This window comes from Rutidosis leptorrhynchoides, chromosome 10 (genome assembly GCF_046630445.1).
Source record: "Rutidosis leptorrhynchoides isolate AG116_Rl617_1_P2 chromosome 10, CSIRO_AGI_Rlap_v1, whole genome shotgun sequence".
NCBI classification, from domain to species: Eukaryota; Viridiplantae; Streptophyta; class Magnoliopsida; order Asterales; family Asteraceae; genus Rutidosis; species Rutidosis leptorrhynchoides.
Window position 1 is genome coordinate 227,719,990 of NC_092342.1, and position 144,179 is coordinate 227,864,168.

Genomic DNA, 144,179 nt, shown 5'->3' on the forward strand with positions numbered 1-144,179 from the left:
GGTCCTATATCCCTTGGATTTAATTTCCCTCGTTTACCAAATCGAACAACGCCTTTCCAAGGTGCAACCTTAAACATGACCATCTCTCCAATTTCAAATTCTATATCTTTTCTTTTAATGTCGGCGTAGCTCTTTTATCGACTTTGGGCGGTTGTCAACCGTTGTTGAATTTGGATATTCTTCTCGGTAGTTTCTTGTATTATTTTCGGACCCGTAATCTGTCTATCCCCCACTTCACTCCAACAAATCGGAGACCTGCACTTTCTACTATAAAGTGCTTCAAACGGCACCATCTCAATGCTTGAATGGTAGCTGTTGTTGTAGGAAAATTCTTCTAATGGAAGGTGTCGATCCCAACTGTTTCCGAAATCAATAACACATGCTCTTAGCATGTCTTTAAGCATTTGTATCGTCCTTTCACTCTGTCCATCAATTTGTGGATGATAAGCAGTACTCATGTCTAGACGAGTTCCTAATGCCTGCTGTAATGTCTGCCAGAATCTTGAAATGAATCTGCCATCCCTATCAGAGATAATAGAGATTGGTATTCCATGTCTGGAGACGACTTCCTTCAAATACAGTCATCCTAACTTCTCCATCTTGTCATATTCTCTTATTGGCAGGAAGTGTGCTGATTTGGTGAGACGATCAACTATTACCTAAATAGTATCAAAACCACTTGCAGTCCTTGGCAATTTAGTGATGAAATCCTTGGTAATATTTTCCCATTTCCATTCCGGGATTTCGGGTTGTTGAAGTAGACCTAATGGTTTCTGATGCTCTGCTTTGACCTTAGAACACGTCAAATATTCTCCTACGTATTTAGCAACATCGGCTTTCATACCTAGCCACGAAAAATGTTTCTTGAGATCCTTATACATCTTCCCCGTTCCAGGATGTATTGAGTATATGGTTTTATGAGCTTCTCTAAGTACCATTTCTCTCATATCTCCAAATTTTGGTACCCAAATTCTTTCAGCCCTATACCGGGTTTCGTCTTCCTGAATATTAAGATGTTTCTCCGATCCTTTGGGTATTTCATCCTTTAAGTTTCCCTCTTTTAAAACTCCTTGTTGCGCCTCCTTTATTTGAGTAGTAAGGTTAGTGTGAATCATTATATTCATAGATTTTACACGAATGGGTTCTCTGTCCTTTCTGCTCAAGGCATCGGCTACCACATTTGCCTTCCCTGGGTGGTAACGAATCTCAAAGTCGTAATCATTTAACAATTAAATCCAACTGTGCTGCCTCATGTTCAGTTGTTTCTGATTAAATATGTGTTGAAGACTTTTGTAGTCGGTATATATAATACTTTTTACCCCATATAAGTAGTGCCTCCAAGTCTTTAATGCAAAAACAACCGCGCCTAATTCCAAATCATGCGTCGTATAATTCTGTTCGTGAATCTTCAATTGTCTAGACGCATAAGCAATTACTTTTATTTGTTGCATTAATACACAACCGAGACCTTGCTTTGAGGCATCACAATATATCACAAAATCATCATCCCCTTCAGGTAATGACAATATAGGTGCTGTAGTTTACTTTTTCTTTAACAATTGAAACGCTTTCTCTTGTTCATCTTTCCATTCAAATTTCTTCCCTTTATGCATTAATGCAGTCAAGGGTTTTGCTATTCTGGAAAAGTCTTGGATGAACCTTCTGTAGTAACCAGCTAGTCCTAAAAATTGGCGTATGTGTTTCGGAGTTTTTGGGGTTTCCCACTTTTCAAATGTTTCAATCTTTGCTGGATCCATCTGAATACCTTCTTTGTTCACTATATGACCGAGAAATCTAACTTCTTCCAACCAAAATGCACACTTTGAAAACTTAGCGTACAGTTTTTCTTTTCTAAGCAACTCTAGCACTTTTCTCAAATGTTCTTCATGCTCTTGATCATTCTTCAAGTAAATAAGTATGTCATCAATGAAAACAATGACAAACTTGTCAAGATATGGCCCACACACTCGGTTCATGAGGTCCATGAACACAGCTGGTGCGTTAGTCAATCCAAACGGCATAACCATAAACTAGTAATGACCGTAACACGTCTTAAAAGTAGTCTTCGGAATGTCATCCTCTTTCACCCGCATTTGGTGATATCCAGAACGTAAATCGATCTTTGAATAAACTGACGAGCCTTGTAGTTGATCAAATAAGTCATCGATTCTCGGTAATGGGTAACGGTTCTTGATGGTAAGTTTGTTCAACTCTCGGTAGTCGATACACAACCTGAATGTACCATCTTTCTTCTTGACAAACAGAATAGGAGCTCCCCATGGTGATGTACTTGGTCGAATGAAACCACGCTCTAAAAGTTCCTGTAACTGACTTTGTAATTCTTTCATTTCGCTGGGTGCGAGTCTGTATGGATCACGAGCTATTGGTGCAGCTCCTGGTAAAAGGTCTATTTGAAATTCAACGAATCGATGTAGGGGTAATCCCGGTAATTCTTTCGAAAATACATCGAAAAATTCTTTTGCGACGGGAACATCACTAATTTTCTTTTCTTCAGGTTTAACTTCCTCGATGTGTGCTAGAATGACGTAACAACATTTTCTTATTAGTTTTTACGCCTTCAAACTACTAATAAGATTTAACTTCGCGTTGTTCTTTTCTCCGTACACCATTAAAGGTTTTCCTTTTTCACGCATAATACGAATCGCATTTTTTTAATAAACGACATCTGCTCTTACCTTCTTCAACCAGTCCATTCTAATTATTACATCAAAACTCCCTAACTCGACTGGTATTAAATCAATCTTAAACGTTTCATCACCCAGTTTAATTTCTCTATCCCGACATATATTATCTGCTGAAATTAATTTACCATTTGCTAATTCGAGTAAAAATTTATTATCCAAAGGCGTCAATGGGCAACTTAATTTAGCACAAAAATCTCTACTCATATAGCTTCTATTCACACCCGAATCAAATAAAACATAAGCAGATTTATCGTCAATAAGAAACGTACCCGTAACAAGCTCCGGGTCTTCATGTGCTTCTTCCGCATTAATATTGAAAATTCTTCCACGGCCTTGCCCATTAGTATTCCCCTGATTCGGGCAATTTCTAATAATGTGGCCTGGTTTTCCACATTTATAACAAACAGCGTTGGTATTACTTGCTCCGACACTATTCGTTTCGGCATTACTTGTTCCGACATTATTTGTTCCTTTAGTTCTGTTAAACTTTGGTCCGTAGACCTCACACTTTGTCGTGCTATGACCATTTCTTTTACACCTGTTGTAAAATGTCGTGCAAAACCCCTGATGATTTTCTTCACACCTATGACATTGCTGTTTTTGGTTTTTGTTACGTTGTTGTTATTGAGGTTGTTGTTGGGGTTGTTATTATTGTTGAAACGGTTGTTGTAGTAGTTGTTGTTGGAATGTTTGTTGTAGTTATTGTTAGGTTTGCGGTTATTGTTGCGATTGTTGTTGCGGTTGTTGGGATAGTTGTTGCGATTGTGGTTGTAATTGTTGTTGTAGTTGTTGTACTGGTGACTCTTGTCACTGTTTTCCTCCCACTTCCTCTTGAGTTGTTTCGTGTTGGCTTCTTCAGCCGCCTGCTATTTAATTCTTCCCTCAATCTGATTTATGAGTTTATGAACCATTCAACTTGCCTTCTGTATAGAAGCGGGCTCGTGTAAACTCACATCTTCTTGAATCCTTACTGGTAACCCTTTTACAAACGCGTCGATCTTCTCTTCTTCATCTTCGAACGCTCCCGGACACAATAGGCCCAACTCTGTGAATCGTCGTTCATATGTGGTAACGTCGAACCCTTGTGTTCGTAACTCTCTAAGTTCTGCCTTGAGTTTATTGACTTCGTTTCTAGGATGGTACTGCTCGTTCATCAATTGCTTGAATGCTGACCACGGTAGTCCGTAAGCAACATTTTGTCCTACCTGTTCAAGATAGGTGTTCCACCACGTTAACGCAGTACCTGTGAAGGTATGCGTAGCGTACTTAACTTTGTCCTCTTCAGTACACTTACTTATGGCAAACACTGATTCAACTTTCTCGGTCCACCGTTTCAATCCAATTGGTCCTTTAGTTCCATCAAATTCCAAAGGTTTGCAGGTTCTTTGTAGGAGCATCCTACACGATTTCTTACGCCATTAGCTGCATTGCTAGATTCAGAGTTATTGTTGGTATGTAGCGCAACCTATACTGCGGCTATGTTTGCAGCAAGAAAGGTACGAAATTCCTCTTCGCTCATATTCATGGTGTGTCGAGTAGTCGTTGCCATTTCCTTCAAAATAGCCAACTGAATCGAGTTAATCATACAGAATATTAAGAGTAGTCAATAGTATTTCGTAGCATAATATGAACTCATTTATAAAAGCTTTTTCTTCATATTAGCGTTTTATAAGTTTAAATTCGGGTACTACCAACCCGTTAAGTTCATACTTAGTAGCTAATATACAATTCAACTACTACAATTCCATATGAAAAACTGATTATAATAATATATCACATACAAATATTCTTCAAACTTACTACTTCGCTATATTACATATAACATGAAATATAGTACACTTTGATACAGGACAGTTTTTGAAGATAAACCTAGTTAATACGCAAGTTGTTCAGCAAAGGAAATAAAGACACGTAATTCATAAGTCCAGAAACAAGTCATGCATTCTGGTTTTACTAAGACGACTTCCTATCATTGGTCTTGTGGAAAATAACCGTTATGACCATTGGCTAGGCAGCATGTTGTAATGTCATCAAAAGGACGAGGGTTTCGTAATGTCCAACAACCTCGTAATAATCTAAAAACCTTGTTTCTTACCCCAACTACTGAATCTCTCACTTGTGGGAAGGTTTTATTTAAAAGCTGCAATCCGATGTTCTTTTTCCACTTTGGTAAGAAGCGAACATCACTAACCCGTAAGCATAACATGCTTCTTTATGTTGCATGTTAGAAGCTCTTTCTAATTCACGAAATCCTATGTTGGGATATGTTGAGTCAAAATAGGTTCTTAACCCGTAGCGTAAAATTGCATTTGGGGTTCCCCGCATTTAACGATTTAAAGAAAACACGGCGTAACTTACGGTCTCCCCAATGTGATATACCTCACCTATCAAAGGAAAGCCTTTTATAAACTAAGACATTTCTAAAAAGACTTTCAAATGTTTGACAAGTTAATTTTTCCATAATTAATTGTGCTGATGAATTCTGACGGACTCTAGACAAGATTTTGTCAATCATATCCTCTGGTAGATCTTCTAAAATATTTGGTTGTCTACCCTTAACGTCCATTTTGTTTTTATACTGTAAAATAGACAAGGATTAGATTCGTAAAAGATAATTAGCAAACAATACAAGTAATTTTTACATAGAACATAAAAGTACAAGCACACTACAATACATATAATACACAACATGATTACAACCCTCTAATCTGAATCGCTGGTTTCTTCTTCTTCGGACTTGGTTCGTTTTCCTAATTTTCTTGGAATATATGGTGTTCCTCTAATACGAGCCATCGTTTTCCATAATGGTTTAGAAAAACCTGGTGGTTTAGAGGTTCCCGGGTCATTGTTACATTTTAGGAAATACGGATGTTACCGATACATATAAAGATCATCGGGGTTGGAATCGGGTTTCTCTATTTTTATACCTTTTCCCTTATTATTTTCTTTCGCTTTATTAAATTGGGTCGAGGTAATTTCTATAACATCATCAGAATCCTCATCGGGATCTGATTCATCGGAAAATTGATAATCTTCCCAATATTTTGCTTCCTCGGCGGAAACACCATTGACCGTTATTAACTTTGGTCCGTTGGTTGAGGATTTTCTTTTATTTAATTGATTTACTATAGGTATCAATATTTCTTCCTCCAGAACCTCTTCTTCTTCCGGTTCCTCCTCTTCCGATTTCTCCTCTTCCGGTTCCTCCTCTTCCGATTCCTCCTCTTCTGGTTCCTCTTCTTCCGGTTCCTCTTCGGGAATTTGTGAATCTTCCCAAAATATATTCGACTCTTCATTATTATTAGGTGAATCGATGGGATTTGTACTAGTGGTAGACATATATCACACAATATCAAACACATTAAGAGGTTAATATATCACATAATATTTACATGTTAATAATATATAGTTTACAACAAAAGTGTTAAGCAATCGTTTTTAAAGAAAACACGGTCGAAGTCCAGACTCACTAATGTATTCTAACAAACTCGATAAGACACACTAATGCAAATTTCTGGTTCTCTAACACCAACGCTCGGATACCAACTGAAATGTCTCGTTCATATAGATTATAAACGTTACATATTAATTGATTTCGTTGCGAGGTTTTGACCTCTATATGAGACGTTTTTCAAAGACTGCATTCATTTTTAAAACAACCATAACCTTTATTTTATCTATAAAGGTTTAAAAAGCATTACGTAGATTATCAAATAATGATAATCTAAAATATACCGTTTACACACGACCATTACATAATGGTTTACAATAAGAATATATTACATCAAAAATAAGTTTCTTGAATGCAGTTTTTACATAATATCATACAAGCATGGACTCCAAATCTTGTCCTTATTTTAGTATGCAACAGCGAAAGCTCTTAATAATCACATGAGAATAAACATGCTTAAAACGTCAACAAAAATGTTGGTGAGTTATAGGTTTAACCTATATATTGTCAAATCATAATAATAGACCACAAGATTTCATATTTCAATATACATCCCATACATAGAGATAAAAATCATTCATATGGTGAACACCTGGTAACCGACATTAACAACATGCATATAATAATATCCCCTATCATTTCGGGAAATCCTTCGGACATGATAAAAATGAATTCGAAGTACTAAAGCATGCGGTACTTAGGATGGGGTTCGTTAGGCCCAATAGATCTATATTTAGGATTCGCGTCAATTAGTAGATCGGTTTACTAATTCTTAGGTTACCAAGCAAAAGGGGCATATTCGGCTTCGATCATTCACCCATATAATGTAGTTTAAATTACTTGTGTCTATTTCGTAACACATTTATAAAACTGCATGTATTCTCATCCCAAAATATTAGATTTTAAAATTGGGACTATAACTCACTTTCACGGATTTTTACTTCGTTGGGAAGTAAGACTTGGCCACTAGTCGATTCACGAACCTATAACAAATATGTACATATATATCAAAGTATATTCAAAATATATTTACAACACTTTTAATACATTTTGATGTTTTAAGTTTATTAAGTCAGCTGTCCTCGTTAGTAACCTACAACTAGTTCTCCATAGTTATATGTACAGAAATAAATTGATATAAATTATCTTGAATCAATCCACAACCCAGTGTATACACGTCTCAGGCTAGATCACAACTAAAAGTATATATATTTTTTGGAATCAACCTCAACCCTGTATAGCTAACTCCAATATTACTGCATATAGAGTGTCTATGGTTGTTCCAAATAATATATATAGATGGGTCGATATGATATGTCAAAACATTTGCATACGTGTCTATGGTATCCCAAGATAACATAATATATTAGAATACATGTATAATACAATATAAGTTAGCTAGGATATAATTCATATAGATTTGTTACAATATTTCCCGTAGCTACAACAATCAAAAAATATCCAATCTTGTTTTACCCATAACTTCTTCGTTTTAAATCCGTTTTGAGTGAATCAAATTGCTATGGTTTCATATTGAACTCTATTTTATGAATCTAAACAGAAAAAGTATAGGTTTATTGTCGTAAATATAAGTTACAAGTCATTTTTGTAAGAGGTAGTCATTTCAGTCGAAAGAACGACGTCTTGATGACCATTTTGAAAAAACATACTTCCACTTTGAGTTTAACCATGATTTTTGGATATAGTTTCATGTTCATAAGAAAAATCATTTTCCCAGAAGAACAACTTTTAAATCAAAGCTTATCATAGTTTTTAATTAACTAACCCAAAACAGCCCGCGATGTTACTACGACGGCGTATGTCCGGTTTTACGGTGTTTTTCGTGTTTCCAGGTTTTAAATCATTAAGTTAGTATATCATATAGATATAAAACATGTGTTTAGTTTATTTTAAAAGTCAAGTTTGAAGGATTAACTTTTGTTTGCGAACAAGTTTAGAATTAACTAAACTATGTTCTAGTGATTTCAAGTTTAAACCTTCGAATAAGGTAGTTTTATATATATGAATCGAATGATGTTATGAACATCATTACTACCTCAGGTTTTGTGGATAAACCTACTTGAAATGAGAAAAATAAATCTAGCTTCAAAGGATCCTTGGATGGCTTGAAAGTTCTTGAAGCAGAATCATGACACGAAAACAAGTTCAAGTAAGATTTTCACTCGAAATAAGATTGTTATAGTTATAGAAATTGAATCAAAGTTTGAATATGAGTATTACCTTGTATTAGAAAGATATCTTACTATAAATAAGAAAGATTTCTTGAGGTTGGATGATCACTTTACAAGATTGGAAGTAAGCTAGCAAACTTGGAAGTATTCTTGATTTTATGAAACTAGAACTTATAGAATTTATGAAGAATACTTAGAACTTGAAGATAGAACTTGAGAGAGATCAATTAGATGAAGAAAATTGAAGAATGAAAGTATTTGTAGGTGTTTTTGGTCGTTGTTATATGGATTAGATATAAAGGATGTGTAAATTTGTTTACAAGTAAATAAGTCATGAATGATTACTAATATTTTTGTAATTTTATGAGATATTTCAAGCTAGTTGCCAAATGATGGTTCCCACATGTGTTAGGTGACTCACATGGGCTGCTAAGAGCTGATCATTGGAGTGTATATACCAATAGTACATACATCTAAAAGCTGTGTATTGTACGAGTACGAATACGGGTGCATACGAGTAGAATTGTTGATGAAACTGAACAAGGATGTAATTGTAAGCATTTTTGTTAAGAAGAACTACTTTGATAAGTGTCTTAAAGTCTTTCAAAAGTGTATGAATACATATTAAAACACTACATGTAAATACATTTTAACTGAGTCGTTAAGTCATCGTTAGTCGTTACATGTATATGTTGTTTTGTAACCTTTAGGTTAACGGTCTTGTTAAATGTTGTTAACCCATTGTTTATTATATCTAAATAGATGTTAAATTGTTACACTATCATGATATTATGATATATAATATATCTTAGTATGATATATATACAGTTAAATGTCGTTACAATGATAATCGTTGCATATATGTCTCGTTTCGAAATCATTAAGTTAGTAGTCTTATTTTTACATATGTAGTTCATTGTTAATACACTTAATGATATATTTACTTATCATTTAACATAAATAACCAAATGTATCAATATCTTAATATATTTCATATGTACTTAGTAAGACGTTGTTATAACGATAATCGTTATATATATCGTTTTCGAGTTTCTTAATTCAATAGACTCATTTTATTTGTATATAACACATTGTTAAAATACCTAATGAGATATTTACTTGTCATAATATCATGTTAACTATATATATAACCATATATATGTCATCATATAGTTTTTACAAGTTTTAACGTTTGTGAATCACCGGTCAACTTAGGTGGTCAATTGTCCATATGAAACCTATTTCAATTAATCAAGTCTTAACAAGTTTGATTGCTTAACATGTTGAAAACAATTAATCATGTAAATAACAAATTTATTTAATATATATAAACATTGAAAAGTTCGGGTCACTACAACATTATGGGTTATGGACGTAGAAATAAATCTTGGATCATTGGCTAATCTAGAAACTTTAAAAGAAAATAATACTTGTTCTGATTAAGATAAACTAACATCAATTGCTTTTATTCGCACACATATTGATATCACCTTAAAACATATGTATCTCACTATCAAAGATCCACATGTTTTATGGAAAAGTATCAAGAGTAGATTCGATAATCAAAACGAAATGTTACTTCCAGCTGCGAGAGAAGAATGGAGAAATCTAAGGTTCCAAGACTTTAAAAAGGTAAATGAATACATCTCGGCCATGTTCAAGATCCGTTTAAAGCTTCAATTCTGTGGTCAAGAAATAAGTGATGCTGATATGATGGAGAAAACTTTCTCCATAATGCATTCTGCAAACATAAATGTATAAAAAAATTTAAGATTGCAGAATTACAAAACTTTTTCCAAACTTCAAACGTATCTCTTATTTGCAGAAGTGAATAAAGAATTACTGATGAAAAATCAATATTCTCATCGTACGGGTGCACTAGCATTCCCTGAAGCTAATGCAATTAACAATAATAATAATAATAAAAGAAGAAATGCAGATGGACAAGGACGTGGACGAGGTCGTGGTCATATTGGCTAAAACCATCATCATGGAAATTACCATAACAATAATAAAAATCATAACTATGTTCGAAATCATCCTTATGGTAATGGTCGTGGTGGTCGTGGTCGTAATGGTTATGGTGGTCGTGGACAAAGAAATAATAATCCACAAATTTATAAATTCCAACCACCATACAATTCCACAAATCACAATGTTGAAGGAGGGTCTTTAAAGAATATTGAAGATTCTTGTTATCGATGTGGTAAAGTTGACCACTATTCTAAAAACTTTCGAACAAATCAATATTTTGTTAATCAATATCAAGAATCCCTAAAGGGAAAAGGAAAAGAGGCAAACCTTGTGGATAACTTTGATACAAAAATCACTGAGCCAACAAGTGACTACTTTAATGAATAAATATCTAGAATATATATATATATATATATATATATATATATATATATATATATATATATATATATATATATATATATATATATATAGGGGAGGTTCAAACGAGAACCACAAAAAAGGCGAGAACTACGAGAACTTTCTAATTTTATAGTTTTTATGCATTTAAATGCAACAAATAACAAGCAAATGTTAACTAATGTTCATATCATTTATAAACATATGTTCATTACCATAAGGGAGATGATATTTCCACCATCATATTTACTTCTTCCACATGAATTTTCTAAACTACCCTTAATGATTACCTTGCACAATGTTTTTGTTATAAGTTATGTAGGGATATTTTTGGAACAAAAGCTTATAAAGATGGTGGAACAAGTAAATTTGATGGTGGAAGTATCAGCTCCCTTACCACAAATTACATGTTAAATTGTTAATTATATGAAATTTTCACATGTATCACAAACAAATATGCACATGTGAACGAGAAATTATATATTTGGTTATATAGGTAAAATATAAGTTTTTACAAACTATTTTATGTTCATTCTTACTCTCCATCAACATTTATGGGTGATTCAATCTACTCACATGTGAAAATCTTTGTAGTTTAAAGGTTCTCGCAGTTCTTGCCTTTTTTGTGATTTTCTTTTGAACTTGACTATATATATATATATCCTTTTGTATGTCCCTTATAAATAAATAGATGTAGATTTTTGATCTATACCATATCTACTTTACTATATGTTTCCTTATTATGTACCTTCGTTTATAACATATTTTGAATGTAATATATTGATGAATTATGTACTCATTATTTGTTTCTCATACTTTTGAAGTTCATGATGTATACTATGGGAGTGCCAAATCAGTCAAATGGTGGAGATCTTTGTATTGCAAACAGTGATACCACATGCACCATACTCAAATCTTAAAAATATTTCACTGATTTTAAAGCAACCAAAAGGAACTGTACATACTATATCAGGTCCTGCATATTTAATAAACGGAATGGGAAAGGCAAAACTCATGTTACCAAATGGTACAAATTTTTTAATAAATAATGCCTTATTTTCTCCCATTTCAAAGAGAAATTTGTTAAGCTTCTCTGGCATATACCAAAATGGATATGATTATCAGTCAGTGACAACAGAAAATAATAAATATTTAAGTATCACTGACAAGAATCATGTGATTGAAAAACTACCAAGACTTAGTTCTAGTTTATGTAGGGGGAGAATGTGGGTTAATGTGAAATTATGCTAAATGACTATACTAATCTTAACCCATAACAATAAGTGTTTGATGATGACATATGTATATGTAACGACCCGGAAATTTCCGACCAAATTTAAACCTTAATCTTTATATGTTTCCGACACGATAAGCAGAATCTGTAATGTTGAGTCTGGAAAGTTTGAAAACTATATTCGAATATCCGTTACCCTTTGACCATGCCCGACGATTCACGAACCTTTAATTGTAAACAGAAATATATGTATAGATAATTATATGTGTAAATAATTATAAATAATAAATTAATTATATTAATAAACTATTATGGGATCAATAAAAGTATCTTTACCCCTTTTAGCTTAAGTTTTAGTACTCCGTACACATTAAGTGAGACAGAAAATAAATAATTAATGAACCTTTTTGATCAGGTTTCAATCAGGTAATGAGTGAAATAATTTAATTTGATTAATCTAAAAATTCGGGATTTTTAGGAACACTTTTATGCATTAACTGTTTAGCAATAGACACAATACAGCTATCAAGGATAAACTGTCAGCACAAAATACAATTATCCGACTGCTTTACTGTGTTGATTGATTATCCTATTTTACTTTATGCTAATTGATTTACTGTACTAAATTTGTGACTTAGTTGTCAAATATGTTATATTAGGTATACAGTTACACATGTGTTAATTATAAAAAGAAGCATCATTTTTTTCATTGCAAGATCATCTGCCTTTTTTTTTTTTTTTTTTTAACAATCCAAACCAAGAAACACCATGATCACTAACTTGATCGCCACCGTCTTCGGTCTCTAAACACCACCACAACCTCCATGATCACCGATCACACCACCTATCTCTCTTGTTTTTTTTTCTCTCTTAATGGAAACCGAGACTACCATCATCATCGGGAATCATAACCATAGAACAACCATCACCTTGTGTTTCGTTATGATTATTCGGTCGTCATCTTCACCTAGACGTGAACAACTACACCACCGATATCAACGGTCAACACCCATGACCACTATGGCCATCACTTTTCTCGACAACCATCACCACACGTCAACGACCACCACCTTCCTTCTTCCGTCACCACCTTTGAAACCCCAAAACCACCACCGCCACCATGATATCACCATAACCACAAACCGTCATCTCATCTCATCGTGCACCCACCAACGAACCACCATTTTCCACCCAATTCAAACTTATATATATATATTTTTTTTTGTTTTGTGCTCGGTTAATTCATGCTACTGTTATGTTTCGATTTCTATCGTGATTAATCAACCACAACCACCTGCTAATATCCGCTGTAAACGCCACCATAGTCGACTGTTTACTGTTACTATTCATCGTCTTTTTCGAAACCACACCTTCAACACCAATAAATAACCGCCACCACAAACCCACTATTATTGCTATTTTCTTTTTGGAACGAAATTATGATGATGAACCAGTGGAAAAGAAGATTATCGTGAGGATTGTGGTGAAACAACATGGCTATTTTTATGTTCTCCTTTTTGCTTTAAAAAAAAAAGATAACTACACTTGATAAAAAAAAATGGATAGAGTTAATGGGAGACAAAATATGTACGCATGATTATTTAATTTTTGCTAAGGGATCCATTTCTTATAGAATGATTATGGTTAATCATGAATACGAAAGGGGAGTAGGGCCGTGTTTTTTTAAAAAAAAAATATTGATGAAGTGGTTATGAGTCAAGAAAGATGATGGGGATAGACTAATGAAAAGAATGGATTACCAATCACACGTTCAAGTTGAAATTTTTTTACATATCACATGTCCGATTCCAATTACTAAAATTTTATGATTGGGCCATTAATGTTCATAATGGATTTATGTATTTCTTCTTGGGCTGAATTGATGAAGAAAAGAGTAATGATATTGTTGCAGTGAGAATTAAAATGTGATGATGATCATGATGACTAGATAACGAGGAAAAATAATATCGTTTTATTACATATTAAATAAATAGTCACGCGAGAAAATACAAGAAAGTAACAAGTGGTTTGGAATGAAATGGTTAGACGAGAGGTCACGAGTTCGAGTCTAGGTTCCAAGTTGGGTGTTATTTCAGAACTGAAACACATAGTGTAATGGTTAAGAATGTTATTAGGGATAGCGAGACGTCGCGGGTTCAAACCCGGACTTGGGCATTCTTTTTAAGGACTACTCCCATGAGGTAGTTATTTATTTATTTATTATTATTATAATTTTAAGACTATTATTATTAATATTATTATTAACATTAATGATGGTATTATGATTAAGAATATTATTAGTGGTATCATTTTTATCAAAACTGTCATTCTAACAAGTGTATATTTTGTATATTAAAAATACATATTAAATAATTATATTAATACTACATATAACAAATTATTAATTTTTGATATATATAGATTAATATCACTATGTGGTTAAATATTAATAAGTTTATAAGATATATATATATATATATATATATATATATATATATATATATATAAAACATATAATTGAGAAAATAATATATTAATTTGTTCGATTACGACTATGTGTATTAACAAATATATAAATAATATAGGTTCGTGAATCCGAGGCCAACCCTACACTTGTTCAATGATGTTATATGTATTTTTACTACAAAATACATTAGGTGAGTATATAGTCCCACTTTTAAACTCTAAATATTTCTGGATGAGAATACATGTATTTTATATTTTACTATATGGACACAAGTAACTGAAAAATATATTCTACGTTGAGTTGTACCACTGGCATACTTCCCTGTAGCTTGGTAACTAATATTTACAGCGGTATTGTAAACGCGAATCCTGTTGATAGATCTATCGGGCCTGACAACCCCAACTGGACTGGACGACCAGTATTCAACGGTTGCACAGTACTTCGTTTCGTGACTACACTTGGTACAGTGTAGTAAGATTTCATATTAAAGGGAATATGCGACGTGATTAATTGTTAAGTATGGTTACCAAGTGCTCAACCACTTAGAATATTTTTATTAAAATGTTTACATATGAAATCTTGTGGTCCATAGTTAATACGCTGCTAGCATCAAACCTATATAACTCACCAACTTTATGTTGACCTTTTAAAGCATGTTATTCTCAGGTACGAATTGAGTCTTCCGCTGTGCATTTGCTCATTTTAAGGACATTACTTGGAGTCGGCCATCGCACTGGAACCAGATATTGATGATTTCGTCCAGGGGGACTTGGACGGGGTTTGACAGAATGGTATCAGAGCGTTGGTCTTAGCGAACCAGGTCTTGCATTAGTGTGTCTGACTAGTAGTTGTTAGAATACATTAATGAGTCTGGACTTTGACCGTGTCTATATGTCAAAAGTTTTTCTTATCATATCTAGTCGGAAACCATCTGCTTATAATCCTTAGGAAATTGCCTGCCTATCATTCTCAGGTCTAGACACGTTCTACTGCATTTAGTGCATTGATAGTGTATAGACGAAATTCAAATCTTAGCGTATCTGATAATTCCTATCTTGGAGTATCTGTAGATTTGCCTGTCATATGCCGTAGGTTCCTCTGTAGGCTACGAAATCTTTAGTATTATATGTAGATATTCTATGAAGTTAGAATATCATCCTATATTCGATAATCATTTCACATCGAAGATCCATTTCATTCATCGATTTTCTCTTGGCAATGAACCTGAAAGCACTTACCGGCGAACCTGTTCGAGAAACCATTTACCCTCTCATTTTTAGAGTATCCCGTTACGAATATATATTATCCTATATTTCGAATCCTACTCACCCGCTCGTTCCAATCGTCAATCATCCCGACATAATAAAAGAAGTTAACGAACTAAGTGCTCGAGTAATGGTTTTGGAGAATCTGGTGCGGAGGTTACAAACATCAGCAGCAGCACCAGCAGTATAATCTGTACCACCATCATCAACACCGACAATACACTTATCATTCCAACCACAATCACGTCGTAAATCTCAACATCACGATCTGTACCTCGAATATCAATATCACACGCCTCAATATCATCATCTGTACTTCAAGTATAATCCTCGTTCTACATATTGTTTTACATCGATTACCTTCACTTTACGTAACATTCTACCTCATATATCTTCATTCGACATGGTGATTATGAAATCTCTAATGTTTTAGAGATCATGTAATCTAGTATTAACGATAAATCAAATGAGTTTAATATCTTATTGACTCATTAAATCCATAATTTCATCTGAAGAAAATATATATGCAAGTATATTTTCATAAAGATCGTAATTAAAAATTCTTTCGTACAAACTGTTAATGATGAAAATATTTTAACGGGTGGTTAGTACCCGAGGAATATTTAGAATTCACATTAATAAGTTACATTGTACATTCTTCGAATCTGATTCAACGGTCATTTACTATCCTACCTACGACTACCGATATACGTATCCGTTCACCACAGAATAACCATTTCTATTCAAATTTCATATTTGAATTTTGACCTATCAGAATTCAACAAGTGGCATAACGAAGAAAATATTGAACAAAATAAAATTTGTTAGAAACAGACGAATTAACTAATTGAAATATTATTAGGAATCCACGCTAACTGTTCCTAGCTAACTGTTCCCGGCTAACATTTATTTTATCGCAATTTACATTGTCGCAATTTTATTTATTGTTATTTTATTTCTGCACTTTACATTTTACGCACTTTAAATAACGGGACACGTATACAAGGTTTCGACTTATCATATTGACCCATCTATATATATGTTTCGGAACAACCATGGACACTCTATATGTGAAGGTGGGAGTTGGCTATACAGGGTCGGAGTTGATTCCAAAATATATATATACTTTGAGTTGTGATCGACACTGAGACCGGTACACGGGTCACGATATGTATTATTTAATTCGAATATTACATATATATATATATACATATATTATTGAACTATCGGACTATTGGACAATTGGACTATTGGATTGCTAACTTTGGACAATTAAAATGAGTTAAAATGCTGATTAAAACATATGAAACTAAACAATTCTTCAAGTTTGCCACTGGATTCTATTTTAAACCTTATTCGTATCTTGACGATACAATTCGCATTCACAACTTTTCATGATTCTTGAAAACACCTCGATCGGAAAGATGAACCAACCGCACTCCATCTACGGAAGAAAAGATTTATGCACCTGAAAAACTCTCAAATCCAAAAATTCATAGTTTAACACATACCGTGTTGAATTCTTTGTCATTTATTAGCAAAAACAACTTTACGATTTCTTTTCAAGAAGCTAATTTTTGTCACAGCTTCACTTCGACTTCCCAGAAAGACTACTTTTATTAAAACCTCGATATTTATACCTTGTCCTTTCGCCATCGTTACCGGAGAATCTTTTATATTCCACGATATCATCATCAGATGTACCAGCAGTTCATCATCTCTCCGGCGAAATTCGCAATCAGTATTTTGAAAATCTCGTAGAAATTCTTCAAGTTATACCGAAAACGTCTATCCCTAAGAATTACATATTTCGAATGTGAAGTTTCTGAAAAACACCCTGGACTATGAAGTAGTTCTTGAAATGATGATGAAGCAGCAAAAACCGTAAACAACCTTAACAGTCAAAAGTTTACGATGAAGTAAAGTATGTTGGAAAAGCTCAGAAAAAGAGAAGGATTGAAATTGGAAAACGGATTGAGCAAAGTATGAAGGAAACCGTGAACAAATCATGAAAACTAAACTCGACTTCAAAGGATTCAAATGATTCATTGCCCGCTAAAATCGTTAGTAAGAACCCTACTCCTTATTTTAAATCTTTTCGGATGATATTCTTCATCAACATTTTATCGTAGATATTATAAGATATTTTCATATCTTCCGTTATATATATTCTCCATATTTCAGGAGATATTTTCACAACTACTCCTATCTGCGATCATGTATCTTTCCGTAATATCTGCGTTATAAAATAAAAGAAACTATGTTAGTTTCTAAATTCTGAAACCTTCGAAATTGAAATATGAATGTTTTGAAGTAATGTTGGGAACTGATGCATGAATTAGTATAATATAATGAAACTTGATCAACTTCATTATATTACAGTAAGTCATGTTAAGTTTCTAATGGAATGTGATGATTTACAGTATCATCATCATGTGCCATGTTACACGGCTCTTATATTCTGTCCAATTCCCAAATGTATTAGGAACATATCGTCTTGATAGTTCTATCTTTCCAAGATATTCTGGTAATTTGACAACTCAAAATCGTGACATTATCATTTCTTTCTAAGAGCATTAGATATGTTCATTCCAAATTTCATACCTATGAATTTCCGGACCCTTGCTCGCTTGACTCGATGTCGGGAGGAGAAAACGAAAGCATGAAGCTCCGAAAGATAATGAAGGATATAAAACTCAAAAATCATCCAGGATTTACAAACCGTGTATATCAATACGTATTGCAACGTAAAGACATGGGAGAATTAAAAACATTATAATTCCGGGGAAATGATAGAAGTGAATAGATTCTTCCGGTGGTAGATGAAAGAGAAAGGATAGAAGATGTGAAGTATGGAAGTAAGGAAGGGAAGGAGGTGGATTTATAGTGAAATATCTGACAGAGAAATTGAAACAGATTATCGCATTAAATTAAAGAAGATTCTGATCGCTGAAGAACCAAATCTTATTACGTAAGATTTTCTTTGAATCCCATAAATTTCGGAAATCAATCATAACTACGTCAACGGGTAAAACAATTCCACATTTACTCATTTCACTCTCTCGCGATAGCTTCACTCATACTCTTCACATAATCGAATTGTTTTACCACTATTACTAAATGGTGATAAAACTCTAGTTATCAATTAATATTCGTCATAAAAAAAACATTTTATTGTTAGTCATGACGATCTTGATCAAATTTCGGGGACGAAATTTCTTTAACAGGTGGGTACTGTAACGACCCGGAAATTTCCGACCAAATTTAAACCTTAATCTTTATATGTTTCCGACACGATAAGCAGAATCTGTAATGTTGAGTCTGGAAAGTTTGAAAACTATATTCGGATATCCGTTACCCTTTGACCATGCCCGACGATTCACGAACCTTTAATTGTAAACAGAAATATATGTATAGATAATTATATGTGTAAATAATTATAAATAATAAATTAATTATATTAATAAACTATTATGGGATCAATAAAAGTATCTTTACCCCTTTTAGCTTAAGTTTTAGTACTCCGTACACATTAAGTGAGACAGAAAATAAATAATTAATGAACCTTTTTGATCAGGTTTCAATCAGGTAATGAGTGAAATAATTTAATTTGATTAATCTAAAAATTCGGGATTTTTAGGAACACTTTTATGCATTAACTGTTTAGCAATAGACACAATACAGCTATCAAGGATAAACTGTCGGCACAAAATACAATTATCCGACTGCTTTACTGTGTTGATTGATTATCCTATTTTACTTTATGCTAATTGATTTACTGTACTAAATTTGTGACTTAGTTGTCAAATATGTTATATTAGGTATACAGTTACACATGTGTTAATTATAAAAAGAAGCATCATTTTTTTCATTGCAAGATCATCTGCCTTTTTTTTTTTTTTTTTTTTTTTTTTTTTTTTTAACAATCCAAACCAAGAAACACCATGATCACTAACTTGATCGCCACCGTCTTCGGTCTCTAAACACCACCACAACCTCCATGATCACCGATCACACCACCTATCTCTCTTGTTTTTTTTCTCTCTTAATGGAAACCGAGACTACCATCATCATCGGGAATCATAACCATAGAACAACCATCACCTTGTGTTTCGTTATGATTATTCGGTCGTCATCTTCACCTAGACGTGAACAACTACACCACCGGTATCACCGGTCAACACCCATGACCACTATGGCCATCACTTTTCTCGACAACCATCACCACACGTCAACGACCACCACCTTCCTTCTTCCGTCACCACCTTTGAAACCCCAAAACCACCACCGCCACCATGATATCACCATAACCACAAACCGTCATCTCATCTCATCGTGCACCCACCAACGAACCACCATTTTCCACCCAATTCAAACTTATATATATATTTTTTTTGTTTTGTGCTCGGTTAATTCATGCTACTGTTATGTTTCGATTTCTATCGTGATTAATCAACCACAACCACCTGCTAATATCCGCTGTAAACGCCACCATAGTCGACTGTTTACTGTTACTATTCATCGTCTTTTTCGAAACCACACCTTCAACACCAATAAATAACCGCCACCACAAACCCACTATTATTGCTATTTTCTTTTTGGAACGAAATTATGATGATGAACCAGTGGAAAAGAAGATTATCGTGAGGATTGTGGTGAAACAACATGGCTATTTTTATGTTCTCCTTTTTGCTTTAAAAAAAAAAAGATAACTACACTTGATAAAAAAAAATGGATAGAGATAATGGGAGACAAAAGATGTACGCATGATTATTTAATTTTTGCTAAGGGATCCATTTCTTATAGAATGATTATGGTTAATCATGAATACGAAAGGGGAGTAGGGTCGTGTTTTTTTTTTTAAAAAAATATATTGATGAAGTGGTTATGAGTCAAGAAAGATGATGGGGATAGACTAATGAAAAGAATGGATTACCAATCACACGTTCAAGTTGAAATTTTTTTTACATATCACATGTCCGATTCCAATTACTAAAATTTTATGATTGGGCCATTAATGTTCATAATGGATTTATGTATTTCTTCTTGGGCTGAATTGATGAAGAAAAGAGTAATGATATTGTTGCAGTGAGAATTAAAATGTGATGATGATCATGATGACTAGATAACGAGGAAAAATAATATCGTTTTATTACATATTAAATAAATAGTCACGCGAGAAAATACAAGAAAGTAACAAGTGGTTTGGAATGAAATGGTTAGACGAGAGGTCACGAGTTCGAGTCTGGGTTCCAAGTTGGGTGTTATTTCAGAACTGAAACACATAGTGTAATGGTTAAGAATGTTATTAGGGATAGCGAGACGTCGCGGGTTCAAACCCGGACTTGGGCATTCTTTTTAAGGACTACTCCCATGAGGTAGTTATTTATTTATTTATTATTATTATAATTTTAAGACTATTATTATTAATATTATAATTAACATTAATGATGGTATTATGATTAAGAATATTATTAGTGGTATCATTTTTATCAAAACTGTCATTCTAACAAGTGTATATTTTGTATATTAAAAATACATATTAAATAATTATATTAATACTACATATAACAAATTATTAATTTTTGATATATATAGATTAATATCACTATGTGGTTAAATATTAATAAGTTTATAAGATATATATATATATATATATATATATATATATATATATATATATATATATATATATATATATATATATATATATATATATATATATATATATATATATATAAAACATATAATTGAGAAAATAATATATTAATTTGTTCGATTACGACTATGTGTATTAACAAATATATAAATAATATAGGTTCGTGAATCCGAGGCCAACCCTACACTTGTTCAATGATGTTATATGTATTTTTACTACAAAATAAATTAGGTGAGTATATAGTCCCACTTTTAAACTCTAAATATTTCGGGATGAGAATACATGTATTTTATGTTTTACTATATGGACACAAGTAACTGAAAAATATATTCTACGTTGAGTTGTACCACTGGCATACTTCCCTGTAGCTTGGTAACTAATATTTACAGCGGTATTGTAAACGCGAATCCTGTTGATAGATCTATCGGGCCTGACAACCCCAACCGGACTGGACGACCAGTATTCAACGGTTGCACAGTACTTCGTTTCGTGACTACACTTGGTACAGTGTAGTAAGATTTCATATTAAAGGGAATATGCGACGTGATTAATTGTTAAGTATGGTTACCAAGTGCTCAACCACTTAGAATATTTTTATTAAAATGTTTACATATGAAATCTTGTGGTCCATAGTTAATACGCTGCTAGCATCAAACCTATATAACTCACCAACTTTATGTTGACCTTTTAAAGCATGTTATTCTCAGGTACGAATTGAGTCTTCCGCTGTGCATTTGCTCATTTTAAGGACATTACTTGGAGTCGGCCATCGCACTGGAACCAGATATTGATGATTTCGTCCAGGGGGACTTGGACGGGGTTTGACAGTATATAACTAGAAGGTGATGGTAGACATCTTGACATAAATATACAAGTTCACTAATCCACACTTACACTAACAAAAGACCAAAACCAAACAAAGCTTAAAAGCTTCACGATTAGGTCCACGGTCAACCGCATGTCAGACCATGGAACCTAGCACCCTAGTTTATGAAACCAGGGGTGCACAGTCGACTCCACAGTCAACCGTGGGTCGACCATAAAAGGTTTTGTCCTAATTTCCACCGATTTTACTTCAACCACTTCGGAGCATCTATAATTTATGAAATCTGTTTAAACATGCTTAGAATAGTTTCCTCCTTCATATCTAAAGGAGTTTTGGTCACTAGAACACTAATCTTGGTTAATCACACCTAATGATACCTTAATGATGATTAAGCCTTGATTAAGGATAACACGTAAGTGTTATAGGAAAACATGTACATCTAAAATATTTTTAGACATACTTAGGATGGTCATCAAGTCCCAACCAAGAGTCGCTCTTTCCTTGTACATGCGTTGGATATTAATGTATACTTGTACATTAATCTTGCAAAAGCCACTTTGCAAGTAAAACTTACATAGCCTTAGTTCTATGCTATGTTATCACTATATGTTTAATCCTAGATTAATTAGTGATCTCTTGTTAGTCATTACATGAATATTACTTGACTACTTTATATTAATACATGTGCATTAGTTGACTATGCACTAAATGCTAAATGCTAAGTAGCTCCTTAATATGTATATGTATGAACCTTGTCTTGCTATGTGTTACAAGTTAGGATTCCATCAACTAGTATTTAGACTACTTCAGTATATGATACTTGGATAATGCCTAACATGTCATAATTTAGTAATCTTAAAAGATAATGAATCATTAACATACATAGGTTTGCTTAAGTCTAAAATCAAGTTTATGAATGGATTTGACTTGATTTAACTTGATGTCTTGACTTGATTTAACTTGATGTATTGAAACATGCTTAATTAATATTACTTGCTTAAATTGTTAAGACATCACTAAGACACTTAATTAATTCACAAACAAGTTTATATTTGAATACTAGCATGCTTTGTGATTAAAGTGGGTTGTTGTCATCAATGACATGTTGACCAACCAATAAGGGTTTAGCAAATGTGTTAATTACAAATAAAAGATTATGACAAAATGGAGATTGCCTCAAATGATTGACATGACTTGTATCAAGAATGTTAGACTTTCCACTTTGAGCATGACAAGTGACTATCAAGACAATACATCAAAATCAAATAAACATTTAATGCATATAGTATTTGTATAGGATGTTGGGTATCTTTTTCAGGTGATAAATGAAGTAAAGAGTCCAAAGATTAATGTTCAAAACTGATTTAAATGACTATACAACGGATAAGTATTTTGGACTGGACCGCGTGCGATCGACCCACGGTCGACCGTGGTCCCAGCTGCAGCAACGACTAGTTTTTTTATTTCTCCATATAAATAGCAAGACTTGGAAAACTTTGAAGACTTGGACCTCTTGCATGCTACAAATCAAAATCATCAGAGAATCACAAGAACATAACAATTATACATATGTTTGTAATTAGAAATAGATGTTCTATAATCTCATAGATTATAGAAGGGGTTTTGTATACTTACTTTTAAATTACTATCTTTGTGAGTTTACATAGTGTTGTATTAATCCTTAGAATTGTCTTAGGATTCTCATCAATAGAAAGGGTGAGTCTTTGTACTTTGTAATTAGAAGCATATGCTAGCTTAGCTATCATCTTCCTTAAAGGAAACTATAATCCCATTAGGGATTAATACTTGTCCAAGGTGAAGACAGGTTGATCTAAGTTGTAAGTAATCTTTCAAAGGGATAGAAGAATTAGGTTTATTGTCTAAGAAGAAGTACAAGGCTTGTAAATCGGATCTCCATCGTATTTGGAGAAGTGAAGCAAAACTCTCGATTAGTGAATCAGGGAGTGGATTAAGGTGGATTAGTTAACATCCACCCAAACCACTATAAATCCTTATGTTTATATTCTTTACTCTACGTTCCGCATTACTACAAACATATACACGTCACACATTGGTTTGAGTTGATTAAAGTGGTCAAGGATTGTTCAAATCTTGCTGATCATCGAAAAAGTTTGAAAAATCGTATTAAGTAACTATTCACCCCCCTCTAGTTACTTACACATTATACATATATAAATGTACCAGAAGCACACATGGTAGTTAATGAAAAGGCATGTGATCCTGTAATGATAAATCTGTGGCATGAGAGATTAGGCCGCCCAAGATCAATATTGATGAAAAGAATAATTCAAAATACAAATGGACATCCATTGACAGATCAAAAGATCCCTCATGATGCACTTATACCATGTACATCATGCTCACTTAGAAAATTGATAATAAGACCATCACCTCTTAAGGTTGAAAAAGAATCACCAATGTTTCTTGAAAGAATACAAGGTGATATATGTGGACCAAATCATCTACCATATGGACCATTTAGATATTTCATGAAGCTAATAGACGCGTCTAGTAGATGGTCTCATGTTTGTCTATTATCAAGTCGAAATGTGGCATTTGCAAAATTTCTTGCTCAAATTATTAAATTAAGAGCACATTTTCCTTATTATACTATTAAAAGTGTGAGACTGGATAATGTTGGTGAGTTTACATCGCAGGCATTTAATGATTTTTGCATGTCTATTGGGATTGTTGTTGAACATCGTGTTGCCCATGTGCATACACAAAACGGTTTAGCTGAATCACTAATTAAACGATTGCAGTTAATAGCTACACCATTGATGATGAGAACAAAACTCCCAGTATCTGTATGGGGTCATGCAATTTTGCATCCTGCATCATTAGTGTAACGAACCGCCAAAATTGCCATTGATGGCGCCGTCAACTTAGGTCCCGTTACGTGGTTATAGTCCCTAAATGAGACGCGTTTGACAAAAATTATGTCGCATTCATTTGAAACGTGCATGACTTGCAAAGTTTTAAGTTACCAAATGGTTCAACAACAAGTTTGATGAAACATGACTAGGAACTTTGAAATCAACAGGTTTAATTCACACAAAGGAGGAATTAGTGAATCAAATCATTCTAGTGAATATTGTGCTTTTTGGGATTAATTTAGTCAAACCACAACAATGGATTATGTGATTAGATTAACACCTAGAGCTATTATTCACCTCCTTAGTGATTTGGGTTGAGAGAGAATTTGATTAGGCCACTAGATCTTAGTGACGTGTGTGTAATAAGAGGCTTAACCTAAAATGAAGAACATAACACTTAAATACCCCGGCTGTTGAATCAACCGCGCGAGTCAGCTGTCACTCGTACGAGTGATCTTTCTCAGCCATGCGGGTGATCACTCCCTCGTGTATGTATACTCAGATTAGATTTGTGACTCAGCTCAGCTCAACCGTGCGTATGAGCTTGTCAGCCGTACAAGTGAGACTTCACTTGTACGTCCGACAGAGTCTAGTAATGTCAGATATCCTTATCGAGTTCCTGCAGTACCTGTAACCATATATAAACACAGATAGGATAATAACGAGCGATCATGGTAGCCCATAAACTGAAGTACTTGTTCACAAAACGTAAGGTAGATGTCTAGGGACTTACAGAAAATGCATCAACAACTCCCCCTAGGACCTAGACCATCGATTACAATAAAGTAAACGTTCGTGAAATACATAAAAGTCCAAAATTAACATCAGTTTAACATCAAATACACATCCAAATTCTCTCTCTCGCATAAATACATCATCAAAAACAAAATAAAACTAGCAATACAGTACCCGACAGGATTCAGTTGGCAAGAGCTTGGTTTGAGCTTTGAGCATCACTTTCTCTATTGAGGTATGCATAGAAGACATCGATCACACATTGATATCTTGTAGCTTCCTCCTTTTTATCATCTCTGAACGTAATGTGATGGTGGTGAAGTGTCTCCACATCAAATCTCGACAAGTTTCTCAGCCACATAGGATCTAGAATCCTCACATTGTCAAACTGTATGCTTCCATCTTCTTTCTCAATCGTAGTCAAAATCACTGCTTCCTCCGACAGCTCGTCATAGAACCACCATCTGAAGTTTTTACATATATCCTTGGGTAAGGGCATCAAGGGCGACTGTTTCATGTACTTAGCTGGACGGAACTTAACAACGCGAACAGGTCCACCTTTCGAATTTCTCTTTGTCGGATGCATGGAAAACCTAGCGGCCGTTGACTTAAAGATATCCCATTTCCCTGTCTTATACTCATATCTGAGTTTTCTCTGAAACGTCCTGGAAAGGTCACTATCTTCAGCATTCAAAATCTTCAGCTTTGCAAGTTGCATGATCTCAAAGTAAGGTAGAGTTTTGAAGTGACGCGGTCTTGCCATATAATCAACTCCTCCTTCCCTTTTGATCGCAAAACAATTGATCTCCTTGAAGTAACCCCAGCTCAAAATTTTACCCTTGGAATACTTCTTGGTTCTCTTTCCCCTTTCATAGAAACTAACAAACTTTGGCTTGAGTTCTGGCTTATTCAACTGATCAGGGTTAACAACGTTTTATTTCCACCAACTCTGACGGATCTCATCTTCTTTAATATTTATGTTAACTTTAACCCTATCACGTTCGAACCACTCATTAATCACATTCCATGCCTCGGCTTTAGCTTGCTCGGCTCAGAGTTTCTTCTTCTTCAGCTCAGTCTCTTTTCTTTCTTTCTCAATGAGCAGTTTCTCATGTCGGATTTTCTTATTCCTTTCCATTAACACATCAACTTCCTTGATTTTCTCCTTGTATACCTTCCTTGCCTCTTCCAATTCATTCAATCTCTTTGTTTTCACCTCACTACTCAAATTGAAAAAGTCACTTAAAGAGTTGAGTGTCGGATTTGAGTATGGCTCGAGCATGAAATGTCCCGTTCTTATTGATTAAAAACATTCTATATTAATTGATTTCGTTGCGAGGTTTTGACCTCTATATGAGACGTTTTTCAAAGACTGCATTCATTTTTAAAACAAACCATAACCTTTATTTCATAAATAAAGGTTTAAAAAGCTTTACGTAGATTATCAAATAATGATAATCTAAAATATCCTGTTTACACACGACCATTACATAATGGTTTACAATACAAATATGTTACATCGAAATCAGTTTCTTGAATGCAGTTTTTACACAATATCATACAAACATGGACTCCAAATCTTGTCCTTATTTTAGTATGCAACAGCGGAAGCTCTTAGTATTCACCTGAGAATAAACATGCTTTAAACGTCAACAAAAAAATGTTGGTGAGTTATAGGTTTAACCTATATATATCAAATCGTAACAATAGACCACAAGATTTCATATTTCAATACACATCCCATACATAGAGATAAAAATCATTCATATGGTGAACACCTGGTAACCGACATTAACAAGATTCATATATAAGAATATCCCCATCATTCCGGGACACCCTTTGGATATGATATAAATTTCGAAGTACTAAAGCATCCGGTACTTTGGATGTGGTTTGTTAGGCCCAATAGATCTATCTTTAGGATTCGCGTCAATTAGGGTATTTGTTCCCTAATTCTTAGATTACCAGACTTAATAAAATGGGGCATATTCGATTTCGATAATTCAACCATAGAATGTAGTTTCACGTACTTGTGTCTATTTTGTAAATCATTTATAAAACCTGCATGTATTCTCATCCCAAAAATGTTAGATTTTAAAAGTGGGACTATAACTCACTTTCACAGATTTTTACTTCGTCGGGAAGTAAGACTTGGCCACTGGTTGATTCACGAACCTATAACAATATATACATATATATCAAAGTATATGTTCAAAATATATTTACAACACTTTTAATATATTTTGATGTTTTAATTTTGTTAAGTCAGCTGTCCTCGTTAGTAACCTACAACTAGTTGTCCACAGTTAGATGTACAGAAATAAATCGATAAATATTATCTTGAATCAATCCATGACCCAGTGTATACGTATCTCAGTATTGATCACAACTCAAACTATATATATTTTGGAATCAACCTCAACCCTGTATAGCTAACTCCAACATTCACATATAGAGTGTCTATGGTTGTTCCAAAATATATATAGATGTGTCGACATGATAGGTCAAAACATTGTATACGTGTCTATGGTATCTCAAGATTACATAATATACAATACAAGTTGATTAAGTTATGGTTGGAATAGATTTGTTACCAATTTTCACGTAGCTAAAATGAGAAAAATTATCCAATCTTGTTTTACCCATAACTTCTTCATTTTAAATCCGTTTTGAGTGAATCAAATTGCTATGGTTTCATATTGAACTATATTTTATGAATCTAAATAGAAATTGTATAGGTTTATAGTCGGAAAAATAAGTTACAAGTCGTTTTTATAAAGGTAGTCATTTCAGTCGAAAGAACGACGTCTAGATGACCATTTTAGAAAACATACTTCCACTTTGAGTTTAACCATAATTTTTGGATATAGTTTCATGTTCATAATAAAAATCATTTTCCCAGAATAACAACTTTTAAATCAAAGTTTATCATAGTTTTTAATTAACTAACCCAAAACAGTCCGTGGTGTTACTACGACGGCGTAAATCCGGTTTTACGGTGTTTTTCGTGTTTCCAGGTTTTAAATCATTAAGTTAGTATATCATATAGATATAGAACATGTGTTTAGTTGATTTTAAAAGTCAAATTAGAAGGATTAACTTTTATTTGCGAACAAGTTTAGAATTAACTAAACTATGTTCTAGTGATTACAAGTTTAAACCTTTGAATAAGATAGCTTTATATGTATGAATCGAATGATGTTATGAACATCATTACTACCTCAAGTTACTTGGATAAACCTATTGGAAATGATAAAAATGGATCTAGCTTCAAAGGATCCTTGGATGGCTTGAAAGTTCTTGAAGCAGAATCATGACACGAAAACAATTTCAAGTAAGATTTCCACTCGAAATAAGATTGTTATAGTTATAGAAATTGAATTAAAGTTTGAAAATGATTATTACCTTGTATTAGAAATATAACCTACTGTAAGTAACAAAGGTTTCTTGATCTTGGATGATTACTTGGAATGGATTTAGAAAACTTGGAAGTAAACTTGCAATCTTGGAAGTATTCTTGATTTTATGAAACTAGAACTTTTGGAATTTATGAAGAACACTCAGAACTTGAAGATAGAACTTGAGAGAGATCAATTAGATGAATAAAATTGAAGAATGAAAGTGTTTGTAGGTGTTTTTGGTCGTTGGTGTATGGATTAGATATAAAGGATATGTAATTTTGTTTTCATGTAAATAAGTCATGAATGATTACTCATATTTTTGTAATTTTATGAGATATTTCATGCTAGTCGCCAAATGATGGTTCCCACATGTGTTAGGTGACTCACATGGGCTGCTAAGAGCTGATCATTGGAGTGTATATACCAAAAGTACATACATCTAAAAGCTGTGTATTGTACGAGTACGAATACGGGTGCATACGAGTAGAATTGTTGATGAAACTGAACGAGGATGTAATTGTAAGCATTTTTGTTAAGTAGAAGTATTTTGATAAGTGTCTTGAAGTCTTTCAAAAGTGTATGAATACATATTAAAACACTACATGTATATACATTTTAACTGAGTCGTTAAGTCATCGTTAGTCGTTACATGTAAATGTTGTTTTGAATCCTTTAGGTTAACGATCTTGTTGAATGTTGTTATCCCATTGTTTATTATAACAAATGAGATGTGAAATTGTTATATTATCATGATATTATGATATATAATATATCTTAGTATGATATATATACAGTTAAATGTCGTTACAACGATAATCGTTACATATATGTCTCGTTTCGAAATCATTAAGTTAGTAGTCTTATTTTTACATATGTATTTCATTGTTAATACACTTAATAATATATTTACTTATCATTTAACATAATTAACCAAGTGTATCAATATCTTAATATGATTCATATGTACCTAGTAAGACGTTGTTATAACGATAATCGTTATATATATCGTTTTCGAGTTTCTTAAATTAATAGTCTCATTTTTATGTATATAACTCATTGTTAAAATAACTAATGAGATACATACTTATAATAAAATCATGTTAACTATATATATAACCATATATATGTCATCGTATAGTTTTTACAAGTTTTAACGTTCGTGAATCACCGGTCAACTTGGGTGGTCAATTGTCTATATGAAACCTATTTCAATTAATCAAGTCTTAACAAGTTTGATTGCTTAACATGTTGGAAACACGTAATCATGTAAATAACAATTTCATTTAATATATATATATAAACATGGAAAAGTTCGGGTCACTACAGTACCTACCCGTTAAATAAATTTCGTCCCGAAATTTTAAGCAGTTGGAGGTGTTGACGTATCTTCTGGAAATAAATGCGGGTATTTCTTCTTCATCTGATCTTCACACTCCCAGGTGAACTCGGGTCCTCTACGAGCATTCCATCGAACCTTAACAATTGGTATCTTGTTTTGTTTAAGTCTCTTAACCTCACGATCCATTATTTCGATGGGTTCTTCAATGAATTGAAGTTTTTCATTGATTTGGATTTCGTCCAACAGAATAGTGATATCTTCTTTAGCAAAACATTTCTTCAAATTTGAGACGTGGAAAGTGTTATGTACAGCTGTGAGTTGTTGAGGTAGCTCCAGTTGGTAAGCTACTGGTCCGACACGATCTATAATCTTGAATGTTCCAATGTACCTTGGATTTAGTTTCCCACGTTTACCAAATCGAACAACGCCTTTCCAAGGTGAAACCTTAAGCATGACCATTTCTCCAATTTCAAACTCTATATCTTTTATTTTACTTTCCGCGTAGCTCTTTTGTCGACTCTGGGCGGTTTTCAATCTTTGTTGAATTTGGATGATTTTCTCGGTAGTTTCTTGTATTATCTCTGGACCCGTAATCTGTCTATCCCCCACTTCATTCCAACAAATCGGAGACCTGCACTTTCTACCATAAAGTGCCTCAAACGGCGCCATCTCAATACTAGAATGATAACTGTTGTTGTAGGAAAATTCTGCTAACGGTAGGTGTCGATCCCAACTGTTTTCGAAATCAATAACACATGCTCGTAGCATGTCTTCAAGCGTTTGTATCGTCCTTTTGCTCTGCCCATCAGTTTGTGGATGATAGGCAGTACTCATGTATAGACGAGTTCCTAATGCTTTCTGTAATGTCTGCCAGAATCTTGAAATAAATCTGCCATCCCTATCAGAGATAATAGAGATTGGTATTCCATGTCTGGAGACGACTTCCTTCAAATACAGTCGTGCTAACTTATCCATTTTGTCATCTTCTCTTATTGACAGGAAGTGTGCAGATTTGGTGAGACGATCAACTATTACCCTAATAGTATCAAAACCACTTGCAGTCCTTGGCAATTTAGTAATGAAATCCATGGTAATGTTTTTCCATTTCCATTTCGGGATTTCATGTTGTTGAAGTAGACCTGATGGTTTCTGATGCTCAGCTTTGATCTTAGAACACGTCAAACATTCTCCTACGTATTTAGCAACATCGGCTTTCATACCCAGCCACCAAAAATGTTTCTTGAGATCCTTGTACATCTTCCCCGTTCCAGGATGTATTGAGTATCTGGTTTTATGAGCTTCTCTAAGTACCATTTCTCTCATATCTCCAAATTTTGGTACCCAAATCCTTTCAGCCCTATACCGGGTTCCGTCTTCCCTAATATTAAGATGCTTCTCCTATCCTTTGGGTATTTCATCCTTTAAATTTCCCTCTTTTAAAACTCCTTGTTGCGCCTCCTTTATTTGAGTAGTAAGGTTAGTGTGAATCATTATATTCATAGATTTTACTCGAATGGGTTCTATGTCCTTCCTGCTCAAGGCGTCGGCTACCACATTTGCCTTCCCTAGGTGGTAACGAATCTCAAAGTCGTAATCATTCAATAATTTAATCCACCTACGCTGCCTCATATTCAGTTGTTTCTGATTAAATATGTGTTGAAGACTTTTGTGGTCGGTATATATAATACTTTTGACCCCATATAAGTAGTGCCTCCAAGTCTTTAATACAAAAACAACCGTGCCTAATTCCAAATCATGCGTCATATAATTTTGTTCGTGAATCTTCAATTGTCTAGACGCATAAGCAATCACCTTCGTTCGTTGCATTAATACACAACCGAGACCTTGCTTTGATGCGTCACAATAAATCACAAAATCATCATTCCCTTCAGGAAATGACAATATAGGTGCCGTAGTTAGCTTTTTCTTCAATAACTGAAACGCCTTCTCTTGTTCATCCTTCCATTCAAATTTCTTCCCTTTATACGTTAATGCAGTCAAGGGTTTTGCTATTTTGGAGAAATCTTGGATGAATCTTCTGTAGTAACCAGCCAATCCTAAAAATTGACGTATATGCTTCGGAGTTTTTGAGGTTTCCCACTTTTCAACGGTTTCGATCTTTGCCGGGTCCACCTGGATACCTTCTTTGTTCACTATGTGACCGAGGAATTGAACTTCTTCCAACCAAAATGCACACTTTGAAAACTTAGCGTATAGTTTTTCTTTCCTCAATACTTCTAGCACTTTTCTCAAATGTTCTTTGTGCTCTTGATCATTCTTTGAGTAAATAAGTATGTCATCAATGAAAACAATGACAAACTTGTCAAGATATGGCCCACACACTCGGTTAATAAGGTTCATGAACACAGCTGGTGCGTTAGTCAATCCAAATGGCATAACCATAAACTCGTAATGACCATAACGCGTCCTAAAAGCAGTTTTTGGAATATCATCCTCCTTTACTCGCATTTGATGATATCCAGAACTAAAATCGATCTTCGAATAAATCGACGAGCCTTGTAGTTGATCAAATAAGTCGTCAATTCTCGGCAGTGGATAACGGTTTTTGATGGTAAGTTTGTTCAACTCTCTGTAGTCAATACACAACCTAAATGTACCATCCTTCTTCTTGACAAACAAAACAGGAGCTCCCCATGGTGATGTGCTTGGTCGAATGAAACCACGTTCTAATAGTTCTTGCAGTTGGCTTTGCAGTTCTTTCATCTCGCTGGGTGCGAGTCTGTAACGACCCGTCAAAATCGCTATTGACGCGGCACGTTAATCATTGATTCCACAGTGAGGTTTTGACCTCTATATGATACGTTTTGATAAAATATTGCATTCATTAAAATAAGTGACTTTCTAAACATAGAAAGTTATAAACATGTGAGTGAGTGCTTAGGTATAAGCAAAACCCCGAAATACATAAGTCTTTAATTTACAGGTTGACATCACAGTCCAGTTATTTATTACACAACGCAGTTTTATTTTGAATGCAATAAACTTTGTACAAAGCATGAGAGACTCCATGCAGGCAACAAGCACATCACAGCGGAAGCATTCTAAGGACCTGAGAATAAAACATGCTAAAAAGTCAACACGAATGTTGGTGAGTTATAGGTTTAATTCCTCGAGTCATAAACATGTATAAAGATAGACCACAAGATTTCATCAAAAGTTTATCAATAGATTCTACGTAACAGAGCACCCTGGTAACTAAACTTAACGCTATAGTGATAATTACCCCATTCGTTTTAATACACGCAAACCAACGTGTCTTAAACTCAAATAACATACGTCCGTTAAAAGGCTAGCGCTCTAGCTCGGACGGGGATGTCAAGCCCTATCGATCCATATACAATTATTCGCGCCCACCAGTCCATATCCTATGTACTGGCAGCTACTAGTTACCAAAGCTAAGGGATTTTCGGTTTAACTCAGTGTAGAATTTTGTATGTACTTGTGTCTTATTGCGTTTAAAATAAATTGCATGTATTCTCAGCCCAAAAATATTTAAAGCATTTAAAAAGGGAGACTATAACTCACAGTTCAATATTGAGACTCAATATTGTAGGCAAATTGCGTAGACGTAATGACGGTAGACGACTGTATGGTTGGCCTTGGATTCAAGAACAATACCTCAAACAATACCCAATATTTTCTTAGCTTAAAGCGGTTTGAAACCCGAATTAAAACACCCTCGAATATACTTTATTATTATTAACTTAAATTAAAATTATAATTATAATTATAAATTAAAATTCAATTTACATAAGAAAATATGTTGTAAGTATATCGTCGAACAAACTGGCCTTTTTATAGTATTTTTCGATTTACTGTAGCTCATGCGATCGCATGAGTTTTCAGTGTTTTTGCCATGCGATCGCATGGCCGCCTTTCCCGTTTTGTTTGCTAGTTCGTCGACAGCAAATAGTATTCACTGTAGCAAATAGCGTTTACTGTAGCAAATAGTGTTTACTGTAGCAAATAGTGTTTACTGTAGCAAATAGTGTTTACTGTAGCAAATCACTGTAGCAAAGTCGTTTTCACTGTAGCACTGTAGCAAAGTACGTTTTCACTGTAGCAAATAGTGTTTTACTGTAGGAAAGTCGTTTTTACTTGTACATATATATATACATACATATAATTGTTCATGAATCGTCGAGAGTAGTCAAAGGTAATTGTATATATGAAACAGTTCTAAAATTTTTGAGACTCAATCTAACAGACTTTGTTTAACGTGTCAAAATAATAAATCGTATAGAGAATTGGTTTAAATAAGTCGAAATTTTCCGGGTCATCACATAACCTCCCCGTTAAAGAAAATTTCGTCCCGAAATTTTGAGTAGTACCTGTTTTATGAGCGATATCAGTGAACAAATGTGGATACTTTTGCTTCATTTGATCCTCATGTTCCCAAGTAAACTCGGGTCCTCGTCTAGCGTTCCAACGAACTCTAACTATCGGTATTTTGCTTTGTTTTAATTGTTTGACCTCACGGTCCATGATTTCAACAGGTTCTTCGACAAAATGGAGTTTATCATTGATTCGTATTTTGTCAAGAGGAATTACGACATCCTCTTTAGCTAAACATTTCTTCAAATTTGACACGTGAAATGTGTCATGAACACTACTAAGTTCTTGCGGTAGATTTAATCGATAAGCAACTGCTCCAATTCTTTCGGTGATTTCAAATGGTCCTACGTACCTAGGACTTAGCTTTCCTCGTTTACCGAATCGCACAACACCTTTCCAGGGTGACACTTTCAACATGACTTTGTCGCCCACTTGAAATTCTAGCGGTTTTCTTCTTACATCAGCATAACTCTTTTGGCGACTCATGGCCGTTTTCAATCGCTGTTGTATTTGAATGATCTTTTCGGTGGTTTCGTGAATAATTTCTGGTCCAGTAAGTTGTCTTTCTCCTACTTCACTCCAACATATAGGAGATCTGCACTTTCTACCGTAAAGTGCTTCAAATGGCGCTGCGTTGATGCTCGTATGATAGCTGTTATTGTATGAAAATTCTGCCAACGGCAAGTGTTGATCCCAACTGGTTCCAAAGTCAATTACGCATGCCCGTAACATGTCTTCCAATGTTTGTATTGTTCTTTCACTTTGACCATCTGTCTGTGGGTGATAAGCGGTGCTCATATCTAATCGAGTTCCCAATGCTTTTTGTAATGACTACCAAAAACGTGATGTGAATCGGGTGTCGCGATCAGATATGATGGAGATAGGTACACCATGCCTAGAAACTACTTCCTTCAAATATAGGCGTGCTAATTTCTCCATACTGTCTGTCTCTTTTATTGGTAGAAAGTGAGCTGATTTAGTTAGACGATCAACTATCACCCAAATAGTATCATGACTACTTGTAGTCCTTGGCAATTTCGTAATGAAATCCATGGTTATTCTTTCCCATTTCCACTGCGGAATTTCCGATTGTTGCAGTAATCCTGATGGCTTTTGGTGCTCAGCTTTGACCTTTGCACACGTCAAACATTTGCTTACATAAGTGGCAATTTCTGTCTTCATATTAGGCCACCAATAAAACTTCTTGAGATCGTGGTACATTTTCCCATTTCCTGGGTGAATTGAGTACCTCGTTTTGTGTGCTTCATCTAGTACTAGTTGCCTTAGGTTACCATGTCTTGGTACCCATATCCTACCAGCAAAATACAGGGTTCCATCGGCTTTTACTTCAAGTTGTTTTTCTAACCCTTTGCTCATTTCACCTTTTTCGTTTTCTTCTTTTAAAGCTTCTAACTGTGCTGCTTGAATTTGCTTTGTGAGATCAGTACGAATTGTAATATTCAAAGCTCGGACCCTAAGAGGTTTTACTCTTTCTTTTCGACTTAGGGCATCAGCTACAACATTAGCTTTTCCGGGGTGGTAACGGATTTTACAATCGTAATCGTTTAACAACTCTACCCAGCGACGTTGCCTCATATTGAGTTGTTTTTGATCAAAAATATGCTGAAGACTCTTATGGTCGGTGTACACTGTACACTTGGTGCCATATAGATAGTGTCTCCATATTTTGAGTGCAAAAACTACTGCTCCAAGTTCTAAATCGTGCGTCGTATAGTTCTTTTCATGAATTTTTAGTTGTCGTGAGGCATATGCGATGACTTTTGTGCGTTGCATTAATACACATCCTAAACCTTGGCGTAAAGCATCACAATAGATCACGAAATCATCATTTCCTTCCGGTAATGACAAAATGGGTGCAGACGTTAACTTCTTCTTTAATAACTGGAATGAGGATTCCTGTTCTGTGGACCAATCATACTTCTTTCCCTTTTGAGTCAATGCAGTTAAGGGTTTGGCGATTCTAGAGAAATCTTGAATGAATCTTTGGTAGTAACCAGCAAGACCTAAGAATTGGCGAATTTGTGTTGGAGTCTTCGGGGTTTCCCATTTACTAATGGCTTCGATCTTGGCGGGGTCAACTTTAATTCCATGTTTACTGACAACATGGCCCAAAAATTGTACTTCTTGTAACCAGAAATCACACTTCGAAAATTTTGCGTACAATTCTTCTTTCTTGAGTATCTCCAGTACCAGTCTTAAGTGTTGCTCATGTTCTTCCTTGTTCTTCGAGTAAATCAATATGTCGTCGATAAAAACAATGACAAATTTGTCTAAATACGGTCTACAGATGCGATTCATTAGATCCATGAATACTGCTGGAGTATTAGTCAATCCAAAAGGCATGACTAAAAATTCATTGTGACCGTAACGGGTTCTGAACACTGTTTTAGGAACATCTTCTTCCTTCACTCTCAGCTGATGATATCCGGAGCGTAGATCAATCTTAGAATAAACACTTGATCCTTGCAATTGATCAAACAAATCATCAATCCTCGGTAATGGGTACCGGTTCTTGATCGTTAATTTATTTAATTCTCGGTAATCTATGCACATTCTCATAGATCCATCCTTCTTCTTGACGAACAGAATAGGAGCACCCCAAGGTGAAAAACTAGGACGAATAAATCCACGGTCTGATAATTCTTGCAACTGGTCTTGTAATTCTTGCATTTCTAAAGGTGCAAGTCTATATGGAGATCGGGCTATAGGTGCAGCTCCTGGTATGAGATCAATCTGGAATTCTACACATCTGTGTGGAGGTAGCCCCGGTAATTCTTCTGGAAATACTCCGGGATATTCTCTTACAACCGGCATGTCATCAATGCTTCTTTCTTCAGTATCGATCTTCTTTACGTGTGCCAGAATAGCATAACAACCTTTTCTTATAAGTTTCTGGGCCTTCATACAGCTGATAAAGTTCAGTTTTGAGTTGTTCTTCTCCCCATAAATCATTAATGACGTTTCATCCTTACGAGGGATGCGGATTGCTTTCTCAGCGCAAACAACTTCCGCTCTTGTTTTGGACATCCAGTCCATGCCAACGATTACATCAAAACTTCCTAATTCTACGGGTATCAAATCAATTTTGAAGGTTTCACCAGCGAGATTCATTTCGCAACCATGGCAAATTTTATCGGCTTTTATCAGTTTACCATTAGCTAATTCAATAGTATATTTATCGTCTAGAGGTAATGATGCACATTTTAGTTTAAAACTAAAGTCTTTACACATATAACTTCTATCAGCACCCGTATCAAACATAATAAAAGCTAGTTGATTATTAACGGTAAACGTACCCGTGACAAGATTAGGATCCTCACGTGCTTTACTGGCACTAACATTAAATGCCCTCCCACGTGCGGGTTCTTTGTTCTTCTCCTTATCAGGGCATTGATTTATAAAGTGACCAGACTTCCCGCATCCAAAACATTTCTTGACATCGGTCAGTTTTGTCTTTACTTCAGAAACTGTGGCATAACAATCTTTCGCCACATGTCCTTTCTTGTTGCACTTATCACAGACCACTTGGCAATAACCTGCATGATGTGTGTAACATCTTTTGCAGAACGGATGGGGTCCCTTATAGTTTGGACTTGCAGTTGCCCCATCTTGTTTACCTTTAAAAGTTTCTTGTTTCTTCAGGTGAGTACTTTTGCCCTTATAGTCTTCCCATTTCCTCTTTCCTTCAGTTGTCTTGACTTCGGTAATTGGTGCCTTAATCGAACTCTCTGTGATCTGGTCCATGAGTTGGTGTGCCATTGTCATGGCTTCCTGCATCGTATTCGGTTTGGACGATGTAACATTTCCTTTGATATTGATCGATAAACAGTCAATATACATTTCTATCTTTCGTTTCTCGTTTGGCACCAATTCGGGACACAACAAGGCTAGTTCCATGAAACGCTCTTCATAGTTATTGAGATTCGCGCCGATAACCTTCAGATTACGTAACTCAGATTCCATTTTTCTGATCTCGTTTCGAGGACAGTACTCCTCGATTAGCATCTTTTTCAGTTCTTCCCAAGAGATATCATATGCCGTATCTATTCCTTCTGCTTTAGCATAATTGTTCCACCAAGTAAGTGCACCATCTTGCAACGTGCACGAAGCATACTTTGACTTGTCTCCATTCGCACAATTACTGATTTTAAAAACGGACTCCATCTTTTCAAACCATCGGGGTAGACCGACTGGTCCCTCAGTTCCACTAAACGTCTGTGGTTTGCATCCTTGAAAAGTTTTGTATGAGCATCCGTTTCGTGAATTTGTGTTTACGGCTGCTGCTTTGGCTGCTGCTTCGGCTGTTGCTTTTGCTGCTTCGGTTGCAACAATTCTTTCATTCACACGTTTCTCGACTAGTTGCTCAAACTCAGCATCCGACATTTGAGACATGTTTCTTCAATAAACACAACAGATATAATTTAATCATATAGAATATTATAGGTAAAATGAGTTGTCAATAGTTAATCGTAGCATATTAATAATATGAACCGATTATTATAAAAGCCTTTTCTTCTTATTAGCATTTTATAATTATTTCTAGGGTATTACCTACCCGTTAAGTTCATACATAATAGCTAGTACAAGGAATTAACTACTAAAATCCTAATAATATTCCACTATGAAAAATTATAGCGAGTTACTACATTATTATGTAATAATAATAATAAGAAGTAGTAATAATACAAATAATCATTCCATGCATTTATTATTAATAAACCAAAATAATACAATACCATACAATACTGATATTTTACATATGCTTATTTTACATAACCAGATAGAGTAGCACACATAAGCAATAAAATAGCGCATGGAAGATTTATGGTTGCGAGGTCGTTTATTCAGAACTATCAGAAACTTCTTCCCATTTGGTTCTCTCTGCCAATTGTTTGTGTGCACATGGTCCGACAGACATTCTGGCAGTGTATTTTATTTTTGGTTGGGGTTTTGAGGTACCCGTTGCCTCAGTGGGTTTAATACAATAAGGGTGGTTACAGATCGAATGGTCCTGTTCTTTTTTAATAATTAAGGACATTTTATTATTGTGGTTGTTTTTATTATCTATAGCAAGTTGGAATTTCTCCTTAGTGATCTCTTTTATTTCATTAGCGAAATCCTCCTCCTTACTGATCTCGTCTGATGACGAACTATCTAAGTCATGTGTAGGAGAATATGATGACGAACTGCAAGAAAATGTACCGGTGGTCATGAACCGAAATCTGCCAGGTGTAATCGGCACAACCCGCCCGTCGGCGGTATATCTGGACCAATGTCCATATTTGTTTAGAAATGGACGATCCTCGTTTACTCCAGGGATCATGGGTCCATGCCAACGATACTGTGGCTCCGGAAAACTAAAGCTGGGTGGAGCTGGAACCTCCTCTGGGTTTACCGGGAGTTGAGATTCCCCGGCTAACACAATTTCTTCTTTAATAGGTATTGGAACGCCCTTTTCAGTTGTGGATAGAATAGATTCAGTGTCCGATTCCGAGTCGTACAAAATGATAGGATTAGAGGAAGTCATCTATCACATAATTGAAACAACAATTACGTTAGCATATAAATATATCACATATAATGTTTTTAACCAAATAATAAGCAAAAATCAGTAAAAACGGATATGGTCATAGTCCAGACTCACTAATGCATCCTAACAATTACCAGTTAAACACACTAATGAAATTTCTGGTTCCCTATGACCTCAAGCTCGGATACCAACTGTAACGACCCGTCAAAATCGCTATTGACGCGGCACGTTAATCATTGATTCCACAGTGAGGTTTTGACCTCTATATGATACGTTTTGATAAAATATTGCATTCATTAAAATAAGTGACTTTCTAAACATAGAAAGTTATAAACATGTGAGTGAGTGCTTAGGTATAAGCAAAACCCCGAAATACATAAGTCTTTAATTTACAGGTTGACATCACAGTCCAGTTATTTATTACACAACGCAGTTTTATTTTGAATGCAATAAACTTTGTACAAAGCATGAGAGACTCCATGCAGGCAACAAGCACATCACAGCGGAAGCATTCTAAGGACCTGAGAATAAAACATGCTAAAAAGTCAACACGAATGTTGGTGAGTTATAGGTTTAATTCCTCGAGTCATAAACATGTATAAAGATAGACCACAAGATTTCATCAAAAGTTTATCAATAGATTCTACGTAACAGAGCACCCTGGTAACTAAACTTAACGCTATAGTGATAATTACCCCATTCGTTTTAATACACGCAAACCAACGTGTCTTAAACTCAAATAACATACGTCCGTTAAAAGGCTAGCGCTCTAGCTCGGACGGGGATGTCAAGCCCTATCGATCCATATACAATTATTCGCGCCCACCAGTCCATATCCTATGTACTGGCAGCTACTAGTTACCAAAGCTAAGGGATTTTCGGTTTAACTCAGTGTAGAATTTTGTATGTACTTGTGTCTTATTGCGTTTAAAATAAATTGCATGTATTCTCAGCCCAAAAATATTTAAAGCATTTAAAAAGGGAGACTATAACTCACAGTTCAATATTGAGACTCAATATTGTAGGCAAATTGCGTAGACGTAATGACGGTAGACGACTGTATGGTTGGCCTTGGATTCAAGAACAATACCTCAAACAATACCCAATATTTTCTTAGCTTAAAGCGGTTTGAAACCCGAATTAAAACACCCTCGAATATACTTTATTATTATTAACTTAAATTAAAATTATAATTATAATTATAAATTAAAATTCAATTTACATAATAAAATATGTTGTAAGTATATCGTCGAACAAACGGGCCTTTTTATAGTATTTTTCGATTTACTGTAGCTCATGCGATCGCATGAGTTTTCAGTGTTTTTGCCATGCGATCGCATGGCCGCCTTTCCCGTTTTGTTTGCTAGTTCGTCGACATCAAATAGTATTCACTGTAGCAAATAGCGTTTACTGTAGCAAATAGTGTTTACTGTAGCAAATAGTGTACTGTAGCAAATAGTGTTTACTGTAGCAAATCACTGTAGCAAAGTCGTTTTCACTGTAGCACTGTAGCAAAGTACGTTTTCACTGTAGCAAATAGTGTTTACTGTAGCAAATAGTGTTTTACTGTAGCAAATAGTGTAGCACTGTAGCAAAATACGTTTTCACTGTAGCAAAATACGTTTTCACTGTAGCACTGTAGCAAAATACGTTTTCACTGTAGCACTGTAGCAAAATACGTTTTCACTGTAGCACTGTAGCAAAATACGTTTTCACTGTAGCAAATAGTGTTTTACTGTAGCAAATAGTGTTTTACTGTAGGAAAGTCGTTTTTACTTGTACATATATATATACATACATATAATTGTTCATGAATCGTCGAGAGTAGTCAAAGGTAATTGTATATATGAAACAGTTCTAAAATTTTTGAGACTCAATCTAACAGACTTTGTTTAACGTGTCAAAATAATAAATCGTATAGAGAATTGGTTTAAATAAGTCGAAATTTTCCGGGTCATCACAGAGTCTATAAGGAGCACGAGCTATTGGTGCAGCTCCTGGTACAAGATCTATTTGAAATTCAACAGATCGGTGTGGAGGTAGTCCCGGTAATTCTTTCGAAAATACATCAGAAAATTCTTTTGCGACGGGAACATCATTGATGCTCTTTTCTTCAGTTTGTACTTTCTCGACGTGTGCTAGAACAGCATAGCAACCTTTTCTTATTAGTTTTTGTGCCTTCAAATTACTAATAAGATGTAGCTTCATGTTGCCCTTTTCTCCGTACACCATTAAGGGTTCTCCTTCTTCTCGTACAATGCAAATTGCATTTTTATAACATACGATCTCTGCTTTCACCTTCTTCAGCCAGTCCATGCCAACTATTACATCAAAACTTCCTAACTCTACTGGTATCAAATCAATCTTAAATATTTCGCTACCCAGTTTAATTTCTCAATTCCGGCATATATTATCTGCTGAAATTAATTTACCGTTTGCTAATTCGAGTAAAAATTTACTATCCAACGGCGTCAATGGACAACTTAATTTAGCACAAAAATCTCTACTCATATAGCTTCTATCCGCACCCGAATCAAATAAAACGTAAGCAGATTTATTGTCAATAAAAAACGTACCCGTAACAAGCTCCGGGTCTTCCTGTGCCTCTGCCGCATTAATATTGAAAACTCTTCCGCGGCCTTATCCATTCGTGTTCTCCTGGTTCGGGCAATTTCTAATAATGTGGCCCGGTTTTCCACATTTATAACAAACTACATTGGCATAACTTGCTCCGACACTACTTGCTCCGCCATTACTCGTTCTGACACCATTTGTTCCTTTCGTTCTGTTAACCCCTGGTCCGTAGACCTCACACTTCGCCGCGCTATGACCATTTCTTTTACACTTGTTGCAAAATTTGGTGCAGAACTCCGAGTGATACTTTTCACACCTTTGGCATAGCTGCTTCTGATTGTTGTTGTTGTTGCGGTTGTTATTGTTGTTGGGATGATTGTTGTAATTGTTGTTGTTGTTGTTGTTGTTGTTGTTGTTGTTTTTGTTGTTGGGCCGTTTGTTGTAGTTGCGATTGATGTTGTGATTGTTGGGATAATTGTTGTGATTATTATTGTAATTGCTGTTGTTGTTGTATTGGTGATTCTTATCACCGTTTTCCTCCCACTTTCTTTTGACTTGCTTCACATTGGCCTCTTCAGCCGTCTGTTCTTTAATTCTTTCCTCAATCTGGTTCACTAGTTTGTGAGCCATTCTACATGCCTGTTGTATAGAGGCGGGCTCGTGTGAACTTATATCTTCTTGGATTCTTTCCGGTAATCCTTTCACAAACGAGTCGATCTTCTCTTCCTCATCTTCGAACGCTCTCGGACACAATAGGCACAATTCTGTGAATCGTCTTTCGTACGTGGTAATATCAAATCCTTGGGTTCGTAACCCTCTAAGTTCTGTCTTGAGCTTATTGACCTCGGTTCTGGGACGGTACTTCTCGTTCATCAAGTGCTTGAATGCTGACCACGGTAGTGCGTACGCATCATCTTGTCCCACTTGCTCTAGATAGGTATTCCACCATGTTAACGAAGAACCTGTGAAGGTAAGCGTAGTGTACTTCACTTTGTCCTCTTCAGTACACTTACTTATGGCAAACACCGATTCGACCTTCTCGGTCCACCGTTTCAATCCGATCGGTCCTTCGGTTCCATCAAATTCCAAAGGTTTGCAGGCAGTGAATTCTTTGTAGGTGCATCCTACACGATTTCCTGTACTGCTAGATCCAAGGTTATTGTTGGTATGTAGCGCAACCTATACTGCAGCTATGTTTGAAGCTAGAAAAGTACGGAATTCCTCTTCATTCATATTCACGGTGTGTCGAGTAGTCGGTGCCATTTCCTTCAAAATAGTCAAATGGAACAAGTTAATCATACAGAATATTAAGAGTAGTTAATAGTATTTCGTAGCATAATATGAACTCATTTATAAAAGCTTTTTCTTCATATTAGCATTTTATAAGTTTAAATTCAGGTAGTACCTACCCGTTAAGTTCATACTTAGTAGCTAATATACAATTCAACTACTACAATTCTATATGAAAAACTGATTGTAATAATATTTCGCGTTAAAACTTTAATACAATATTTTACAAACTTACAATACCGCTTATTTTACATAAAGCATGAAATATAGCACACAATAACTTTGATACAAGATAGTTGTGAAGATAATTCTAGCTAGTACATAAGTCGTTCAGCAAAGGCAATAAAGACACGTAATTCATACGTCCAGAAACAAGTCATGCATTCTGGTTTTACTAGGACTACTTCCCATCCTTGGTCTTGTGGAACATAACTGTTATGGCCGTTGCTAAGACAGCGTGTTGTAACGTCGTCAAAGGGACGAGGGTTACGTAATGACCAACAGTCTCGTAATAACCTAAAAACCTCATTTCTTACCCCAATTACCGACTCCGTCACTTGTGGGAACGTTTTGTTTAATAGTTGTAGTCCGATGTTCTTTTTCTCACTTTGGTGAGAAGCGAACATTACTAACCCGTAAGCATAGCATGCTTCTTTATGTTGCATGTTAGCCGCTTTTTCTAAATCATGAAGTCCTATATTCGGATACATTGAGTCAAAATAATTTCTTAACCCGTTGCGTAAAATAGCATTTGGGTTCCCCGCAATATATGCGTCAAAGTAAACACATCGTAACTTATGGGTTTTCCAATGTGATATCCCCCATCTTTCAAACGAAAGTCTCTTATAAACCAAGACATTCTTAGAACGTTCTTCGAATGTCTTACAAACTGATTTCGCAGTAAATAGTTGTGTCGAAGAATTCTAACCGACTCTAGACAAGATTTCATCAATCATGTCTCCGGGTAGGTCTCTTAAAATATTGGGTTGTCTATCCATTTTGTGTTTTTATACTGTAAAATAGACAAGAGTTAGATTCATAAAAAAAAATTACTTATTATACAAGCAATTTTTACATATATCATAAAGCATAAGCACACTATATTAAATATATTACACCACACGAATACAACTATCTTATTCCGACTCGCTCGTTTCTTCTTCTTCGGTTTTGGTTCGTTTTGCCAAGTTTCTAGGGATATATGATGTTCCCCTAATACGAGCTGTCGTTTTCCACAACGGTTTAGAAAAACCTGGTGGTTTAGAGGTTCCCGGGTCATTGTTACAACTTAAGGGCTTCGGGGGTTGACGATACATATAAAGTTCATCGGGGTTAGAATTAGATTTCTCTTTTTTTATGCCCTTTCCCTTATTATTTTCTTTTGCCTTTTTAAATTCAGTTGGGGTAATTTCTATAACATCATCAGAATTCTCGTCGTAATCCGATTCATCGGAGAATTGGTAATCCTCCCAATATTTTGCTTCCTTGGCGGAAACACCATTGACCATAATTAACCTTGGTCGGTTGGTTGAGGATTTTCTTTTACTTAATCGTTTTATTATTTCCCCCACCGGTTCTATTTCCTCCTCCGGTTCCTCCTCTTCCGGTTCTGATTCTTCTTCCGGTTCTGATTCTTCTTCCGGTTCTTCTTCGGGAACTTGTGAATCAGTCCAATATATGTTTGACTCTTCGTTATTATTAGGTGAGTCAATGGGATTTGTGCTAGAGGTAGACATCTATCACACAATATCAAACATGTTAAGAGATTAATATATCACATAATATATACATGTTAATAATTTATAGTTTCCAACAAAAATGTTAAACAATCATTTTTAAAGAAAACACGGTCGAATTCCAGACTCACTAATGCATCCTAACAAACTCAATAAGACACACTAATGCAAATTTTCTGGTTCTCTAAGACCAACGCTCGAATACCAACTGAAATGTCCCGTTCTTATTGATTAAAAACATTCCATATTAATTGATTTCGTTGCGAGGTTTTGACCTCTATATGAGACGTTTTTCAAAGACTGCATTCATTTTTAAAACAAACCATAACCTTTATTTCATAAATAAAGGTTTAAAAAGCTTTACGTAGATTATCAAATAATGATAATCTAAAATATCCTGTTTACACACGACCATTACATAATGGTTTACAATACAAATATGTTACATCGAAATCATTTTCTTGAATGCAGTTTTTACACAATATCATACAAACATGGACTCCAAATCTTGTCCTTATTTTAGTATGCAACAGCGGAAGCTCTTAGTATTCACCTGAGAATAAACATGCTTTAAACGTCAACAAAAAAATGTTGGTGAGTTATAGGTTTAACCTATATATATCAAATCGTAACAATAGACCACTAGATTTCATATTTCAATACACATCCCATACATAGAGATAAAAATCATTCATATGGTGAATACCTGGTAACCGACATTAACAAGATGCATATATAAGAATATCCCCATCATTCCGGGACACCCTTCGGATATGATATAAATTTTGAAGTACTAAAGCATCCGGTACTTTGGATGGGGTTTGTTAGGCCCAATAGATCTATCTTTAGGATTCGCGTCAATTAGGGTGTCTGTTCCCTAATTCTTAGATTACCAGACTTAATAAAAAGGGGCATATTCGATTTCGATAATTCAACCATAGAATGTAGTTTCACGTACTTGTGTCTATTTTGTAAATCATTTATAAAACCTGCATGTATTCTCATCCCAAAAATATTAGATTTTAAAAGTGGGACTATAACTCACTTTCACAGATTTTTACTTCGTCGGGAAGTAAGATTTGGCCACTGGTTGATTCACGAACCTATAACAATATATACATATATATCAAAGTATGTTCAAAATATATTTACAACACTTTTAATATATTTTGATGTTTTAAGTTTGTTAAGTCAGCTGTCCTCGTTAGTAACCTACAACCAGTTGTCCACAGTTAGATGTACAGAAATAAATCGATAAATGTTATCTTGAATCAATCCACGACCCAGTGTATATGTATCTCAGTATTGATCACAACTCAAACTATATATATTTTGGAATCAACCTCAACCCTGTATAGCTAACTCCAACATTCACATATAGAGTGTCTATGGTTGTTCCGAAATATATATAGATGTGTCGACATGATAGGTCGAAACATTGTATACGTGTCTATGGTATCTCAAGATTACATAATATACAATACAAGTTGATTAAGTTATGGTTGGAATAGATTTGTTACCAATTTTCACGTAGCTAAAATGAGAAAAATTATCCAATCTTGTTTTACCCATAACTTCTTCATTTTAAATCCGTTATGAGTGAATCAAATTGCTATGGTTTCATATTGAACTCTATTTTATGAATATAAACAGAAAAAGTATAGGTTTATAGTCAGAAAAATAAGTTACAAGTCGTTTTTGTAAAGGTAGTCATTTCAGTCGAAAGAACGACGTCTAGATGACCATTTTAGAAAACATACTTCCACTTTGAGTTTAACCATAATTTTTGGATATATTTTCATGTTCATAATAAAAATCATTTTCCCAGAATAACAACTTTTAAATCAAAGTTTATCATAGTTTTTAATTAACTAACCCAAAACAGCCCGCAGTGTTACTACGACGGCGTAAATCTGGTTTTACGTTGTTTTTCGTTTTTCCAGTTTTTAAATCATTAAGTTAGCATATCATATAGATATAGAACATGTGTTTAGTTGATTTTAAAAGTCAAGTTAGAAGGATTAACTTTTATTTGCGAACAAGTTTAGAATTAACTAAACTATGTTCTAGTGATTACAAGTTTAAACCTTCGAATAAGATAGCTTTATATGTATGAATTGAATGATGTTATGAACATCATTACTACCTCAAGTTCCTTGGATAAACCTACTAGAAATGATAAAAATGGATCTAGCTTCAAAGGATCCTTGGATGGCTTGAAAGTTCTTGAAGCAGAATCATGACACGAAAACAATTTCAAGTAAGATTTCCACTCGAAATAAGATTGTTATAGTTATAGAAATTGAATTAAAGTTTGAATATGATTATTAACTTGTATTAGAAAGATAACCTACTGTAAGTAACAAATGTTTCTTGATCTTGGATGATTACTTGGAATGGATTTAGAAAACTTGGAAGTAAACTTGCAATCTTGGAAGTATTCTTGATTTTCTGAAACTAGAACTTTTGGAATCTATGAAGAACACTTAGAACTTGAAGATAGAACTTGAGAGAGATCAATTAGATGAAGAAAATTGAAGAATGAAATTGTTTGTAGGTGTTTTTGGTCGTTGGTGTATGGATTAGATATAAAGGATATGTAATTTTATTTTCATGTAAATAAGTCATGAATGATTACTCATATTTTTGTAATTTTATGAGATATTTCATGCTAGTTGCCAAATGATGGTTCCCACATGTGTTAGGTGACTCATATGAGCTACTAAGAGCTGATCATTGGAGTGTATATACCAATAGTACATACATCTAAAAGTTGTGTATTGTACGAGTACGAATAAGGGTGCATACGAGTAGAATTATTGATGAAACTGAACGAGGATGTAATTGTAAGCATTTTTGTTAAGTAGAAGTATTTTGATAAGTGTCTTGAAGTCTTTCAAAAGTGTATGAATACATATTAAAATACTACATGTATATACATTTTAACTGAGTCGTTAAGTCATCGTTAGTCGTTACATGTAAATGTTGTTTTGAAACCTTTAGGTTAACGATCTTGTTGAATGTTGTTATCTTATTGTTTATTATAACAAATGAGATGTTAAATTGTTATATTATCATGATATTATGATATATAATATATCTTAGTATGATATATATTCAGTTAAATGTCGTTACAACGATAATCGTAACATATATGTCTCGTTTCGAAATCATTAAGTTAGTAGTCTTATTTTTACATATGTATTTCATTATTAATACACTTAATAATATATTTACTTATCATTTAACATAATTAACCAAGTGTATCAATATCTTAATATGATTCATATGTACCTAGTAAGACGTTGTTATAACGATAATCGTTATATATATCGTTTTCGAGTTTCTTAAATTAATAGTCTCATTTTTATGTATATAACTCATTGTTAAAATACCTAATGAGATACATACTTATAATAAAATCATGTTAACTATATATATAACCATATATATGTCATCGTATAGTTTTTACAAGTTTTAACGTTCGTGAATCACCGGTCAACTTGGGTGGTCAATTGTCTATATGAAACCTATTTCAATTAATCAAGTCTTAACAAGTTTGATTACTTAACATGTTGGAAACATGTAATCATGTAAATAGCAATTTCATTTAATATATATATAAACATGGAAAAGTTCGGGTCACTACAGAGCAAAGGCATAACAATGTCAACTTCTTCTTCTTCTTCTTCATCAGATTCTGTTACCAATTCATCTTCAGATTCAACAATCACATCCTCTTTCACATTATCCTTACCAACAGAATCTGCACTCTTTTCATCCGCAAACAGATTATCGAAATCACTTAAATTGATATTTTGGATTGATTCGGGAGGGATACTAGCAGATGAATCTTCTTGTGGAGCCTTGTTCTCAGCTTCAACTGTCTCTGCATCCTCTGTATCATTTTCACTATCGTATGCCAGAGCAGCAAGCTGTTCTACAGGGAAATCACTTGGTAGAACGTCCCCCTTTTCTGCATCATCAAAAACATTTGAAAAATTCATATAATATTCAGCAGTAAAGACCTCACCATATTCATTAAAGCTTCAAATAGGTATCACTAATGGTATTTCAAAAGAGGGTCCTCCAGTTCCAGCATCTTCTTCATCATCTTTCTCGTCATCACCACCCAAATCAGAGGAATATTCTTCTCCTTTTTTCCTTAATCAACTTTGTTTTACTAGAAGTAAGTAATTCAATCTTATCATTCATCTCCTTCAACTTCTCCTTGTTCTCACTCTTAATCGCCAATATCTTCTTCTTCAACTTCTCCGTCCTACCCTTCTGATGATTCATTCGATTCCATAATCTCTTGTTTTCTTCCATTAATGACTCAATCTTTGCTTCACTGATCTTCTTCTCCTCAGTGGCTTGATTCTCTAGATTGGTTATTTTTGTGATCAAAGATAACAGTAGATTTTGTTGTGTCTTGAATTCGGATGACCTGACCTAAGGTGTTGTGGTGGCAGGTCTCGGTGAGGTAACAGCGGCTCTTGCATCCTTCATGAAACCGGATGGTTGTCTCTGAGCTTGTTGTTTCGAACCTCCCTGAGATGATTTTTAAGATGAGTCATAATTGTGTTCCGTTCTCTTCTCCTTCTTCTTTGGCTGTTCGGAAGTCATTGCTTCTTTCCCTTTATTCTTCCTTTGAATCAAACCAACATCCTCCTCAGTTGCTTCATCATCACCTTTGATAACCTCATCATTAACATTTTTTCCTCCTTGAGATTCACCAGTTGCTCTTTGATTATCACCTCCACCTTCCTCCTCATCAGTAACTTCGTAGTTAGAGTCGGAATCATCGTTTCTACATGCATTACCAGCAGGACATCAATAATTCTCCTTAATCAGATGGCAAACAAGTTTTCTGTTAAAATCAGGTTTCAAACCCTCGTTCCTTGTTTCCTCCATTCTTCGAAAAGTTATCGGATTCATTGGTTTAAGGTGAATAATATCCTCTTCAAGCTTCAGTAGGTCTGGTGCAGCGTCATTTATAATCATTTAAAGAAAATGAGCATAAATAAGATATCTCTGAGTAGAACTGAAAAGATTCGCTTTGAAGTAGTAGAAGACGAATCCTGAGAAATCGTATGGAGCCCTTAGGACAAGTGCCACAAACATACTCTGCACTTTCTCGTTCAACTTATCAAACCCAGCTTTGCGTCCACTCAAGCAATGCATGATCACATGAGCAAGATATCAAAACTGTGGAGGCAGAAGCGTCTTCATCAGTTCAGACTTACCAGCAATGTAGCCAGAATAGGCACATCTCTTAAAGCATCCATGAATTCTCTCATGATCGATTGTCATGTGGGAGCAGTTCTCATCATTAAAATTTAAGATCCTCCTTATCACAGTCTTGGAGACAATGATCTCATGCCCTTGAACGGTACTGACTATCTTAATCTCATCTTCTGATATATCAAGTGCCACATTTCTCCAGAATTCTCTTTGATGACTGTAGTAAGCTGTGCAAATGAGTAGAAATAGCAGTATGTATCCTTGATCTCTGAATAAAAGCAACAATCTCCTTAAAATGATCACCCCTCTCGAGAGTAGTGTCATAGAGAGCGACTTGATTGTTCAGATCACCCTTCTCTGGGATAATTTCTTGTTGAGCAGGTGGGTTAACAGGATTCACTTGAGGATTTACTTGCTCCCCCTGTCCTTCCAGGTTCACAACTGGGACATTAACTTGTTGTTCAGCCATTGATGATATCTTAACAAACTGAAACATTAACAGAAATATTAGAAATACAATCCACATATCGTAAAACCTCAAAGCATTCGCATCAAAGTGTCATAAGTTTGTTAAACAAGATAAACCATGTGAGTGATACTATCACACATGCGGCTGAGGTATCAGACGTGTGAGTAACATAGTTACTCATGCCACTGTTGACACGTTTGAGCAGTAATATGGTTTCAGACAAGGTACACGATTGAGGCAACATATATAAGCGAGTGAGTCAACCGTGTGGTGACTCGTATGGTTAATCACACGTGTCAGCTCAGTCAAGCGAGTGAACAACCAAATCAAATCGAATGAGTGAGCTCAAAGGTTCACACGGTTGATCATCAACCGCGTACTGACTCGTGCGAGTCATGTCTCACGCGTGCGAGTGATGTCACTCGTACATGTCTGATGAAACCGATATTAAATGATATATTTAAATCGACGGGATTACATGATTGATCATTTTAGGGGACGATTTACATCACAATAGCAACATTAGGTATTGTTTAACACAAAACAATAACAGATATGCATCAAAACAAGCTTCAATTTCATGAAATTTGACATACAAACCCTTAGGGTTTCGAAACATTCAAACAACGAATTAAGACATTAAAACTTAATGAAATTATACCTAGATGATGGCGCTGTGGTCAGATTAACGTGCTTAACAAATGATGTGGTCGAAATCTGAATTGGTGATGATCGAATTTTGAGAGAAAAGTAGGTAGAGTGTGTGATGTGTGCGAGGGGTAGTACGAAATAGATTATATTTTACTACGAAATAATATGAAATATTACACAAGTTTTATATAATTTATTTACAAATGGATATACCTAAACCTTGCTACAACACTATAGGCAGTGTACCTAATCGTAGAGTAGTATAGTTTTTAGTAAGTCCGGTTCGTTCCATAGGGAGACGGCTTATTTGACACTATATTTTATATAACTATATTTGTACAAAATATAAATATATATATATTACAATTATTATTATTATAAAAGGGGGTTTTACCATTTAATAACTGGTTTGTCGATTTTACATTTTAAGCGAAGCATAAAGTAAATGACGATATTTAACTAACGATAAAATAAATAACAATAATTAAAATAATAATAAATAAAAGTACGAGAAAATATGAAATAAAATATATTATGCTTATTTAAACTTCCGTACTCATGATGTTTGACGTTTTGATTTTAATTTATTACCCTGGGTTAATTGTTCTTTGTCCTGGATTATTTGATAAGTCCATCTGGTTTTGTCCATAATAGTCCATCGGTCATAATTATAAAGTGCGAGGGTCTTTGCCAAATTAACCTTATACCCGAAGTCAAATATTCCAACTAATTGGGGACTTAAACTGTAATAAAGTTTTAATACTTTGTTTAATGATACACCAGGTTATCGACTGCATGTAATCCAAAGTTTTAATACGTTATTAACAATTACACCAATTACCCTTGAATGTAATGCACCCCTGTTTTAATGAGTCCATTGACTATTAATCCATCCCCGTATCAGGTCAAATGAATAATTGTTAGTATTTATAAATATCTCGCTCACCGTACCCAGTCAAGCGCATGTGGTTATATATAGATACTTCAAATTATAAATCTTTATATTAAATTAACAAGATATCATTTAGTTAATCAAATATAAAGCCCATTAATAGCCCATAGTCCTATTTCCACAAGTGTCGGTCTTTTGTCCAAACCTCAATTATGGTCCAAAGCCCAATAACCCCGTCTTAATATTTAGCCCAACATCACGATTAATTCGGCTCAAATAAGCATAATAATAACTTAAGTACGATACATAATTGAAAAGGGTGAATTTAGCTTACAGTGATTATTTATCGCGTAGTGTTACAGGAACAGAGTTCCGACTTTAAAACCCATAAAATAACTATTACATTACCCAAACTAACTAATATAAAACTAAACTAATATTTATTATATATATATATATATATATATATATATATATATATATATATATTATATATTATACAGAGGGAGAGAGATATTATGTTGGTGTGTTTACTCGTCGATCAAACTGGCTATTTATAGGACCTGACCCAACTTTTTGAGCCATGCGATCGTATGAGTTTTACTCATGCTGGCCATGCGATCGCATGGCCGCCTATCCCTGGTCGCACTGATTTGTTTGCTAGCTTGTCGACGTTATATTATAATATATAATATAATATATATAATTTTATATAATTTTATATATATTATATTATATTCTTGTGCATAATTGACTCGTAATTTTAGATCCGTTGTCTCGCGCATTGATGCTCGGTTTATGTCTCGGTTCCAGATTTTCGAACGTCCTTTCGTACGCGTAGATATCTTGTACTTTGCGTTTCGCAATTTGTAATTTGCACAAAAAATTATTTTCCTTAACTCCCAAAATCCGCGCAAGTCTTTAACTCACTTTTAGTGGCACTTTTGAGTGCACTATGGCTTTAGTGGCACTTTTCAGGCTTTAGCGGCACTTTTTCTTCAATTCTTTAATCTTCGTGCTTCATCTTCACATTTATTTATTTAAACGATTACAACTTAAAAATATAATAATTACAACTAAAAACTTTACATATTGGTGTGATATTGCGACTAAATATATGTTCGTTTGGAGCAATATCAAATATCCCCACACTTGAACGTTGCTTGTACTCAAGCAATACAGAACTTAAAATAAAATCACACTTCACTCGAATCACTTTTTTATTCTCACACTTTATACATTAGTGATTTTGATACGTCGGTATAAACAATGATAGTAACAATGTGGTTTACAGTCCCACATGACTATGAAAATTTAGATCCTTTAAGGAAATTGGATCTTTATGAAAACATTTGATCTTTTGAAAATTCATTCTAACTTTTACCCTAGATAAGTTTTTCGGAATAACCCTCACCGGTGTTTGCAAAATGTTTTTGTGGGTTGCGTGGGTTTCAGATTTTAAAATTTTTGCTCAACACTTGCGATTTTGTGTCACCCACTTGCTAACCTTGTATTAGGAAAGCAACACTTCCAGTATACTTGCTCCGTATATTACCTTTCGGTAAACTACCGTCCGGTTGTAAAGGAAAGCGATGAACAAGCAACTGTTAAGGCAATGTCTAATGACATGCAGATGTTCATGGTCCACAACGTGTTGGATGCAATTACTATCCTTTGTAGGAGCAATAGTAAAGACCACCCTATAATTTTTTGGTCTGGAACAAGGTCCTGTCTTCGACCATGCTATGCAACCACCGTTCTTACGGTTGACACCCGATTTGGTTCAGGTGACCTAATGAATTCTGATAAATTCTTAGGATTTTACGTTCAATGGTAATGAATGCATTGAAAATAGGTTTTCAGAAAACAAATCGATTTTAATTTTGTTCAAAATATTTTCTCGTTCAAGCTCGAGTTTAGATATCATCAAATTCCATGAGTTTGTAATTCTCAATCTTATAAAGTTAATCTCAAGGATTGAGTAATATCAGGCTTAAAAGCTGATTTTTAATCTTTAAGGAGATTATCCTTTTCTGAGGGTCTGATTCATTAGTCTTATCAAGCTAATTTGCACGGCGCCCTCCCCATTTTACGAGAAAGATCCTCTCATGGTTAGGATAAGTCTGACCACTTGGCAACCCTGGTTGATGTGACGACCCAGAAATTTCCGACTAAATTTAAACTTTAATCCTTCTAAGATTCTGACACGATAAGCAAAGCCTATTAAACCGAGTTCCAAAATATTTGAACTATTTTTCATGAATGTATTTGAACTTTGACTATTCCTGACGATTCACGAACAATTGTGTGTAATTAATATGTAGTATATATATTTATATATAACATTTTGAATTAATAAAATATACTTTAATAATTTGAATTAAAATGTAAAATAATATATAGAATAATCAAGTTGTTATCGAAATAAATGTATATATGAATTTTATGTATTGTAATGTTTGAATATTAAATATTTAATGTAAGTTATTATATATATATTACATAATTACTAAGATGTAATATTAATGTCTAATACAATAAGTTTTATTATAAATTAAACTATAGTTGTTATATTAATGTTATTACTTTCATTATTATTATCAATAGTAATATCAATATTATTAATATATATACCCACATAAAATTTGATTCAGTTAATTAATAATATTATGATTATAATTAATAAGATCTGTATTATTATATATAGTAGTAAAAATTTATGATTTTAATTATTATTGTTATTTTGATAATTACCATTACCATAAAAATCATTATTTTTAATATAAAGATTATTATAAGAATAACATAATTTATTATTATTATCATTGTATTACGATTATTATTTTTATTTATATAACTATTATTGTTATTAGTATTATATGTATCATAGAATTTTTACATGTAATTTGTTATATTATTACTAGCATTATCATAATCATTGTTATTATTATTTGTTATTAACAATGTTATCCTATTATCTTTATCAATATTATTATTATTATTTTGTTTTATCATTAATACCATTACTAAACTTATTAAGATCATTATTATGGTAATTATTAATATCATCATAATATTATTATTACTTTTACTATTATTAATATTATTATTATTAATATTAGTATTTTAATTATCTTAAATATAATCAGTAAAAATCAGTATTATTTATATAAAATGATAAAAGTACGAACTGGAACCTAATTTCTTACACATAGCTTTCAAGCTGTAGCAAATTTTGTTTTCAGTCTCATGGATTGTAAAAATCAATCTTGTAAAGATTAGAATCAGTTAACAATTGAAATCAGGTTTTACTTTATCTTATTTTTTTTATTTCTTCTGTCCTTGGAATCAAAAGCTGTCGACTTCTATCTGCTTATATATTATTCCATAATATTGATTAATTCATTCAGTCCTTTCATAACCAAATATCAATTTGCAAATAACCCAAATTGTTGAATTAAAACAGAAAACTAAAAGCATAAACCATTTATCCCCTGTTCTTGAAGTATTTTAGCCAAAATTCGAAATTTAGTTTTATTTAAAAATCTACAAATGCAGAGTTGCTTGAAAACTCCTACTTGATCTATCTGGAAAGTTTTAGTCTTCAATTCATTAAATTAAAAACGAATTTTCGAGTCAAAGTATTTTTTAAAAAAGTCAACAGTTTGTTCATCGATCAAATTCGAATGAATTGTTAAAGTTCTAGTCTAATTAATGACTCTAATGCATTCTAATGATCATTATTAAGATATTTCATGAAGACATTAGGGTCTCAAAACATACCAATATCAAAAATCGATTTCTTTTTATTTATGAGTGCAGCGAAGCTGCTGTATAAAAAAAATATGTTTTTTTTATTTTCTTTCACGTTTCTGTAAATCAGATTGTCAATCGAGCTATCCCATTTTATTTATAAATCCTAAAAACCGAAATCATATAGTGAAACGGATAGTTATAGCATATATAAATTTGTCGGAGTATTAAATTAGAAAGATCAAAACAGACGGATGGTTAGGGGGTTATGTTGGGTACCGAGAGGTCTTGGGTTCGAACCTGGGCAGTGGCGCATTTTTTTTTTTAACAAGTCATTTCCTTCAAAGGTAGTCATTTTTTTTTCTTATTATTATTATTATTATTATTATTATTATTATTATTATTATTATTATTATTATTATTATTATTATTATTATTATTATTATTATTATTATTATTATTATTATCATTATTATTATTGTTGTTAATTGCTATTATGACTAGTAATATAGTTATTATTATTCTTATTATTACTAATAAAGATCACCATTCATTACTGTTAATATAATTAAAATTACAAGTGTGATTATTAGGTATAAGTAAAGTTAATATAATATAATTACGATAAATATATTATTTTTATAAGTATTAGGATTATTATTATTAGTATTATCATTAAGGTTATTGTTAGTATTACTAATATGATTGAAAACTATCATTATTATTAGTATCATTATTAGTATGAAATTGATTAATAAGATTATTGTCATTACAAATCTTTGTATTAATATTAACATTATTATTATTATCATTAACATTAGTAATATTATAGGTAGTATTAATTATATTATCATTATTATTATTAAAATGATTATCATATTTAGAATTGTAATTATTAAAAATTCGTATTTTTACAACTATATTATGGGAATCATTTTTAGGAAAACTATCATTTTATTATTACTATTACTAAAAATATCCTTTTTAGTAAAATTATCATTATTACTAAATTTATTATTTTTAACATTTCTATTAAACTTATCATCTTGTCGTTATTATTAAAACTAGCATTATTATTATCAACAATAAAATCATTAACATTATTATCATTATCATTACTATTAGTATTATCACTATTTCAAATATTATCTTAGTAATAATAAAGTACTATTTTAACCAAACAAATGATATATATATATATATATATATATATATATATATATATATATATATATATATATAGGTATGAAAATATATTTAATACATATAACATAACATAATTGTAATCGAACAAGTTTATATATATATATATATATATATATATATATATATATATATATATATATATATATATATATATATATATATATATATATATATAAATTTATTAGTTATATCATTTTTATATTAATAATATATTTATATATATATATATATATATATATATATATATATATATATATATATAAACTTGTTCGATTACAATTATGTATATTAATAAGTACACAAATGATATAGGTTCGTGAATCCGAGGCCAACCCTGCATTGTTCAGTTGTTCAATGTCATCATATGTATTTTTACTACAAAATACAGTATTGTGAGTTTCATTTGCTCCCTTTTAAATACTTTTGCAATATATATTTTTGGGCTGAGAATACATGCACTTCTTTTATAAATGTTTGATGAAATAGACACAAGTACTTGAAACTACATTGTATGGTTGGATTACTATACCGAATATCGCCCCTTCAAGTCTAGTAACCTAAGAATTAGGGAAATGGCCCCTACTTGACGCGAATCCTAAAGATAGATCTATGGGCCTAACAAACACCATTCTAGAATTTGAAATGCTTTAGTACTTCGATTTAAATGGTGATTGCGATTGCCAATATTTATGGCATACTTGCGAGTATGCGAGGGATATTCTATATGCATTATGTTAATGTCGGTTACGAGGTGTTCATCATACGAATGGATTTTTATACACTTGCGAGTGTAATGTTATTTATGAAAATGAAATCTTGTGGTCTATTAAAATTATGGAAATGATTGATTATGATAAACTAATGAACTCACCAACCTTTTGGTTGACACTTTAAAGCATGTTTATTCTCATGTATTAAAGAAATCTTCCGCTGTGTATTTGCTCATATTAGAGATATTACTTGGAGTCATTTATGACATATTTCAAAAGACGTTGCATTCGAGTCGTCGAGTTCATCAAGATTATTACTAAGTCAATTATAGTTGGATATATTATGAAATGGTATGCATGCCATCAACTGTCGATGAAATGAAAGTTTGTCTTTTAAAAACGAATGAAATGTTTGTAAAATGTATCATATAGAGGTCAAGTACCTCGCGATGTAACCATATGTAATGTATTCATCCAGATGGATTAGGATGGGGCATTTCAGGTGGTATCAGAGCGGTGGTCTTAGCGAACCAGGTATTGTATTAGTGTGTCTAACTGATAGTTGTTTATATGCATGTGTGGGTCTGGACTTCGACCGTGTCTGATGTCAAAAGTTTTGCTTATTATTTAGTGTCAAAAATTATTTGCTTATCATTCTTAAAGTCTAGACACGTCTTACTGCCTCTATTGCATAGACAGTGTATGGATAAATTCATATCTTAGCGTATCTAGTATTGTTACCTTTGCCTGACAGCTTCCGTAGATTCCTCCGTAACTTATGGGATTTTAGTATTATATATGCATATGTAAATTATGTATTGCAGGGTACTAATCTACATCCTATAATCTATTTCTTATCAAAAATCCTTCATCTGATCGTACGAGATGAATCCCTCAACCAGTTCGAATTCCTCGGATTCCGACAGCTATTCTGATATGGAGTTTAACCTAAACTCCGAAAGCAGTGTCACCAGAATGAATCAACCAATTCATTTGAAGGGTTCGTAGCCTACTTAATCATTGGAGACAAAACGAAGGTAATCCTTTCCATTAACCAAATTCACCTCTTGGCGAAGAACCTGAAGCACTTACCGGTGAACCAGTCCGAAATACCATTTTCACCTTCATTTCCCGAATATCTCGTCATGATTACATACTATCTCAGATTCTAAACCTTATTCATTCGCTCGTTCTTACCGAAAATCATCCCGGAGTAATCGAAGAAGTCAACGAGCTTCGCGCCTGAGTAATGATTTTTGGAAAATATGGTGCAAAATTTACCTGCATCAACTACATCATCGGCACCAACAGTTCCATCAGTAATAGCACCAGTACCATCAACAATCCATGCCTCAACATCTCATTCTGTACCTCGAGTATAATCATCGTTCTTCATGGCGATTACGTAATCTCTAATGTTATAGAGATTATGTATTCTAGTTTTGACGGTAAACCAAATGAGTTTAATACTATATTAACTCATTAAATCCATGATTACATCTGAAGAAAATATATATGTAAGTATATTTTCACAAAGATTGTAATTAAAAATTCTTTCGTACAAACTGTTAATGGTGAAAATATTTTAACGGGCAGGTAATACCCGACGAATATTTAGATTTCACATTAATAAGTTACACTGTACATTCTTCGAATCTGATTCAACAATCAATTACTATCCTACTTACAACCATCGATATACGTATTCGTTCACCGCAGAATAACCATTTTCATCCAATTTCATATTTGGATTTTGATTTACCAGAATCCAACAAGTGGCATAATGAAGAAAACATTGGACAAAATAAAATTTGTTAGAAACAAACAAGTTAACTATGAGAAATTTTGTTAAGAATCCACGCTAACTGTTCCTAGCTAACTGTTCCTAGCTAACTGATTACATTTTATTTATCGCAATTTATATTCTCGCTATTTTATTTATCGTCATTTAATTTCTGTTATTTATTTTACGCACTTTAAATATCGGGACACGTATACAAGGTTTTGACATAGACACTCTATATGCAGTAATGCTTGAGTTAGCTATACAGGGTTGAGGTTGATTCTACAAAAATATATATACTTTGAGTTGTGATCGAGTCTGAGACATATATACAATGGGTCACGACACGTATTAATTAATTCAAATATTATATATTAAACTATGTATGAATTTTTTAACTACTAATTGTGGACTACTAGCTGTGGACTAATGACATTGGACAATTAAAATGAATTAAAATATTGATTATAACATATGAAACTAAACATTTCTTCAAGTTTGCCACTTGATTCCATCTTAGACCTCACTTGTATCTTGACGATTACAATCTGCGTTCAAACCATTCATGATTCTTGAAAATACCTCAATCTAGAGGATGAACCAACCGCACTTCATCTCTGAAAGGAAAGATTTATGCATATAGTTATGCACCTGAAAAACTCTCAAAAACTGAGTAAACGTTTAACACGTATCTGTGCTAGCTCCTTTGGCGTTGTTATTACCGAAAATAACTTTGTAATCCCTTTCAAAGTAGCCAAATTTGTCACAGCTCCAGCAAATCAACTTCGACTTTCATCCGGATTAACTTTATTATAACCTGGATATATAAGTTTGCCTTTCGTCATCATTATCGGGGAACCGTTTATATCACACTACCTTAGCATTAAACTTACCAACAACTTCGATGATCAAGGATTTTTTGAAAAATTAGTATATTTATCAAAACCCCATCATTTACTCATCTGCATCTTGTAACGAGAATTGGCATACGAATCATCGGGAATTAACAATCAGTATTTTGAAATCTCGCAGCATGTCTACGCCAACAGTTATATGTGAACATATAACGTCTATCTCCTAGACTTACATACTTCAAATGTGAAGTTTCTGAAAAACACCCTGAACTGCGAACTAGTTCTCGAAATGTTGATGAAGCAGCAAAAACTGTAAACGACTTCAACAGTAAAAAGTTTGATGATAAAGAATTGTGAGTTGGTAAAGCTCAGAAAAAGGGAAGATTTGGAACTGGAAAAACGAATTGAGCAAAGTATGAAGGAGGCTGTGGACAAATCACAAAGACGAAATCTACCTTCAAAGAATTCAAATGATTCAATATATGTGGTCATTAAAGAATACCTTAATCCCTACTTTAAACCCCTGCGGACAATCTTCTTCATCATCCATCGATATTAGAAATTCTAAGATGTTATCATATCTTTCATTATAAATATCCTCGATATTTCTGAAGATATTTTCATAACTATTCTTATCTGAAATCATTTATCTCTTCTCGCTATCTGTGTTACATCATAAAAGAAATTGTTTTAGTTTCAAAAATTCTGAAAAATTCAAGTTTGAATTATGAATGTTTTGAAGTACTGTTGGAAATTGATGCATGAGTTAGTATAATATAATGACACTTGATCAACATGATTATATTACAGTAATTTATGCTGAGTTTCTAATGGAACGTGATGATTCACAGAACATACCGTCATCATGTGTCATATTACATGACTCTTACATTCTATCTAACCTCTAAACATATCAAGAACATATTTTCTTGATAGTTCTATTCTCAGTGATTCGGGAAATTTGACAAATCAAATTGTGCTACTACCTTTCCTTTCTACCTTGTACATTATGATAATTCGAAACTCCATACCTACGAATTCTGGACCATTACTTGCTGAAAGAAAACAAAAGCATGAAGCTCCGAAATAGAAAAGGGGTATAAATTGCAGCAAATAAGAGAGAGCGTTAACTGTGATTATAGAAGACGGAAGCAGGGACTTCGAAATATAAGAGAAAATATAAAGCCCAATAACAATATGGAAGTTACAAACTGTGGATATTAATACGAATAGCAATATAAAGACATGGTATAATTAAGAATAGTATCACCCCAAGGTAATAATAGAAGTAAACAGATTTTTCTGGTGGAAGATTGAAAAGAAGGATGACAGAAATGATAACTAGAAAAATATCAAGGATTAGAAATGAATTAAGCATTTTCACAATCTTTTGGATGTATGAACTAAGAAAGAAAGTATAGGAATGGTGAGAATAATGGAACGGAAGAGCTTAATTTATAATGGAAAAAATCAAACAGAGTAATCGAGGTAGATCACCGTATTTAATTATAGAGATCTTAATTTCCTTACTCGCCAAAGAATCAAATCTTTTAGATTTCGAAGATTTTCTTTAAATCCCTTGAATTCCGGAATTCAACCAAGACAACGTCAAAAGTTAAGACGAAACTTTATTTATCCATTTCACTTTTGTGATAGCTTCATTCGTACTCTTCAAATAACCAAGTGTAAATCCGAGAGAATTTATAACCCTTTCCCACACTTGAGATCATGCAATGCCCTCATTTGCATGAAATCAGACTATAATTGTAAATTCATGAGGGTGATTAGTGTAGAAAAGTGATTAAAAATGCCCAGTTTGTAATTACAAAGCTCGTCGAATGATAGATGGCGTCTCATCGTTCATTACTTTCGTTATTTTATCACACATGTTTTTCTTCAAAAACGGTTGCTTTTCTGAACTGTTTGGTAATTTTTAAAAATGCGTCTTTTGAAGGTATTTCGTATGCCCGAGAGAAATATTAAATTAACGTGGCCACTATGTTATGATCCAAGTCGGGTCATACCCAATAACAAGCTAACCAACATTTTATATGTATTTATTTTAACGGTTGGATTGTTAAATAAATACGCGACACTTGAACTTTAGAAAATCGGTTTTCTAAATTATAATCACTTGAGATAAATTATTTGGATAATTTATATATGATGTGGAATTAATTATTTATAGGTTTAAATAATTATGTTGTGTTATGTTTTATAAATTGGTTTATAAAACAAATTGCAAGTAACAAAAATACATGACAAATACATGGTCTTTTAATACAAGTTTTTTAAAAAAAAAAATCTTGTTAAAACCATGTAAAAGGGGGACGGTTTTGGCAGCCCCAATGCCTCACCCCATGCCTTCTTTTGGGACTTTCAAGATCACAACTCCAAAGGTATGCATGCAAAACACTTATACAATGTATTGACTCAAGATACAAGGGGAATATTTTTTGATAAACATTCTTACTTCTTTCTTGAGGCTGCTGGCCAAAATTTACTAGTGAGAAAGAGAGGTTCTTTGCTTGCTAATTAATTACTTCAAGTGTCCTAAATTCCTAACCAAATAATAGAAGGTGTTGGTGATTGAAAGCTTGGGGTATTACTTGCTTGAGGCTTCAAGTTAGAGGCTTTATTCCATCATCTTTATCAAACAAATTGCTGTCCAAATTCAGCTCCTAACTCATCTTAGAGGAGGTATAATCTTCTTCCTTCTTTGTTATATGTAAGCATTATTTCAAAACTTGATAACTATATGGAATTCAATGAAAATGGTTATGCATATAAACTTGTTTTCTTAGTAATTATGCTTCCGCTTGTTATAACTTAAAATGAATTAGTTTCATGATTTTATTAACATTAAGAACTTGTTATTATGTTGAATTCCATCAATGGTATCTAGAGCCGAAGTCTTGAAATATGCTTCTTATATATGGTCTTTAAACCCACTATACTTGCATTCTAAGTACATGCATGAAAATGGAATGCGAAAGTTTTGGGTTTTGGGTGGGTACCCTATTATGGCCGAATTTGGGAGGGTCCAAATGGTTGTTTTGGGTTTGCAATTTGGTTAATATTTGTTGTTATATTGTTGTTCACAATCAAGCCTTGACCTTGTGGTTGTATGCATGTGTGTTTGGATGATTATTAATAATTCATTTGGTATGTAATATTAATTCATTCATTTGGTTTGTAATATTATTATTTTGGTGATGTAATTTGTTTTACATTTGGTATGTAAAATAGAATAGGTTGTATTTTCATTTTCTAGATAAAAATGTATTAGGATACATATTTTGTAAAATGAAGATACAAGATAATGAAGACTTGAAGAACACAAGGAGCATATGGATGCAAGGTTAAGTGGGAGATTTGAAATCTCCTACTTTGTATTATTACCCCTTAACCCGGTGACATTTGTTTTCGGCTAAACAAATGTCCACCAAAATGGCTAGATTGTGAACATACTTGTTTTGCATGTGTGGTTGTTTGTTTGTTTATTGTATTGTATGTTTGGTTGGTACAATTAATCACAAGATAACAACAAGCAAAACGACAATTTAATTGGTTAAATTAGACGTATTAATGACATGCAAGACGACAATTTAATTGGTTAAATTAAAAGCAACTAAAGACCTAAATAAATGGTTATTAAGAACAAGAAAAGGATCACATATATATAAAATGGTTTATATCAAGTAATTGGCAAATTACAAGACTTGAAAATGGATTTCAAATGAACCATACACTAAATGCATGTTGGTGTATGGCATAAATGTTTTCTTAAACTAGAATTAACGAAAACTTAAAATCCCTTAATCGACAAGGTAAACAAGTTTAACGCCATCCTTTTGTGGGACACTTAAACATAGTAGGGAATTCGTAATGGGATAAAGGTCACCTAACTGTTATGAGCTAACTAATATGGTTAAGGTAAAATTCGCTTGCTTGTGGGATAAAGGTCACCTAACCACTTGTATGTTAATTTTACATGTTTACACAAGTAGGACGACTTGATTTGGGAATCATGAACTTAGGGTCACCGAAGCATGAAGAACAAATAGGCGTTGATGGGATAAATATGCCATGCAAAAGGATTGCATGATCCCATAATATAGAAGTTGCAAAAGGATTGCAATTGTCATATAATGACTACCTAGCTAAACCAAATGACGGGATAAAGGTCACCTAACCGAAATTTGGTTCACCGTTGGATTCTAAAATTTAATAAATATCAATTGGATTTAAAGGGTATTGATTATTAAATTAAAATTGATACTTAAACTACTTTGTTAAAATTTTGTAGATGGCCGCCAATAACAACAACATACAAAACGCACCTATTAACTTGAACAACCTATCATTAAGGTCTCTCCTCGAGAAAGACAAACTCAACCATACGAACTTTATGGATTGGTTCCGTAATCTTAGAATTGTCCTCAAACTTGAGGATAAGGCGTATGTGTTGGAAGACCCCATTCCCGATCAACCCGACGAGGATGATACGGAAGGCATGGCTTATTGGGATAAGTATTGCGCCGATTCGGTGCAAGTCGCTTGCCTAATGCTTGGGACTATGATACCCGAACTCCAAAAGGATTTCGAACATCATAGTGCATATGACATGATTACGCAATTGAAGGAGATGTTCCTTCAACAAGCACGTGTCGAGCACATCGAAACGGTTCGAGCGTTACATGCATGTCGTATGGATGACACCCAATCTGTATCCTCTTATGTCCTCAAAATGAAAAGCCTTATTGATCGCGCAAACCGTCTTAATCTCAACATATCTAATGAGCTAGCCACTGATCTTATCCTAAACTCCCTGTCAAAGAGGTTTGACCAATTTGTAATTAATTACAATATGAATGGGATGGATAAGACCATTGGTGAACTTCATGGCATGTTAAGGACGGCGGAAACTAGCATGGGTAAGAGGGCTTCACCCGTGCTAATGATCAATGATGGTGGGTCCAAAGGTATCAACACCTCTAAGCCAAAGGCAGCTAAGAGGAAAGGACCCGCCCATCAAGGCAAGGGAAAGGGGAGGATGGTTACCCCAACCAAAAACAAGAACAAGAAGCAAAAGGTTGCCGGACAAGCAAACCCCAAGGAAGACCCGTGCTTCGGTTGCGGTAAAATGGGTCACTGGAAACGCAATTGCCCGGTCTACCTTAAGGAGTTGAAGGAAAAGAGGGATGCGGGGCAATCCTCAGGTAACATATATATGTTATATATAGAGCTTAGTATTACTTCTTCTAATACATGGGTATTAGACACTGGATGTGGAACTCACATTTGCAATTCTTTGCAGGGGTTCAAAAGAAGTAGCAAGCAAACGGGAACATCAAGTCTCTTTATGGGTAATGGAGCCAAAGTGCAAGTGAAGGCTCAAGGAGACTTTGTATTAAAACTTCCAAGTGGTTTGGAACTTATTTTGAACAATGTTTTGTATGCACCGGATTTATGTCGAAACATTATTTCAGTTTCCCGTTTAAAAGAATGTGGTTTTTATCTTAATTTTGTTAATGATGATATCCACGTTTATTTAGATAATGTATTTTATTTTAAGGCTTCGCCTTCAAATGGAATTTATGAATTGGTTCACGATGACACATCATCTAGTAGCTCAATATACCATACTAGCACCAAGAAACTCAAAAGGGATTTGAGTGATTCCTACTTATGGCATTGTCGCCTTGGTCACATAAACAAGAATCGAATGCATACACTCCAAAAGAATGGCCTTTTGAAATCAAATGAACTAGACTCGTTTGATGTATGTGAATCTTGTTTACAAGGCAAAATGACTAAAGCACCTTTCAAAGGGACCTACGAAAGGGCTAAGGACTTATTGGGATTAATACATTCGGATGTATGTGGACCCTTTAAGCCCATAGCTAGGAATGGTTAAAGATACTTCGTTACTTTCATTGATGACTTCAGTCGTTTCGGATATGTCTACTTGTTAAGACATAAGGACGAAACTTTTGAAGCATTCAAAGAGTATCAAAACGAAGTATAAAATCAACTCAATAAGACAATTAAGGTACTTCGAACCGATAGAGGAGGTGAATACCTAAGCGATGCCTTCCAAGATCATCTTAGAAGTTGTGGGATTATCTCGCAACTTACTCCACCCGGGACACCAAAGCTTAATGGTGTGTCCGAAAGGAGGAACCGAACCCTAATGGATATGGTTCGATCTATGATGGCTAGAAGCTCGTTACCTCTATCATTCTGGGGTTATTGTCTATGCTCAGCGGCTCGTATTTTAAATATGGCCCCAACCAAGAAAGTGGAACGAACACCTCATGAGATGTGGTTTGGAAAACCTCCATCTCTATCATACTTAAAGGTATGGGGATGTAAAGCTTACCCTAAGCGTTACGTCCATAATAAGTTGAATGCTCGATCTACGAAGTGTATCTTCATAGGATATCCCAAGGATGATATGGGATACTATTTCTATGATCCTTCCGAGCAGAATGTATTTGTTGCTCGGAAGGCTGAATTCCTTGAAACTAAGTTCCTAATGGAAGGCAAAAGTGAAAGGAAGATAGATCTTGAAGAGGTTCAAGATCAAGTAGATGATACACAATTGGCTGACACTAGCAGTCAACATGAAAATGTTGAGAGTGATCAGATGGATGATCAAAATACACAAGACGTTCGCAGATCTGGTAGGATTAGTAATCCTCCTGAGAGATATGGGTTTCTCATGGATGGTTGCTATGTGGTTGATTTGGATGAACCAATAAACTACCAAGATGCTTTATCAAGGATTGATAAAGATAAATGGCAGGAAGCCATGAATGCTGAGATGCAATCCATGTATGACAACCAAGTTTGGGAACTTGTTGCGCAACCTCCTGGATCTAGGCTAGTTGATTGTAAATGGCTGTTCAAAATGAAAACTGACATACATGGAAACTTGGATACATATAAAGCTAGACTTGTAGCAAAAGGTTTCACTCAAACTCAAGGGGTTGACTATGATGAAACTTTTTCGCCTGTGGCAATGCTAAAGTCTATTAGGATATTACTTGCCATTGCTGCTCATTATGATTATGAAATATGGCAAATGGATGTCAAGACCGCTTTCCTAAACGGACATCTTGAGGAAGATGTCTACATGGTTCAGCCTGAAGGTTTTGTTGATCCGAAATATCCTAAGAAGGTATGCAAGTTAAAGAAGTCAATCTACGGATTGAAACAAGCATCTAGAATGTGGAATCATCATTTTAATGAGGAGGCCAAGAAATTTGGCTTCATTAAAAATGGTGATGAAGCTTGTGTATACAAGAAAGCTAGTGGGAGCACTATCATGTTCCTTGTACTATATGTGGATGATATATTGTTATTTGGAAATGATATTCCGGCAATGCAAGGAGTTAAAACTTGGCTAAGTAAATGTTTCTCCATTAAGGATCTTGGAGAAGCACAATACGTTTTGGGGATTGGGATCTACAGGAATAGATCCAAGAAACTGATAGGTTTAAATCAAAGTGCATACATTGAAAAGATCTTGAAAAGGTTCAAGATGGAGAACTCTAAGAAAGGTTTGGTACCTATTCAAAAGGGAACACTTCTCAGTTCATCTCAGTGCCCCACCACGAAAGATGAACAGGAGAGAATGAAGAAAGTCCCATATGCTTCTGTCATTGGGTCAATCATGTATGCAATGATATGCACTAGATCGGATGTGTCATGCGCTCTTAGCCTGACAAGTAGATACCAGAATAACCCAGGAAACAGTCATTGGATTGCTGTTAAAAGTATATTGAAATACCTTAGGAGGACTAAGGATATGTTTCTTATATACGGGTCTGGTGAGGAGGAACTCGCTGTAAAAGGTTACGTGGACGCGAGTTTCTAAACTGATCGTGATTGTAACGACCCGGAAATTTCCGACCAAATTTAAACTCTAATCTCTATATGGTTCCGACACGATAAGCAAAAACCCTAAAGTTGACCCGCACTTTTTCGATCGTTCTATACTTATAAGATTAATATTTACATAAATTAAACCTTACCAACATGATAAGCAATCCAAATTGTTGAGACTTATGTTTTCGAAAAGAGTTTTACACAACGTTTGACCGTCTAGTTTGACCGATGATATCACGAACTATACAATATATGATAATTATACGTTTGTGTATATATATGTATATATACATATTTAACATGATCTAAGAATGTTTTAATATCTCATTTTGTATTAATAACAACAAGTTATATGTGTATTTTGAAACTACTAACTTAAGTTTTCAAAACGATAACAATACGTAACGTTATTTGACTTAAATACTTAAGACTATAATGTTTATACATATATTGTATAAGTAATGTATTTAATCACTTTTAAGAACTTAAATACATAAAATCATATAAGTGTATTCACAAAAGATAGCTATATTTGAATCCTCATTCCATTTTTCACAAAATTTCTATACGTATATTTAGAGTATTTGTACTCGTATCATACCTAGCTCCTATACGTATTTACTAATAGTAAATACACATCAAAATCACCACCTAACCAGCCATTATTCATGCCCTTAGAGCTAGGTAATTACTTTTGAATCATTGCAAGACTAATTACAAAAATACAAACTAGAATTTTGTCATGTTATCCTTAAAGATCACATTTTTAGGAGTATATATGTATCATCATTTTTGATTCATTTTTACTTCAATCTCTTAACTAAAAACACACACTCTTTCTTACTCTCTAAACTCCATAACAATCCAGCAAAGTTCCATAAAGATCTAGCTTCAAAAACCATACTAAAACACCATAAGAAAACCATACAAAAACACTTCAAGAAAACCTTCCAAGAACACCAACTTACTTCCAATCTTTCATCCACTTCCATCACCCTTTTGATTCTAGCTTCTTACTTCTCTTTTACAGCAAACTTATCCAAGGAACTTGAGGTAGAATCTATGTTCATAACCTTATTCGATTCATATATATATAGCTATCTTATTTTGTGGTACAAAAGTTTAACAACAAGAACATAGTTTGAATGTTTTCAAACTTGTTTGCAAACTAAATAGATCCTTCTAACTTAACTTTTAAAATACTTCAAGACCTATAATATAACCTATGTATATACTAATTTAACAAGGTAAAACTTGGTTTTTCAAAGTATAAGTATTTTTAGAAAAATGGTCATTAAATGATTTTGTTGTAACAAAAATGTTTAACTTCATATGTTTCACTAATGTTTCACTTATGCCGTATGATTTTGAATACAAACCAAGGTATTTACAGTTCATAGTCTTAAAGAAGAACTCGATCCAAGAAGATGGCAATTTGAATCAACGAAAACGGATTTGTAACGAAGAAACTATGACCGAAACAAAATTGGTTATCCTAGATCATTTCAACTACGGGATCAATTGGAAAAAAATGATATAAATCACATATTTCTAAGATAACATGATATTTTATATATATGTACTTATAATTCAATTTTATATGGTTCAGGATCACCCGTAAACAACACGAGAAGATTAATCATAAGATCCCATGTTTGTACGCAACACGTCATTTGACAACACCGGTACTTTATGTACGCAACACGTCATTTGACAACACCGGTACCATGGGTCAAGATTAATCTCGACCAATACATATACGATGGGGTTTTATTTATTTCGTTGGGGGTTTTATTTATTTCATTGCGGGTATATTAAACATCTAAAAATGAACCATTAAAATTGAATTACTAACAGCGAGCTGCTAACTACGGACTAAGGAATTATTCAAAGTATTAAAAGTATAACAAGTATATATATGTGACGTTTGTTTAAAAAGAAAAGGTATTGATATATTATATATGGATAGGTTCGTGATATCAACCGGAGACCAAGTCAAATTATATATATCTTCAAGACGAAAGTGAGTATATAGTCCCACTTTTAAACTCTAAATATTTCGGGATGAGAATACATGTATTTTATGTTTTACGTTATGGACACAAGTAACTGAAAAATATATTCTACGTTGAGTTGTACCACTGGCATACTTCCCTGTAGCTTGGTAACTAATATTTACAGCGGTATTGTAAACGCGAATCCTGTTGATAGATCTATCGGGCCTGACAACCCCAACCGGACTGGACGACCAGTATTCAACGGTTGCACAGTACTTCGTTTCGTGACTACACTTGGTACAGTGTAGTAAGATTTCATATTAAAGGGAATATGCGACGTGATTAATTGTTAAGTATGGTTACCAAGTGCTCAACCACTTAGAATATTTTTATTAAAATGTTTATATATGAAATCTTGTGGTCTATATTTATATCGCTGTCGACATTAAACCTATATCTCACCAACTTTATGTTGACATTTTAAAGCATGTTATTCTCAGGTGTGAATTAAGTCTTCCGCTGTGCATTATCTCGTACTAAGGATACTACTTGAGGCCATTAAGGACTTATATCATAAGGCGTTGCATTCGAGTCATTGAAGTTCATAGAGACTATTATTAAGTAAATGGCGGTTTAGGTCATTTGAATATTATGAAATGTCAGGCGAATATGTCAATTATGGATGTAACTATAGATTGTCTTTTAAGAATAAATGCAACGTTTGTAAGATGTATCATATAGAGGGCAAGTACCTCGCAATGTTATCAACTATTGTAATTCGTTTGTAATCAATATGGACAACGTCCGGATGATTAGTTTCGGATCCTTTCAGTTGGTATCAGAGCGTTGGTCTTAGCGAACCAGGCCTTGCATTAGTGTGTCTAACTAGTAGTTGTTAGGGTACATTAAGTGAGTCTGGACTTTGACCGTGTCTGCCTGTCAAAAGTTTTGCTTATCAATCCTAGTCGGAAATCATCTGCTTATCATTCTTAGGGAACTGCCTGCTTATCATTCTTAAGTCTAGACACGTCTTACTGCATTTAGTGCATCGATAGTGTATAGACAAAATTTATATCCTAGCGTATCTGTTACTATAGACATTGCCTGACGTATTTCAAAGATTCTCCGTAATTCATGGGATTTTGATATTATATATACATATGTAAATTATGTATTGAAGAGTACCAAACCCAACTCCTATAATCTATTCCAAACCAAAAATTCATTTCTCCGACCATACAAGATGGATTCTTCATCCAGCTCAAATTCCTCCAACTTCGATAGCTTCGCCGACATGGATTTCCATTCGAGCTCCGAGAACAGCGTTACCGGAATGGATCAACCAATTTCCCATCATCTATTCTGGATGAATTGGGGATGGGTTCGTAATATACTAAATTTCTGGAGGCAAGAAGAAGGTGATCCATTCCATCCACCAAATTGTCCTCTTAACGATGAACCTGAAGCACTTACCGGCGAACCTATTCGAAACACCATTTTCTCGCTCATTTCTAGAGTATCTCGTCATGATTACATACTATCCCATATTTCAAATCTTGTTCATTCGCTCGTTCCAACCGTCAATCATCCCGGTATAATAGAAGAAGTCAACGAACTCCGTGCTCGGGTAGTGGTTTTGGAGAATATGGTGCGAAGGTTACAAACACCAACAGCAGCACCAGCAGCATAATCCGTACTACCATCGTCAACGCCGACAGTACCTTTATCACCCCAATCACAACCGCGCCTTAAATCTCAACATCACAATCTGTATCTCGAATATCAACATCACACGACTCAATATCTGTACTTCGAGTATGATCTTCGTTCTATATATCGTTCTACATCGATTATCTTCGCTTTACGTATCGTATGACGATTATGTAATTTCTAAAGTCTTAGAGATTATGTAACCTAGAATTAACGATAAATCAAATGAGTTTAATATCTTATTGACTCATTAAATCTATGATTATCTCTGAAGAAAATATATATGCAAGTATATTTTCATAAAGATAGTAATTAAAAATTCCTTCGTACAAACTATTAATGATGAAAATATTTTAACGGGTGGGTAGTACCCGAGGAATATTTAGAATTCACATTAATAAGTTATATTGTACATTCTTGAATCTGATTCAACGGTTATCTATTATCTTACTTACAACCACCGATATTCGTATCCGCTCACCCCAGAATAACCATTTTCAATCAAATTTCATATTCGGATTTTGACCTACCAGAATCCAACAAGTGGCATAAAGAAGAAAACATTGGACAAAATAAAAAAAAAATTGTTAGAAACACACGATTTAACTAATTAAAAATCTATTAAGGATTCCACGCTAACTGTTCCGGCTAACTCTGGACAATTAAAATGAATTAAAATGTTGATTGTAACATATGAAGCTAAACAATTCTTCAAGCTTGCCACTTGATTTTATCTTAAACCTCATTTGTAACTTGACGATTACAATTCGCATTCAAATCCTTTCATGATTCCTGAAAACACCTCGACCGAGAAGTTGAACCCGCCGCACCTTGCCTACGGAATGAAGATTTATACATACAGTTATACACCTGAAGAACTCTCGAACCCAAATTCATAATTTAACACATAACGTATTGAATCCTTTGCCATTTATTAGCAAGAACAACCCTACAATTCCTTTTCAAGAAGCTAATTTTGTCACAGCTCCACTTCGACTTTTCAGTGAGATTATTTCTATTATAATCATGATATTTATACCTTGTCCTTTCGCCGTCATTACCGGAAAACCTTTTATATCCCTCGACAACATCAACAGGTGCACCAGCAGATCGTTATCCTTTTGGCGAAATCAACAATCAGTATTTTGAAAATCTCGCGGAACTTCTTCCATCATATCTATAATGTCTATCCCTAAGAATTTCATAATCTGAACGTGAAGTTTCTGAAAAACACCCGGGACTATGAAATAGTTCTTGAAATGCTAACGAAGCAGCAAAAACTGTAAACGACTTTAACGGTCAAAAGTTTGATGACAAAGAATAGTAAGGTGGTAAAGCTGAAAAAAAAAAAAAAGTTTAGAACTAGAAAACGGATGAAGCAAAGTATGAAAGAGGCTGTGGATAAATCACAGGGACTGAACCTGCTCTCAAAGAATACAAACGATTCCGTACCTGCTGAAACCGTCAGTAAGAACCCTACTCTTTATTCAAAACCTTGCCCGGATGATATTTTTCATCATCATCTTATCTTAGATATTATAAGATATCTTCATTTCATTCGTTATACATATTTTTCATATTTCTGGAGATATTTTTACAACTATTCCTATCTGCGATCATTTATCTCTCCGTAACATCTGCGTTACAATATAAAAGAAACTGTGTTAATTTCTAAATTCTGAAACCTCCGAGATTAAAATATAAATGATTTGAAGTAGTGTTGGGAACTGATGCATGAATTAGTATAATATAATGAAACTTGATCAACTTCATTATATTACAGTAAGTCATGTTAAGTTTCTAATGGAATGTGATGATTCACAGTACCGTCATCATGTGCCATGTTACACGGCTCTTACATTCTATCAAGTCTCCAAACATATTAGAACGTATCACCTTGTTAGTTCTATTTTTCCGGAATATTCGAGTAATTTAACGAATCAAGATCGTGCCATTACAATTTCATTCTAAAACCAATAGCTAGGTTCATTCCAAATTTCCTACCTACGAATTTCGAACCATTTTTCGCTTGGCTCGAGGAAAGGAAGAAGAAACGAAGGGACAAAACCTCAGAATAGAAATAGGAACATAAACCACAGCAAATAAGAGAGAGCATTAACTGTGGATGACAATGATTTTAAGGGATGGGAGTAGGAACATCGAAATATAAGGGAAGGTATAAAACCTAACAACAACCCCGAAACTACAAACCGTGCATATCAATACGTATTGCAACGTAAAGGCACGGGAGAATTAAAAACATTATAATTCCAAGGAAAGGATAAAAGAGAATAGATTCTTCTGGTGATAGATGAAAAAGAAGAATGAAAGATATGAAAGTTAGAAATATAACAAGGATTAGAATGGGATGGAGCATATTAGCGAATGTCTTAAAGTAGGAACTAAAGAGAAAGAATAGAAGATGTGGGAAGAAAGAAAGGGAAGGAGGTAAATTTATAGTGAAATATTCGACAAAGAAATCAAAATAGATTGCCGCGTTAAATCAAAGAAGATCCTGATCGCCGCAAAACTAAATCTTATTACATAAGATTTTCTTTAAAACCCTTAAATCCCGGAAATCGATCATAATCACGTCATCGGTTACAACAATTCTATATTTACTCATTTCACTCTTTTGTGATAGCTTCGCTCGTGCGTCTCACATAACCGAATAGTTTTATCTAAATCTTTCAATAATGATAAAATTTCATTATTACCTCATATTCGTCATGAAAACATTCCTATTGTTATTTATGACAACCTCTACCAAATTTCGAGGACGAAATTTCTTTAACGGGTGGGTACTGTAACGACCCGGAAATTTCCGACCAAATTTAAACTCTAATCTCTATATGGTTCCGACACGATAAGCAAAAACCCTAAAGTTGACCCGCACTTTTTCGATCGTTCTATACTTATAAGATTAATATTTACATAAATTAAACCTTACCAACATGATAAGCAATCCAAATTGTTGAGACTTATGTTTTCGAAAAGAGTTTTACACAACGTTTGACCGTCTAGTTTGACCGATGATATCACGAACTATACAATATATGATAATTATACGTTTGTGTATATATATGTATATATACATATTTAACATGATCTAAGAATGTTTTAATATCTCATTTTGTATTAATAACAACAAGTTATATGTGTATTTTGAAACTACTAACTTAAGTTTTCAAAACGATAACAATACGTAACGTTATTTGACTTAAATACTTAAGACTATAATGTTTATACATATATTGTATAAGTAATGTATTTAATCACTTTTAAGAACTTAAATACATAAAATCATATAAGTGTATTCACAAAAGATAGCTATATTTGAATCCTCATTCCATTTTTCACAAAATTTCTATACGTATATTTAGAGTATTTGTACTCGTATCATACCTAGCTCCTATACGTATTTACTAATAGTAAATACACATCAAAATCACCACCTAACCAGCCATTATTCATGCCCTTAGAGCTAGGTAATTACTTTTGAATCATTGCAAGACTAATTACAAAAATACAAACTAGAATTTTGTCATGTTATCCTTAAAGATCACATTTTTAGGAGTATATATGTATCATCATTTTTGATTCATTTTTACTTCAATCTCTTAACTAAAAACACACACTCTTTCTTACTCTCTAAACTCCATAACAATCCAGCAAAGTTCCATAAAGATCTAGCTTCAAAAACCATACTAAAACACCATAAGAAAACCATACAAAAACACTTCAAGAAAACCTTCCAAGAACACCAACTTACTTCCAATCTTTCATCCACTTCCATCACCCTTTTGATTCTAGCTTCTTACTTCTCTTTTACAGCAAACTTATCCAAGGAACTTGAGGTAGAATCTATGTTCATAACCTTATTCGATTCATATATATATAGCTATCTTATTTTGTGGTACAAAAGTTTAACAACAAGAACATAGTTTGAATGTTTTCAAACTTGTTTGCAAACTAAATAGATCCTTCTAACTTAACTTTTAAAATACTTCAAGACCTATAATATAACCTATGTATATACTAATTTAACAAGGTAAAACTTGGTTTTTCAAAGTATAAGTATTTTTAGAAAAATGGTCATTAAATGATTTTGTTGTAACAAAAATGTTTAACTTCATATGTTTCACTAATGTTTCACTTATGCTGTATGATTTTGAATACAAACCAAGGTATTTACAGTTCATAGTCTTAAAGAAGAACTCGATCCAAGAAGATGGCAATTTGAATCAACGAAAACGGATTTGTAACGAAGAAACTATGACCGAAACAAAATTGGTTATCCTAGATCATTTCAACTACGGGATCAATTGGAAAAAAATGATATAAATCACATATTTCTAAGATAACATGATATTTTATATATATGTACTTATAATTCAATTTTATATGGTTCAGGATCACCCGTAAACAACACGAGAAGATTAATCATAAGATCCCATGTTTGTACGCAACACGTCATTTGACAACACCGGTACTTTATGTACGCAACACGTCATTTGACAACACCGGTACCATGGGTCAAGATTAATCTCGACCAATACATATACGATGGGGTTTTATTTATTTCGTTGGGGGTTTTATTTATTTCATTGCGGGTATATTAAACATCTAAAAATGAACCATTAAAATTGAATTACTAACAACGAGCTGCTAACTACGGACTAAGGAATTATTCAAAGTATTAAAAGTATAACAAGTATATATATGTGACGTTTGTTTAAAAAGAAAAGGTATTGATATATTATATATGGATAGGTTCGTGATATCAACCGGAGACCAAGTCAAATTATATATATCTTCAAGACGAAAGTGAGTATATAGTCCCACTTTTAAACTCTAAATATTTCGGGATGAGAATACATGTATTTTATGTTTTACGTTATGGACACAAGTAACTGAAAAATATATTCTACGTTGAGTTGTACCACTGGCATACTTCCCTGTAGCTTGGTAACTAATATTTACAGCGGTATTGTAAACGCGAATCCTGTTGATAGATCTATCGGGCCTGACAACCCCAACCGGACTGGACGACCAGTATTCAACGGTTGCACAGTACTTCGTTTCGTGACTACACTTGGTACAGTGTAGTAAGATTTCATATTAAAGGGAATATGCGACGTGATTAATTGTTAAGTATGGTTACCAAGTGCTCAACCACTTAGAATATTTTTATTAAAATGTTTATATATGAAATCTTGTGGTCTATATTTATATCGCTGTCGACATTAAACCTATATCTCACCAACTTTATGTTGACATTTTAAAGCATGTTATTCTCAGGTGTGAATTAAGTCTTCCGCTGTGCATTATCTCGTACTAAGGATACTACTTGAGGCCATTAAGGACTTATATCATAAGGCGTTGCATTCGAGTCATTGAAGTTCATAGAGACTATTATTAAGTAAATGGCGGTTTAGGTCATTTGAATATTATGAAATGTCAGGCGAATATGTCAATTATGGATGTAACTATAGATTGTCTTTTAAGAATAAATGCAACGTTTGTAAGATGTATCATATAGAGGGCAAGTACCTCGCAATGTTATCAACTATTGTAATTCGTTTGTAATCAATATGGACAACGTCCGGATGATTAGTTTCGGATCCTTTCAGTGATGATTCTCGATCACAATCCGGTTATGTCTTCACATTAAATGGAGGCGCGGTATCTTGGAAGAGTTCAAAACAGGATGTTGTTGCTCTATCCACTACAGAGTCAGAGTACATCGCCGCATCATTGGCAGCTCAGGAAGCTGCATGGATGAAGAAATTCATCGACGACTTAGGAGTAGTCCCTTCCATTCAGGACCCTCTTGAGATCTTTTGTGACAACGAGGGTGCGATTGCTCAAATCAAGGAACCTCGTGCTCATCAAAAGACCCGTCACATTGAGCGGAGATTCAACTACATAAGGGATGAAGTTTAAAAGGGAAAGATATGTATTCGCAAAGTTCACACAGATCTTAATATAGCGGATCCTCTCACGAAGCTCTTACATGGATCAAAACATGCAGGACATGTTTGTGCATTAGGGCTTCGATATTCTAGTGATTGGTCATGATCTGTTTTAAGTATTGTAACGGAACGAAATTGTTCAAACTCATTAATATAATTATGGTATTAATTTATTTAGAGTCATGTTCCTATTTTGCATATTTTATCCATGAATAAGTAATTATTCTAAATTCCGTAGTCGATCACATTCGTGGGAACAAGTGTGAGGTTTAGACTATTATGAACTTGGATTGGTATACATTCACGGACTGAATGTGGGGCAAGGTTGCTACCAAGGTTCATAGATATTTGTGGGATGCAAATATTGGAAGACCCGCCCTCAAGATTTGCTAAATGGAGCCTTTGTGGTTGATCACATGTAATCTTGAGTAAAGGCGAATATCATTGTATCCTCTGACCTGAGATACATATTGGATTCAGATATTTACCAAGTATTGTGCCTTAAATCTTTCCTTCGCTATTCTGAAATATGGTAGTTCATAAGGAAGAGCTCAGGTACAATGCAGGGTACATATTTAGGACGTATGTAGTCAAGATGGAATTTGTCCCTCTTATTCGTTGAGAGTTAGATGTCTAAGGCCTGATAAAGTTAAATCTAGAAAGAGAGTGATCACTCTGTATCTCTTGGATTTAACATGACATCTAGGATGAAAGGATATAATGAAAAGATTCACCTATTCATATTCGAGATGGGAACTCGAAAGGGATGATGTTATTGAATGGCACAAAGTCATAACATGTTGGGGGTGATAGACGGTCGTTAGGTGGTATCCATCACTTGCATTAATTTCTTATGTTTCTCGTGCAAGTGGGAGATTGAAGGTATTTCGTATGCCAGAGAGAAATATTAAATTAACGTGGCCACTATGTTATGATCCAAGTCGGGTCATACCCAATAACAAGCTAACCAACATTTTATATGTATTTATTTTAACGGTTGGATTGTTAAATAAATACGCGACACTTGAACTTTAGAAAATCGGTTTTCTAAATTATAATCACTTGAGATAAATTATTTGGATAATTTATATATGATGTGGAATTAATTATTTATAGGTTTAAATAATTATGTTGTGTTATGTTTTATAAATTGGTTTATAAAACAAATTGCAAGTAACAAAAATACATGACAAATACATGGTCTTTTAATACAAGTTTTTAAAAAAAAAAAATCTTGTTAAAACCATGTAAAAGGGGGACGGTTTTGGCAGCCCCAATGCCTCCCCCCATGCCTTCTTTTGGGACTTTCAAGATCACAACTCCAAAGGTATGCATGCAAAACACTTATACAATGTATTGACTCAAGATACAAGGGGAATATTTTTTGAAAAACATTCTTACTTCTTTCTTGAGGCTGCTGGCCAAAATTTACTAGTGAGAAAGAGAGGTTCTTTGCTTGCTAATTAATTACTTCCAGTGTCCTAAATTCCTAACCAAATAATAGAAGGTGTTGGTGATTGAAAGCTTGGGGTATTACTTGCTTGAGGCTTCAAGTTAGAGGCTTTATTCCATCATCTTTATCAAACAAATTGCTGTCCAAATTCAGCTCCTAACTCATCTTAGAGGAGGTATAATCTTCTTCCTTCTTTGTTATATGTAAGCATTATTTCAAAACTTGATAACTATATGGAATTCAATGAAAATGGTTATGCATATAAACTTGTTTTCTTAGTAATTATGCTTCCGCTTGTTATAACTTAAAATGAATTAGTTTCATGATTTTATTAACATTAAGAAACTTGTTATTATGTTGAATTCCATCATCTTTTACCCTTACTCATTGTGCATTTTTATTAATGAGTCATGCACTAACCTGAACCCCTAATTTAACGTTAAGTGGGGTTAGACTTCCCCACACTTAGCTGACGACATGTGAAGTCGGTAGAATAAGTTCCACGAGTTAAAATAGTGAGCCAGTTATTTACATCTCGGGTTGTGACGACCCAGAAATTTCCGATCATATTTAAACTTAATCTTTATATAATTCCTACTTGATAAGCAATGAATTTTAATAAATCTTGAACCTCCGAAAAGAGTTTTACACAAGCTTTTGGCCACCCTTTTATTCCGACGATTCATGAACGTCATAACTTGATTGAATTGTTTAATTGTTTAATTATTGTGTATATATATGGATTTATATATATTTAACTTGAAAATATGATAATTAAATATCTCATTAAGTATATTAACAAAGTATTATATATATATTTTCATACTACTAATTTAAAGAGTTTTCAAACAATATATATATTACTATTTAAACGACGTAATTAACTTATGTTAAAATGTATTTACATACAATGTATTACGAGTGTAAATACATCCTTACAAGTATTGAATACACTTTATAATATACCAATACATATAAAGGATAGATATACTCGCATTTCCGTTCTATTTCCTAAAAGAATTCTACTCGCATTCATACGGTATTTTTACCCGTATTATACACAGCTTCTAGAAGTATTTACTATTGGTATATACCAATAGAAATCTGCAATTATTTGTGTAATATGTCATCCATGACCTAATCAATTTAATATGTCATGCATGACCTAATACATTTTAACATATCTTAGATATTTTCACTAAAAGCCAAATTTTCAAGCCTATAAATAAGCACCATTTCTAACTCATTTTTACACATTCATTTTCCAAATTCTACTTCCAATTTTCACACACACTTGCAAGAACTCTCTTAAGTTTTGTTCTACTACTTCTTTCTAATAACTTTACATTCTAAACTTGAGGTAAAAAAAATCTACTTCAACTCTTGTTCAGTTCATATGTTTATAGCTATCTATCTAAGAGTTTATAAACTAAAACATAGTTTAGTTGATTCTAAACTTGTTTGAAAAACTAATCTAATCTTTCTAAATTAACTCTAATAACACTTATTTATATGTATTATGATGTTATATTAAGTTAATATAAGAACTTATAACTTGTACATATGAAGAACACCTTGAAACATAACATATATCCTTTAATCTCCATTCGGTAAAAAGCGGGCTGTTTTGGGTTGGGAATTAAAAACCTATCTTAGACTTTGAGTTTGAAGCTAAAAATCTGGAAATATGTTAATATATGTAAATAAGACTTCCAGTATTTTTTTCATGATTTTAGACAAAGTGGAAGTATTTTATCAAAAATCATATATTGGGTGGATGCCGGGATTTTTCCAAATCTGTCCACCGACACAAAAAGAGGGTAAAGCTCTAAAAATTACTACTTAGGATGAACTTTTTGAATTGGTTTTGTAAAATTTACTTCTTAAGGAATCCATAGAAATTTGATTTACTTTAAACGGAGTTGTAATGAATATTTGGCGAGCAAAATAAAATCTACTAAAATTAACGTTGTATGGACAAAATTTATATTATAAAAACTATATTACCCATATCCTTGCTAACTTTTCCTATATCCTATATATATTTAGACATGTTAATTCTGAGATTTTATATATATAATAATCTTGGTACGTTCCATGACAATACGTGCACAATACATTTTGTTAAATCCTAAGACAATACGTACACAATACGTCTTAATTAATTCTAAGACAATACGTATACAATACGTCTCTGGATTGATGCAAGACAATATGTACACAATACGCCGTGGGGTAATTCTAAGATTATATATATATACCAATTAATGGACTGTTGGACTTTTCGAACTATTTTGGACCACTAACATAAAATGTTAAAAATTATTATATAAGTATTATATGAACTTATTTTTTTTCATATGTCGTATTATTATCTGAATCATTATTATTGTTATAGGTTCATGAATCCAAGAACGACGGCCATATTTTTAATAAGTTGAAAACTTATTATTAATATACTTTTACTACCGTGAGTATATAGTCCCATTTTTAAACTCTAAAATATTTTGGGATGAGAATACATGCATTTTATGTTTTACGCTATGGACACAAGTACTTAAAATATATTCTACGTTGAGTTGTACCACCTTGCATATCTTCCCTAATAGCTTGGTAACTAATATTTATATGTTGTAAGAACATGTAAGCGCGAATCCTATTGATAGATCTATCGAGTATGACAACCCCAATCGGGATAGTCGCTCTAGTATCGTAAACGATTGTATAGTTCTTCATTTTTACTACACTTGGTACAGTGTAGGGAGATTTCATAATAAAGGGAATATGCCACATTAATGGGTAAGTATGGTTACCGAAGCGCTCAACAACTTATAGAATAATTTTATACACTTGCGAGTGTACATATATTTATAACTATGAAATCTTGTGGTCTATATTTATATCGATGCTAAACCTATATATCTCACCAACCTTTGTGTTGACTGTTTAAGCATTTTATTCTCATGTCCTTAAGAAAGTCTTCCGCTGTTGTATTATCTGAGCAAGTTGTGCATGGAGTCTCATGCTTTGGTTTAAATAAAGTGTTGCATTCAATAAAACCTTTGTCAAATACCTCGCTATGGGACCAATGAATAACGTACCGCGTTTATAGTAATATAGACAGGTCATTTCAGTTGGTATCAGAGCTGGTTTAATGCCGTTTATTAGCGGGTTAATCGTAGAGGGGGTTCTCATAGTGTTACATGTGACTAAGCATTGGTTCTTACTCCTCGCGGTCCCTGTTAAGGTTGGCTGTACGTTGCCGAGAGGCGGGCCGTAAAATCAGGGTCTGGGGTATGCTCAATGGTCACCAGGCGGTTAGCTGGGAAAGCACTGAGTAGGATGCGTCCCCACCGTGGTTTCAGTTGGCATCAAAGCGTTGGTCTTAGCGAACCAGAATTTGCATTAGTGTGTCTAACCAGTAGTTGTTAGGATGCATTAGTGAGTCTGAACTTCGACCGTATCTGCATATTATAAATTTTGCTTATCATTTTTGTTAGAAATTACCTGCCTATCAATTTTTAATCTAGACACATTTTACTGCAATTATTGCATAGATCGTGTATAGACATATTCATATCTTATCATATCTATCACGGTAGACTCTGCCTGACATCTTTCATAAATTCCTTCGTAACTTATAGAATTTTGGTATTAAATATACATATGTAAATTATGTATTAAGAATATCAATCTAAGTCCCAAATTTTTTATCATATCAATAATCATTTCTCTGATCGTGTAAGGCGAATCCTTCACAAAGCTCGAGTTCATCGGATTCTAAAAGCTATTCCGATATGTAATTTCATTTGAGCTCCGAGAGCAGTTTAACCGGAATGAACCAACCAATTAGTCATCACTTTTTTTTTGGATGAATTGGGGGTGGGTTCGTGGACGAATCAATCAATTTAGACAAGAAAAAGGTGATCTCTTTCATGAATCTAATTCGCCTCTCGGTGGAGAACATGAGGCACTTACCGATGAACCCATTCGTAACACCATTTTCTCTCTCATTTCAAGGATATGCAGCAACGAGTATAATATTACTCAATAATTACTAATATTATTGAGGCTATCCGACCATTGCTCCGTATCTTGCATGGTGAATTATTTACTGTCATGAAAAGCAAAACTTCATTAGCAAGTGCATCCTACATCATTTCATTCCGTTTATAAAGCTCTTGACCTTTCTTTTTATTCAAGAAACTTTAAACATCTTCTTTCACAATACAAAACAAAACAAATTCTCATCATCTATACTCACATCAAACCACTACCAACACCAGCACCAGCAGTACCAACAATATCACAAGCCGCATTACGAGCATCAACATCATGCGCACCGCATGCACTGAGGGATACCAACAATAATGAGTGATGAAGTATTAATTCATTATTTCATTTACGTTGAAGAAATATTCCGCGGCGATTCTGTAATCTCTAAAGTTTTAGGGATTATTCATTTATAGTTCCAACCGTAAACCAAATGAGATTAATATATTATTAACTCATTAAATCCATATTATATCTGAAGAAAATATACATACATATATTTTCATAAAGACTGTAATAAAAATTCTTTTTGTACAAAATATTACTTGTGAAATTTTATTTTAACGGGTAGGTAATACCCGAGAAATACTTAAGTTCACATTAATATGTTACACTGTACATTTTCAATGATGTTTCGACAATCGTTAATTATACTCTCCTTTCATAGCAATATACATCATTTCACAAAATTCAAGACAACCATTTTCCATACAAATTCAATTACATATTCTGATTTTGACAGATCAAAATCCAAGTCAAGATTTAAGAAGTGCCATCAATCTTAAATTCCTACATCCTTCAAAATCATACTTTAAATTCAAACTATACTAGAACATCACTTTCATTCATAGAACTCATAAAGATATTCGTATCATTCAAGATTCACGACGAATTCATTATACGGATATTGACGATGACAAAATGCGTCGAAACCCTTCAAAATTCTTGAAAACATCTCAACTAAGGAACAATCGAGAGAATGAACCAATCATACGATACATATGAAGAATATATGCATATAGATATGCATTCGGAGACACTTGAACCTAAGCAAAGGTTCAACACGTATCCGTGTCAGATCCTTTAGCATAATTATTATCCAAAATAACTTTACAATCCCTTTTCAAAATAGCGAATTTTATCACAACTCCAAAAAGACAACTTCGACTTTTCATCCAGAGTAGCGTTATTATAACCTTGATATATACATTGTCTTTTCGCCATCGTTACTGGGGAACCTTTTATATTCCATCAAATTAGTAGTAAGCTTACCAGCAACTTTATTGCTCTTTGACTTACATCTCTCTGAAAGATCACTATAAAACCTTGTCATGTACCCATCTACATCTTGTAACAATAATTGTCATACCAAACCCCAGGAAGCATCAATAATTATTCTTGAATCTCACATCATTTCTGCATATACATATAACGTTATTTCCTGGAATTATAATTCTGAAATTCGGAATTGCACTTGATCCCACGAATCAGTACTATGAAGTTTTGAAAAAGCTGAATGAAGCAGCAGAAATTGTAGATAACCGTAACAGTCAAAAGTTGATGATAAAGAATATTATGTTAGCAAAGCACAGAAAAAGAGAAGGTTTGGAACTGGAAAATGGATTGATCAAACCCTGAAGGAGGCTGTGGACAAATCACAAGGACGAAATCTACCTTTAAAGAATCTAAATGATTCGGTGTCTGCTAAAATCCTTAGCAAATACCTTGCTCCTTACTCTAAAACCCTTGCGGACAATATTCTTCATCATCCTCTTATCTTAAATATTCTAAGATATCATCGTATCTTCCATTATAAATATCCTTCATATTTCTGAAGATATTTTCATAACCATTCTTATCTGAAATCATTTATTCCTTCACGTTATCTGTATCACATCATAAAGAAAACTGTTTTAGTTTCAAAATATCTGAAACCTCTGAGTGTAAAGTATGAATGTTTTTGAAGTAATGTTGGGAACTGAAGCATGAGTTAGTATAATATAATGACACTTGATCAACGTGATTATATTACAGTAAGTCATGCTGAGTTTCTAAATGGAACGTAATGATTCACAGACCATAACGTCATCATGTGCCATGTTACATGACTCTTACATTCAATCTAATCTCTAAACATATTAAGAACATATTCTATTGATAGTTCTATCTTTTCCTTTGGATTCTGGTAATTTCACAAGTTAAATTGTACTATTACAATTTCTCTCTCAGAGCATTAGCTATGTTCATTCCGAATTTCATATCTATGAATTCTAGACCATTATTCGCTTGACTTGAAGTCGGGAAAAGAAGACGGAAGCATGAAACTCCAAAATATAAGGAAAAATATAAGCACCAAGACAACGCAGAAATTACAAACCGTGTATATCGATACGTATAGCAATATAAAGACACGGAAAAACTAAGAACACTATAAACCCAAGAGCATAGTAGAAATTAACGCATTCCTCCGGTGGAAGATGAAAAAGAAGAATGACAGATGTGATAGTCAAGAATATATCAAGAATTAAAACTGGATGGAGCATATTGATGAATGTTTTGGAAGTACGAAGAAAGGAAGAAAGTATAAAAGATGGGAGATGTGGAAATAAGGAAATGTAGGAGGTTGATTTATAGTAAAATATCCGACAGAGAAATCGAGACAGATTATTGTATTAAATCGAAAAGGATCATAATTTCCTTAATCGCTGAAGAATCAAATCTTATATAGATTACAAAGATTTTCTTTAATCCGAAGATCAACCGTGATGACGTCAAAAGATAAGACGAATCCCTATTTTCTCATTTCACTCTTTTACGATAGCTTCACTCATACGTTTTGAGTAATCAAATTATTTTATCCATATTTCTCAATCATGATAAAACCCTATGAATCAACTTATATTCATCATAATAACATTCTTATTGTTAGCCATGACGACCTCGATCAAATTTTGGGAGGAAATTTCTTTAACGGGTAGATACTGTGACGACCCAAAAATTTCCGACCAAATTTAAACTTAATCTTTATATAATTCCGACTTGATAAGCAATGAATTTTAATAAATCTTGAACCTCCGAAAAGAGTTTTACACAAGCTTTTGGTCACCCTGTTATTCCGACGATTCATGAACGTCGTAACTTGATTTAACTGTTTAATTATTGTGTATATATATGGATTTATATATATTTAACTTGAAAATATGATAATTAAATATCTCATTAAGTATATTAACAAAGTATTATATATATATTTTCATACTACTAATTTAAAGAGTTTTCAAACAATATATATATTACTATTTAAACGACGTAATTAACTTATGTTAAAATGTATTTACATATAATGTATTACGAGTGTAAATACATCCTTACAAGTATTGAATACACTTTATAATATACCAATACATATAAAGGATAGCTATACTCGCATTTCAGTTCAATTTCCTCTAAGAATTCTACTCACATTCATACGGTATTTTTACCCGTATTATACACAGCTTCTAGAAGTATTTACTATTGGTATATACCAATAGAAATCTACAATTATTTGTGTAATATGTCATCCATGACCTAATCAATTTAATATGTCATGCATGACTTAATACATTTTAACTTATCTTAGATATTTTCACTAAAAGCCAAATTTTCAAGCCTATAAATAAGCACCATTTCTAACTCATTTTTACACATTCATTTTTCAAATTCTACTTCCAATTTTCACACACACTTGCAAGAACTCTCTAAAGTTTTGTTCTACTACTTCTTTCCATTAACTTTACATTCTAAACTTGAGGTAAAAAAACTCTACTTCAACTCTTGTTCAGTTCATATGTTTATAGCTATCTATATAAGAGTTTATAAACTAGAACATAGTTTAGTTGATTCTAAACTTGTTTGAAAAACTAATCTAATCTTTCTAACTTAACTCTAATAACACTTATTTATATGTATTATGATGTTATATTAAGTTAATATAACTACTTATAACTTGTACATATGAAGAACACCTTGAAACTTAACATATATCCTTTAATCTCCATTCGGTAATAAGCGGGCTGTTTTGGGTTGGGAATTAAAAACCTATCTTAGACTTTGAGTTCGAGGCTAAGTTCGAGGCTAAGAATTTGGAAATATGTTAATATATGTAAATAAGACTTCCAGTATTTTTTTCATGATTTTAGACAAAGTGGAAGTATTTTATCAAAAATCATATATTGGGTGGATGCCGGGATTTTTCCAAATTTGTCCACTGACACAAAAAGAGGGTAAAGCTCTAAAAATTACTACTTGGGATGAACTTTTTGAATTGGTTTTGTAAAATTTACTTCTTAAGGAATCCATAGCAATTTGATTCACTTTAAACGGAGTTGTAATGAATATTTGGCTAGTAAAATAAAATCTGCTAAAATTAACGTTGTATGGACAAAATTTATATTATAAAAACTATATTAACCATATCCTTCCTAACTTTTCCTATATCCTATATATATTTAGACATGTTAATTCCGAGATTGTATATATATAATAATCTTGGTACGTTCCATGACAATACGTGCACAATACGTTTTGATAAATCCTAAGACAATACGTACACAATACGTCTTAGTTAATTCTAAGACAATACGTATACAATACGTCTCTGGATTGATGCAAGATAATACGTACACAATACGCTGTGGGGTAATTCTAAGATTATATATATATATACCGATTAATGGATTGTTGGACTTTTCGAACTATTTTGGACTACTAACATAAAATGTTAAAAATTATTATATATGTATTATATGAACTTATTTTTTTTCATATGTCGTATTATTATCTGAATCATTATTATTGTTATAGGTTCGTGAATCCAAGAACGACGGCCATATTTTTAATAAGTTGAAAACTTATTATTAATATACTTTTACTACCGTGAGTATATAGTCCCATTTTTAAACTCTAAAATATTTTGGGATGAGAATACATGCATTTTATGTTTTACGCTATGGACACAAGTACTTAAAATATATTCTACATTGAGTTGTACCACCTTGCATATCTTCCCTAATAGCTTGGTAACTAATATTTACATGTTGTAAGAACATGTAAGCGCGAATCCTATTGATAGATCTATCGGGTTTGACAACCCCAACCGGGCTAGTCGCTCTAGTATCATAAACGTTTGCATAATTCTTCATTTTTACTACACTTGGTACAGTGTAGGGAGATTTCATAATAAAGGGAATAAGCCACATTAATGGTTAAGTATGGTTACCGAAGCGCTCAATAACTTATAGAATACTTTTATACACTTGCGAGTGTACATATATTTATAACTATGAAATCTTGTGGTCTATATTTATGTCGATGCTAAACCAATATATCTCACCAACCTTTGTGTTGACTGTTTAAGCATGTTTATTCTCAGGTCCTTAAGAAAGTCTTTCGCTGTTGCATTATCTGAGCAAGCTGTGCATGGAGTCTCATGCTTTGGTTTAAATAAAGTGTTGCATTCAATAAAACATTTGTCATGTATTATATTCGACTGTTATATCACGTGTGTAGTATTTGGAAACCGATGTATTTTGGGGAATATTTCTTAAATAATCGCCCACTTGTTTAAAACATGCATTATGTATAATAGAGGTCAAATACCTCGCTATGGGACCAATGAATAACGTACCGCGTTTATAGTAATATGGACGGGTCATTTCAGTTGGTATCAGAGCTGGTTTAATGCTGTTTATTAGCGGGTTAATCGTAGAGGGGGTTCTCACAGTGTTACATGTGACGAAGCATTGGCTCTTACTCCTCGCGGTCCCTGTTAGGGTTGGATATACGTTGCCGAGAGACGGGCCGTAAAATCAGTGTCTGAGGTACGCTCAGTGGTCACCAGGCGGTTAGCTGGGAAGGCACTGAGTAGGATACGTCCCACTGTGGTTTCAGTTGGCATCAGAGCGTTGGTCTTAGCGAACCAAAATTTGCATTAGTGTGTCTAACCAGTAGTTGTTAGGATGCATTAGTGAGTCTGGACTTCGACCGTATCTGCATATTATAAATTTTGCTTATCATTTTTGTCAGAAATTACCTGCCTATCAATTTTTAATCTAGACACGTTTTACTGTAATTATTGCATAGATAGTGTATAGACATATTCATATCTTATCATATCTATCATGGTAGACTCTGCCTGACATCTTTCGTAAATTCCTTCGTAACTTATAGGATTTTGGTATTAAATATATATATGTAAATTATGTATTAAGAATATCAATCTAAGTCCCAAATTTTTTTTTAACAATCATTTCTCTGATCGTGTAAGGCGGATCCTTCATAAAGCTCGAATTCATCGGATTCTAAAAGCTATTCCGATATGGAATTTCATTTGAGCTCCGAGAGTAGTTTAACCGGAATGAACCAACCAATTAGTCATCACTTTTTTTTGGTTGAATTGGAGGTGGGTTCGTGGACGAATCAATCAATTTAGACAAGAAAAAGGCGATCTCTTTCATGAATCTAATTCGCCTCTCGGTGGAGAACATGAGGCACTTACCGACGAACCCATTCGTAACACCATTTTCTCTCTCATTTCCAGGATATGCTGCAACGAGTATAATATTACTCAATAATTACTAATATTATTGAGGCTATCCGACCTTTACTCCGTATCTTGCATGGTGAAACTTCATTAGCAAGTGCATCCTACATCATTTCATTCCCTTTATAAAGCTTTTGACCTCTCTTTTTATTCAAGAAACATTAAACATCTTCTTTCACAATACAAAACAAAACAAATTCTTATCATATATACTCACATCAAACCACTACCAGCACCAGCACCAGCAGTACCAACAACATCACAAGCCGCATTACGAGCATCAACATCATACGCACCGCAGGCACTGAGGGATACCAACAATAATGAGTGATGAAGTATTAATTCATTATTTCATTTACGTTGAAGAAATATTCCGCGGTGATTATGTAATCTCTAACGTTTTTGGGATTATTCATTTCTAGTTCTAACCGTAAACCAAATTAGATTAATATAATATTAACTCATTAAATCCATATTACATCTGAAGAAAATATACATACATATATTTTCATAAAGACTGTAATAAAAATTCTTTTGTACAAAATATTAATTGTGAAATTTTATTTTAACGGGTAGGTAATACCCGAGAAATACTTAAGTTCACATTAATATGTTACACTGTATATTTTCATTGATGTTTCGACAATCGTTAATTATACTCTCTCCTTTCATAGCAATATACATCATTTCACAAAATTCAAGACAACCATTTTCCATACCAATTCAATTACATATTCTAATTTTGACAAATCAAAATTCAAGTCAAGATTTAAGAAGTGCCATCAATCTTAAATTCCTACATCCTTCAAAATCATACTTTAAATTCAAACTATACTAGAACATCACTTTCATTCATAGAACTCATAAAGATATTCGTATCATTCAAGATTCACGACGAATTCATTATAATATTGACGATGACAACATGCGTCTAAACCCTTCAAAATTCTTGAAAACATCTCAACTAAGGAACAATCGAGAGAATGAACCAATCACACGATACATACGAAGAATATATGCATATAGATATGCATTCGGAGGACACTTGAACCTAAGCAAAGGTTCAACATGTATCCGTGTCAGATCCTTTAGCATTATTATTATCCAAAATAACCTTACAATCCCTTTTCAAAATAGCAAATTTTATCACAACTCCAAAAAGACAACTTCGACTTTTCATCCAGAGTAGCCTTATTATAACCTTGATATATACGTTGTCTTTTCGCCATCGTTACTGGGAAACCTTTTATATTCCACCACATTAGTAGTAAGCTTACCAGCAACTTTATTACTCTTTGACTTACATCTCTCTGAAAGATCACTATAAAACCTTGTCATGTACCCATCTACATCCTGTAACAATAATTATCATACCAAACCCCAGGAAGCATCAATAATTATTCTTGAATCTCACATCATTTCTGCATATACCTATAATGTTATTTCCTGGAATTATAATTCTAAAATCTGGAATAGCACTTCAGCCTACGAATCAGTACTATGAAGTTTTGAAAAAGCTGAATGAAGTAGCAGAAACTGTAGACAACCATAACAGTCAAAAGTTGATGATAAAGAATATTGTGTTAGCAAAGCACAGAAAAAGAGAAGGTTTGGAACTGGAAAACCCTGAAGGAGGTTGTGGACAAATCACAAGGAGGTTGTGGACAAATCACAAGGACGAAATCTACCTTCAAAGAATCCAAATGATTCGGTGTCTGCTAAAATTCTTAGCAAATACCTTGCTCCTTACTCTAAAACCCTTGCGGACAATATTCTTCATCATCCTCTTATCTTAAATATTCTAAGATATCATCGTATCTTCCATTATAAATATCCTTCAGATTTCTGAAGATATTTTCATAACCATTCTTATCTAAAATCATTTATTCCTTCGCGTTATCTGTATCACATCATAAAGAAAACTGTTTTAGTTTCTAAATATCTGAAACCTCTGAGTGTAAAGTATGAATGTGTTTTTTTTAGAAACATGCATTATGTATAATAATATTGTATTTTTTTTAGAAACGAATGCAATAGTTTCTAAAACGTATCATATAGAGGTCAAATACCTCGCTATAGGACCAATGAATAACGTACCGCGTTTATAGTAATATGGACGGTTCATTTCACGGGTGCTGTATAATATATCAATGGGTTTAAAGTTTAGACTCACCCGATCATCACTACTTAATTCTTTTTCAAGTGTAGCTTTTAGTAAATGGATATGTTTCTCTTCTGGTTCTTGGTTAAATGGATCGTTATACACTGACATACATACTTCTATCGGGTGGACAATTCCTAACATTTCCTTCCATTCATTCTCGGGATCAAAGATTTCACCTCTATTACCCAATTGGGTGAAATTCGAGGTGTCATTATCTATTACAGCTCGTAGTTCATCTTCGGTAGATGACTCGTCTATTGAGAGTATTAGGTTGGAAGGTTGTGGAATTGTGAATTTCGGGATTGAAGTAAATTCTTCTTCATTAACGGTCCTTATCGGTCCCACCACTTTGGTCTCGGGGGTAAAATTTTTAACATTATCGTTTTTCCAAGAGTACCAATTTGTCACCCTTACTTCTTCTTCATTCATTGATGGATCGGTGATTTTGTCGGTTGAGGCTAATGTGTCGGTATGTTGTGAAATTGGTAAAACTGAATAAAAAGTATCATCGGGATAATTGGTGATTTCGGAGCTCTCGAATTCATCAAAATTCGATGATATGAGATTTTCTTACACACGACTCCTCAGATCAACAGGTGTGTAGTCTGATAGAGTTTTAGCTTGCCTATTTGCAAACTCTCTCATTTGTTCATTTTGAGCGTCAAATTCTTCGAGTTTGATTTTCATATAATCTAATAAATTTTCAGACTCATAATTTTCCTCCTCCTCCGGTTGTTGAGTTTGGATATATTCTTGGGAATAATCCCAATTTGAATTGTATTCCTCATAATCATTCCATTCAGGCTCTATGGGTGCATAATTTTCCATAGGAACGTAATAATAACATTCCCATGTTGAGTGATAATCTCTACAGATTTCACAACCAGTTATTGTTTCGTTATTCGTGATCCAAAGTTGACCGAACGAATTTTCATCAACACTCGTTTGAGAGTAATGATTTGATTTTGAATGTCAGAAAGAGTTTCCAACATATTCTCGAAATTTTCCATAATACACTTATTACCAAATTTTAGCTACAATGTGGTGCATTTACTAATTATCCTATTAGTTATAAAACTATAAAGATTATATAAGTTATCAAATTAATAGACTTTTCTGATTTTACCCACATTTCGAATAGCCAATAGATGCAGCAGGTAGCCAGGACCCTTTAAATCGGAAGCCCACAACTCGCCACTAACAAATCCAACTATTACTACGAACCAGAAAATTTAGATGTCTATCAATTTAATCGCTTGCAATAATTTTTCGTCGAAATTTAAAGATTTTAAAAATTCTAAGTCCTAAAAACTAGTGCGTAGAATTGAAAAAGAAAAAGCGCGTCGAAAAATGTCGAAAAATAAAAATAAGAAAGAAAAACGTCGAAACTTAAAAGTCTAAAAATTAAATCTAAAAAGTTGCGCCTAAAGGTATTAAAACTTAAATGCAATTCTATTTCGAAAACGGCAATTACTTAAAAGGCACTACAATATATAAACGGCGTCGCAAAATTCTAAAGTGCCTAAATCTTAATCTAAAGAAAAAGCACTTAAGAGATTTTACGGCAAACATAAAAATTTAGAAAATAAAATTAACTACAGCAAAAACTATGACTTAAAACTATATATTACGAACGACAAATATTACGAAATAAACGATAAAAATACAAATTATAACTAAAATGATAAAAATACAAATTTTATAAAAATATTATTTTTATATTATATTTTATAAAAGTATTAATCTATATATCTAATAATAATATTAAAACTTAATATTACTAATTATAAACTAAAATTAAAAACTAATTAAATAATTAAAACCCTAATTAGTTTAGATAATAATAATAAAAATTACTTAAACCCTAAACTGTATTTAATGCATACTAGGTTTCAGCTGTTAGACAACACCATGCGGTCGCATGGTTTTAAAGCACCAGGTTCATGCGATCACATGGGCCTGGATTGCAGATCAGTTTTGGGCTTTGACTGGTTCGGCCCAGTTTTTAATTTTAATTTATTTTTTTCTGATTTATATAAAATATTTATATAATATAAAAAAACTTATATTTTAAAAATCTAAATATATATATATATATATATATATATATATATATATATATATATATATATATATATATATATATATATAAGTGTATAAAAAGTTTATATATATATAATTTTTTTTTCTTTTTAATGTTTTATATTTTTTTATTATATAATTTTTTACAAAAATAGATTAAAAACTAATTTTTTTTTTTTTAGAATATAGCGTTTCACTTCGCTTCCCCGGCAGCGGCGCCAAAAACTTGATGTGTGCGAGGGGTAGTACGAAATAGATTATATTTTACTACGAAATACTATGAAATATTACACAAGTTTTATATAATTTATTTACGAATGGATATACCTAAACCTTGCTACAACACTATATGCAGTGTACCTAATCGTAGAGTAGTATAGTTTTTAGTAAGTCCGGTTCATTTCACAGGGAGACGGCTTATTTTACACTATATTTTATATAACTATATTTGTACAAAATATAAATATATATATATATATATATATATATATATATATATATATATATATATATATATATATATATATATATATATATATATATATATATTACAATTATTATTATTATAAAAGGGGGTTTTACCGTTTAATAACTGGTTTGTCGATTTTATATTTTAAGCGAAGCGTAAAGTAAATGACGATATTTAACTAATGATAAAATATATAACAATAATTAAAATAACAATAAATAAAAGTACGAGGAAATATGAAATAAAATATATTATGCTTATTTAAACTTCCGTACTCATGATGTTTGGTGTTTTGATTTTTAATTTATTAACCTGGGTTAATAGTTCTTTGTCCTGGATTATTTGATAAGTCCGTCTGGTTTTATCCATAATAGTCCATCGGTCATAATTATAAAGTGCGAGGGTCTTCGCCAAAATAACCTTATACGCAAAGTCAAATATTCGAACTAATTGTGGACTTAAACTGTAATAAGGTTTTAATACTTTGTTTAATGATTACTCCAGGTTATCGACTGCGTGTAAACCAAGGTTTTAATACTTTATTAACAATTACACCAATTACCCTTGAATGTAATTCACCCCTGTTTTAATGAGTCCATTGACTATTAATCCATCCCCGTATCCGGTCAAATGAATAATTATTAGTATTTATAAATATCCCGCTCACCGTACCCAGTCAAGCGCATGTGGTTATATATAGATACATTAAATTATAAATCTCTTTATTAAATTAACAAGATATCATTTAGTTAATCAAATATAAAGCCCATTAATAGCCCATAGTCCTATTTCCACAAGTGTCGATCTTTTGTCCAAACCCCAATTATGGTCCAAAGCCCAATAACCCTGTCTTAATATTTAGCCCAACATCACGATTACTTCGGCTCAAATAAGCATAATAATAACTTAAGTACGATACATAATTGATAAGGGAGAATTTAGCTTACAGTGATTATTTATCGCATAGTGTTACAGGAACAGAGTTCTGACTTTAAAACCCATAAAATAACCGTTACATTACCCAAACTAACTAATATAAAACTAAACTAATATTTATTATATATATATATATATATATATATATATATATATATATATATATATATATATATATATATATATTATATATTATATAGAGGGAGAGAGATATTATGTTGGTGTGTTTACTCGTCGATCAAACTGGCTATTTATAGGACCTGACCCAACTTTTTGAGCCATATGATCGCATAAGTTTTACTCATGGCGGCCATGCGAGCCTATCCCTGGTCACACTCATTTGTTTGCTAGCTTGTCGACGTTATATTATAATATATAATATAATATATAATTTTATATAATTATATATATATATATATATATATATATTATACTATATTCTTGTGCATAGTTGACTCATAATTTTAGGTCCGTTGTCTCGCGCATTGATGCTCGGTGTATGTCTCGGTTCTGGATTTTCGAACGTCCTTTCATACGCGTAGATATCTTGTACTTTGCGTTTCGCAATTTGTAATTTGCACAAAAAATTATTTTCCTTAACTCCCAAAATCCGCGCAAGTCTTTAACTCACTTTTAGTGGCACTTTTGAGTGCACTATGGCTTTAGTGGCACTTTTCAGGCTTTAGCGGCACTTTTTCTTCAATTCTTTAATCTTCGTGCTTCGTATTCACATTTATTTATTTAAACGATTACAACTTAAAAATAGAATAATTACAACTAAAAACTTTACATATTGGTGTGATATTGCGACTAAATATATGTTCGTTTGGAGCAATATCAGTGTGCGAGAGTGAGCGACTATGCTCAGCACTCTCTATTTATACTCTCGTGATCAACCGTACGGTTGATCACACGATCCATCATCAACCACACGTCTCACATAATCACTCGTGCATGTGACCCATATGTCTTAGGATAATTCTTGAACAGGGTCATCTGTACGGTTAACCTCACACGTGTGGTTACTCGTACGGTTCACACATCAGTCGTGCGAGTGAGCCACTTAGGCAATTTCAAATTTTCAAATTTTCACAAACTTAGGATTTTGACTCGTTTGGCAATCTTAGAGCTAACTAGCACTTTCAATTTGAGTCATAAATCACTAATTCATTAAGAAATGATCATTAACACTTAGGTATGTCAAAAATCTTAACCACAACAAGGTTATTACTCTAAACATTCTATTTCACATAAGTAAGTCCTACAGTGTAATGTCACCTTAAGTTCACTAACACCTTAAATCATTAAAATCCTTCAAATAATCACAAGCTCTACAAACTTCTATCTTGTGGATTTGGTGGCCAAAAATATGTTGATCTTGACAAGGTTCTTTCAGATGTCATTGTACATTCAGAGAATAATCAGAAAACAAAAGAATGAAAGATATCTTTATAAATTTTCTGAGATATAATGTCATGCAACTAAAAATATGCAAATAAAAGACATTCTACCATGAAGTGCAATAACATGAAAAACTAAAATCTTTTTGTTGTTATACATTTTTCAATGCAAGCTTTTAAATAAACAGATAAGCAAGGTATACAAATTCACATTCTTTTTGTGAGCAAGATGATTAACAATTTAAAAATGGATCAGAACTGACATATTGAATCAACTTCTGTTGTTCATTCCTAATTATCCAGTCTATGTCTATTGTCATGCAATTACTGATATCAATCCTCATTAATCATGAACATATTCATTCTGGACACTTCGACAATCATGTTGGCATTAATTACTTGAACACTATAAAGCAGTGATTTTTGAGATCACGCTAAGTTCATTGATCCTTGATTCTTTCATCACTTATGATTGTGCGTTTTTATTAGGTTGTCAATTCATTACGCGTAACTTTCCGTTATCTCTTTCCATGTACTTCATTCAAATTGAACAGGATGGTTCTCACGGCATTTTGAATAACCCTGTCAGCCTTTGGCTTCTACCAATGTGTTGACAATCTTCAATCTAGTTGGTTAGGTAGATCTTAGGATATATTAGATTATCCTAATAGGCGCATTATTTACCGCGAGGATTGCTCTACAGTTAAAGCAGACTTGCCTGATGACCAGTCGTCAAATGAAATATATCTCAAGGCCCTTAACTTCTTTATGTTCAAGGTGACATGGAAAACGGAATCGAAAGTTAAACTTTCATATATATGTTATTTAGAGTATATCTAGGTAAGTATCCTTCCAACTTACGGTCTTAATAGGTATAACTCTATATTGCCGATGACAAGAATCTTGATAGTTCAGTGTGAAAGTCGTGATTAAACAATTCAAGCTGTGCGGGGGCGTCACACTAAGAATGATCTGAGTTCTTTATGAGCACATCATGAATCAGCATTCTTCATACTTTCAGGACTTTGCCATCTTGATACGCCAATTATTTTTTACTTTGATTTTCTTTTGATATTTCTTTTTCAGCATATCACTGTCTTTTGATATATTGATTTGGAACACCATCATGAATGGATTTTCCATTGTTATGCATGTACTCATGTTTCTTTGTTGTGTGCTCAGATCACTCGAAGGTGTTCTCCCTTAAATGCTTGAACGGTCCGCAATAAGGAATTATACTTTTCAACCTTAAGCTAGAAGGGACACTTACTTCGGCATAAACTAATTTTCTCTGATATTTTCGGGGTTTAGTTTCGATTATAAAGTCTTAGGCCCGTGACAACGTGATATGCACCAGCCAAACAAATAATCCTCAACCTTAAATCTACCCCCAATCTTTTCTAGTGATTATCAATTATGATAGGGGATATCCTCAACCGACTGTTGAGTTCATCAACAATTATCATTCGATACAGTTTCGGAGATAATTAGGTTACTACCTTCAAACGCTACAGATCGTTCATGACTTCTGAATCTTAGATGATCGTTATTCTTATTATGATTGTCTAATGCCAAGAATTCATAAGTCACATCTATCAGTACATCACACAACAGATAAACATAAACGTTCAAATCAGTTCTTACTAATCAAATATATCAATTCTCAGTACAGTAATTTCTTCATCTCCAACATATTAATCAAAACAAGCTCATTTTCGGTTTTTTCAATTTTTTTTATATTAGGCATTTTACACTTTTTAGGTATTTTCCGTTGAAACATATACTCCCCCTAAAATACTATCACATAAAATCTTTTTGTCTTTTAGCATTTTAAACAAAGGAAATAGAAAATAGCTACAGACTAGCATGCAAACATGAAAGAAATCATGCAAGAAAATGCAGACAGAAAGCAAACATATGCATTACAGATAATAAGAAACTAAAATCTATATGTCATGCATCCTACATGCAAAGTCTAAAAGTTTGATTAATCGTCATAAACAACATCCGAAATTACTTTATCTCGATCAACAATGCCATTCATCTCTAAAAGTAGCAAGAACCTAGGTTTATCGAAAGCCTTAGTAAAAAGGTCAGCCCTATGGTCCTTAGTACCTATTCTCTTAACCTCAATTATCTTTTTCTCATGGCAATCCCTAAGAAAATGATACTTAACACCTATGTGTTTAGTCTTAGAATGTTTCACAAGATTCTTAGTAATTGCAATAGCAGCACTATTATCAATATAAAGAGGAGAGAAAGAGATTCTTAGTCTGTAATCGTGAAGTTGTTGTTGAATCCAAACAACTTGCGAACAGCAACTAGCAGCAGCGATATATTCAGCTTCACACGTGGAAAGCGCAACTGCAGTTTGTTTCTTTCACTGCCAGGTCACCAACCTTTCACCTAAAAATTGACATCCTCCTTATGTAGATTTGTTGTTGATTTTGAAACCTACATAGTCTGAATCACTATATGCTACAAGATCAAACTTGTCTTCCTTCAAATACCAGATGCCGAGATTTGGAGAATGTAGCAGATAACGAAGAATTCTTTTGGTAGCTGTAAGATGAACTGTATTCGGATTAACGTGATAACGAGCACACAGACATGTTGCGAACATAATATCTGGCCTAGATGCAGTAAGATACATGAGTGATCCGATGATTGCTCGATAGTATGTAGGATCAACAGGCTCCCCTTCACAGTCTAACGAAATACCATGATTCACAGCTAGCGGGGTTGACACAGGACGTTCTTGAGTCATACCGAAACGTTCGAGTATATCATTTACATACTTTGCTTGATGAAGAAAAACTCCATTATCAGTCTGTTCGACTTGCAAACCAAGAAAGTAGTGTAAGAGACCCAATTTGCTCATTTTGAATTCATCCTTCATAACCTGCTCGAACTCATCGACGAGTTCCTGCTTAGTAGAACCGAAAATAATGTCGTCTACATAGATCTGGAACAAAATAATATCATCATCTTTAACCTTCGTGAACAGAGTACAATCTACCGTACCCATTTGATAACCTTTTTCGATCAGATAACTTGACAAACTTCCATACCAAGCTCTCGGGGCTTGATGTAAACCATATAGGGCTCTTCGTAAATGGTAAACTTTGTCAGGATGAAGATGATCTTCAAAACCCGGTGGTTTATTGATGTAAAGACCCGTCCTAATCCATAAGAACGAATACAGTAACATATGATTACATCGCGAGGTATTTGACCTCCATATGATACATTTTACAAATATTGCATTCGTTTTAAAAGACAAACTTTCATTACATCGAAAGTTGACAGGCATGCATATCATTTCATAATATCCATCTATAAATGATCTAATCTGTCATTTACTTAATCATAATCTTTACTGAACTCAACGACTAGAATGCAACGTCTTTTGAAATATGCCATGAATGACTCCAAGTAATATCTTTAAAATGAGTAAATGCACAGCGGAAGATTTCTTTAACACCTGAGAATAAACATGCTTTAAAGTGTCAACTAAAAGATTGGTGAGTTCATTAGTTTATCATAAACAATCATTTTCATCATTTTAATAGACCACAAGATTTTCATTTCCATTTCTCATAATATACGTCCCATGCATAGAGATAAAAATCATTCATATGGATTGAACACCTGGTAACCGACATTAACAAGATGCATATAAGAATATCCCCTATCATTCCGGGACATCCATCGAACATGATAAAAACGAATTCGAAGTACTAAAGCATCCGGTACCTTGGATGGGGTTTGTTAGGCCCAATAGATCTATCATTAGGATTCGCATAAATTAGTAGATCGGTTTACTATTTCTTAGGCTACCAAGCAAAAAGGGGCATATTCGACTTCGATCATTCAACCATATAATGTAGTTTCGATTACTTGTGTCTATTTCGTAAAACATTTATAAAAGCAACGCATGTATTCTCAGTCCCAAAAATATATATTGCAAAAGCATTTAAAAAGGGAGCAAATGAAACTCACCATACTGTATTTCGTAGTAAAATACATATAACGTCATTGAACAAGTGCAAGGTTGGCCTCGGATTCACGAACCTAAATTTATTATATATATATATATATATATATATATATATATATATATATATATATATATATATATATATATATATATATATATATATATAGGTTAGTCAATATTTGTCTAACAAATTAGGTCAAGTCATAGTGTACCACAATTCTAATGCTCGAGACTAATATGCAAAGGTCAACAAAAGTCAATTTGACTCAAAATGATTTCCAAAATTTATACATGATTATCATATAACATAAATATCGTCGTTTTATATATTTTTATTATTTTTAACAGGTTCTATGAAAGTAAATAATAAAAGTCATTTGCTAATAAAAATTTATATTTAAAATTTATATATGATAAAAATATACTTTTATATATCTTAAGTAATAAAATTTATAATGTTCATTTAATATAACGATATGTATTATTAATGTAAATATATTACGTGTAATAAAATATCTTTGTATTACATATTTATTTGATAAAATAATATCGATAATAACAATAATAATTAGAAATTGTATTATTTTGTAATAATAGTTATTATTATTCTGCTAAAAAAATATCTATATTTATATTTACTAAAAAAATATTAAAATAATAATTTTTATTAATAATAGCACTAAGCTGATAATAATAATGATATTTTATAATAATAATGATATTTCTATTAAAAATGATAATTTTAGTAAAAATGATAGTTTTAATATTAATAATACTTTTAATAATAATACAATGATAAAAATAATAAGAATGATAATTTTATCTAATTCAATATCTTACAATATTTTAATTTTATCATGATACTCATACTCATTATTTCCTAATTTATTTGTTTAATATCTTTTAGTCGTCTTTTATATCGCATTCATAATAATTATAATAATATTAGTCATAATAGTTAGATGATACTAATATCAATTTTTAATGATAATAATACTAATAATAATTATTATTATAATAAAATTAATGATAATACTAATAACTATTTTATTGATAATAATAATAAAAATAATAAGAATAATGATAATATTAATAATGATAATAATAATAATAATAATAACAATAAAAATTCTTTTAATAATCATAATAATAATAATAATAATAATAATAATAATAATAATAATAATAATAATAATAATAATAATAATAATAATAATAATAATAATAATAATGATAATAATAATAATAATGATAATAATAATAATAATAATTAGATAAAAATTAGAACAACGATAATAATAACGATAATAATAATCATTTTTAATAATAATACAAAAATTCAATTGACTATAACTTCTAATCCGTTCATCGAAACCATTCGATATCTAAATGAAAAGTTCTTAATTTTTCGTTACCTTTCCAACGACATGCATATCTTATACCTTATCTCAACCGCATATGTAAGTAATTCAGGATTCAACATAACCTATCTAATGGAAATATCAAAAGTACAAGTATGCATAATCCTTAATACTCGAGCACTAAGGATACAATATTAATATATAAAAATTAAATTATGAGTACTCACGTATCAATATTGAGATTCAATATTGCAGGAAAAGTACGTAGATGCATCAATATCAGTATTATTAATATCATTATTCTAATATGAAAATAGAATACATGTAACTTGTTACTTTAAAAATATAGAGTATATTGGATATAAATGGTTTCAAACATAATTTGTCAATGTTATCAAAGTATTAAAAGTGTAATGTTATACTTTGAATATAATTGTTTAATATATATATTTAGTTATCTAATTAATATTTAAAACATAAATTGTATATATAGTAGTATATATATAACTCTATATATGAATTCTATTCATAATTATTATTAAATTGTAATATATTCATATTAAATATTCAATAAATGTTTTCAAATAATATATGATATGATAATATTACATAATTAATAAAATGTAATATATTAAATGTAATTACAAGTTAAACATATGATTGTTATACCAATATTATTATTACTTCCATTATTATTATTACTATTAATAATATTAATATGAATATTAAAAATCAATATTAATCATATTATTATAAATAATATATAAATAGGGAAGTTGATACATATAATTTGTTATGATATTATTGTTATCATTGTTAATATCATTTATTATATTATAATGAGTAATAAAATTTTGATTAACATTATTATTATTATTATTATTTTGTATTTGCCATTATCATTAAAATCATTATTATCAATATGAATATTATTAGAAACAAATACAATTTATCATTATTATAAATAATAATTACTATTATTAAAATTATTATTATTATTACTATCATGATAATTATCATTAGTAACATTAATAATATTATTATTATCATTTTATTATTACCATCAATATTATTAATTATTAATAAATTTATTAAGATTATTATTATTATTAAGATCATCAAATTATTATTATTATAACTCTTATTATTATTAATATTAATATTATTAAGTATTTTGATTATTATTAATATTATTAATTATTGATATTATATATATAAAATCATATATGTATTGATTTAGAATCAAAAACGGTTCGATGTAGCAATCATACTGTATATAATTTTTGTAATTGTCTGATATTATTACTAGTCGAAATCAGTGATCCAAAACAATACAAAATCCGTTGAGAGTCACGCTCACTTTTATTTAAATCTCTGTTTCTGATTGAATTAATTCTGTCGACTAATGGACTATAAATAAATCGCATTATTCAGTAATTTTGGCTAACTCGCTCAGTTTCTTCATCATCATTATCAATTATCTATTTAACAACCTTAAATAATCGAATTCAAACAAGAAAAAAAAAGCAATAACTCAGCGTATTCCCTGTTCTTGCTTCAATTTTTAATTAGAATGATTTCGAAATCTATTTCAAAATGTGTTAATGCAATTCTGTTAGGAACCTTTCACTCAAACTATCTGGAAAGTTTCAAGGTCTAATTTATCCTATCGATCTCTAATTTTGGAGTCAAAGTTTATTTTCAAAAAGTCAAATGAAGTGTTCATAGCAAAATTCATATTCGTTGTGATGTTTCAAGTTAAATTGATTGTTCATAAAGTTTTCTAGGAGGGATTTACAAACTTTTACATGTTATAATCTCAGTCTAAAACATTCAAAAACATTCATAAAGTTCATAAACGCGTTTAATTAACTTTTACAACTCAATTTCTTTCTATTTTGTTTAAATTGATTTAACCTAGTTTGAGAGTCATTTCTGTACCAATTTTTGGTCTTAAAACTAATTAAGAAACTCGTTGATAACATGGTTTGATCCTTGGTCGATTTTCAAATTGAAGAGGATAAATGGAAACTGGGAACGTACGGGTTAACTATTTATGGAATGGGTATTCTTACAGAAAATGGGCAATAGCCCAGCTGGTTTAACATGTTATCGGTATTCGAGAGGTCATGGGTTCGAGCCCGGGCGTGGGCTGTGACGACCCGGAATTTTTCGACCAAAATTAAACTAAATCTTTATATGTTGCCGACACAATAAGCAAAGTCTGTAATGTTGAAATCTTAAAAACTTTGAACTGTGTTTAATATATTCATTTGACCTTCGACTGCTCTCGACGATTCACGAACAATAAATCATAAATAGATATGTGTGTATAAAATATAATAATTCGAAATATAATTTGAAGTATTATATATTGTTGTTATTAAAAATTATTAAAATAAAAATAGGATATTATTATAATTATTATTTAAGATATATCTCTATATATAAATAAAGTATATTAAAAATAAATATTAAATGATTGTAATACTCATTTGATGTTTCGATTGATATTAAGCAAGTTAAATTTAAACTTATATGATTTCAAAATAAAAGGTGATCCAAAAATGAGTTTTATAAATTTTAGGCTTATTAATAATATATTTAGAAGTTGTTTTTCAAATTTTAAAACATTTTATATTTTACTTAGGGGTTGGGAGTGAATAATTAATATAATTTTTATTTAATAATTTATGCTCGAATTTTATACCATAATGATCAAAATAAATAAATATAATTACTGTAAAAAATTTTGGGATTTTTCCGAATACTTTTATCCACCACTAATTATCAACGGGATACGAAATAGTAGTCTGTGAAAACTGTCGGCATAAGATTTCAAATAAGATTAACTGGATTCATGATTGATTAAATTATTATTATAATCATTATATTATTTTTATTAAAATCACATTTTTGCAAAGATCCGATTTATTAAAAATCTTAGATATTACTGTGTTTATATTCGTTTTCTTGTTTCTTTTATTGAAGTTTGTTACACAAACAAAAGCATCCTTCTTTTGTGACTTGCAATTTGATAGAATACAAACCCCAAGTGGGGTTACCTAAGGTTGCTACCATATTCATCTTACTGTATAGGCACGATTGAGTTGGATTTTTATTTATTTATTTATTATTATGTTACTTTCTTACATCTTGAAATCTTATATATATATATATATATATATATATATATATATATATATATATATATATATATATATTACATATACACATATAGATATATTAGAAGCTAAAGCACACACCACCCTTCACCCTTGAACATCCGGCAACCATCCTCCAACTTCTACTTCTACTTCTTCAGCCGACAACCACATATCACCAACAAGAACAAACACTTGATATTATTTGTTGTTACAATCAAACAGCCAAACCATCACCAATAGCCATAGCTATTTGATGATTTTGTTCTCGATCAAACAAAACCCACTTCCATCTATTTTATCTATCTACGATATAATTCTATCTATATACATATATACAAGCTTATATATATATATATATATATATATATATATATATATATATATATATATATATATATATATATATATATATATATATATATATATATATATAAAAGCTAGATTGAACTCCACTCCATCACCACTTTCGGCTAGAGTCATAGCCGAGAACCACCAACACAATCACCACCTTTCTTCTTCGATAATCACCGCGATCATCGATAAACCATCTCTTCTACTAGCGCTGCTGTTTAGTATCCATTTTCTATGGTGATCGAACACAAGGTGTTGTTCAACAAGATCAAGAACGATAACTTTCGCGGATAGTTTCGGTTCTAACATGGTTGCATTTTGAAGGTATTGCTAATCAAACTTTAAATATTAATTATCAACTCCGTATATTCTAATCACTAGGAACCATATAACCATCGACTCTTGCTGTTTTCTGATGGCCGAAACAAGTCACCAAGCCAATCTACAAACCATCTTTGGTTTATAAAACCCACCACCTTTTTACACCTCAATCCCATGACTCATATCACCATCACCAAAACCACCAACGAGTACCTCAACAACACCAAACAAACATCTCTTTATGCTGTCCACTATCAAACAACCATCACCACCGCATCCTTCAACCGCCACTTAACTGCTACTATTTGGTTTCTATTCGATCCTTACCTCGGAAACTGCTACACAAGAGCCTGCTGTAAACTCGCAGCTGCTATTGCTCCATTTATGATCACCATCGAACCACACCACAACACCCTCGTTAAAACACAACTCTCCCGTCATGCAATGCAACAAAATAAAATGGATAGAAGATGTTCACGCTTATGTTTTGCCAAATTGGAATTAAAGAAATTTTTTAAACAACGCATTATTTGTTTTGCATGTTGTTGCTGTTGGAATTTATGGCCGACATTTCTAAAAAGATAAACCCCACAATTACTTTAAAGTTACTACAACTTGATTGATGATTTTCCTGTTATCAAGACAAACTGTAACGACCCGGATTTTTTCGATCGTTTTATACATATAAGATTAATATTTACATAAATTAAACATTACCAACATGATAAGCAATCCAAATTGTTGAGTCTTGTGTTTTTGAAAAGAGTTTTACACAACGTTTGACCGTCCAATTTGATCGATGATATCACGAACTATATAACATACAATAATTATACGATTGTGTACATATACGTATTTATACATATTTAACATGATCTAAGGATGGTTTAACATCTCATTGTGTACTAATAACAATGAGTTATAATTATACTTTGAGACTACTAACTTAAGTTTTCAAAACGGTAACTATATGTAACGTTCTTTGACATATATACCTATAACCTATAATGCTTATACAAGTATTGTATAAATGCGTATTTAATCACTTTTAAAGGGCTTAAATACATAAAACAATATAAGTATATTCACAAAAGATAGTTATATTTGAATTCTCGTTCCGTTTCCTCAAGATTTCTACACGTATACCTAGGGTATATGTAACCGTAATATACGCAACTTCTAGATGTATTTACTATTGATATGTAACACCCCGTTTCCCCCGTATATGATTTATATGTAAATTAGGTACGTACGAATGGTGTAAGAAAGGTTCGGGGCATTTTCTAGTATTAAAGCTTTGGGTGCGAGAAGTTATGACAGGTCACGCCTTGGGTAGCGGCGCGATAAAGAAGGTCGCGGCGCGGCATTACACTAGAATCAGGATCAGAAAGCTTGTAAACAAAGTCACCAGTTCGAGGCAATCGTCGCGGCACGACGAATTAGGCCGCGACGCGGCAATACGGGCAGACTGGCACCGATTTTGTGTAATTTTAAATGAGGAGCAAGGGCATTTTAGTCTTTTCACGTTTGAGCCAGATTTGGGGTTTTAACCTCATCCACTCATTCATTTTCTTATTTTCTTTTATCTTTTCTTTTCATTTTCTCTCAAGAAAACTCAAACACCCAAGTGATTCAAGTGGGATTTTGGAAAGGAAGAAGCGGGTTTTGATCTTTGGTGTAGTTGACTAGGTTGTTCTCCTCGTTCTTGGCTACACGGTGATACTAGTGGTAAGCTCTAACTCCGAATTTCATTTTCGTGTTCATCATTCAAATTTGGAGCTTTTGATGGTACGAGTCATAGGTGAAACCCATTTAGTTGTTATTTGAAGATTAACACCAATATTCGGGCTTATTGTTGTTAAAGGCGGGTTTTGGGTTGGTTAATGATTTAACCATGTTTAAGACTTGTAAATGGTGTACAAACACTAGCATTAGTGATTATTGGTGTTTTGGAGACTTTTAGGGTTTTCGTGGTTGACTAATTTTGACTAGAGTCAAAATTAGGGTTTGTTGAGGATTATGACCCGAATGTCGATTCGATGCGGTTTGTAAACTTAAAATGGATTAAGTTGAAGTATAAAACAGAGGTAAATATGTTTTGGTGTCAAAACTTGTAAATGGTGAGATTTTGACCTTATGGGTCAAAATTAGGGTTTATGGGCGATTTTGAGAACGATAAGTGTTTAACACTTATGTTCGGGTTTAATTGGCATATTAAGACCATTATCACTTGTGTTAGTGATTATTGGGTAGTTTGGGCGCGGTTTGTCCTTGGAAGTGCATTTGGGTCGAAATTGCACTAAGTGTCGAATTGGGTGGTTTGTTGATCCAATCTAAGTGTGTTGTTGAATTTGTGATAATGGATTAGGTACTTTCCATTGACGAGTTGCGGATTACTTGGAAGCACTTCTGCAAGGCGACAAGGTGAGTGTTAATATCCTATGTGCATATATATGTGTAGGATGGGTGCGGGTCGGGTGAAGTAGTTCTCGGTTATAGAGCTCACTTCACATATAGGTGGATTGACGGACTTGTGTATAGGTCCAATTGGCACGGTTGTGCGTTTTAGTTAACCACCTTTGACGAGGTGTACACCTTGCGTGTACGTTACCAAATGGGCGTGTGATGTGGATTATATAACCCCAATGGCGAAGGGTTAATATTGTGAGTGGAATAATTATACGTATGTGTATATGGCGTATTTATTTGGGAATGTTATGGTATGAACCATCGAGCCGGTAGTGCCATAATGTGTGTGTGTGTGTGATAGGATGTGAACCACGAGCCGGTAGCATCAAGTGTGAACCACGAGCCGGTACCACTATAAAATAATTGATGTGAACCACGTGCCGATAGCATCGAGTGTGAACCACGTGCCGGTAGCATCGAGTGTGAACCACAAGCCGGTAGCACTATAAAAGAGTATGACTCAAATGCGTATGGTGTGAACCACGAGCCGGTAGCACCATAGCGTTATGGTTAACCTTGGGTGTTTTACGCGTTGTTATAAATATAAATATATATATATATATATATATATATATATATATATATATATATATATATATATGTATATATATATATGTATATATATATATATATATATATATATATATATATATATATATATATATTGTATACGTATAATGTTGTATTGACGTGATGTAGCTAATCTTCTGGTTGTAGCTTGTTGGCATTGTTCACATGTTGTTTGCGAACTTACTATATTGTTGGTGTTGTTAGCTTGTGCTTAGTGAACGTACGGTATGCTAGGTTTAGCTTACCTTATACTTTGATGCTTAGGTATGCGCTATTTGATTATTATTGTGGCGTGTCCATTTTATGCATATATATGTATGTAGTATATTTTCACTCACTAAGCGTTATCTTACCCTCTCGTTGTTGATATTTTTATAGGTTCGCATGCTTGGCAGCTCGGGTAAGCTTGGGGATTAGAGATCTTGGCTAGGTTGCTTTAGAAGATCTTGCTTTTGGACTCGATTAGGATTTGGGTAGCGTAGTCCCAAATCACCATGCTCGGTTTTGTGAAAACGTAACTAGTCGGGTCATAATGATTACAACCGGATTACGATTTAATTAATGAACCATTGTATTAGGGAGTTTAAATTATTGATGTATGTTTTAAGTTCGTTTATCTTACTTTGGTAACAAATATGTTTTGGAATTAGTGTAATGGGACCTAAAGTATTATTTAACGCGTATTAAAAGGAAAAAATTTTATGGGCCGGTTTTAAAACGGGTTGGGACATTACAAGTGGTATCAGAGCATGGTCTAAGGGATTTAGGCGACTTGAGATAGGTGCCTAGACTTAGGCTTTAGTGTGTGCTTATTTGTTACGGGACTTGTAGGTGAATGGGTCGGAACGGGTTATAATTAGTGCCTTGTTTGTAGGTGGACTAACTAGGATTTTTGGCTTGTGTTGTGATGCTATTCCCTTGCGTGTGTTTATATCGCGTGGAATCATCGTTGTTTTGGTTATATCATCGAGCTAGGCGGTCGTTGTACTAACGAGTTGAGACGACGTGTGTGCGTAATAAGGACTTGCAAACCTTATTACGGGTGCAAATCGTGTCTTACAAGTGATGTACGATGAGTGTTGAGCAAGATGGGGCGGTGTTATGCGTGTTGTTTTATACATTCGTGGACTAATCGTTTTGCATTCTTTAGAATGACGACGCGAAACGAGATCGAGACGAATGACGAGGAGTTTAACTCTAGAATTGCGACCGCCGTTGCAGAGCAAATGAGTGCGTTTCGAGAAGAAATGAATAGGAAGTATTCCAAATTTCGGGGTAGTAGTGAAATGGAGCGTTGTCTTAAGAGCTTCATGAGGATTAAACCCCCGATGTATGACGGGAAACCGGATCCTTTGGTAAGTACAACTTAGATCTCGGATGTCGAAGGGTGTTTTCGTACTATTGAATGCCCTCCTGAGAAGAAGACGAGACTCGCTACTAGTTTGTTGCGGGGTAGGGCAAAGGATTGGTTGGATGGTAAGATTGATCTTGTCGGTGGTAAACCGTTTATGGCGTTATCGTGGGATGAGTTTAAGAAGGAATTCTTCGAGGAGTTCCGGACTTCAGCCGATTTATCGGAAATGTGTAATGAGTTGCGAAATTTGCAACAGGGTTCTATGGATTTGAATACTCTCAAGACGACCTTTATGGCGAAGGCTCGTTTTTTCCCGGAGTATTTGGGGAATGATAATTTGTTGATGCAAGATTTCTATCGAACCTTGAATGATGACTTGAAGAATATGATTAGCCGGGGTCAAGCGAAATCATTTGCGGAGTTATTCGCCTTGGTTAGAGGTTTTGAGTCTTATTCGCGATCGAAGGTTGGTGAACCTTAAAGTGAGAGAAGGGTTGTTTCGTATGGTGCTCCAAGTAAGAGGACTAAGGGTCCGAGTGTGAGCACGGGTGGTGCACGGATGAATATATTGGATTCTAGTGCGGCTAGATGTTACAATTGTGGCGTGAGGGGTCAAAAGTCGTGGGAATGTTTGGTACCAAAGAGTGATGGCATGGTGTGCTTCAATTGCCAAGAAGAAGGACATCGTATGTCGGAATGTCCCAAGTTAGCGGGGACGGGTGCTGCAAGGAGACGTTAAGGTACGTTTCGTTTTAATAAATATGTTCTTTGATTATTTATTGTGTGTCGTTGAGTTTGAGTTGGTTAAATGCATGGTGTTGTGCATGTTATTGATATGGGTGACGTTCCTAATGGAAGTACCCTATGGTGACGTTTTGATTGCTGGGCGAAGGGCGTAAGACTTGGCGTAACCAAGCATTCCTTAGTATTTGGGAAATGTTTCTACCAAGCCATGGAAATGAGTTTTGGTGTTCGGATGTTAGAGCGTGTTCGCTCTCGTGTTAAAGTTGATGAACCATGAGGTTCGACGGGTGGGATGAAACCCTAGAAATCGAGTGTTTTGGATCTCGATGTATGTTAGTAAAGGAGTCTACGTGACGCGACATTAGGTGCCTCTTTTATACCTACTAGCGTGGTGTTCGACTCCGATTATGTTGCGGTTACATTGTACTTAGGGTACCGAAGTGAAACCCTTAGTTACATGAGTGACTGGGTGAAGTTTAACAAGCTATAGCAATTGGATGATTGCGAGAGTAGAGCTGTGTAATTTGCGGTACACTTTTCGTTCGAAGTGTTAAGGATTGGTTGAAATCCTTCGTGTGCCGAAGATTGGAGCGAGATGTAGTGATGGGTCATGTGAACCCAGTTGTTGGTAAAGTCTACCTTTGGTAGCATTGTACGGGTGTACGAGATGCGGTTATGGAACGTAATTCCAAGTGGGGGAGTTACACTCCCGCACGAGGAGGTTTTAGTGTGAGATTTCGGACAATGCTTATGGTAGATCTGAAATTTGTGTCGGGACCTAGATTTGGTCGATTTGTGGTGGAGTACAATTTTGGTAAAATTGTACCTATGATTTTGGATTTGAATTATCACCAAGGTGGTAATTTGGTAAATCTCGTTGAGAGATAATGGACGGGTATGGCAAGCAAGGTGGAATCCCTCGGTTAAGGGATGTGCGTGGTGGATTCTCTTATAGAGAATTATTGTTTTGTGCCTATGTTCGATATAGGTGGTTCTTGCTCGATTGTGTGAATGGTTAGTGGTATCCGTTAGGATTCACTATAGCGTAGCAGAGCGTGATGTTACGCTACTCGTTGTTCGAGGCCAAAAGGGCGTTGATTGGTGAAGCATGACCTTAGGGGTCCGCTGACTTCATCATGGTTATCGACTGGTGAAGCATGACTTTTGGGGTCCGCTGACTTCATTATGAGCGTGGTGTTATATCGGTGAAGCATGACTTTCGGGGTCCGCTGACTTCATCCGGTGTTGGGATAGGTGGAGCATGACCTTCGGGGTCGGCTGACTTCATCAAGGGAGTAGCGTTACGTCGTCATGGCATAACATTATCGGGAAATGAGAGTACCGGTGGGAAATGAGAGTACCATTCATGAGTTGTGTTGTAGGACGTGAATATCGGGCTGTTCGTATTCACAATATTCCGGGTTGTTTCGGCCATGTTGTGTTGTGATCTATTGGTTATTTTATACACCAATGGTGGGGTCGTAAGGACCGTGTGGTGTGATCTATCGGTTGTTTTATACGCCGATGGTGGGGTCGTGAGGACCATGTTGTATGATTAGTGATGCGATAACTGTGTTTCGCTCACATGTTACTACGGGTGTGACGATAGTCGATTTTGTACACCTTGGGATTTGCGATTCCATAGTCATTTTGGGCGCTATCGGTTTTAGCCATTTGATTATGATGTTACGGTAGTTGCGTATTGGTCGTATTGCGCACTACAAGGGATGTTAAGTGGTGAGTGTTATCCGTAAGGATTCGCTTTATTTAGGTCTGCTTCGGTTTAATGGTTGACCTTATTTTGGTGGTGGTTGTTACTAGCGATGTACTTGGTATGGTACGCTAGGGGTCAATATCTCGGTACGAGATTGGTTGAGTTTTCCCGATATGAGGGATTGAGTTAGTGCTTGAAAGGATCCGAAACTAATCATCCGGACGTTGTCCATATTGATTACAAACGAATTACAATAGTTGATAACATTGCGAGGTACTTGCCCTCTATATGATACATCTTACAAACGTTGCATTTATTCTTAAAAGACAATCTATAGTTACATCCATAATTGACATATTCGCCTGACATTTCATAATATTCAAATGACCTAAACCGCCATTTACTTAATAATAGTCTCTATGAACTTCAATGACTCGAATGCAACGCCTTATGATATAAGTCCTTAATGGCCTCAAGTAGTATCCTTAGTACGAGATAATGCACAGCGGAAGACTTAATTCACACCTGAGAATAACATGCTTTAAAATGTCAACATAAAGTTGGTGAGATATAGGTTTAATGTCGACAGCGATATAAATATAGACCACAAGATTTCATATATAAACATTTTAATAAAAATATTCTAAGTGGTTGAGCACTTGGTAACCATACTTAACAATTAATCACGTCGCATATTCCCTTTAATATGAAATCTTACTACACTGTACCAAGTGTAGTCACGAAACGAAGTACTGTGCAACCGTTGAATACTGGTCGTCCAGTCCGGTTGGGGTTGTCAGGCCCGATAGATCTATCAACAGGATTCGCGTTTACAATACCGCTGTAAATATTAGTTACCAAGCTACAGGGAAGTATGCCAGTGGTACAACTCAACGTAGAATATATTTTTCAGTTACTTGTGTCCATAACGTAAAACATAAAATACATGTATTCTCATCCCGAAATATTTAGAGTTTAAAAGTGGGACTATATACTCACTTTCGTCTTGAAGATATATATAATTTGACTTGGTCTCCGGTTGATATCACGAACCTATCCATACATAATATATCAATACCTTTTCTTTTTAAACAAACGTCACATATATATACTTGTTATACTTTTAATACTTTGAATAATTCCTTAGTCCGTAGTTAGCAGCTCGTTGTTAGTAATTCAATTTTAATGGTTCATTTTTAGATGTTTAATATACCCGCAATGAAATAAATAAAACCCCCAACGAAATAAATAAAACCCCATCGTATATGTATTGGTCGAGATTAATCTTGACCCATGGTACCGGTGTTGTCAAATGACGTGTTGCGTACATAAAGTACCGGTGTTGTCAAATGACGTGTTGCGTACAAACATGGGATCTTATGATTAATCTTCTCGTGTTGTTTACGGGTGATCCTGAACCATATAAAATTGAATTATAAGTACATATATATAAAATATCATGTTATCTTAGAAATATGTGATTTATATCATTTTTTCCAATTGATCCCGTAGTTGAAATGATCTAGGATAACCAATTTTGTTTCGGTCATAGTTTCTTCGTTACAAATCCGTTTTCGTTGATTCAAATTGCCATCTTCTTGGATCGAGTTCTTCTTTAAGACTATGAACTGTAAATACCTTGGTTTGTATTCAAAATCATACGGCATAAGTGAAACATTAGTGAAACATATGAAGTTAAACATTTTTGTTACAACAAAATCATTTAATGACCATTTTTCTAAAAATACTTATACTTTGAAAAACCAAGTTTTACCTTGTTAAATTAGTATATACATAAGTTATATTATAGGTCTTGAAGTATTTTAAAAGTTAAGTTAGAAGGATCTATTTAGTTTGCAAACAAGTTTGAAAACATTCAAACTATGTTCTTGTTGTTAAACTTTTGTACCACAAAATAAGATAGCTATATATATATGAATCGAATAAGGTTATGAACATAGATTCTACCTCAAGTTCCTTGGATAAGTTTGCTGTAAAAGAGAAGTAAGAAGCTAGAATCAAAAGGGTGATGGAAGTGGATGAAAGATTGGAAGTAAGTTGGTGTTCTTGGAAGGTTTTCTTGAAGTGTTTTTGTATGGTTTTCTTATGGTGTTTTAGTATGGTTTTTGAAGCTAGATCTTTATGGAACTTTGCTGGATTGTTATGGAGTTTAGAGAGTAAGAAAGAGTGTGTGTTTTTAGTTAAAAGATTGAAGTAAAAATGAATCAAAAATGATGATACATATATACTCCTAAAAATGTGATCTTTAAGGATAACATGACAAAATTCTAGTTTGTATTTTTGTAATTAGTCTTGCAATGATTCAAAAGTAATTACCTAGCTCTAAGGGCATGAATAATGGCTGGTTAGGTGGTGATTTTGATGTGTATTTACTATTAGTAAATACGTATAGGAGCTAGGTATGATACGAGTACAAATACTCTAAATATACGTATAGAAATTTTGTGAAAAATGGAATGAGGATTCAAATATAGCTATCTTTTGTGAATACACTTATATGATTTTATGTATTTAAGTTCTTAAAAGTGATTAAATACATTACTTATACAATATATGTATAAACATTATAGTCTTAAGTATTTAAGTCAAATAACGTTACGTATTGTTATCGTTTTGAAAACTTAAGTTAGTAGTTTCAAAATACACATATAACTTGTTGTTATTAATACAAAATGAGATATTAAAACATTCTTAGATCATGTTAAATATGTATATATACATATATATACACAAACGTATAATTATCATATATTGTATAGTTCGTGATATCATCGGTCAAACTAGACGGTCAAACGTTGTGTAAAACTCTTTTCGAAAACATAAGTCTCAACAATTTGGATTGCTTATCATGTTGGTAAGGTTTAATTTATGTAAATATTAATCTTATAAGTATAGAACGATCGAAAAAGTGCGGGTCAACTTTAGGGTTTTTGCTTATCGTGTCGGAACCATATAGAGATTAGAGTTTAAATTTGGTCGGAAATTTCCGGGTCGTTACAGTACCCACCCGTTAAAGAAATTTCGTCCTCGAAATTTGGTAGAGGTTGTCATAAATAACAATAGGAATGTTTTCATGACGAATATGAGGTAATAATGAAATTTTATCATTATTGAAAGATTTAGATAAAACTATTCGGTTATGTGAGACGCACGAGCGAAGCTATCACAAAAGAGTGAAATGAGTAAATATAGAATTGTTGTAACCGATGACGTGATTATGATCGATTTCCGGGATTTAAGGGTTTTAAAGAAGATCTTATGTAATAAGATTTAGTTTTGCGGCGATCAGGATCTTCTTTGATTTAACGCGGCAATCTGTTTTGATTTCTTTGTCGAATATTTCACTATAAATTTACCTCCTTCCCTTTCTTTCTTCCCACATCTTCTATTCTTTCTCTTTAGTTCCTACTTTAAGACATTCGCTAATATGCTCCATCCCATTCTAATCCTTGTTATATTTCTAACTTTCATATCTTTCATTCTTCTTTTTCATCTATCACCAGAAGAATCTATTCTCTTTTATCCTTTCCTTGGAATTATAATGTTTTTAATTCTCCCGTGCCTTTACGTTGCAATACGTATTGATATGCACGGTTTGTAGTTTCGGGGTTGTTGTTAGGTTTTATACCTTCCCTTATATTTCGATGTTCCTACTCCCATCCCTTAAAATCATTGTCATCCACAGTTAATGCTCTCTCTTATTTGCTGTGGTTTATGTTCCTATTTCTATTCTGAGGTTTTGTCCCTTCGTTTCTTCTTCCTGTCCTCGAGCCAAGCGAACAATGGTTCGAAATTCGTAGGTAGGAAATTTGGAATGAACCTAGCTATTGGTTTTAGAATGAAATTGTAATGGCACGATCTTGATTCGTTAAATTACTCGAATATTCCGGAAAAATAGAACTAACAAGGTGATACGTTCTAATATGTTTGGAGACTTGATAGAATGTAAGAGCCGTGTAACATGGCACATGATGACGGTACTGTGAATCATCACATTCCATTAGAAACTTAACATGACTTACTGTAATATAATGAAGTTGATCAAGTTTCATTATATTATACTAATTCATGCATCAGTTCCCAACACTACTTCAAATCATTTATATTTTAATCTCGGAGGTTTCAGAATTTAGAAATTAACACAGTTTCTTTTATATTGTAACGCAGATGTTACGGAGAGATAAATGATCGCAGATAGGAATAGTTGTAAAAATATCTCCAGAAATATGAAAAATATGTATAACGAATGAAATGAAGATATCTTATAATATCTAAGATAAGATGATGATGAAAAATATCATCCGGGCAAGGTTTTGAATAAAGAGTAGGGTTCTTACTGACGGTTTCAGCAGGTACGGAATCGTTTGTATTCTTTGAGAGCAGGTTCAGTCCCTGTGATTTATCCACAGCCTCTTTCATACTTTGCTTCATCCGTTTTCTAGTTCTAAACTTTTTTTTTTTTTTCAGCTTTACCACCTTACTATTCTTTGTCATCAAACTTTTGACCGTTAAAGTCGTTTACAGTTTTTGCTGCTTCGTTAGCATTTCAAGAACTATTTCATAGTCCCGGGTGTTTTTCAGAAACTTCACGTTCAGATTATGAAATTCTTAGGGATAGACATTATAGATATGATGGAAGAAGTTCCGCGAGATTTTCAAAATACTGATTGTTGATTTCGCCAAAAGGATAACGATCTGCTGGTGCACCTGTTGATGTTGTCGAGGGATATAAAAGGTTTTCCGGTAATGACGGCGAAAGGACAAGGTATAAATATCATGATTATAATAGAAATAATCTCACTGAAAAGTCGAAGTGGAGCTGTGACAAAATTAGCTTCTTGAAAAGGAATTGTAGGGTTGTTCTTGCTAATAAATGGCAAAGGATTCAATACGTTATGTGTTAAATTATGAATTTGGGTTCGAGAGTTCTTCAGGTGTATAACTGTATGTATAAATCTTCATTCCGTAGGCAAGGTGCGGCGGGTTCAACTTCTCGGTCGAGGTGTTTTCAGGAATCATGAAAGGATTTGAATGCGAATTGTAATCGTCAAGTTACAAATGAGGTTTAAGATAAAATCAAGTGGCAAGCTTGAAGAATTGTTTAGCTTCATATGTTATAATCAACATTTTAATTCATTTTAATTGTCCAGAGTTAGCCGGAACAGTTAGCGTGGAATCCTTAATAGATTTTTAATTAGTTAAATCGTGTGTTTCTAACAATTTTTTTTTTTTATTTTGTCCAATGTTTTCTTCTTTATGCCACTTGTTGGATTCTGGTAGGTCAAAATCCGAATATGAAATTTGATTGAAAATGGTTATTCTGGGGTGAGCGGATACGAATATCGGTGGTTGTAAGTAAGATAATAGATAACCGTTGAATCAGATTCAAGAATGTACAATATAACTTATTAATGTGAATTCTAAATATTCCTCGGGTACTACCCACCCGTTAAAATATTTTCATCATTAATAGTTTGTACGAAGGAATTTTTAATTACTATCTTTATGAAAATATACTTGCATATATATTTTCTTCAGAGATAATCATAGATTTAATGAGTCAATAAGATATTAAACTCATTTGATTTATCGTTAATTCTAGGTTACATAATCTCTAAGACTTTAGAAATTACATAATCGTCATACGATACGTAAAGCGAAGATAATCGATGTAGAACGATATATAGAACGAAGATCATACTCGAAGTACAGATATTGAGTCGTGTGATGTTGATATTCGAGATACAGATTGTGATGTTGAGATTTAAGGCGCGGTTGTGATTGGGGTGATAAAGGTACTGTCGGCGTTGACGATGGTAGTACGGATTATGCTGCTGGTGCTGCTGTTGGTGTTTGTAACCTTCGCACCATATTCTCCAAAACCACTACCCGAGCACGGAGTTCGTTGACTTCTTCTATTATACCGGGATGATTGACGGTTGGAACGAGCGAATGAACAAGATTTGAAATATGGGATAGTATGTAATCATGACGAGATACTCTAGAAATGAGCGAGAAAATGGTGTTTCGAATAGGTTCGCCGGTAAGTGCTTCAGGTTCATCGTTAAGAGGACAATTTGGTGGATGGAATGGATCACCTTCTTCTTGCCTCCAGAAATTTAGTATATTACGAACCCATCCCCAATTCATCCAGAATAGATGATGGGAAATTGGTTGATCCATTCCGGTAACGCTGTTCTCGGAGCTCGAATGGAAATCCATGTCGGCGAAGCTATCGAAGTTGGAGGAATTTGAGCTGGATGAAGAATCCATCTTGTATGGTCGGAGAAATGAATTTTTGGTTTGGAATAGATTATAGGAGTTGGGTTTGGTACTCTTCAATACATAATTTACATATGTATATATAATATCAAAATCCCATGAATTACGGAGAATCTTTGAAATACGTCAGGCAATGTCTATAGTAACAGATACGCTAGGATATAAATTTTGTCTATACACTATCGATGCACTAAATGCAGTAAGACGTGTCTAGACTTAAGAATGATAAGCAGGCAGTTCCCTAAGAATGATAAGCAGATGATTTCCGACTAGGATTGATAAGCAAAACTTTTGACAGGCAGACACGGTCAAAGTCCAGACTCACTTAATGTACCCTAACAACTACTAGTTAGACACACTAATGCAAGGCCTGGTTCGCTAAGACCAACGCTCTGATACCAACTGAAAGGATCCGAAACTAATCATCCGGACGTTGTCCATATTGATTACAAACGAATTACAATAGTTGATAACATTGCGAGGTACTTGCCCTCTATATGATACATCTTACAAACGTTGCATTTATTCTTAAAAGACAATCTATAGTTACATCCATAATTGACATATTCGCCTGACATTTCATAATATTCAAATGACCTAAACCGCCATTTACTTAATAATAGTCTCTATGAACTTCAATGACTCGAATGCAACGCCTTATGATATAAGTCCTTAATGGCCTCAAGTAGTATCCTTAGTACGAGATAATGCACAGCGGAAGACTTAATTCACACCTGAGAATAACATGCTTTAAAATGTCAACATAAAGTTGGTGAGATATAGGTTTAATGTCGACAGCGATATAAATATAGACCACAAGGTTTCATATATAAACATTTTAATAAAAATATTCTAAGTGGTTGAGCACTTGGTAACCATACTTAACAATTAATCACGTCGCATATTCCCTTTAATATGAAATCTTACTACACTGTACCAAGTGTAGTCACGAAACGAAGTACTGTGCAACCGTTGAATACTGGTCGTCCAGTCCGGTTGGGGTTGTCAGGCCCGATAGATCTATCAACAGGATTCGCGTTTACAATACCGCTGTAAATATTAGTTACCAAGCTACAGGGAAGTATGCCAGTGGTACAACTCAACGTAGAATATATTTTTCAGTTACTTGTGTCCATAACGTAAAACATAAAATACATGTATTCTCATCCCGAAATATTTAGAGTTTAAAAGTGGGACTATATACTCACTTTCGTCTTGAAGATATATATAATTTGACTTGGTCTCCGGTTGATATCACGAACCTATCCATACATAATATATCAATACCTTTTCTTTTTAAACAAACGTCACATATATATACTTGTTATACTTTTAATACTTTGAATAATTCCTTAGTCCGTAGTTAGCAGCTCGTTGTTAGTAATTCAATTTTAATGGTTCATTTTTAGATGTTTAATATACCCGCAATGAAATAAATAAAACCCCCAACGAAATAAATAAAACCCCATCGTATATGTATTGGTCGAGATTAATCTTGACCCATGGTACCGGTGTTGTCAAATGACGTGTTGCGTACATAAAGTACCGGTGTTGTCAAATGACGTGTTGCGTACAAACATGGGATCTTATGATTAATCTTCTCGTGTTGTTTACGGGTGATCCTGAACCATATAAAATTGAATTATAAGTACATATATATAAAATATCATGTTATCTTAGAAATATGTGATTTATATCATTTTTTCCAATTGATCCCGTAGTTGAAATGATCTAGGATAACCAATTTTGTTTCGGTCATAGTTTCTTCGTTACAAATCCGTTTTCGTTGATTCAAATTGCCATCTTCTTGGATCGAGTTCTTCTTTAAGACTATGAACTGTAAATACCTTGGTTTGTATTCAAAATCATACGGCATAAGTGAAACATTAGTGAAACATATGAAGTTAAACATTTTTGTTACAACAAAATCATTTAATGACCATTTTTCTAAAAATACTTATACTTTGAAAAACCAAGTTTTACCTTGTTAAATTAGTATATACATAAGTTATATTATAGGTCTTGAAGTATTTTAAAAGTTAAGTTAGAAGGATCTATTTAGTTTGCAAACAAGTTTGAAAACATTCAAACTATGTTCTTGTTGTTAAACTTTTGTACCACAAAATAAGATAGCTATATATATATGAATCGAATAAGGTTATGAACATAGATTCTACCTCAAGTTCCTTGGATAAGTTTGCTGTAAAAGAGAAGTAAGAAGCTAGAATCAAAAGGGTGATGGAAGTGGATGAAAGATTGGAAGTAAGTTGGTGTTCTTGGAAGGTTTTCTTGAAGTGTTTTTGTATGGTTTTCTTATGGTGTTTTAGTATGGTTTTTGAAGCTAGATCTTTATGGAACTTTGCTGGATTGTTATGGAGTTTAGAGAGTAAGAAAGAGTGTGTGTTTTTAGTTAAAAGATTGAAGTAAAAATGAATCAAAAATGATGATACATATATACTCCTAAAAATGTGATCTTTAAGGATAACATGACAAAATTCTAGTTTGTATTTTTGTAATTAGTCTTGCAATGATTCAAAAGTAATTACCTAGCTCTAAGGGCATGAATAATGGCTGGTTAGGTGGTGATTTTGATGTGTATTTACTATTAGTAAATACGTATAGGAGCTAGGTATGATACGAGTACAAATACTCTAAATATACGTATAGAAATTTTGTGAAAAATGGAATGAGGATTCAAATATAGCTATCTTTTGTGAATACACTTATATGATTTTATGTATTTAAGTTCTTAAAAGTGATTAAATACATTACTTATACAATATATGTATAAACATTATAGTCTTAAGTATTTAAGTCAAATAACGTTACGTATTGTTATCGTTTTGAAAACTTAAGTTAGTAGTTTCAAAATACACATATAACTTGTTGTTATTAATACAAAATGAGATATTAAAACATTCTTAGATCATGTTAAATATGTATATATACATATATATACACAAACGTATAATTATCATATATTGTATAGTTCGTGATATCATCGGTCAAACTAGACGGTCAAACGTTGTGTAAAACTCTTTTCGAAAACATAAGTCTCAACAATTTGGATTGCTTATCATGTTGGTAAGGTTTAATTTATGTAAATATTAATCTTATAAGTATAGAACGATCGAAAAAGTGCGGGTCAACTTTAGGGTTTTTGCTTATCGTGTCGGAACCATATAGAGATTAGAGTTTAAATTTGGTCGGAAATTTCCGGGTCGTTACAGTGCTAATGCTCGGAAATTGTAGAATTTGATAAATCGCGGGTGACGATTTAGTTGTTAAGGGTAACTCTATGAGAAGAATTGTCTAAGGGATCGTTGTAGACTTAGGTTGTTGCGTGTATTGTACGTCTCGAAATGCGAGCAAGTGTGTAATTTGTCATTGGATTAACCTTCGGGTTAGTGAAATTGTGGTAGAAGTCGGTTTGAAACGCATGTTCGAGGACCATTGAGTGTGGGTCCGTTTGGGTTTGTGACTAGGATCACGAGGACGTGATCGAATTTAAGTGGGGGAGAGTTGTAACACCCTGTTTTCACCGTATATGATTTATAGGTAAATTGGGTATGTACGAATGGTGTAAGAAAGGTTCGGGGCGTTTTCTAGTATTAAAGCTTTGGGTGCGAGAAGTTATGACAGGTCACGCCTTGGGTCGCGGCGCGACAAAGAAGGCCACGGCGTGGCATTACACTAGAATCAGGATCAGAAAGCTTGTAAACAAAGTCACCAGTTCGAGGCAATCGTCGCGGCGCGACGAATTAGGCCGCGGCGCGGCAATACGGGCAGACTGGCACTGATTTTGTGTAATTTTAAATGAGGAGCAAGGGCATTTTAGTCTTTTCACGTTTGAGCCAGATTTGGGGTTTTAACCTCATCCACTTATTCATTTTCTTATTTTCTTTTATCTTTTCTTTTCATTTTCTCTCAAGAAAACTCAAACACCCAAGTGATTCAAGTGGGATTTTGGAAAGGAAGAAGCGGGTTTTGATCTTTGACGTAGTTGACTAGGTTGTTCTCCTCGTTCTTAGCTACACGGTGATACTAGTGGTAAGCTCTAACTCCGAATTTCATTTTCGTGTTCATCATTCAAATTTGGGGCTTTTGATGGTACGAGTCATAGGTGAAACCCATTTAGTTGTTATTTGGAGATTAACACCAATATTCGGGCTTATTTGTGTTAAAGGCGAGTTTTGGGTTGGTTAATGATTTAACCATATTTAAGACTTGTAAATGGTGTACAATCACTAGCATTAGTGATTATTGGTGTTTTGTAGACTTTTAGGGTTTTCGTGGTTGACTAATTTTGACTAGAGTCAAAATTAGGGTTTGTTGAGGATTATGACCCGAATGTCGATTCGATGCGGTTTGTAAACTTAAAATGGATTAAGTTGAAGTATAAAAACGAGTTAAACATGTTTTGGTGTCAAAACTTGTAAATGGTGAGATTTTGACCTTATGGGTCAAAATTAGGGTTTATGGGCGATTTTGAGAACGATAAGTGTTTAACACTTGTGTTCGGGTTTAATTGGTATATTAGGACCATTATCACTTGTGTTAGTGATTATTGGGTGGTTTGGGCGCGGTTTGTCCTTGGAAGTGCATTTGGGTCGAAATTGCATTAAGTGTCGAATTGGGTGGTTTGTAGATCCAATCTAAGTGTGTTGTTGAATTTGTGATAATGGATTAGGTACTTTCCATTAACGAGTTGCGGATTACTTGGAAGCACTTCTGCAAGGCGACAAGGTGAGTGTTAATATCCTATGTGCATATGTATGTGTAGGATGGGTGCGGGTCGGGTGAAGTAGTTCTCGGTTATAGAGCTCACTTCACATATAGGTGGATTGATGGACTTGTGTATAGGTCCAATTGGCACGGTTGTGCGTTTTGGTTAACCACCTTTGACGAGGTGTACACCTTGCGTGTACGTTACCACATGGGCGTGTGATGTGGATTATATAACCCCAATGGCAAAGGGTTAATATTGTGAGTGGAATAATTATACGTATGTGTATATGGCGTATTTATTTGGGAATGTTATGGTATGAACCATCGAGCCGGTAGTGCCATAATGTGTGTGTGTGTGATAGGATGAGAACCACGAGCCGGTAGCATCAAGTGTGAACCACGAGCCGGTAGCACTATAAAATAATTGATGTGAACTACGTGCCGGTAGCATCAAGTGTGAACCACGTGTCGGTAGCACTATAAAATAATTGATGTGAACCACGTGTCGGTAGCATCGAGTGTGAACCACGAGCCGGTAGCACTATAAAAGAGTATGACTCAAATGCGTATGGTGTGAACCACGAGCTGGTAGCACCATAGCGTTATGGTTAACCTTGGGTGTTTTACGCGTTGTTATAAAAATATATATATATATATATATATATATATATATTGTATACGTATAATGTTGTATTGATGTGATGTAGCTAATCTTCTGGTTGTAGCTTGTTGGCATTGTTCACACGTTCTTTGCGAACTTACTATATTGTTGGTGTTGTTAGCTTGTGCTTAGTGAACGTACGGTATGCTAGGTTTAGCTTGCCTTATACTTTGATGCTTCAGTATGCGCTATTTGATTATTATTGTGGCGTGTCCATTTTATGCATATATATGTATGTAGTATATTTTCACTCACTAAGCGTTAGCTTACCCTCTCGTTGTTGATATTTTTATAGGTTCGCATGCTTGGCGGCTCAGGTAAGCTTGGGGATTAGAGATCTTGGCTAGGTTGCTTTAGATGATCTTGCTTTTGGACTCGATTAGGATTTGGGTAGCGTAGTCCCAAATCACCATGCTCGGTTTTGTGAAAACGTAACTAGTCGGGTCATAATGATTACAACCGGATTACGATTTAATTAATGAACCATTGTATTAGGGAGTTTAAATTATTGATGTATGTTTTAAGTTCGTTGATCTTACTTTGGTAACAAATATGTTTTGGAATTAGTGTAATGGGACCTAAAGTATTATTTAACGCATATTAAAAGGAAAAAATTTTATGGGCCGGTTTTAATACGGGTTGGGACGTTACATGATAAATACCAATTATTAGACCTCAATTATCTGCTCTAGCAGCCTTTGTTAGTCAACAACATGTGGGATCAAGTGTTAACATCTAGGAAGACTTATGAGCTAGAAATCAAAACTTAAAATCTATATATATACATACATATACACGTTTACATACATATACATATACTTTCATACCAACTTTCTTTCAAGCTAGATTAACTTCTAAACTCTCTCATCTTCAACCTTCAAGTGTTTTTCAAGGTCCTCATAAGTTTCTAGCTTCATAATCAAGGTAAAACTATGTTTAAAGTTTGATTCAATTTATGTAAGTTAATTATCTTAAATCAAGATATAAACTTACTTACAACCTTTGTTTCTTTTCATGATTTCACTTCTTAATCTTCCAAGTCATCAAGAACAAGTTCATATCTTGTTTATTCAGTAACTTTCTTCATCATACTTGAGGTATAACCTTTGTTCATCATCTTGTTCAATTATAACTATCTTACTACGAATATACGAATTATAACAACAAGAACATAGTTTGAATGATTTCAAACTTGTTCGCAAACTAAATAGATCCTTCTAACTTGACTTTTAAAACACTTCAAGACCTGTAAAATATCATAATGATATGCTAACTTAACATTATACAACTTGATTTTACAAAGAACACCTTAAAACTGAATCTACGTCGTCGGAGTGCAACCGGGGGCTGTTTTGGGTTGGATCATTAAAAACCATCTTAAACTTTGAATTGGAAGTTTATATTTTGGAAAAATGATATTTCTTATGAATATGTTAATATATAAAAATCTCATGGTATAACTCAAAGTGTAAGTATTTTTATAAAAATGATCATCTAGATGTTTTTTTTATGACGGAAATGATCACTTTCATAAGATTCACCCAAGTTTGACCTATAACCTGTGATTTTGAATGCAAACCAAGGTATTTACAGTTCATATTCATAAATAATGGCTCGATCCAAGGAAGTGGCAAGTTGAACCAACAAAAATGGAGTTGTATTGAAGAAACTATGGCTAAAACAAAATTTGGTATCCGAAGCTAGTTTAGCTACGAAATTATTTGGAGTAAAACTAAACTAATCATATCTTTGCTAATAAATATGATATTTTATATATATTTACTTATGATTTGATTTTATCTATTTCAGGACCACCCGTAAACAACACGAGAAGATTAATTATAAGACCTCATGATTGTACACAATACGTCATTTGACAATACGGTATTTTGGGTCACGATTTTAAATCATAAGACACCATGTAAACAATATGTTATTTGACAACTTGGTACCATGGGTCGAGATTAATTTCGATCAATACGAATACGATGGCGTCTTTATTTATTTTATTGAGCAACTAATTGTGGACCACAAACATCGGACTGCTAACTACGGACTACTAGATATTAAAAGTATTATAAGTATACATGTAACGATTATTGGAAAAAGAAAATATGTTGATATATTATATATGGTTAGGTTCGTGATATCTATCGGAGACCAGGTTGTGTTATATATCTTCAAGGCAAAAGTGAGTATATAGTCCCATTTTTAAACTCTAAATATTTCGGGATGAGAATACATGCATTTTATGATTTACGTTATGGACACAAGTGATTAAAAATATATATTCTACATTGAGTTGTACCACTTGCATACTTCCCTGTAACTTGGTAACTACTATTTACATGTGGTATTGTAAACGCGGATCATGTTGATAGATCTATCGGGCCTGACAACCCCAACCGGACTGGACGACAAGTATTCAACGGTTGCACAGTACTTCGTTTCGGTGACTACACTTGGTACGGTGTAGTGAGATTTCATAATAAAGGGAATATGCGACGTTGAGTAAATGTTAAGTATGGTTATCAAGTGCTCAACCACTTAGAATATATTTATTAAAACGTTTATGTATATTAAATCTTATGGTCTATATTTATAACGCTGCTAGCATTAAACCTGTATCTCACCAACTTTATGTTGACGTTTTAAGCATGTTTATTCTCAGGTGATAAATAAAAGCTTCCGTTGCATTATGCCGAATTTAAGTAGGATTTGGAGTATGCATATTTGTGTCAAAAATAAAACTGCATATCGAAAGATTTGTAATGTGAAATATGTTGGAAATCGTATTGTTATTATCAAATGTAAAGTTTGTAAAACTAAGATTATCGCTAAACGGTAATCATTATTATGCTGTTTGAACCTTTGATTATAATAAAGGTTATGGTTTGTATTATAAAAACGAATGCAGATTTTGAAAAATATCACATATAGAGGTCAATACCTCGCAATGACACCAATAAGTACGTGACGTTTATAATCGATATGAATGGGACACTACAGGTGGTATAAGAGCATTGGTCTTAGAGAACCAGAAAATTTGCATTAGTGTGTCTTATCGAGTTTGTTAGGATGCATTAATGAGTCTGGACTTTGACCGTGTCTGATTTCTAAAACTATTGCTTATCCTTGTTGGTTAAAAATTAATATGTAAATATTATGTGGTACTAACGTGCTATTTGTTGTGTGATAGATGTCTGGCTTAAAACTTGTTATCACATTCAGCGACTCCGAACCAGAATCCTCAGATAGTGTTCCAGTCATTAACCTATCCGATGATGAAAACGACACCTTTGGGGAAGACTCACAATTTCCGGATGAATCAATTGAAGAGGAACCGAAAAGTGATCCTGAGGAGGAAGAAATACAGGAAATTACGAAAGACAAGTTCGAACGAGGAAAGAAACGAAAGGCTACTGAATTGGAAAATCCAAATCCCGAGTTTAGTGAGGATGTTGTGGCACCAACTCCACCAGACACTTCCACCCCTATTCCCACTATTCATATTAGTTCTATCCCGGCAGCTAGTTCTTCGGCCCCTTCGCCAAAACACAGGGAGATAGCCAGGATAAGCGTTAAGCGATTTCCTGAACACAAACATTTTGGGAATATAGGCTAAATGATGCGCTGTTGTTTTAAACCATATGATCATATAACGTTTTGTATAATATTACTAGTATGGTTTGCTTAATATTTAATGTAAGATAAGCATATGTGAAATAGTGAAGTGTGAAATGCAATAATTTTCCATGGTGGAGTAAAATTTGGATGGTAGTAATTAATTTCCGTACTAAGCTATAAAATATGATCTTTAACGGGTAGGTACTACCCTAGATATAATTATAAAACGCTAATAGGAAGAAAAGGCTTTTATAATAATAACTGATTCATATTATTAATAAGCTACGATGTACTGTAAATACACACTACATCTATAATATTCTATGTGAATAATTATTTTTTTCATTCTTATTGAAGAATATGGCGCGATTGAACCGAATAATGGAACAAGAAATCGAGGAACTCATCAATCAGCGAGTGAACGACAGAATGTTATGGGTCGAGGCTGCAAGAGGTGCTACAGTTAACCCAAATCCTTGTGTGGGATGCACCTACAAAACTTTTCAAGGTTGCAAGCCCTCATCATTCAGTGGAACAGAAGGACCGGTCGGTTTAACCCGGTGGATCGAAAAGATTGAGTCTGTGTTTAAAATCAGTGGTTGTATTGAGAAGGACATGACCAAGTATGCATCGTGCACCTTACAAGATAGTGCACTCACGTGGTGGAAAAACTATGTGAAGGCCGTAGGAGGAGATGTAGCTTATGATACTCCATGGGAAGAATTCAAAACAATGCTAATCAACGAGTATTGTCTAAGGAACGAGGTTAGGAAGTTGGAAGCTGAATTATGAAGTCTGAAAGTTGTTGGTACTGAACTAACCAACTACAATCAGTGATTCATGGAATTAGCTTTGCTATGTCCCGAATTGGTACCAACCGAAAAACGGAAGATAGAACTGTACAAAGATGGTTTGCCTAAAAATGTCAAGGCAAATGTTACAGCATCGAAACCCAAGACTATTCATGAAGCCATCACCATGGTAAACGAGTTGATGGACCAGATTATTCTAGATAAGAACACTGATGTCAAGACATCGGAAAACAAAAGAAAATGGGAATGTAATCATCAACAATCCAACAAGAAACAAGAAACAACGCAAGGTGCGGGTAGTGGTTCAAGCTCAAGTTACAAAGGACGAAATCCTTTATGTAACAAATGCCACAAACATCACTCTGGTTATTGTAATGTGGTGTGCAACAATTGTAATCAAAGGGGTGATCTTACTGAAGAATGTAGGTGAAATGTCCCGTTCTTATTGATTAAAAACGTTCCATATTAATTGATTTCATTGCGAGGTTTTGACCTCTATATGAGACGTTTTTCAAAGACTGCATTCATTTTAAAACAAACCATAACCTTTATTTCATCAATAAAGGTTTAAAAAGCTTTACGTAGATTATCAAATAATGATAATCTAAAATATCCTGTTTACACACGACTATTACATAATGGTTTTCAATACAAATATGTTACAACGAAATAAGTTTCTTGAATGCAGTTTTTACACAATATCATACAAGCATGGACTCCAAATCTTGTCCTTATTTAAGTGTGCGACAGCGGAAGCTCTTAATAATCACCTGAGAATAAACATGCTTAAAACGTCAACAAAAAATGTTGGTGAGTTATAGGTTTAACCTATATATATCAAATCGTAACAATAGACCACAAGATTTCATATTTCAATATACATCCCATACATAGAGATAAAAATCATTCATATGGTGAACACCTGGTAACCGACATTAACAAGATGCATATATAAGAATATCCCCATCATTCCGGGACACCCTTCGGATATGATATAAATTTTGAAGTACTAAAGCATCCGGTACTTTGGATGGGGTTTGTTAGGCCCAATATATCTATATTTAGGATTCACATCAATTAGGGTGTCTGTTCCCTAATTCTTAGATTACCAGACTTAATAAAAAGGGGCATATTCGATTTCGATAATTCAACCATAGAATGTAGTTTCACGTACTTGTGTCTATTTTGTAAATCATTTATAAAACCTGCATGTATTCTCATCCCAAAAATATTAGATTTTAAAAGTGGGACTATAACTAACTTTCACAGATTTTTACTTCGTCGGGAAGTAAGACTTGGCCATTGGTCGATTCACGAACCTATAACAATTATGTACATATATATCAAAGTATGTTCAAAATATATTTACAACACTTTTAATACATTTTAATGTTTTAAGTTTATTAAGTCAGCTGTCCTCGTTAGTAACCTACAACTAATTGTCCACAGTTAGATGTACAGAAATAAATCGATATATATTATCTTAAATCAATCCACGACCCAGTGTATACACGTCTCAGGCTAGATCACAACTCAAAGTATATATATTTTTGGAATCAACCTCAACCCTGTATAGCTAACTCCAATATTACTGCATATAGAGTGTCTATTGTTGTTCCAAATAATATATATACATGGGTCGATATGATATGTCAAAACATTTGCATACGTGTCTATGGTATCCCAAGATTACATAATATATTAGAATACATGTATAATACAATATAAGTTAGCTAGGATATGATTTGTATAGAATTGTTAATATTTCCTGTAGCTACAAAAATAAAAAATATCCAATCTTGTTTTACCCATAACTTCTTCATTTTAAATCCGTTTTGAGTGAATCAAATTGCTATAGTTTCACATTGAACTTTATTTTATGAATCTAAACAGAAAAAGTATAGGTTTATAGTCGAAAATATAAGTTACAAGTAATTTTTGTAAGAGGTAGTCATTTCAGTCGAAAGAACGACGTCTTGATGACCATTTTGAAAAACATACTTCCACTTTGAGTTTAACCATGATTTTTGGATATAGTTTCATGTTCATAAGAAAAATCATTTTTCCAAAAGAACACTTTTAAATCAAAGTTTATCATAGTTTTTAATTATCAAACCCAAAACAGCCCGCGGTGTTACTACGACGGCGTATGTCCAGTTTTACGGTATTTTCCGTGTTTCCAGGTTTTAAATCATTAAGTTAGCATATCATATAGATATAGAACATGTGTTTAGTTGATTTTAAAAGTCAAGTTAGAAGGATTAACTTTTTTTTGCGAACAAGTTTAGAATTAACTAAACTATGTTCTAGTGATTTCAAGTTTAAACCTTCGAATAAGATAGCTTTATATGTATGAATCGAATGATGTTATGAACATCATTACTACCTCAAGTTTTGTGGATAAACCTACTGGAAAAGAGACAAATGGATCTAGCTTCAAAGGATCTTGGATGGCTTGAAAGTTCTTGAAGTAGAATCATGACACGAAAACAAGTTCAAATAAGATTTCCACTCGAAATAAGATTGTTATAGTTATAGAAATTGAATCAAAGTTTGAATATTAGTATTACCTTATATTAGAAAGATATCTTACTGTAAATAAGAAATATTTCTTGAGGTTGGATGATCACTTTACAAGATTGGAAGTAAGCTAGCAAACTTGGAAGTATTCTTGATTTTATGAAACTAGAACTTGTAGAATTTATGAAGAACACTTAGAACTTGAAGATAGAACTTGAGAGAGATCAATTAGATGAATAAAATTGAAGAATGAAAGTGTTTGTAGGTGTTTTTGGTCATTGGTGTATGGATTAGATATAAAGGATATGTAATTTTATTTTCATGTAAATAAGTCATGAATGATTACTCATATTTTTGTAATTTTATGAGATATTTTATGCTAGTTGCCAAATGATGGTTCCCAAATCTGTTAGGTGACTCACATGGGCTGCTAAGAGCTGATCATTAGAGTGTATATACCAATAGTACATACATCTAAAAGCTTTGTATTGTACGAGTACGAATACGGGTGCATACGAGTAGAATTGTTGATGCAACTGAACGAGGATGTAATTGTAAGCATTTTTGTTAAGTAGAAGTATTTTGATAAGTGTCTTGAAGTCTTTCAAAAGTGTATGAATACATATTAAAACACTACATGTATATACATTTTAACTGAGTCGTTAAGTCATCGTTAGTCGTTACATGTAAGTGTTGTTTTGAAACCTTTAGGTTAACGATCTTGTTAAATGTTGTTAACCCAATGTTTATAATATCAAATGAGATTTTAAATTATTATATTATCATGATATTATGATGTACGAATATCTCTTAATATGATATATATATATATACATTAAATGTCGTTACAACGATAATCGTTACATATATGTCTCGTTTCAAAATCATTAAGTTAGTAGTCTTGTTTTTACAAATGAAGTTCATTGTTAATATACTTAATGATATGTTTACTTATCATAATATCATGTTAACTATATATATAACCATATATATGTCATCATATAGTTTTTACAAGTTTTAACGTTCGTGAATCATCGGTCAACTTGGGTGGTCAATTGTCTATATGAAACCTATTTCAATTAATCAAGTCTTAACAAGTTTGATTTCTTAACATGTTGGAAACACTTAATCATGTAAATAACAATTTTATTTAATATATATATATAAGCATGGAAAAGTTCGGGTCACTACAGTACCTACCCGTTAAATAAATTTCGTCCCGAAATTTTAAGCAGTTGGAGGTGTTGACGTATCTTCTAGAAATAAATGAGGGTATTTCTTCTTCATATGATCTTCTCGTTCCCAGGTGAACTCGGGTCCTCTACGAGCATTCCATCGGACCTTAACAATTGGTATCTTGTTTTGCTTAAGTCTTTTAACCTCACGATCCATTATTTCAACGGGTTCTTCGATGAATTGAAGTTTTTCGTTGATTTGGATTTCATCTAACAGAATAGTGAGATCTTCTTTAGCAAAACATTTCTTCAAATTCGAGACGTGGAAAGTGTTATGTACAGCCGCGAGTTGTTGAGGTAACTCAAGTCGGTAAGCTACTGGTCCGACACGATCAATAATCTTGAATGGTCCGATATACCTTGGATTTAATTTCCCTCGTTTACCAAATCGAACAACCCCTTTCCAAGGTGAAACTTTAAGCATGACCATCTCTCCAATTTTAAATTGTATATCTTTTCTTTTAATGTCAGCGTAGCTCTTTTTTCGACTTTGGGTGGTTTTCAACCGTTGTTGAATTTGGATGATCTTCTCGGTAGTTTTTTATATTATCTCCGGACCCGTAATCTTTCTATCCCCCACTTCACTCCAACAAATCGGAGACCTGCACTTTCTACCATAAAGTGCTTCAAACGGCGCCATCTCAATGCTTGAATGGTAGCTGTTGTTGTAGGAAAATTCTGCTAACGGTAGATGTCGATCCCAACTGTTTCTGAAATCAATAACACATGCTCGTAGCATGTCTTAAAGTGTTTGTATTGTCCTTTTGCTCTGCCCATTAGTTTGTGGATGATTGGTAGTACTCATGTCTAGACGAGTTCCTAATGCTTGCTGTAATGTCTGCCAGAATCTTGAAATAAATCTGCCATCCCTATCAGAGATAATAGAGATTGGTATTCCATGTCTGGAGACGACTTCCTTCAAATACAGTCGTGCTAACTTCTCCATCTTGTCATCTTCTCTTATTGGCAGGAAGTGTGCTGATTTGGTGAGATGATCAACTATTACCCAAATAGTATCAAAACCACTTGCAGTCCTTGGCAATTTAGTGATGAAATCCATGGTAATGTTTTCCCATTTCCATTCCGGGATTTTGGGTTGTTGAAGTAGACCTGTTGGTTTCTGATGCTCAGCTTTGACCTTAGAACACGTCAAACATTCTCCTACGTATTTAGCAACATCGGCTTTCATACCCGGCCACCAAAAATGTTTCTTGAGATCCTTGTACATCTTCCCCGTTCCAGGATGTATTGAGTATCTGGTTTTATGAGCTTCTCTAAGTACCATTTCTCTCATATCTCCAAATTTTGGTACCCAAATCCTTTCAGCCCTATACCGGGTTCCGTCTTCCCGAATATTAAGATGCTTCTCCGATCCTTTGGGTATTTCATCCTTTAAATTTTCCTCTTTTAAAACTCCTTGTTGCGCCTCCTTTATTTGAGTAGTAAGGTTATTGTGAATCATTATATTCATAGATTTTACTCGAATGGGTTCTCTGTCCTTCCTTCTCAAGGCGTCGGCTACCATATTTGCTTTCCCCGGGTGGTAACGAATCTTAAAGTCGTAATCATTCAACAATTCAATCCACCTACGCTGCATCATATTCAGTTGTTTCTGATTAAATATGTGTTGAAGACTTTTGTGGTCGGTATATATAATACTTTTGACCCCATATATGAAAGGACCCGTCCTAATCCATCCGGACGAATACATTACAATTGATTACGTCGCGAGGTACTTGACCTCTATATGATACATTTTACAAACATTGCATTCGTTTTTGAAATGACAATCTTTCATTACAACGAAAGTTGACAGCATGCATACCATTTCATAATATATCCAACTATAATTGACTTAATAATAATCTTGATGAACTCAACGACTCGAATGCAACGTCTTTTGAAATATATCATGAATGACTCCAAGTAATATCCTTAAATTGAGCAAATGCACAGCGGAAGATTTCTTTAATACCTGAGAATAAACATGCTTTCAAGTGTCAACCAAAAGGTTGGTGAGTTCATAGGTTTATCATTAACAATCATTTTATAACATTAATAGACCACAAGATTTCATATTTCTAATTCTCATAAACATACGTCCCATGCATAGAGACAAAAATCATTCATATGGATTGAACACCTGGTAACCGACATTCACAATATGCATATAAGAATATCCCCATCATTCCGGGATCCTCCTTCGGACATGATATAAATTTCGAAGTACTAAAGCATCCGGTACTTTGGATGGGTCTTGTTGGGCCCGATAGATCTATCTTTAGAGTTCGCGTCAATTATGTAACGACCCGGCTTTTTCGACTTGCTTTTGTGCCTTGTGTTTTTGCGAAACTGCGTATTTGTGCGTACTGTGTTACTTTATACTCTGGAAACTTGATTTACGTGGGTTACTTCCATTTATATGTTAAAACGTGCCTTAGAGTACGTAGGATACATAACTTGATCATTGGAAGCCTTTATAACCGTTAGTGTTATTTGACGTTTCGAATAAACCGCGAACTTGCGCGCACGTTTAACTTTTATCATAATCGGAATATTATGACTGCGAAATATTAATTATTATTTTATAATAATAATTACCTGGGTTTTTGGATGCTTAATTACGCGTAGTAATTTAATTATGCACAATAGTTAGTCTTGTTGGACTTTCTACCTTGTTGGGCTCAAGCCCACCCTACTCTAGCTAGTGACCCAATTAATTAGCCCTTGTCCATGTCAACAATCCTTGTAAAATTCCTTGCTTATAAATACTAGCCCTTGTCCATGTCATCAATCCTTGTCAAATTCCTTGCTTATAAATACTAGCCCTTGTCCATGTCATCAATCCTTGTCAAATTCCTTGCTTATAAATACTAGCCCTTGTCCATGTCATCAATCCTTGTCAAATTCCTTGCTTATAAATACTAGCCCTTGTCCATGTCATCAATCCTTGTCAAATTCCTTGCTTATAAATACTAGCCATTTACCTCTCATTCAAATCACTTGCTCATTTGGTTTTCACACACACTTGTTCTTTCTTTCTTTCCTTTCTAGTATTGCTTGTAAGTCTTCTTTTTCTTCTTCTTTTCCTTTCATTTTCGTGGCCATCATCATCATATTATGGAGATCAAAGTTCCTTTTAGCTTTGATCTTGCTTATATCTTGTTGATTCAAGCATGAATCTTTCAAGAACATGGAAGATTCAAGCTTTCTAGCTCTGAATCTTCATCAACTTTGTAGATTCATCTTTCTTTTACTTTAATCTTGTTATTTTGTGATAAAGATTCAAACTTTTGTTTGTTATCTTCATATATCTTAAAGATCCAAGCTTTATGCTTTAAGATCTTCAAGAACACTAAAGGGATCCAAGCTCTCTAGCTTAGGGTTCCATCACCTCTTTTGACTTGGATCATGTTCATACTTGTTTGATTGATGTAAAGTTTGTAACTTTGTGTGTAAATAGGACTTGTAATTGTGTTAAGACTAAGGATATGATGTAACCTTGGTTCATCATCCATCTAAGACTCTTAAATGAGTTGTGTTACCACTTGGTCTTAACATATTGTGTATTGATGGTAGAATCTTGGTCAAAAGTGATGCTAAACCATCAACGAGTTGTACACTTGAAGCTACAAGCATCAAGGATGAGAACCGTGATGAGCATCAAGCACCAAGAACCTCACCGGAGCACTTGTCCACTGATTTTTGTATCTTATCAGACCATCTGGGCTACTGTAAAGTTGATTTTCAGTTAGTTCGGTTCGAGTAGATGATTTTCCGTTTAGGCCTCGTCTTAATCCGAGTTACAGTTTAGGATTTATGGCCTTCCGAGAGTCACTACACCCTATTAACGTTGTGCTGAAATTTCTGACCTACTCGCACTTAAACCGTCACCACGGTCAAACGAAGACAAGTTAGGATCTGAAAATTGGTCAGCGGTTAGGGGACTCACATACGGAACCATATCCACTGACTATGCATCTTTTCAATTTACGTAGAGGTCGCAGCAGCTGATCGAAGTCAGCCTATTGTTTCGATCTCTATTCTTGTCGAACTTACTTAGCTTTTATGATGATGAATGATGATGATGATGACACTTAAACTTATTTTATGCACTATTAGAATTTATAAAAACAACCTACTGACCTAGTAACCCTTGATTTAGGTTGACGACCTTTCGGACCGACTTACTACTTGCGTACTTTCATTACCGACTTTACTGCTTTTATCACTGTGAGTTATAGCATTCCCTTTTTACTTTAACTTATTTTGGGAACTGAGATTACATGCGGATTTTATGTTTTACATACTAGGCACGAGTACTTAAACTTATATATGTGTGGGTTATACAATGGCATAAACATTCCCTTTAGCTCGGTAACGTTTAATCATTGGTTTTTGAACCGTGAACGCGAATCTTAGATATGGATCCATAGGGTTTGACATCCCCACTCGGGCTAGTCGCGCTAGCATTTAACGAGTGTTTAATACTTTGTAGACATACGCACTTGCCAAGTGTACTTTCAAGGGGTATAAACGTTAAGTTAGTTACCGAGTGCCCACGGTTATACATATACTTTATCATACTGATTTGAATTACTGATTTGAAACGCTTGTTTGAAGCACTGAAATCTCGTGGCCTACATTACATTACTGAATACAAACAAACTATAGCTCACCAACATTCGTGTTGACTTTTTAAGCATGTATTTCTCAGGTGTTTAGACGTTGTTGCTTCTGCTGTTAGCCTTGCTGTTCTAGTCTCGGTGTATAGACTTGCTGTTACAGACTTGCTGTGTTAGACTTCCGCTGCATTACTTAGAGATGTCTCAAGCATGAAACTTTTACTTTGCATTCCCAACTTATGTTATTTTCAAAACAATAGCTTTGTAATGACCTTAGTATCATGTACTCATGTTAATGTTTCCTATTCATCTTTTGTAAAACGTTATCTGTTCATGAATGCAAAACTGGTTTTCAAACAGCATATAGTGTTTGACCTTGTAATGATCCTGTTGTTGATGTACCGTACACGATGATTTTGTACGGGGCATCACAGTTGGTATCAGAGCATTGGTTGTAGGGAATTAGGTTGCATTAGTGAGTCTAGGATCGACCCAAGTAGGATTCACTAATAGGACTAATCTACAACTTGCTAGTTTACTTGTTTCTGCGGAACCTGCTGCATGCTACTGTGTTATATTACTACATGTTACTGCTTACTACTACTGCATGCCACTACTTACTTTTACTACCGTATGAACTTGCTGCATGCTACCGTTTCCTTTTACTGCTATGTAAACTCGCTGCATGCTTTTGCTTATTCTAGCTACTGCATGCTACTATCTGCTTTCGATTGCATGTTACTTCTGTTTAGTACTATTAATATTGCCATGCTATACACTGCTGTAAACGAGCTAGGTTGCTGTAGTGCCTGATTACGTGCTTGCTTCATGCCTGCTATTCGCTGCACCGACTTGGAAAAACTTACCTTTCCTAGTTCAGATGTTCTTCTGAACCCATTTTCCACACGTCTAACCCTAAGGATTAGTATTGTAATCCACCTGTTACTACTGTTCCACCGTTCCAGAGATCAAAACGATTCTTCACGCAATCTAGGAGGAGTACCCCTCGGATTACACGCCCACTAAAGTTGATCCACGGAGGAGGAGATATTGGAGGATTTGTCGGAGTAACCGCACCCCGAGCTCACTCTAAATAGCCATGTACGATGTGTGAACATTCGAAGGTTGTTCAGTTCCTTCAAGATGGCTCATATCTCGTATGCTTTCATGACCGTCACTTATCTCTTTCTTTCTTCACCACTGCTCGACGATCTGACGACATTTCTGGATTTAGTACACTAACACTCTTAGGCATTGGGGAAGTCGGGAGGACATCTCCTTTCACAAGGTCAGAGTGCCTTCTACTGATGCTCAACCATACCCAAAGACTTGGGAGTCGCCTCAAGACATATCGTACTACTACTTGCTACACATACAACTCGACGCGAGACCCAGATTGAATTTCTAGAAAGGAACCTAACGATGTTACCCGAACCTGAACATTTTGAAGAAATTTCAGGACATTTAGGCATTGGTGCATGACCTACGGAACTTACGCACCCACACCGAGAAACCGTGAGATTAATTATGTAGATTTTGTTTTGAGATAGCATAGATAAAGCACCGTTGGATGAAATTGAGTAGAACTAAAAGTGGCCACGTTACATTGACCATATGGAGTGATATTGGAATGAACGTACGATTTAGTACAATATAATGACGCCAGGCCAGTGTAATTATATTGAAGTGAATCATGCAGAAGTCCCAATATTACTACATAAGGAATATGAAGCGATTCAAAGGAAATTTTGGTAGGAACCACTTGAGTATACGCATTATGGTCTGATAAAGGCAGGAATAACCACTTGGTCTAGATACTGTACGAGAAGGGCCTGGACTGCAGAATTGACAACCCGAAAATTTTTATAGATATAGACACCCTGGATACTTAAGGAAAAAGTTCTCAAATAGGAAAAAAAAAAAAACTTTGGACTCACATACGATAGAGCAATCGTTATCTCAGCTATGGAGACTCGCATGGATCCTGATTTTAGTTAGGGTACGTTTCTTCACAACGATTTATCGTCTCGGAATTGTTTAATACTAGAGTGATAGAAACCTTATATCTAAGAATCCTAGTGTGATGACTAATAAGCCATTAACAATCATGAGAGTTAAGTATTCTATAAGACAAGCTAATGGTAAGTTGGCAGAGATAGAGGAGTAATTTAAGATAGTACCTTAAAAATTAACAGGTGGGTCATTTGGAGATGACCTCATGCCAACAAAACTTGGAAGTTTTATAGTAGTAGTTGGAAAGGATTAGTTACCTGCGCATAAGAAGATGTTATTTGAGAAGGTTGATAAAAATTTTCATGGCAGTATAATAAGATTTGGTTGGAATGGACCTTAAAATTAACCTAATACTCATCGAGTTAGAAAGCTTTGAGGAAATAGTTGGAACGGACTGACTTTCAAGGACGAAAGCGAAAGTTATTTATAGTAAGAATATTATTCGTATACCTCGCGAGAATGGTGAGCCAAAATCCATCTGGATTACTTCAACAACCCGAGATCCCATAATGGAAATGGGAAGGGATGACGATGGATTTCATTCTGAAACTACCGAAAACAGTCGGCAGTTATGACACTATCGGGGTTATCGTTGATCGCCTCACCAAATCTGCTCACTTTCTAGCCATGAAAGAAACCGATACAATGGACAACGATACATAAAGGAAATTGTATCCCGTTACTTCAGCAATTCAAATTCTATACTACCCAAGAATCGTATTTGATACTCATTCTTATGCGACACTGAATCCTAACTTATTCCGAGAGAATTCTTAACCAATGATAATCACACCATCACCCTTCTTACTTCGATATTAGTCATACCAGTTCGGAATTTCCAAAATCAATGGGTAGTTAATCCCCGTCCTCATACTCTCCCTTTCGTTTCTCACTTATAAGCAACAACTTTATACTTAAGCATTTTTGGTCGAAGGACTTATGCCCTACTAATAGTCATCAACCATATTAAAATTCAACAGTTTTCATTACCTCGTAACATTTTTGCTCAAATATCACCCGAGATTTTCAAAAGTCTTTTACTTGATTCTCATCAATCTTTTTTCAACTTGTAACCTCCGAAATATGAAAATTTTGTTTGCCAAAATTTTACTTACACTATTTTACTGTGCGATCCTCTCAAAACTTAATAAAAATAAATTTATTTTATTTGCCATTCGTGCAAAATTTTGAAATCGTATACGTTATATAAAATAAAGTAAATAATTACTTCTTTTTGACAAATACATATGGAATTTTACTTTCACTTTTACAAATCAAATCTTTTATTCAAAGGATATTTTACCTTGAATGGTACGTGTTGTACATAACCCTAGTTTGCTAAGAACTTAATTTCTTTTCTTACATCGTCACCTTAAATGAATTCTATAAAACTTTCGTTGCTTGTCAATATAAAATTTTTCGTTGCTTATTCGTATCCAAGTCATCATGAAGACAGACAACTGTCGAAACTAAGAGATTCATGTGTGTGTATGTGATGAAGGCACTTACTACCACGTCATGCAGAGCCTTCGGGCATCCACAAACACTTAAACCATTCACAATTACTGCGTTACCCCAGGGATCTTATTCTTCACACTTGTCGGAGCGATGCTCTATCTTACATAACTCAAAGTCCTGACCTATTCCAAGGAAATTCTCATCTAGCGATATTAACATCATTAGTATTCCGACTTTAATATTAGCCATAACCTGTGTGGCATTCTGCAAAGTCAAGAAGCGATTAACTTCTCATCCTCATGCTCTATCCTTCATACCTCACTTTTTAGCAACGGCTTCGCACGTAAACATTTTTGGGCCAAAGACTTAAGTTCGGATAATCATTAAAACTACATTTAATTCATTAGTTTTCATTACCTAGTAACATGTCAACCGATGATTCAAAGATTTTTCACTCGACCTTTTTCACCTCATAACCTCTGAAATACGAAAAACTATGTTTATCAAAATTTTTACACGTTGTTTATTTGTGCAGTGCTCACGAGATTTATGGAGAAATGAAAGTACTAAAAACTTTTCTATCACTTACGCGATTTATAAAATCATATATGTATAAATTTACCCTTACTTATTTTGGGTTAGTACATACTAAGTTATACCTTCAAGATGATTAAAAATTGCTCCTTTATTGAGTTGTTTTAAGTCAAATAATTTTGTGCAAATGGTACTCGTAATACATACTTCAAAATTTACCAAGAACTTCGTTCCATTTATGTTGTCGCATCAAACGTTTAAAGGTTTTTCAAAACTTCCTCGGTTGATTTTATTAAAGGTTTCCATATTAGACTACACCATGTAGGGATCACACTTCTTCTCTCCCTCCGTTAGGGATGAAGCTTACTATTAAAATCCTTGTTAAAAACGTTTGAGCCACTTTGGGTGGCAGATTTATAAAAAAAAAAAATTTGTTAGGAAGTCTTTGTACTCGAAAAATGTTCCTTTTAAGGTTAAACATGGCAAAATCGCGGGCCGATAAATCAGTTTTCTGAGGTTCACTCAATGGTCACCCCATTGTAGGAAGGGCACTAGGTGGGTTTCTATTCTCAATATTTCACGGCTAATCGCAACATCCTCGTAAAAATCATCTCTATGAATTAGTAGGTTGAGGTACAAGGAATCGTTTTGAGATTCTTTTCACTTAGAGTAAACCGTTCTTTACGACCAAGGGTCCACGTATCTTCTTGTCCGCGCATCTCCTTAAGTATAAGGATAAATTCAGAACAAACCGCTCGAAGAGTTCACCCTGGTTCAAAGATCACACCTTTCATGCGATTCTCTTTCGGAAATGTAAAGAAACATACTTTAGGAATCTATGAATCTTGTTATCCTCTTGGAAGGGACTGCTTAAAACATCTGTAATACGGATATGGTTACTCTACACATTCCTTTCTTCGTTGGTTGCAACTATATGTTGTTCTAGTTAATGTTAACCCTAACTTCAACATGTAACTGAAAGGATAAAGTTACATTATGGAACTGTTCTTTCATTCCATCTAAGGATAAGTTCACCTGCAGTATGGTAAACTGGGTGATATCCTTCATTGTTCGTTCAGACCGTCCTGAAGGCACTATAGATAATTATGGCTTGCATTGCATATAAGTCCGATTATTCACTTTCATCAAAAGTTTTAATTCATATAGTCAAATGAAACGTTCTTAAATATCGGGTTCTTTATGCCTATGGTCTCTTTCCGAAATCAAGGGGTTAGTAAAATCCGTGGCTAACACTATCCAGACATCAAATCGCATGGTTAT